This window comes from Phyllostomus discolor, chromosome 10, assembly GCF_004126475.2.
Source record: "Phyllostomus discolor isolate MPI-MPIP mPhyDis1 chromosome 10, mPhyDis1.pri.v3, whole genome shotgun sequence".
NCBI lineage: Eukaryota > Metazoa > Chordata > Mammalia > Chiroptera > Phyllostomidae > Phyllostomus > Phyllostomus discolor.
This window is the reverse complement of record NC_040912.2, coordinates 22772236-22916414: the sequence shown is the minus strand read 5'-3', so window position 1 is coordinate 22916414 and position 144179 is coordinate 22772236. Positions and strand designations below refer to the sequence as shown.

Here is a 144179-nt window from a genome sequence, read left to right as displayed (position 1 = left end):
GAGAGAATCGGTTTACCAGGCAATTTTTTGATGTTTGTGACCTCCAGGGCTTACCATTCTTGTTGATGTTGTTTTTGACTTGTACTTTTCTAATGTTTCCCACTAAATCGATTCTTGCCTTTAGAAGTAATTTCATGGCTTTTGGAGTACCATAGCTTTATCTTTCTAACCTTCGTGGTGCTGTGAAAGATTGGTCTCATTTCTTGTTAATTCTGATTCTTCTTTGAGGTTATTCTTTCACTCTCCAAGGGAATCATCAGGTATCATTTTATTAGTCTTACACATCATGACACCTCCAGGGAATTTGTACCGCCTAATTCATCTTTCCTGACAATTGCTAAATAAATGGCAGCCAGAGTACTTGTTTTATTTCTGCGAACTTATTTTATGGCTTGCCATTTTTCACAGCAGTGAGCAGTCATAAAGACCAAATAAACCAGAATTTCTTTTACCAATATTACATACAATGGCCAGTTTTAAATCATTTTCATTGTAAAACTTTTTAAAGAATAGTTTAACCCTACATTTTTTTATCTGATATATTCATTTCTTACTGTATGTGGCAGCAAAGGGTAATGAAAGAAACAACCCTCAGAATCTAGATTCTATGTTTCCAGTAAGAAGAATTATCTCCCAGTTGTCAAATCTTTAAACACCAATGAGGTCACTCAAGAGTACAGTTTACCTTCCATTCATTAAAATGTATTCAGGAAGTAATGTTCCCCTGGCTGGCGTAGCTCAGTGGATTGAGCGCGGGCTGCAAACCAAAGTGTCACAGGTTCGATTCCCAGCCAGGGTACATGCTTGGGTTGCAGGCCATGGCCCCCAGCAACCACACATTGATGTCTCTCTCTCTCTCTCTCTCTTTGTCTCCCTCCCTTCCCTCTCTAAAAGTGAATAAATAAAAAATATTTAAGAAAAAAAGAAAGTGGAAATTCCACTTTAAGAAAAAAAAATGTAATGTCCAAAAGTCTCAGTTTTTAAAAAAACATCTTATAATGAAATACTCTTTTATACATACACAATTAATAGTAAACCAACAGATGCCAGAATCATTGTCACAAAGTTTGAACATGACCTTAGAGTAAGTTAGTAGAGTAATAGATACTTTTGATTTTTCCTCCCAAATGGAGCCTTCAAAGCCTAAAATATTTACTCTCTACTCCTTATCAAAAAAAGTTTTTCACCCCCTGGAATTAAATTTAAAAATGGAGAAGAAAGGGCAGATTTTCCTTACAGAAAAATTCCAAAAATTAAATAGAGAAGAAATGCGAGAAATACAAAAGAAAACCGCCATTAGAACAGAACAGTAATAACTGCTGCAGACAAGACTCACAAATGACTGGTAACATTAGTGGGCAAAAGTTTAAGGAGAAACAGCATAGTTGTATAGCTTCAAAGTATTCCCCTCACATATGTATTAACTCTTATTCTAACATGTACACACAATTTGGGATACTTCTCCCTTCAGAAAATTAAGCTCAATTATCTTACTGTTTAGTGCGGGCTGGATTAAATGACTCACTTGTCAAGAATAGAATATGCAAAGGGAAAAATAGTGGCTTTACAATAGAGAAAACTGGCAGATTCAATCTCAAATGATCAGGATCACACTCACTGTGATAACTGCATGTTGGTATCACGTGCCTCTGGTAGGATGCCATGAGAAGCACATTCCATCTACATGGTATTCCTCCCAGAGATCCACGATCTCAATGCAATCCTGAGAAAGCACCAGTTATGTGCAAATTATGCAATGTCTAACCAGTAATCTTCAAAAGTCTCAAGGCCTTAAGAAACAAAAAAAAATTGTGTGAAAATGCCATAAACCAGAGGAAACTAAGAGACATGAGGCCTAAATACATTGTAATAGTCTGCGTTGGATCCACTAATGGGATGAGGGCACTAGCAGAAAAATATAAATATGACAAATGACTGTTTTGCAGAATGTATGGAGAACACTTAAAATTATATAATAACTCAAGCAATCCCATTAAAATAAAAAACCTTGAGTTGGCTGAGGCATGCTGATTTGCCCAGAGTGAAGGCAGAAACAGCGTAGTCTTCGGGACCAAAGCCGTTTTCACTGTCACTCTCCACTCTCAAAATCCTGTCCCATTACCAAAGCCAAATTACATACAATACATAGGAACAGCAGTTTTTAAAAGTTTAAATAAAAGTTTCTTACGTTTTAATGAAGTTTATCATTTAAGTAAATCATTCCAATGCTTATCTACTTTCCTCTCAGAAACCACAATCACCCTCAAAAGATGCTAGAAGAGGGACGTGGAACTTGTCATCAACAAAATAACAGATTAAAGAAAGGACCAGCAGAAGCAACCCGGGCAAAGAGTATGTAGGAAAATGTGGACAAAGGATGCCCCCAGCTGTATGTCCCCAACACTGCTTGTAGACCACATTCTTCCAATGTGTCTCATTCTGAGACACAAAACCAAAAACGATTTACTTTTAATAAGGGAGGACATTAAGAGGGCAGGTGGTAAGAGCATTCCTGTATCTCATTTGATAGAAGGATGAATGGGGGAAAACCTTACATAAGTCATTTTTGAACGTTGCCTTTTTTTTCTGGATGTTGGTTACTAAAGTATTCATTTGTGATAATTCACTGATCTGTATATTTATTTTTGGTGTGTTTTCCTGATGTTATATGTCAATAAAAATAATGAGTAAGAGAACCCAACTTCTATTTATTGGCTTCTATAACCTGAAGAGAGACAATGCACCTTCAGTTCTACTTACAGCTATGAATATATTATTCCAAACAACTATTCATTATCTTCATAGATTCTGTGGGTCAGGAACTCAGACAGAGCATGGCAGGAATGGATGTTCCCTGCTCCAGTGTCTTCAGAGAGAGGGCTCCAAATACAGGGCAGGAATAATCCCAGTATGTATTCTAAGTCATTGATTTGAGTCCCGGTTTCCTGCTCTTCACTGTTGGATCCCTGTATATTTTCCTCTATTTCACTTTGTATAGCCTTCACTTATTCCTTCACTTTGTGACCGAACTCAACCAGTTCTGTGAGTATTCTGATTACCAGTGTTTTGAACTCTGCATCTGTTAGGTTGCTTTATCTCCTTGTCACTTAGTTCTTTTTCTGGAGTTTTGATCTGTTCGTTCATTTGGGCCATATTTCTTTGTTTTGCTGCACCTGTTACCTTGTAACTGGCGGAGCCTTAGGTGTTGGCCAGGGTGGGCAAATGCTGCACGCTGTGGCGCTGTCTGTGGGGGAGGGTCAGAGAAGAAACAATGCCACTCACTACGCTCTTGCCTCACTTTCCTCCACTTCCCTTCCTTCCTGTAAGATGATTGTGCCCTTTTGGGTGCTAATTCCCAGGTGGGTGGGTTTGTGTGTCTTCTAAAATCCTGTAGGCTTCTCCAGTGGTCTCTCCTGTGAGACTGGGGGTTTCTCCCGCCTTCACAATCCCCACAGATTTTACAGCCATGAGTTTTGAGTTTTTAGTTTCCCTGTCCTCCAGCTGCCACCTTGCCACACATCCTCCCAGCTGCTTGTCTCTGCCCCTCCTACCAGTCTGGATGAATGTCCCTTTAATTCCTCGGTTGTCACAGATCCATGCAGTTTGGTTTTCTGGTAGTTCTGGTTATTTTTTTTTTTATTTTAAATTGGTTTTTAACCTTCTTTGGTTGTGCAAGAAATTGAAGTGTTTCTACCTATGCTTCCATCTTGGCCAGAACCCCTCCCTGTCTGGACTACCTTTCACAACACTTCCTAAGTGGACAACTTATTATGTAATAAGTCTTATTATCATTCCATAGTTTGTATGTAATTGGTTCCTTACTTCCTTCATTTTTAGAGAGCATCTTTCATGAATTTTACAATGAAGTTCAAATGCTTATAAAAGCTCAGTGCAGTAAAAAATTTTTTGTGGGGGGCAGAGTATTGACACTGTTGAGGAGGGAGCAGACAATCAATGAGCCACACAAATGGGAATAATTAGTAATAATGAGAGACAAAATAATAATGATGAGTGGAGCTAGTTGGTTAGTTTTCTCACCCTCAGGCTTTAGAAACATTTAACTGGATAGAAATATATATGGTTGAAATGACAGTAAAACATTTTTTCTTTTTTGATATTCATTCAACAAATATTTATTGTTCAGCAATATTTCTGGAAATGTGGTATGAACTAAAATTACTTTTTTAAACTTTCTGATAAACACGAATTTTAGGTCCCTTTCCTTTTGCAATTACACTTTCCAACTTCAACCTGTGAAAAACTTTAAAAAAGTGAATAAAACAATGTAACAAAAGAACATCCATATAACTTAAAAAATATGTGGAGAAAATCTGAATTCAAACATTTTAGTTTGGAAAACAGGCAGAAAAGTATTCTTATAAGTCTATGTTTGCAGGCTATATTTTTGCTTTGGAAGAACACATGATCTACCCATGTGCCACACCTGAGAGATGTCTAGGCTACTTATATATGTTATTAACAGTTTCACAGGTCTAGAAAAACCATGGTGATCAAAAAGTTTTCCTAAGGTAATTTGTCAAAATGAAATTAAATCTTACCATTTTATGTAAAAATATTAATTGGAGGAATAGTTGAAAGCGCTGTGTTGTAATTTCTCACCTAGGTTCTATGTGAGGTTCCAATATGGAAAACAGATTGGTGAAACTGTAGAATGATTGTGTCACGAGGGGAAAAGTCATCGTCACTGTACACATTGTATGATCAAGTATGCAGACAATTATTATAAACCATGTCATCTGTTGACATCTGGGTCTTAACATTTAACAAGAAATCCTTCAGTATTTTTTGTTATTTAATACTAACTTATGCCATCTATTTTCTCATATTGTGGACTATATATTGATGCTTAATAATCTGTATAACAATGTTCAAAATTATTTGCAGATAATCTACATAATATCAATATAGCAATAAACATTCCAGGGGCTATTTTGTAAAAGGTGTGGTGAGTATGTTTCTCCTCTTTTCAACCTGGATTCTTTCTTTCAGAATCAGTAGAATTCGATACCCCTCCACAAGTAAACCACTTAGGCAGCTATCCAGAGAACACAAACATCATAAAAGAAAAAAAGATAGGTGCAGCACATTTTCTTTAAAAAGAAAAATAAGCTGTATCTGGAACTATGAAACTGACAGTACACATTTTATAAAATATGAAAAAGATGTGTATCTTTAAAAAATACAACTAGTGAATACTTGAAACAAACTGTGAAGACTTAGAGTAAGAATTAGAAAAATTTATAAAACCAACAGGGGACATAAGCAGTGAGACACAACAGACTTCCCATATTTGGAAATCACAAGAAATGAACCTAGACTTGATTTTTAAAAAGTGATGCCCTTACATACTCAGGGTAAATTTTACAGCAATTTTTTAGTGAAAAAGCTATCTGTAAACCCAGTACCTGTTGTACATAATTATGTTCCCAGTTGATTGCACAGTACAATTTATGTAGCTCTCATTCTACTGTGAATTCAGCGATTCTAAACATAAACATAAGGTCTTCTCAGAGTCCTAATAAGACGATTCTCCCAGGCACATCTGCAACAATGACTGTTACGTAATTACTCTTACCCCATTCTACTCCCAGGGTAGGAAAAACAAAATATGTAGAACCTTCTCACAGATTATTGTTTTTAACAAAGCTTATTTTTGTTTGGGTGTTCTAGTTATTATCTATGCATGCCCGATCTCTTGTGAAACTAAAAGTTTATAGGAATATCAAGGCTTAGAAGTGAAGCTCTGTAATTTTCTACTTGTCACCAGGTACTCGATTTGGGCATCAGATTATCTTTCAGTGTGTTTACTTGGCTGGTGCCAAAACCTGTTCAAATGTTCCCTGTATTGTTTACTTTTGTATTTGTGACTCAGAGTACTGTTTCCAAGTATTTTATAAGCTTTCCAAAATATTTCAATGAAAACAGATTGGCAGATATCATTGGAATGATTATATTAAGAAAAAAGTTCAAGTAAATCTATAAGGAAGTGGGGATGGCAAGACTATCAATGTAGATCATTAACTCTCAATAATAAGGATAATAAAAGTAAGGTACTAATGATATAATGCATATTTACAATTAGCAGGGAAATAATGATTAAGTTGTAAAAACATATTCAGCTGAGGTTGAAAGGTAATGAGCACATCCCAAACTGAAAGTCAAGTTGGAATGAAACCACAATAGCAGGAACAAGACAGGAAATGCAGAACAAGGACTGTAGTGTCTTGGCAGAGTATTTGCATGTTAATTCCCTTTGAAGGCATCAGTATCCTGATGAATAACCATCCTAGCAAACACTCAAGCCCATATGCCCAGGTCAAGCACTGAGAGGCTAAAAGCTATGACAAATGTGACCCGATGAACAAAAGGGCACACTTGTGTGGAATGAATCTGCTAGCTCTGCAGGACACAGTTCTCCTTTTTTCCCTAGTACCTGACAGTGTTTCCTTACTCCTTCTCCAGAATAACGTGCAAATGACATGGTGCTACCATCATCTTATATCAGCTCTTTAAAGCCACTGTTGTCCTGGCCGGGTAGGTCAGTTGGTTAGAGCATTGTCCTGATATGCCATGGTTGTGGGTTCAATCAACATACAAGAAGCAACCAATAAATGCATAAAATTCTTGGAATGACATATCAATATTTCTCTCTCTCTCTCTAAAATCAATAAACCAAAGCAAAAATTTTTTTAAAGAAGAAAATAAAAATAAAGCCACTGTCAACTCCTGGTTTATAGGATTCGCTATCTATATATAGTCTATTTCAAAATTCCCGATATCACAAATGCCTGTTTTCTTCCTCTTCTTAGTCTCTGTCCAATAAGATCCTAAAATTAAATCAGAAAATTCAATCAGAACACTTGTAATAGTAAATATGAAAGAGAATTTAAGAAAATATGATAATTTTGTATTAATTTAAAGGTTTTATCCAAATTATTTATGATCAGATCAGGCCAGGTGTACAAGAGAAAATGCACCTATTCAAATAAGTCAATGTGTCAAGTCCTATTTATTATTTATACTCATTATTTTAATTACCTTTCATGAAAATAATTTCTTTCAAATTTGTATCAATTGTATACAATGCTAACATTTATTTCAAACCCAATATGTTCTCCTATTTCATTGAGCTGTACTGTGGAGATGGTGCAATTGTTACCAGAAATGGTGGGATTTGGCTGCCTGCCCCCAAACACAGGCATAAAACAAAGATTGTTGGGGAAGGAAAAGGATCTTTATTAAAAGGTTGCCCAGTATGGGGAGGCTGAGTACTACCTGGCTCAAGGTCAACCTCTTCCACAAAACACAGAAAGAACCCAGCCACCCCCAGAACCAGAGTCGGTGTCCAACACCCTGCTCCATTCTTATTTTCCGTCTGAGGCTCAAGGCTCTTTCACAAACATGCCTCTGGCTTCAGGCTCTCTCTCCCTGGAGTGCCCAATTGTGGGGCTGGTGTTGCCATTGCCTCACCGCGGCTTCTTTCCAAATCTCTTGGGGCCACAGTCTGCTGCCAGACCACTCCACCAGTCACTCAGGGCGTGGGGGGCTCCATTCATGGGGCCCTCCGGGCCTGAGGCTGCTCACACTGCAGTGCCAGCAAGCACTCGAGCCCCTGCATCTGTGCACTGATCTCAGAGACAAAGAAGGGGTGCGGTCTAGGACCTGTGCAATGTGGAACCGCAGTGTCCCACTGGCCACCACCAGCAGGGTGCAGCCCAGCGCAGAAATCACCCTTCACCCAAGCTGGCTCCTGACTGGGCAAGCAAGGGGCAGCAGAAGGGGTGGGTCTCCCATGCCATTAAAACTTCCAGGCCCAAAATCCCATGCACAGCAGAAGTATCCAAATTCTCAGCCAGTCCAGGCTAGCGTCTCTGCCCCTCTGCTTGCTGCCGTGATAACCTCCACCGTGCACGTGTGTTGTGACCTTTCAGCCCATGCACACTCTGCCCAAGCTTCCTCCTGTGTGCCACAGTAGTTTGTTTACCCTTACCCAAGGGTATGGCAATCTATCAAGTGCCAGCTGCAGATTCTATTCTGCTGCCTCTGCCACTTCCCGACCTACCTCAGGGGTTCCTGCCTTCTGCCCAGTGATCTGACCAGATCCTCCTGGAACACAATGAAAAATAAAGAACACAGGCACAGGAAGAGGCTTTAAAGTTCATACAGGTACTGAAAGTCAGAAGTGGCAATAGGTTCAAAGTTCAGGAAAACAGTTTGGGCAAGAGAGAATAAAATTAAGCAGAGAATGGACAACACAGGCCAGATAAAGGCAAACTTTTTATATAATAAGAATTTAGAGCCCAAAACTGAGTACTAATGGGAATTATAGGATATCATCATCAAATAAGGCCTTGAATTAATGAACTGAGTTTATGACGTATTGTTGCAGGGAAAAGTATGAAGTATTAAATGTCAGTAATTAAGAAAAGACAAACAGGAATCTCCAGGATGAAAAATGAAGTAATGTGACAAGAAAGAAAAGTGTATCTAATACTTTTTCTTAAGTCCGATTTTTTAGTTTTTCATTGAAGTATAATCTACATATAATAAAATGAAAATCCTAGGCAATCAGTTCAATGAGTATGGGTGGTTATATGAACTCTTTTTTACCTACTGCCAAAAACAAGATAATGAACATTTATATAACCCAGAGTTCCTTTATGCCCCTTTTCCTGTCCATTTCTACCTCCATCTAAGGCAACCACTTTCTGATTTCTATAACCATTATTATCACAATAATTTTGCCTTTTCTTAGAATTCATGTAAATGGAGTCACATAATTGTATACAATATTTTGCATCTAGATTATTTTATATAAAATGATATTGTGATTTATCCATGTTGCTTCTTTTATCAGTAATTTGTTACTGTTTATTGCTGACTAGTATTCCATATGAATTATATACATCATTTGGTTTACGCTGTTGATTCATTTTTTCAGTCTTGCTTGTTTTTCCGTGCCTCAGTAGAAATCTCTCCATCCTGTTCCCCTGTCCCCAGCCTTCAGAAAGCTGCTACACAGCACTTGATGAAGGCTTGGAATTCTCAAAGGGATTGCCCCCAGGAATCCTGCCTCTCACATACAACTTTTGAGCACTCAAGGCCTTTGGGACAGAGTTAGAGGATGAGTGCAGATTCATTCTACACTAGAGCTCCATGAGCTTGTAATCCATCATTCCAGCCCACACACAGCCCTTAAATATTCGGTGGTCTCCCATGACCCATTTGTGGTGCATTCATGTGGTAAAAGGCAACTTGATGTACCACAAACTGTTCTGTAGGAAATGAAAGAAACCATCATTCTCTTCTCTCTTAGGAAGCTCTCATTACCTTTTGGATTTAAGCTTATTAAAGTTTATTTGTGCTCTCAGGTCTCTGATAAGTATTTTAACTGATTTTTAAAAAATGCTTGTTGTTAAATAGAACAAGAATCTTGTAACTTTATAAATTCTGATTGGAACCCTCCTCCAGGGTTTCTGGACCTAATTCTCTTCTATTCAGTAGTAGTGATAATCACTAAGAGATCAAAAATACTCCTTTTCTCCCCTATCTGCTTAACTCTACTTAATGTTCTCCTTTGCATGAGAGTAGTAAAAACCTACTTGATCCCCTTGTGACTTCTCTATCTGGCCTTTTTCTTATTCCCCAAGTCTCTCACTCCAGTCATGTTTTCCTTTTGCTCCGCCTGTGCATAGTTGGGCCTACCGGTATTTTGAGAATAGTTTTGACCTTTGGTAGTGAATACATAGGTAGAACTTATCTTCAAGGTCCTTATTTTATTATTAAACTCCATTCTCGGATTACTACCTACCACAGATGTATTACTACAACATTTTGCCTAGATCTTTAATGTGTATTATGTTGGCTGGCTGTTCAGGGTTTTCCAAATTGTTTTAAGAATGGCCTCTTCCTGAAACCTTTTGTTTAATATTAACCAAATTGTTAACTCTGGAATATGAAAGTACTACTTCTGCCCTGCCTGGTGTAGCTCAGTGTATTGAGCACAGGCTACAAACCAAAGTGTTGCCGGTGCGATTCTCAGTCAGGGCACATGCCTGGATTGAGGGCTAGGTCCCCAGTTGGGGGCACATGAGACAACCACACATTGATATCTTTCTCCTTCCCTTCCCCTCTAAAAAAAATAATAAATGAAGGAATGAAAGTACTACTTCCCACCTGGGCTAACCTTTTAGGCTTGACTAATTGCCCAGCTGGCCGAATAAAACTTACCTATAATTCTCTAACCTCAGCTATACTTATGGCCCCTGAAGAAAAAAAAAATCTGTCATTTCCCCTTCCCTCCAATTACTACAACTCCAACTTAAATAGTTTCAATAGTCCCACTGTCTCCCAAGTTGCTTATTGGCTCACCTGAGATTTCTGTGATTATTTTAATATATAACCTTAAAATACAAATACAAGAGATATGAGTTAAGATACAAATACTAGGAGACATTATTTAAATCTTAAATATCTGTAATTTGCAAAACATATTGGGAGATATTTTTAATATAGTAGGCTTCATCTAGTCCATGACTACCAGTGGTTATTAGTATCTAATGATTGTTTTGGTCTACCAGCCATCTCATTGATACCACTCCACTAGTTTGTTAGAGAATAAAATATATACAACAAAATAATAAAATGTCAAATTAGGCAGCACTACTCCTTAATAGCCTGATGCTGTTCAGGCTTAAAAACTCGTTTGTCTAAACTTCATTATTTAACTACTTCCAGTCTCTCAGGAACTATTTGACAATAACCAAATCCCAACAATTCTGCCCTCACTGGTGCAACTCAGTGGATTGAGTGCTGGCCTGCAAATGGAAAGATCACTGATTTGATTCTTGGGTAGGGCACATGTCTGGATTATGGCCAGGTCCCTGGTTGGGGGCAAGAGGCAACCAATCAATGTTTCTCTCACACATCATGTTTCTCTCCCTTTCTCCCTCCCTCCTCCTCTCCCTAAAAAATAAAAAAATCTTTAAAAAATAATAAAATAAAAATGTACAAATAATGTTTTAAATGTTGCCAATTCTCTTTCCCATTTTTTCTCACCTACTCACCTTCTCTGTCCTGAAGAAACCATTACTTCTGTACTGGATTACTCTCATACCTCTTACTTGTTCTCTCAGCCTCCAAAATCCCTCCCACCCATTCCCCATTCATTTTCAGCCACAATTCTAGAGTGATGTTTCTAAAATGTTTATATTACCCTAATGATTAGCATTAAGTCATAATTCCTTAACTTAATGGACAGTGTCCTTCACAACTAATTTGCTTTCTCAGTTTTCAGCCTAATTTTTTTTCTATTTCATCCTCACTTATAGACTATGCTTCGGTCACACAGATGTTTATAGTTAAATACACCATACTCTTTACAGCACAAAACTTGCACACATATTCTTTTCTCATCTGCAACTCTATTTCCAGCTTTACTCAGCTAGCTCCTTCTCAAGTTATCTCCTACTCGAGAAAGTCTGTACTAATCACTAAGTTGAATCAAGTGTCATTTCTCCATACCTTCTGAGCAAATCCTTATCATAGTACTTATCACATTATATTGTAATTGTTGATTTACTTAACTCTCTTCCCCAGCAAGCTTTAAGTAATGCTGATGAATTTGATTCCATCAAAATTAAGAACTTCTGCTTTAAAAAGCACAGTTAAGAGAATGAAAGAATAGCCTCAGACTGGGAGAAAATTCTTGCACATCATGTCTGATCCAGAATCCACACCTGTATCTAGAATCCATGTGTGTATCTAGAATATATTATGAATTCTCACAACTCAGTCCTGGCTGGTGTAGCTCAGTGGCTGAGTGCTAGCACGCAAATCAAAGGGTTACCAGTTCAGTTCCTAGTCTAGGGAACATGCCTGGGTTGCAGGCCAGGTCCCTGGTAGTGGCCACACGAAGGGCAACCACACATTGATGTTTCTCTCCCTCTTTCTCTCTCCCTTCCCCCTCTAAAAAATAAATTAAATCTTAAAAAAATAAAATAAAATTCTCATATCTCAGTAAAAAGAAAACAAAATAATAATAAAAATGGGCAAAATTTTGAACAGACACTTCATTAAAGATGCTATTAGGATGACAAATAAGCCTTTAAAAAAGATGTTAGACATGCAAAATGAAACCATATTCATCTATAAAAAATGGTGAAAATTAAAAAGAAAAACCATATTGTTATGGGTTGTCAAAGGTGTGGATCAGCAGAAACCCTTAAACACTGCTACAGGGAATGTAAAATGATAGGCACTTTGGAAAGTAGTTTGGCAGTTTCTTAAAACTTTGAACATGCACCTATCACAGCAACATGTCTTGGAAATACTTGTACATGAATGTTAACAGCAGCTTTGCTTGTAATAGCTAGAAATTTGCAATTTTATTCAGTGATAAATATCCATCAACAGGTGAATACTCACATTGTGTTATCTGTAGAAGTGATTGCTTTTTGGCAATAGAAAGGAATGGACTGTTAATACTTGTTACAAGTTGGATGAATCCCAAAATGAGTAGAGTGAATGAAGAAATCCAGACAAAGAAAGTATATCATGTTTGATTCTAGTCATGTAAAATTCTAGAAGAGTTAAGCTAATCTGTACACTTGATCTTAGCCAAAAGGCCAAGAAGCAATGTTGAGCTAAACTATAATGACAGAAAATATATCCACGGAGGATCAGCAAGAGTAGGATTACAAAGGGGCACAAAGAGATATTTGTGAGTATAATTATGTCTATTATTTTTATTATGGCTTTGGTTTTGCAAGAATATTCATATGTTCAAACTTCTCAAATTGTATACTTCCAACATTTACAGTTAATAGTATGTCATTATTTTATTAGCCACACCATTATTGTTAACCACAATAAAACTTTTTAAAGAAATGAAAACCTCTTACAAATGTGTAAACATCTCACCTTTTCCAGGGAATCTTCTTCAATCTTTTAGCCCTAGTTAGATAACATTCTTCTATCATATTCCTTACCATATTTCATTGTTTTTTGTTGATTCATTTACCTTATGAGGTTCACTTACCTTATCTTTGTGATTGGTTTATTAGAGAAAAAAAACATGCCCTCTCAGGAAACACACATTGGTTCTGTTCAAAGTAGAACACTGACTTGAATGGACGTGGTCCTGTTTACACAATGTCCACTTCTCATACTAATATTTGTTGTATTAATGCCATCATTATTAGTTGCTTAGTATTAGTGTTTGAAATTTAAAATTAATCTGGGAGATTAGTAGAATTGAACATCTTCACAGTGATATTTAAGAACTTTGGCCCTGGCTGGTGTAGCTCAGTGGATTGAGTGTGGGCTGCAAACCAAAGCATTGCAGGTTTGATTCCCAATCAGGGCACATGCCTGGGTTGCAGGCCATGGCCCCCAGCAACCACACACTGATGTTTCCCTCTTTCTCTCCCTCTTTCTCTCTCTCTCTCCCTCCCTCTCTCTCTCTCTCTCCCTCCCTCTCTCTCTCCCTCCCTCCCTCCCTTCCCTCTCTAAAAATAAATAAAATCTTTAAAAAAAAAGAACTTTGAAAAGTTGGAGTCAGAATATAAATACATACATTTGGACACACTTCTTGTGAGAATGCCAGCTTCTACATGACTCCTTTGCCTTCAGTCCACAACTAACCTGGTCATGATATGCATTTATATGGCTCATGAAAATTCCTGCACTTCCGTAGTTCAAGAAACTTTGTAAAGGGAGGGTCCCATATTGGAAAATTTAAGAAATAATCATGCTAATAGGCCAGGCTGTACCCAACTATCATAATTTAGGGGTCATAATGCAACAAAACTTTAGAATGCAGTGTTTAGAAAAGAGGCATCAAGAAAATTCAAGTTTGGAGTTAGCACAAAAATCTCAATAGACAATAAGATTAGATGAGAACGGTAATCTTTCCTCCTCTAAACAAATGTTTTAGCTATACGTAATCAACTCCTAGGAACTCTATTGGCGTGTCACGTTAGGACATGGAACTGTGTTGTCTAAAAGAAGGCGTCCTACACACATGCGGCTACTGAGCACTTGAAATGTTATGCAAATTTATAACTTCATATAAAAACAGAATGTAAAATATCTTATTAAATTTGATCTCGATTACATGTTGAAATAAAGTCTTAGCATTTAAAGGTAGAGCCGAACATCTGTGTAGGAGAAATTTTCCATTTTCATCTGCAGCAGCTTGAAAAAAGGAAGTCTGGGTCCCAGGGCTTATATAAAAAAGCATCTAGAAAAAAGTTCACTGGAGAGTCAAAGTGGGTCCCTGGAGAACTGATGGCAGACTGGGCTCAGGGGGAAGGGGGATTCATAGAAGAAACTGAACTTTAAACTTTAGTAAAAATCAATGTCTGATATTCAGTTTTAAGTTACTTCCTTTTTCATGTGTGCTTAAAGCACTTTTTTAATTCTACAAATTTTTGGTAATAATCTGATACACATACAACTTTCAGTTCATAGTAACTTGTGGTATGATGGAAAAGAACCATGTTTAAACCTGTGGCAAAGAGATATAGAGAGAGTGAAGAAGCATCCCAAAGCAGTGATAAAATAGCACAAAGTGACTGAGAGTTGAGCCAGGAGAAGAGCAGATAAAATAATAAGTCAATTACCAAAAAGTTATATAGATTCCTTCCCAGAAATCTATAGAAAAACTGGGGAGTCCACTCCCTAGGAGAAGAGGTTTCAGCTTATTTTATTTGCCTATTCATGATGGGGGAACAAAATTTTGTCACCTCAAAATATGCCTTTTGCAATATTTGATTTATATTGGTTATTAAGAAATGAAAGACTCGGAAACAAACTTTGACCATCCCACTTAGCTGCCTAAAGGAATTCAAATGGAAAAACCTGCTTAAAAGAAGGGAGCATCACCTTAGCATCATAATATAAACTAAATATGGCCGAGCAGGGAGAAATCGAGCAAAGCTTATTGTTAGACTTCCCTCTGCATCCCCTAGTTTCTGGATGAGCCAGGAAGAATTTGTTTGTTCCGTATTCTCTATGTGTGAATTTCCTACTTTTCCTTGGAAATCCCAGACCCCTTTTACCTTCTCCTTTGTCCAAAATGCTGTATAAACTTCAACTGCCCAATACAATTTGAGTCTCATTGTGTGGACTCCTCTGAGTGTACATCTGTAATGTGTTTTGCACATTTTATCCTGTTAATCTGTCTCATGTTAATGTGATCATTAGTGCAGCTAGAAGAACTTAGAAGGTGGAAAGAAAGTTACTTTTTGCATCCCCAGAATGGAGATATTACCATCGGTTGTTAGCTAGATATTGAGAAGGGGAGCAAGAAACTAGACATTGAGCTTAATACACTGAGAAGCAGGAGCCTGTATGCCTCACCAGGAAGCGACAGCTTTTCACATTCCAGGGCATCATAGCACTGCTCCACCATGGTGATTAACAGTTCTCCCTTTCCTTTTCCGGTACCCGATTGTTGGGGTGCCCAGGGAGTGAGGCTGGGCCACAGAGACCTGTCAGTCTAACTGGCAGATGGACCCTATCCAAAGCCTGCAAAAACATGAGAATTTAATTGCTCACTTTGAGAAAGCACCTGGCCCACTCCAAACCCAAAGTTCTGGTTATAACCCCCCAGGGAACAAAGAAGTTCTCTCCCTCTCTTTTGTGTGTGCCCCACACTCACCATAGTGCACGCACCTGTTCTCTCCATGGCATCCAGGAGGGAGGGAATCTGAATACTGAAACACAACAGTGGACTACAGCTGGAAACACACTAAGCTAGATGGATGCTGGACTGGACTGGACTTTAATATGGAATATAAACTCTGGGCACTGACCTTCACCCTGGCCCTACTAAAGACAAGATTGTACTTTTTCCATGGGGAGATGGATGAAGATGGGACATTGGGAAGTCAGGAGGGGAATTCCCCTCCCCCCCCCCCCCCCCGAGTTGTACATCATCAATAAACCATTCTCTAAAGCCCCATCCTTCCATGTGAGTCTCAGGAAATTCTTTTCCTTAGGATACAGCAAGAACTCCACTTCCACCAATAACAGAAAGGGTGACTCTGAAAGACTAGAGAACTAGAGAGACACACTGGGTAATAATGCACATGGGATCTCTACTCAGACACATTCAGTTTCTCATATACTTAAAACTCCTATGTCAGATTTAATATGAAATGAGAAAGAATGAATTTATTTAATGACAGGCTCTAACCAGACTTTTAAAACACTATTTTGAGCTTAGGGGATATTATGTGTATATAGCTGCTCCTTGACTTGAACCTTAACATTTTAATTAACTTTATTTTTAGTAATTGACTCTAAATTCCTTACCTTGTATTTATAAGATTACTTATATGATTAGGGTATTAGCATTTTTAAAATGACAATCCATAAAACACTGAGTAGATCTCTTCCCACCTCTCTTCACTTTGGTGGACAATGAGGCAATTTTAAAGAACCTCTGTAGCTAGAATTAAGGCCTTCCAAAGTATGTCCCATCTCATAAATGAAAATTAAAACTCACTCCTTTAAATGTTAAACTGCAATTCAAATACTGTAATAATACTTTTTTAAGAGAAAATAAAAAAAACTGTAAAAAAAATAATGAGCTTGTTTAGTTTTCTGTAAGGAAATCACATACGGTCATCTGGTACTGATAAACCACAATTGAATCATGCCTCTATCTCTGGTTCATAATTATTGTTTTCCAAAGGCAATTTTCAAAGCAAAGAGAAACAATGGCTAACAAATCTAACAGCATTGTTGTAATGATTGAGGTCTACATATAGCCATGTTTATCTAACTGGGTTTTATAATCCATTTTCCTACCATATTTCCTAGCTCTTACAGCCAAGGCTTTTAATCTGGTCTTCGTGGACGGGCTTCAAGGAAATCTGTGAACCCTTTGAAAATGTACATTAACTCTGTTGTATGTCTCTCCCCCAACCCCTTGCAAACTCTTGGGAGACTAAGGTTCTGGTGACTCTTACTTGTTTAAGATAAGCTATGTATTTTGAAATTTTAAACAATGTTAATGGAGGATGTCCACCCGGTCTTCACCCTTGGAAGATATGGATTAAATGTCTCATTGTTGGACGTTTAGGTTAAATGAACACACTCTGTACAAAATATTTTCAAAGTTCTCCTTAGATTTTTGGATAAATTACACCGGATGGGACTGCAGGGTAAATGAAGTGAAATTAAATTTTTAATACTCTTGATACATATTGCCTGTCAGCCAGAAAATCTGAGTTTACGTCTTTTCCAAAACTGTGTGAGAAGGCTCATTATCTCACACTTACACATGTCTATATAATTTTAAACACTACATTTACATTGTTTTGACTTGCATTTCTTACTTTCACGTATCTTCATATTCCATTGGTCAAATACACTGATCCTGTCAGAACAGAGAAATAAAAGTCACTACCTTCTTAGACTACTATTATTACATCTGTTATGCCATAAATACAACAATTCATTAAATGTTAAGCTTTCTGTAAGCCATGAGTCTAGTCTGTGCTGGAGAGTTGTTCCCTTATTTCATTTAACCCTCAAAATAATTCAGTATTGTTATTCTCATTTTCTAAATGAGATAATCTGGCCTTTGAGATGTTGGGGAGAGTAGCCCAAGTCACAGAGATGAGTTGAAGCGTTGGGATTTGAGCCAGGATCTCAGAATCCTGTTAACTAACCAGAGTTCAGCGGAAGCGACAGGGGAAACACCATGTGCAAAAACAGGAATAAACACCTAACTTCACACAAACCAAAACCAAAACCACCAAGACCAGAATTCCTTCCCGCATACAGTTTCCTTCTACTGATCAAGTTCTAAATTAAAATAAATACAATTTAATATAATTAAAAGCCGTAAGTCTATCACCCAGTCCCTCCCCCTCTCACCGTCGCGAACGTCCCGGACAACTCGCAGAGCGAGCAGAAGAATGCTCAACTGAGAGCTGAGGCAGGAAGTGCACGTTTTTCCTCTTTGCAAAAGGAAATTGCCTAATTGGGAGGGATATATAGTTATCTCTAAACGTTCCAGGGCGAGGGTGGCTAATTTCCACTTTAAGTCTCGGGAGACCAAGAAAACCACACTCAGCACCTGCCCTTCCGGGTTTAGGGCCGCAGAGGAAGGACGCAGGCGTGAAACCACATTCTGGGCCACACCTCCTACAGAAATGCTCTGCGCAGGCGCGGGTGCAGGTGACCCGAGGGTCGAGCATCAGCTGACTTCATCTTCGCTGTGCCTCCCCGCCCCCCGACTCCGCGGCGACCCTGCTGCAGGGTCGTCCCTTCAGCGCCAGCTTCTGGAGTGCGTACTCCGTGACCCTCTTCACGGGACTGTTCGCGCCGGAGCAGCTGGCGACTGCACAGCAAAACGCGAGCAGGTGAGCGACCCCGGCCCTGCAGCCCCAGGCCCCCTTCCGGAGCCGGGCCGGTTTAGGCACCGTGGGAAGAGCCGAGGGGCAGGAGGAGAGGCCGCGGGGGACCTGGGCCCGCCAGGCCACGGGTTAGGAGCTCGGGGCTGTGTTGACGGGGTTGCTGTGCCGCCTCCTCCTACCCAGAGCCAGACTCCTGTCTGGGGGCTCCGGCTTCGGATTTGGCTCAAACCCGACGCCCCGGGTTGACTCCAGGCCGCCAAACCTTGTGCGGCCAGGTGGCCCCTCGATTTGCTATTCTCGAGTTTTCCTGCATCGTTGTCTGGATCTGATTTTTAACCTTTCCACAGTAGTTTGTATGCCGGGTTTTGTTTTGTTTGTCTAGCTGATGGAAGTGACTGGCTTCCTTCTTTATAACAGAAAATTACGACCCTTTTAAATTGGATGGAGTGCTGGACTTATTTTTTCCCACTTCATGCTGAGTCTGAGATCCATGTTGGTTTTCAGTAAATTAAAAGACTGCGGTAAAAGATTAAAAAAACAAACAAAAACACTGAGCACAGGAAAGAGAAGGGGGGGGGGGGCTAGAACTTGTCTATACGCCAACCAGCTTCGGGGAAGAAAAGTGGTTAGATTCATCAGTGCTCTGAGGAAAATCTGGTAGGAAGGGCAGGAATGCCCAGTACCTGGCGAGGTCTGGCACTTGTCCTTAGCCTTGATGAAATAAACATCTGTCATTGGCAGAATCAAGGCAACTGCTTGATGAGGTCAAGACAGTCACAGGTTTTGCCTTCCGTGTTTTTTCTCCCTAAGGCATTCCAGTGTGGGGACAGTGATGTTACTTCATCGCTGAACCACTTGTGCCTGGCAAGTACTGGTTTGGCTGAGATTCAGTGTCAGTGAAACAAATCAAGACAAGATAATGCATTTGTAGAAGTCATAAAGTATTTAAATTTTTGAATTTAACGTGGATAATATGTACATAGTTTTTAAATAGTGAAAATAAGCATCTTTATTAATCATTCTATAATTTTAAGTTTGTCTACCAGCTGAGTAGTTTTGTTTGTTGTTTTTTTGTTTTGTTTTGTTTTACCCTGCTGCTTATACATGGATGCCAGGTCAGTTTTAAAAAGCAAACTTTTGTACATTGAATTATTTTGAATGTCAGTTTTCCTTATTCAAATTAATGAGAGTTTTTAAAAGAAATATAATTTCTCTCTAAATGCCTATAATCTAGTTTTAGGAACCAATAAAAGTCATAATCAAATTTAGAAAAGAAATTTTTAAATTTTGTTTATCTCTGTATTAATTTTCCCTCAATATCAGCAGATTGATCATATTGATAGGGGAGTCCAGAGTTGGAAAATTTTAGTTTGAGATAAAGAATTAATAAGCCTAGAAGGTAATGCATATATTAAAGCTATTTCAGGAACTGTAGATAAGGCCCACCACTCCCAGGAGAGAGAGCCCACCTCTTAGGGCACAGCTAAAGATTACTGCCTGGGGCACAAGTGGAGGCATCTGGACCATTGTGTTCCAGGGAGAGACAGACCACCACCTACCCCTGAACAGCTAACTAACTGCCCAGGGTGAGAATACTGCAGGGTTTTTTGTTTCCTTTTTTTTTTATCTAATTTTCCCCCGAATTTCAAACCCCTCACTGCACATTGTTTTCTGTTATAAAAAGGCAAGCTTGGAAGGGAAATGTAAAGAGGACCCCTCTTCTCAGATCGCCAGCCATCTGAATTAAGTGCCCATAAAGATTCAATCCCCGTCTCTGCTTATTGGGCTTGGTATGTGACAGGCAGCACAAATGCCAGTCTTTTGTGGTTTCAGTATCACTTCAGTTTTTTTCATTCTTAAAATTGTATGACCATCCTGCAATGTTACTGCATTATCTACCTGCAGAGGCTATTTTTATATAGGTAGTAATCTAATTACATATAGATTTAGAAACAGGTTTTAAATTTATATTTAATATTCCCTGTTATTTTTGTTACTGTCTTCCTAAAAGTTTGAAGTTAATGTTCTTTATATTTCTGTTTTGTATGTGTAGGTTATATTCAATATTTTGGAATGTTAATTTCATTTTCTTTTAACTTTGCCAACTGCTGAATGAGAGAAAAAACTGTAGGATTTTGAGTGTTTTTTGTTCTAAGTGTTTAAATGTTTAAAGCAAGAAATACGAGGTTGAGAGAGATTGTAAATTTTATTTATCACAAAGGAGCCTGAATTTTAAATGATGAAAAAAAATACTACTTTGAATTTACTTGGCAATGCATATAATACCCAGCTGTTATCTGCCCAAACCAACTTTCGCTTTCAGTGCCAAGTGTTTTAAAGGTAGAATGTGGTTTTGTTTTATTCTAAGAAACATGAAGCCTGCGTGTTACTTTTTAGAGAACGTAAAGGAAGTATAGGCTTGTTAAATCGTAAGCCTATACAAGTTGTTGGAAAGCCCATTCTCTCCATAGATCTGGTGTGATAGCATTTCACAATATTTTGTTAGAAAAACACTTATGAGCCCTGGCTGGCATAGCTCAGTGGATTGAGTATGGGCTGCGAACCAAAGTGTCGCAGGTTCGATTCCAAGTCAGGGTACATGCCTGGGTTGCAGGCCATGACCCCCAGCAACTGCACATTGATGTTTCTCTCTATCTCCCTCCATTCCCTCTCTAAAAATAAATAAATAAAATCTTAAAAAAAAAAAAGAAAAACACTTGAACTCCAGGAAATGGCTCCCTTGTTTCAGACATTACTTTAATTGAATATAATTGTAATCCTCAAAGTAATTTTTTAAAAGATTTTTTAAAATTTATTTATCAGAGAGAGGGGGAAGGAGGGAGAAAGAGAGAAAAACATCAATGTGTGGTTGCTTTTCATGCATCTCCTACCAGAGACCTGGCCCGCAACCCAGATATGTGCCCTGAATGGGAATCCAACTGGCAACCCTTTGGTTCACAGGTTGGCACTCAATCCATAGAGCCACACCAGCCAGGGCCTAGTCCCCAAAGTAGTTTGAATGTTTGAATGAACATTCTTTGTGTTTTTTTCTAAATGAATTACCCATGTTTTGCCATGTATAATGTGCTCCTGTGTATAAGGCACATCCACAGTTTTGGCCAAAACTTTCAGGGGGAAAAATCTTTCATTTTAATTAATTAATTTATTTTTTTATTAGTTTATATTTAGGTAGTTGTTTTCTGTACAATAAAGGGTATTATTTTGCATACAGATATCATTGCTTGCTAGAGTTACACTTTTAATGCATAAGCATAAATAAAAATTAAAAACACATAGGTGTGGAATTAGTACTACCCATGTATAATACACATTCTTGTTTTTCCCTCAAAAATTTGGGCAAAAATGTACACATTATACACAGCAGAATACAGTAGATTGGCATGAATATCCCATAATGTTCTTGAGTATACATTTTTTCCTGAAGTTTACTTTAAGATTATCCCTTTTCCTTAGACATGGGAAAGTCTTTTTCTCATTTGCCTCTGCATTCAAATAAAGAAGATGCTTATGGTGGAGTCTCATCGACAGAAAACATGAGGAATGGATTGGTTAATAGTGAAGTCCATAATGAAGATGGAAGAAGTGGAGATGTCTCTCAGTTTCCTTATGTGGAATTTACAGGAAGAGATAGTGTCACTTGCCCCACTTGTCAAGGAACAGGAAGAATCCCTAGGGGTATGTGCATTGTTTTCCCTTTAAAGAATGATTCCAGGTATAGAGGAGCTACATGAAGAGGGATGCTATATAATAATGAGTCAAACAGTGGGGGGAAGAGAGCAGTTGATTGCATATCATAGAGGAAGTCAGAGGGAGTAATCACCTTATGCTGTTTGTAGGCTATTTTAGGAGCAGTGGCAACAGTAGCAATGGTAAAAGTACCTTTATGCTCTTCTCATTTCCTGCTTGGTCAAAGTTGATAATGTGACCTGGAGAGGCCCTGGTGGAAGGACAAAGTGGCAGTATAAGGTCTAGCACAGTCTCTGATAAATGCCTTGGGCTGGGGAACCCTGGGGCATTACATTTGAGGTCAGTTACCTGAGAAAGAAATAGCAAAGACCCTGAAAAGACCAGCTAGAGTAGGAGGAGGAAATCTGTATTTGTGGTATCCTGGAAGATGACTGTAGAACATATACCAAGGAGGAAGGAGTGATCAACTATTTTAGATGCTACTCATAGATGAATTAATAAGAGGACTGAAAACTGACCTTTGGATTTGGCAATGTAGGACTGCTGGAGACCTTTAAAGAGCAGTTTTGGTACCCTGCATAAGTATGTATATATCATGTACAGAGTGGGATCAAGAGAGCATAGGAGAAATGAAGTTACATAGTGGGAAGATAGTTTTTTGAGAGGAGGTTACTGTGTAGAAAAGAGAAGTGGTATAGCTAGAAGAGGCTTTGAAGTCAAGAGGGATTTTTTAAGATGAAGTGAATATATTTATATGCTAATGAGAATGATCCACAGAGAAAACACTGGTAATCAGGAGACTGGAGAATTATTAGATCTAGTGCACAAGTGCATAGGGCTACTGTGCGTGACAGAAGAGAAGGTAGAGTGTGTGGACACAGAAGTAGAAAGGTGGGTGGGTGGATATGGCGGTGGGAGTGTGTGGAAGGTCTGTTTGCCACATCATGAGCTCAGAGTCTGGGGAAGAAGGTATTGGAGGTTTCAAAAGAGAGTTGAAGTTATGAAACTGTGGTCTTGGAATGTCAGGTCGAGAGTGTGAACTAAGGAAATACAGTACGATGGTTGGAATATTAAGGGCCACTTGAGATTAGTGATCTAAAATGAGACCAGTGAGCATAGTTGTATGTTTTTGTCTATCTACATGTAACTGTATGGATATATGCATAGTAGTTAAAGGGTTGGTTTTAACCAGGATTGTAGTTTAGCCAAATGAATACTACCAAGGAAGATGCAATGTTTATATACACACAGAGAGACATATATGCATTATATATATATATATATATATATATATATATATATATATATTTGTATGTGGGTGTGTTGGGGGAATTGTAAATGAGGGGAGCATTGCAGAGGGGTCTGGGAAGACTGATAGAAGCATTATAGAAAGCTTTAAAAAAGCATTTGACCATGGTGCTTAAATAGTTAATACAAGTAGATTGGAAAGTTGGCATTTAAAGATTGTTTTATCTATTAAAGTATGTGGATTTAGCTCAACCCAAGAAATAAATGATGGATTTTGAAGTGACTTAATGTAGAGAGGGGTGTGGCCTAAAAGAGTCCTGTAAGCCTCATACAGGGGCTCTTAGAGCAGGAGAGTGAGTGTGTGTCGTTTCTGGTTTCCAAGGGGGTGGCAAAGGAACCTCTGTAGTTACAGGGGTGTCAAGTACAGAGAAAGTGATATGTTTCTTCTGCTCTCATCCAGATAACCAAGTCAGAGTCTTAAAGGAACACTGGGGTTGAAGGAAGGCCTGGTAAAAAGTTTTTTATTTCAGCAAAGAATTACTCCTCATTCTGTATACTATTCCAATCAGCTAGATCTCTAGGTATGAAAAACACAGTTATTGGCCCTGGAACGCAACTTCTGGATAATTTTTTAAGATGTTGAGAGCAGTTACATGGTATTTTGATCATTCCAAACCAGACTTTGTTGCAAAGCTACGATATTTTTAATTAATCATGTTAATAAATTTTTAAACTTCTTTCACTTTTAGGGCAAGAAAACCAGTTGGTGGCATTGATTCCATATAGTGATCAGAGATTAAGGCCAAGAAGAACGTAAGTGATTCTCAGAAAGTGGCAAATTTTTTTTTGTTTAGTATTTCTTGCTTTTCAAAGTATGTATAATTATTCTAGTTAACACTATTAAAAGAAAAAATGCCATTAGATTATTAAGTTATGCTCTCATATGCTTTGTGTCTTAAAAAAAAGAGAATCCTGATTGGGGTATGGTCATAAAAGCAGCATAGTATCTGAATCTTCTCAAATTCATTTAATTAAAACAACCAACCTAGAGTAGTAGTAGGAAACACACACACAAAAAACATGTTTATTTTAAAAATAGGTGTCAGGTGTTCCCACAAGCCATAAAAACAGCTCTTCAAACCATGATGATGTAAAGGACCTAACATTTGGAGCAGCTGTGTGGAAGTTGTGAAGAGAAGCAGACAGAGAGTTCCTAAGAGTCCTAAGACCCCTGATACCAAAGCAAATACCTTACCTCAAAAGAAGAGGATCCCAGAAGACTCCCAGCAGATATCTCTAAGAATAACCCGTTAGAATAGGAGGATTCCTCATGCTCGAGCTTGGACAGGGTGCAGAGAAGGCCGCAGAAATCCACTGAAGGACCACGAGAAGATCAGCAGGAACTGGACCATCCCAAGCCCTCAGACACCTGAGGGAAACTCAGTAAAAAACTTAAAAAAAGGATAGGCACATCCTAAGGAAGTACCTTAGCGGTAGAATACAGTTTGCAAGAATATAGGTAAAGGAAAGAAAAGGTTCAGAAGCTAGAGAAATCTCAGGAGTATAGAAGTTGGGTATACACAGTAGCCATCTTTTTAAATACCTTTTTATAACAATAGGATGGCTATGAACTTGGGGTGAAATTGATGAGGCATGTAGATATGTCATTTTTAAAAGCTTCAGAAGTGGTTCTGGTGATCAGTCACTTCATAGAATCATGATGGCAAAACCAACATGAAAATGCTACTGCAGTGAGTTCAGGAGGGAGTCTTGAAAGTCAATATATTTTAAAAATTCCCTATCTTGATTTTTAACGTGCAGCCCAGATTGGGAATCACAGCAGTAATGTTCTATCTATAATAAGCCTGAAATCCCAGTGTTCACTAAGGTAAATACATTTTTTAAGGAGAACATTTTAACACTTAATAGACTCAGACCCAACCCTACTCAATACTTTCATAATGTAAAAAGATAAAATACATCTTATAGTGCTAGCATAATAGGGGAGAAATTCAAATAGAAAATATTCTCTCTAAATGTTTTATTATATAATTTGTGATGCACATGTGTATACTTAAATTCTCCATTTTTTTTCCCCAGAAAACTGTATGTGATGGCTTCTGTGTTTGTCTGTCTGCTGATTTCTGGCTTGGCTGTGTTTTTCCTTTTCCCTCGCTCTATTGACGTGAAATACATTGGTGTAAAATCAGCATACGTCAGTTATGATACTGAAAAGCGTACAATATACTTAAATATTACGGTAAGTAAAAGTTTACATTAAAAATACTTAACTTCATTCCTTTATGATGATAAGCAGCACCTTTGTCCCTGTTGAGAGAATACGGAATGTGACACTGGTTGGTCATCTTACTGTGTATGTCTGCTATTGGATATTGGCCTTCTCTGTTATTTCTGGTTCTGCTGAAAGTGGTGAATAACGAATATTGACAGTTATGGATACAGAATCATTTAACATTTGAGGATGCCTTTAGGAGGGCAAATGAATTAAACAATTAATTGTTAGCAAAAAATACATTTACAGCCTATTTACTTTTCAACATTTGATTCCAAATTTGAGAAAGTTGTGAATTGGAATCACAGAAGGTGGGTCCAGCTGTTACCTGAGTATAGAAATGATGCACCTGCATTTCTTTCCAGTCAAACAGACTTGATTCCATTCCATTTCTTCTCCATAGTGACCTGGTAGAAACTTCTATTTGTGTATAAGTTAAAATACCAATTTCTTTTAAACAAAGAAAATTACTTAAGGTACTGTTTAGCATTTTATGTGGCCATCTTTGTATTTATTAGCATGAGTAATCACTTACTATATTAACATTGAGTAAAAGATGAAGCTAAAAAATTATTTTTATTTCATTTTTGCTAAGGTACAAATGCGTTTTCTAACATTCATTTTTCTGTATTCCTGTACCATTTGTGGGCCTTTTTTTTTCATTGTATGTTTATTGTAGCATATTCTATATATATAGTATTCACATGTAAAAACAAATAATTGGTTAATTTAATGTTCTGTAACATTTTGGTTAAAATTTTTATTTCTTCTAATAATGAAGCATTCCCCTAACTGAAGTCATTTTTTTAATTAGTTTGCATACATATTTTGCGTATTTTCAGAAAACTTGTACATTTTTGGCCTGCTTTCTTTTGCAGAACACATTGAATATAACAAACAATAACTATTACTCAGTGGAGGTTGAAAACATCACTGCACAAGTTCAGTTTTCAAAAACAGTTATTGGAAAGGCACGCTTAAACAACATAACAAATATTGGTCCCCTGGATATGAAACAGGTAAGCTTCAATCATGAAATATTGTGGAGAAGCTAAATGAGCCTCAACTTTGTTTATCATACTAACTTGAAGGAGGTGAGGGTGTCCTCAAAAGCTTGCCTTTGAAGTGTATCTCATGAATATATACATGAGAAAGTCTTAGCAGCAGACTCATAAAGGGGGAGATTTTCCAAACTCTTTGAAGTTATGAAATGTATCTGTAATAATTAGTTACACTTGCTTGATCCCTATTCTGTATTTGTTTTTATTTTTTGCCTTTCAGATTGATTACACAGTACCTACTATCATAGCAGAGGAAATGAGTTATATGTAGTAAGTTCTGAGTTTTAAGTTCTGTCATTAAAATATAAAGTCTGGAGAATTAAATATGTATATATGTTTAATATCCCATAATCTTAGCAATCACAAGACCACATTTTTTAATATTCCTTCTGGCTTCTGCTCATCTCTGTTCTCTCTTTTCAACATACCTAACATTTATGTTCAACATCTGTACACACAAAAAATTATTTTTAGTTTTCAGAATTTAGATCATATGTACCTTGTCACTTTTTGTTTACTATATCAAGAGAACCATATTTTCTTATATTCTGTTATTTATTGATGTTTTATTGTAGGAAGATTAATAATGTATAACACTCTATTGAAGTTCTAAAGCTTTTAAATTGGTTCTAAATGATTAACTCCTATTAAGTGAAACTGATAAATTTTCATCATCTTTTGATATTGGCCTGATAGAGAATTTCTGAGTAACAAACTGGTTAGTAAAATTTCAAAAGGTGAACAAAAAATAGAAGTAAATTGTGGTATGTTAAAATAACTATACAACTGCAATAGCAGAAAAGCATATCTGTCTTTGAGTAAGAATTCATGAAAATATTAATCTTTATTTGAGATACAATAAATGCTCAAAGTGCTTATTTACATCTTAATAGTATCTGTTAACTTTAGCATAGGAAGAATTGTAATTAAACTTTTAAATTTATGATGTTATAGATCTCATTTACTCACATTCTTTCCTCTTTAACAGTGATTTCTGTACACTGAATTACATCAAAGTGCATAATATAGTACTCATGATGCAGTGAGTATGAATTTTTGTCTAAGATTAAGATTTGTAACGTTCGCTTAGAGCAGTGATTTTCAACCAGTGTGCCACAAGAATTTTTAAATTTTTAAAACATGCACCACCTGACTGTTTAGTCAGGGGCACTGACCTCTTTTTTTGTCCTTCTATTTTATTGATTGATTGATTGATTTTTAGAGAAGGGGAGGGAGAAACACATTGATGTGCGAGAGAAACATCGGTTGCCTCTTGCCTGCCCCCAACTGGGGATCTGGCCTGCAACCCAGGCATGTGCCCTGACTGGGAATCGAACTGGCAACTTTTGCTCCGCAGTCTGGCACTCAGTCCACTCAGCCACACCAGCAAGGGCAGCACCTGAATTTTTAAAATCACTTTGGAGCATAAAGAGTAGGTAATTACTATAATTATTTTTTGTTAATCAATAATTATACCTATTTTTTGTCAGATTGGCCAATAATATATTTTGTGGTGTGCTGCAGAATTTTAGTAATTAGTTTATGTGTGCCACAGATGAAAAAGGTTGAAAATCACTGGCTTAGAGCATATACAACATTTTTAAAATGCCGTCTCAGTTGGGTTTAAGTATTATAAGAGTGCTGTGACATCCAATAAATATTACCCTACTTTACAAATGAGGAGATGGGAGCTCAAGAAGTAGTTCATGATCACGTGGCTGCTGAATAGTGAACTCAGACCTTGTAAGAACTCAGGAAAATGGCAGTGTTTGGGGTAGTGAGGAGGACTGAACTCAACATGCAGTTCCTTGCTGCCTGTGGTAAATGGTCATTAGCGTTAGTGAGGAGAAGTAATGTTACTGGTTTGTAAATTGGGTGTTATCCTAGGCTGTTAAAACATGGTAGGTTGTAGGTTTAATATTTGGGCCATGAGCTGACAAAGGGTTAATTTGATTAACCCTTTTCCTATGATGAGAGAACTATATGGTTTTTAATCAAGTGATAAGCTTACATGGGGTGGGCAAAAGTAGGTTTATAGTTCATATGGAAAGTAGTTAAATAATAAATAGTAATACAAGAATAAACTGTTTCATGTACTCACAACTGTAAACCCCCTTTTGCCTTACTTTTTGAAACAAAAAATTACCTTCGTTGTATGTAATTACTTGGATAGGGCTTGCTCCGCCTGCATTTCTGTTGTCGGTTGGGAATTACCTGAGAGACCCATGGCCAGAATGTGAAGCTATCATTAAATCAGATAGTCTCTGTCTGGAGAGAATTTTGATGTATGAGAGTATTCTCATTTTAGAAAACTTTTTATGCGTAACTATTCAGTATTTCTCCCCGCTTCTTTAATTTTTAGAGTCACTGTGACAACCACCTACTTTGGACACCCTGAACAGATATCCAAGGAGAGGTACCAGTATGTCGACTGTGGCAGGAACACTACCTACCAGCTGGGGCAGTCCGAGTATCTGAACGTGCTGCAGCCCCAGCAGTAAGAATCGAAAGAGATGCAGCTGGGGAAGAAGAAATCCCTGTTGATATTTTTTAAATGCTGAGGTACTTACTCCCTGATAGATCTTAAATTGAACAAACCTAAAATAGAGCTAAAAGTATGTGAACTTGCAGGTTCCTGCAGCTCTTCACTCTGTGTTCATTGTGTTTGTAACAGGATCTCTAATCTAAATTTACTGATTGGTTTTCTTCTCTCTCCACCCCCTACCCATACTCCTCTAAGGGGGAAACTGAGACTTTCCCTGAAGGACACTAAATATTTAAAATTCACAGCTCCAGTCACTACTGAAAACATAAGTTTGGTGATGCACACATAATTTGAGGAACTTTATTTCTGAAAGCTTTTGTAGACTATTACTGATAGCCTGTTCTTTATGAAACACTTTTAAGGAATAACGTTTTTTTTTTCCCTCTTACAAGTTCCCGTTGCTACAAGGCAGTATTTCAACTGTATAGTATTTTATCTTCTAGCTAAACATTTTTAGCTTTTCATTTGTTGAAATTCTACTCAGTTGCATTTTTTGCCCATCTTATTTCAAGCCAGTGCTTGAATAACACTTATAAACCCAAATAATTTTTGCAAAATTCTGTACCTAAAAATTTTAAAGTCTCTAAATAATGTTTCACATGTCTTTCCATTTTATAGTTTTGTGAAATTTTTGTGTAATCTTCAAACAATTAATGTACAATATTGTAAATAAACTGCATGGCTTTTATACAGCTTTAATAAATATCAAATAAAGTGACACAGATTCAAAATAAAGTAAGTAGCTCATAAATATAAAACAGGAAATGGAATTCAGAAACCTATGGAATGTGAATGTTTCCATTTACATATTAGATCAGGCATAAAGTAGATCTGAAATAAATTATTTTGATGCTCCACTTCTTTTTAATGTTGCTTTTCATACTAGAAATTGTGAAGACACTTCACAACTATTTGGTGCCCAACTCATCAATTTTATGAGTGCTTTAAGGGTGGAAATTATTTCTTTGGTTGAAATTATCCAAGAAATATTATTATTATATGATGGTGGATATATGAAAATAAAACCTATATTATGATTTTAAAAATTCAGTCACTTTGCACATCATATGGATATCATGCACCTAGCAGTTACATTTTTAAAGTTTTTACCTTAGTTTGGATTTTATCTAAAATTTTTTTCAAGTGTAAATTACTGACTTATTCACTGTGTTGTTTTATACTTTCAATACCATTTACCAATTGAGCTTTTTGCTTTTTCACTTACTAAGGTCTAAGTACCTTTTAAAGGCATACCGCTGAATGTAGAGGCTAATAAGTGTGATACCAAAAAAAGGGGGGTGGTTTCAGATTAGTTTCTTTCTGTTCCCCAGTAACAGAAATCAGGTTCCCCCTAACCTTCTCCCCAAAAGTGCCTAACTTAGGTCTGAAACATATCTATTTATCAGTCTGACGCTCAACTTTAAAACATATGCTGTATTTAATTATTTAGATTACTTATTAATAAATAATGATCATTTATTTAATAGCTGGTAGTTATCAGTAGTTGATAATTATTTAATAATTATTTATTATGAAGTCCTCCTTCTGCCTGTAGACACTCTCTGGTCTCCCTTTTGCTTTCATATCATTTTCTCCAAGTTTTCCTGAATGAACTTCTCAAATACATAGGTAGAATACTCCGCCTTTTATTTTTAAACTACTTTGTCTTCCCTTAATTCATTCCTAATTCATTCATTCTTGTTGTTAACTAAATATCACCCCTTTACATTTATTATGGACTTTATCATCAAACCCACTCTTTCTTTTAATTTTTTCCTTTTTTTGGACCACTGCCATTCTTCTTGAAACTGCACACTTCTCTAGTGTATTGACTCTATTTGTGTTTTGTCATTCACATTTCATTTTCCTTCACTATCTTTTGACGTCTTTTAATGAGTATTATGTAGATCCTTTTTTGCCTCAAAATTTCTACTGCAATGACTTCAACAATCATCTATATTAGGGCTTCCAAATCTGTTTCTACATACTTGACTAATCTCTCATCTAGGTTCTCATTTAGCTAGTGACCTGGAGACAACAGTACTTTAGTGAGTAAGTGTAAAACCAAAAAACGTTTTTGTCATTTTTTGTTTTGTCCTCATGTCCTGTTTCCTTGAAAAATCACATTTATTTCTTCAGAATGATCCTTCAGATATGTCTTTTACAAAAATCAGTCCTGATTTATTTTCTTGCTTTATATCTTTTCATCTTAGAAAATTATATAGGATAAATTAAATGGATTTTTCTGTTGATTTGTGGTTCTAATATTCTTTTAGAATAAAAGTATAGTACTCTTCATAGTATCTATCGAAGAGGCAGGAAAGTGAGGGAACATTTTCTTTCTGTGACTTAGTTTGAGTGGTTTTTATTCTTCATTTTCTAAATTAAAAACTTATGCCTATTTTCTGTGAGTTTTAAGTCAGAAAAAAAAACTAGTACTTAAAATAAGTAAAAAAAAAAACAGTAGTAGAGGACTAAGGCTATGACTACTTTCAGAGTAAGTACCAGAATTAGCTTAAACCAGAACAGGCTTTGAATTAATGAAACTATAGAAACACATTCCGGTAAATCTGAGTTACAGCCATTTTAAAAAAATCTGGAAAGAATGAATGAAGTTCATCTTTTCTTAGGTCATTTGTCCAGTGTAGTTTTTTACATGGTAATAGGATAGAATAAAAATAACTTCTTCTCAAATTACACTTTTAATAGACTGATCATTCTAACCAAGTGTCATACAGCAACAAGCCTCTGTGTGTTGATATTACATATATACAGCACTATGTCCGTTTCAGAGCACTTTTATATGTTTTTCTCATGTGATTTCTTACAGCCCTGTGAGTCAGGGAAGATGGGGGGTGGGATTCTCATCTTCTAGAGAAGGAAGGAGAGGCATGAAGTTGAGGGACTTGCTGAAGTTTAGTAAGTAGTTTGACGGGCCAGACCTAGTTTTTCTGTCTCCCATGTTTGTGCTCTATTCAAAATATCCGTTGGAAAGCCTGTTGATTCAGGTTAGTATGATTGCAAATTAGAAAAACTGTTCATATGCTTAATAGTGACAATCAAAATCATATTGGTGGACTATGGTTTGGATAACTTTAAGTTGGTACCTGAAATATTTCAAATGGGAAATGAACACAAGTAAAATATTTTGGAACACAATCTATAGCTTAATATTTCTGTAAAATTTAGTCCTTGGTCATTCCAATAAAAATATGACTGATACATCATCAGAAACTATTTACAAATAATAGAGATTTTTGAGATTTGAAATACGAACTGTATGAAAATTAGATACCAGATAAATTATGTGAAATTGCTAAAATGGTCACTTTATCATACATAATATGTAAATGACTGGTTTTGTGTATGATTTTTCTATGCCTTCTTTGTTTTTTTAGACCAATGAGGTGATTCTCTAAAAACTCATGACAAGAAAATAAAACTCACTTTAGATCATCTGGATTGTAGTTTGGAAATGATATAGTGCACTGTTGAAATATATAAAAAGTGATTGCCAAAACACAATAAAAGTAATGCAGGAGACTTCAAATGTTAGTCTAATGAAGACCTTATTGTTCTTAGCCTTATCATTACTGCAATAGAATTCTGGATATTTCATTGGAGGGCATGTTTCCAACTCTCCCATGCTATTTTGCTTTTTTTAAACTTCTTAAATAATTCTTTATATGATGATTACGTCTTACTTAAGAAAATAGTTTTTAGGTACTGGGCCCCAAAGTAAGTCACTGCTTGGTATAGCTGGTATTAATGGTTCCTTCCTGTGTCACATACCGTGTAAATCTTGTATGTGCTTTATGTTACTCCTTAGAAGAGCGCTCTAAGGTAGATCCTGTTGTTGCTTCCCATTTCATATCTGAGAAAACTGAGTTTTAGGGAAATTGAGAAATATGGGAACGAATGTAAGTGGCAGATTCTGATTCACATCTCTGTTTGACTCAAGCATTCCTGCTCTTACAGTTAGTGTATTTTCTTTCCAATCTTTGAAAATGTCTTATTTATAAAAATACATTGGTTGTTGCACTTAGTATATACAAGACCTTGAGGTGTTTGAGAGTATGGTTGATCCTTGAACAACAGGGAAAGTCAGGGGTGCCGTCCTCCCACCCAGCCAATTGCATATAAGTACAGTGGGTCATCTGCATATGGGGGCTTCCAGCCACAGAGTTGCAGAACGGTGTTGGTTTAAATTACACTGGGCAGTTCAGGTATAAATTGGCCCCTGCAGTTCAAACCCGTGTTATTCACATATCACCTATTTTCAAAAATACTGTTAGGATATTCCACTATTTTGTAGATCTTTGGTATAATAATGTTTATCATTGATTTTTAAAATATTCATATGTATCTGTTAGGGGTTTTTTTTTTAAAGATGAGCAATTTTAAATTTACAAATATATACCAATCTTTGATAAGCAGTATAAATTGAATTTCAAGTTATTAGGTTGTAAGCCAAAAGTTGCTTACCATAATGTTATGATATTTAACTCAATGTCTGGAGGCAGGAAATATTTGGCTTAAATATATCTAAGAATAATTAATTTGACTTATTTTGTAAAATCATTTTAAATTAGATGTTTATCTGAAACTATTTTAAGGAAAAATGTGTTTGCAAAGGTAGAGTAAGAAGACTGCTAACCATTATTTCTTTAAAAAGTTTATTTTTACATGAAAACAAAATATATTTAAATGTGCTATAATCAAATATTTCACTTCTATGTCCCAAATCAACTTATCTCAAAGTAAAATTTTCACTTCTCAGCTGAAATTTCTGATTAGAAGTACTAATATTTATGTATTTTTGTGCTTAGAATGTAAATTTCACAATGGATTTTTGAAATTTATTCTTAATTTGGATGAAAGCAAGTGATATATATATATTTATAAAGTTACTATTGGGGAAAAATGGTTATTTTCATTTTTTCAAAACTACTAATATGATTGGTTATGTTTGTAGTTCTTTTTACATGTGTTTAGCACAGGCTCTAAATTAAAAAATACATATTATGGTCTGTATTGACCCTAAAAAATATTTCACAAATTAATTTAACATACATATGTCAAGTTTTTCATAGCGAAATATAACTCTTCTAGAAGGAAGTTGTTGCCTTCTGTTTAATTATATTAAATGAAGTGGATTTAAGAGAAATGTTTTCAGCATATTTTGTATACTAAAAAACAAAAAGGATTAGTATTGGGCCAATGGCCAAGAGTTAATATTACTACCATGTAGACTGTTCGAATTCAAAGTGTTTCTCTTTCCCCAGAATTTTAGAAACTAGAAGTCTGGGAGATACTGTATCAGCTGTATTGGGTGATTCTAAGTACTGTTTAAGTACTCGTCATCTTTTAACTATTGTGGGACATGGAACATATGCCAACTTGCAAAACATGCATAATTGTATTATGTGATGGTTTGTTTTAGGCATAGAATATCAGCAAGACATGCCTTGTATGTTTTGCCTTATATTTCCATGTAAACTGAATTAAATAAGATTTTAGAAAATGAAATCCTTGCTGACTTGCTTGGTCAGATATTTGATTATGGCATTATTGGATAGATTCTAATCCATGATTCCAATTGTGGAATAAAGAATAATATAGAACATGAGACTATGTTTGGGCACTTACCTTGGTTTATATTATGTATTAACCTCCATCATAACACACTTACTGAATTTCTATGTCCAGCAGTTCTGTAATTATAACTATTGTTGCTATTCATGTGACAAAACACACTTATGATAGTAAAATGGATAGAAGTGCCCCAAAATGCTCTTTTTAATTCACTTGTAACTGTTACTCCTGTAATTCTGTATGACACAATAAAATTTGTAAAAATTTTAGCATGAAAAAATAAAATTTGTAACACTAAAGTGTCTTGGTTATGCTTTTCAAATTCTCTCTATACAAACAAGTCAGTGTAGATATTAAAAGTTCTTTAGCTTAAAGCTCTTCAATCCTTACAGCCTTTACCCAAATTCCATGTTAGCATCATCTTTGATTTCTTTTCATTTCGTTCACTTTGCTTCTGATCCATTGCTGAATGTTACCCGTTCACCCTCTGTAATATCTCTGGAATCTGTCTCACACCTAAAATGTTTTTTCCTAGAAAATTATTTGGCCATATTATTAATCCTCTGATCTTACCTCTTTCAATGCCCAGCTCAAGTGCCCCACCCTCTCTCCCTCCAAACTTCAAAAAACACTTGGTGACCTTTCCCCCGAATGTGTACTTGTAAAAGAATTTCCCAAAGGTGTTCTTTTTTTTTAACATTTTATTTATTTTTTTACTTTTAGAGTGCAAGGGCAGGAGACAGAGAGGGAGAGAGACATCCATCAGTTGCCTCTCCCGTGCCCCCAGCTGGGCAGCAACCCAGGCCTGTGCCCTGGCTGGGAATCGAATCCACGACCTTTCAGGTCGCACACAGGCAGGTGCTCAGTCCACTGAGAAACACTGGCCAGGGCTTTCTTTGGTTTTTCAACTCAAAACTTTTTGTTTTAAACGAAAACACTTTTTTCCATCTTGAGTTAGTGTTCTAATTACGGTTTTAAAAATCTTGTATCAAGTAGCATGATCTGAAGTTGTGACAAAAAAAGAAACAAATCCTGGTAGAATAATGGGAAACATAACATTACCTGGGTATGCTCTCCCTAGCCAATTAATCAAGGGAGGAAGAAGGATCAATAGCAAATTCATGAGAGGTTTTTGTTTTTTATTCTGGCAGATTTTGGTTCCTCTGATCAGTGGTTTTCAGATTTTTTTTTAAGTTATGAAGCCTATTTTTTAAACTTTCGTAGAACCCCAGTATGTGACAAGACATAGCTGCTTGGGTTTAATTGGAAGCAGAAGACCTGTAGTTCTGACTGCTCCCCTTCCCATGGCCCTCGCAGCCATCGGCCCGGAGTGCGGTGTGAACCACTGCTTTAGTGACACCTTAGAGCGATTCAGCAAAACCCTTTTGGTTTATAATTGAAACATAGATCCTGTGCAGGCAGAAACAAGCTTCAATGTATATTTAAATTTATATGTTATAAATAGCTTTGAAAATGACAAGGAAAAACGTGATTGGAATTTTCTGATTATTTGTGATTTTTACTTGTTTGAAATGGTGAGTCTTCAAAGTAATCATTTTCAAGTTTTGAGATTTTGATCAATGTGTGTCATCTTAAAATGAGTTTATAATGAAGGTTCCAACGGTTATTTTCATCATATTCTAGATTTATGAATAGAATGTACTGATAATACTTTAAAAAAAAATTACCCAAAAGAAACTGGAACTACAAAGAATACTGATTCCTAATATGTATCTTGGACACTACCCTCCATCCATCAGTGTTCATCTCAGTGCAATGGTGGGGAGAAGCTGGCTCCCCACATAGCTTTTGTGGAGCAGGGAGAAGGATACAGGGTCATTTCAAGCAGTAAGCACGCTTCTTGGTTTGTCCTAATTGCCTGAACAAATATTTTCTATGAATGCCATGGAGGGGAAAAGTTTGGAAACCCTGTACTTTAAGGAAATGAACAAAATAATTTCTCTTTGTTAATCTTAATAACACTGTCACATAAGGAAATATGTGACATATTTCCCAACTTGCATTAGAATAGACTGTAGTGACCTGGCTGGTGTGGCTCAGTGGATTGAGCACCAGCCTGCGAAACAAAGGGTCACCAATTCGATTCCCAGTCTAGGACACATGCCTGGGTTGTGGGCCAGGTCCCCAGTAGGGGGTGTGTGTGGGAGGAGCAATCATGCATTGATGTTTCCTTCTCTTCCTTCCCCTCTCTAAAAATAAATATCTTAAAAACAAAAAGAATAGACTGTAGTATTAATGTCTTCCCTTAAGTCAACTCTGGGTTTTAACTTAGATTTGCTTTTATCATTTTATTATTTATTGAAGACAAAGAAACATATATACAGAGTCCAGCACAAATTATGCCCCTTTTTTATTACAAAATCATAAGTGTGTAATTCTGTCACATAACAATGTCACACTCAAGCATGCCATATGACATCTTAGGTGAAATGTTCAGATTAAAACTATAAATTATTACACCCATATTATTTAGCACCCTACCAACCACACTCAAGCAAGTGTTACTTCTGCCAGACCCTGTATAGTGCACATAACAATGTTTCAGTCAGTGAGGGAACCACACGTGAGGGTGGTACACCACAAAGCCTAGGTGTGTAGTTGACTGTGTACAATCTAGATTAGTGTAAGTACACTTCATGATGTTCACACAGTGATGAAATCACCTACTGGTACATTTCTCAGAATGTATCCCTATTAAGCAGCATGTGACTGCATATGTATTCTTATTCTAAGGACAATTGTATTATATACCAATTCTGGGTCAAAATGGTACATGAAATGAGTCACAACATTCTTTTCAAAACTTGATTTTAAACACTAGTAGCTTTATTGAAATCCTCTTTTCACTTTCCAATTATAGAAATACAGTATTCAAGAACACTTGCTCTCAGTGGTAAGCATTTTTACTTAGTTTATCTAGAGCTGTAGACCAAATCCTAGCAGCAAATAGTCACTGTGAATTGCTTTACAGTCTATCTAAAGTTTTGGAGAGTCTACTCTAATAGGATTCCAGTTGAGCTGCAGACATTTAGCCTGACCACTTGGCTGTATCCAGAATTAATTGGAATTCTATTCTATTGGAGTGCAAATAACAGATGTATTCACCTGTATTATTTTTCAAGGATGTTATTTTGTGGCTGAAAAGTTGGGACATCACAGCAGCCTAGTCACCATGCTTATTTGACTCTTTCTATGGGCATTGTTGCCTATTTCGTGTCAGAGGTAATGTGATGACATTATTTGGGATTCATTTTAAGCCCACCAATAAATTTATTATGTCTCCTGATAAATTTGAAAAGGAAAGATGAGGCTAATGCAAGCCCATCCTTTGTAATTCAAATGCATTTATTTCAGAAATCAATTCTAATCAAAGTGACTAGGTTGAAATTTACACTTGAACTCTCAAATAAAGAAATGCAAATAAAATGTTATTTTTTCCCTTTCAGACTGGAAAAGTGTAAAAACATTTATATTAACCACTGGTGGCAAGAGTATCGAAATGATCTTTATTGCGCACTCTTGGCAGAAATCTGAATGTTATGTAACCTTATTGGAGAGCAATTTTCCATTATCTCTCAATTAAAATATACATTTGTCTGAATTCAACAATTCTGCTTTCAGAAATTTTTTTCTCTCTGGAATATTTATATGAGTATATATAAGAGTATGGATTTCAGCCTTGGCTGGCGTAGCGCAGTGGATTGAGCACGGGCTGCAAACAAAGCATGGCAGGTTTGATTCCCAGTCAGGGCACATGCATGGGTTGCAGGCCACGGCCCCCAGCAACCACACATTGATGTTTCTCTCTTTCTCCCTCCCCTCCCTTTCTAAAAATAAATAAATAAAATCTTTAAAAAAAGAGTATGGATTTCAAATTTTGAGTTGGCAGTTTGAACATAAATACTACAGTATATTCTTCCTCATCCAAATTATATTTTTAAGAAAAGGAATAGCTCTACTCAAGAACAGGAACCTAACAATTGACTCGTAACTAAAGAAAGCTCTGTGAGATGGAAACAAAAAGTTAAAGAAAAAGAGGGTTATATTAAAGGGAGAATATAGTCCATGCAATGACACTGTTGTAAAAGACAGTCCCACCAGGGGCAGAAAGGGGAGCAGGAAAGCCCAGGGGGAACTCGCGTGATCTCCTGACAAAGCAGTGGGAGTTGCACCAAACCAAACAACTCCAAAACACAGAAAGCTGGAAGTGACATTGGACACAGAGAAACTGGCAAGTAGACAATGTTAAAGGTGTAAGTAACATTTCTTTCCTTGAAACTGAAAGGACATTAAAGATTTAGGTAAGTAATGAAGATAAGTGCTCTAAATCAGAAAGTATATTCTTTTCAAACATATACAGTTTTGTCAGAACATTGCCGTGTGGGCAGATCATATGTAACTTTCTCTTACTCCGAACACATTACAACTAGGAATCAACAAAATTAAAAATAAAAATGCCTAAGGCTGGAAAGTTAAAAAGTGTAAAACACAAGACACAGAAAATAAAATGGAAGACACTTAGAACTGAGCTGAGAGCACTGCATTTTAAAATCTGTTGGATATATGCAAAACGACAGGAAAAAGTACATCCTAAAGTGCATGTATTAGAAAATAAAATAGACCAAAAATAAGTGTATTTCCAACTCGCAAAAAAAGTAACAAAATACCCCAAAGAAAATACAATGAGAAAAAAAAATCTATGATGATAGAGCAAAGACCATGATAATGAGGCAGAGATTGTTGAAAATAGTTTTCAAAAATCGGGCCTTCTCTTTCCAGCACTGGGATGAGTTATGTGTCCAGAGAGACCTTCCCTGTACAGAAACCCTAAAAACACTAGAAAAGTATTTTTAAATACACGGTTAGGGTGGTAAAAAAGAAGCCTCTGGAGGCCAAAAATCACTTAGAATCACAAGATAGCACTGTGTGACAAAAAGCATATAAAGGATTACAACAAATATGGAGTTACTCAAAGAAGAAGGGAGAACAGAACCAAATCAACTGCAGACAGCTCCTGAGCCTCACTTAGCTCCAGCATACAGTTGGAAACTGGGAATCTTCAGGGGTTAAGGAGCCTTTTCCATCATTAGCTTCTCATTTTTTGTGACCTATAAGCTAAAATGAACAAGACTGTTCTCCCCATACAAGTGACATATGGGATGGCTGTAATAGTACTGTCATTCAGCAAAAGGAAGAGACAGGAACTACCACTGGGACACTGTAGGGACACCAGTAGTGACCAAGGATTTCAACTCCATTCCTAAAACCGTGGGAGAGAGGGGAGGGGCTAGAGATTGAGTGGCTGATGATCTAATCGATCATGCCTATGTAATGAAGCCTCCCTAAAAACCCAGGAAGATATGGTTTGGAGAGCTTCCAGGTGGATGAGTGTATCCATGTGCTGCGAGGGTAGTAAACCTCAGTTCTATGGGCACAGAAGCTCCTGCACTCGGGATCTTCTGGATCTCACCCAGTGTACCAACTTAGCAGGCCGTTCATCTGTATCTTTTGTAATATCCTCTGTAATAAGCTGGTAAATCCAAGTAAATGAGCTCTGTGGGCCATTATTGAATCCAAGGAAGGACTCATGGTTTTTAGCCAGTGGCTCAGAAGCACAGGTGGAAACATGGACTCGCAATCGGTGCCTGAAGTGGGGACAGTCTTGTGGCACTACGGTCTCAACCTGTGGGATCTGATGCTATCTCCAGGTAGACAGTGTCAGAAATGGGTTAAATCTGTAGGATACCCAGTCAGTGTCGTTCGGACTAGAGCATTGTTCAGTGGTATTGGAAAGCAAACCACCCACTGACTACTTTCTGTCCCTCAGGTATTTTGCCTCTTCACATCTCTTGAAGGAAGCAAAATGGTCTTTCAACCTGCAGCTTGCTGAAAGCTGAGTGAACCCTGTTTCTGCTGTGCCGAAGTGGATGGCGGCTAGGAACTCACAAGAGACAGTCTTAGGAAAATGAGCTGATTTTATAAATGTGAAAAGTGATTCTCAGATGCAGAGTATTAAAAGTCCAACACTTTCTGCAAGAGCCATTCAGCACTCCAGGGAAACTTGATCTGTCTGAGTTACAATAAGCTATAATGATAACAGCCAAGTCCACCTCACAGGGGTATTAAGATTTGATGACTCAATATTAGTGGAACCTCTAAAATTATGTAAGCATAAATGAATAAGTAGGGACACCATTATACCATTGTTATTTCTGTATTAAATTTCTCTTGATAATTTCTTATTATGTCTTCTAAGGTGAGCACTGTATGAGACTGAAGTTATAGAAGGAATAAAGTATAAAATATAGTAGCGATTTCCCATAACTAATTATACTTTCCTATCAGTGAAAGAGAAGGGAGTCATTAGTCATACCCCTACAATGTCATTCCTAGACTGTAAAGTAAAAAAATAAAAATCTGGAATAGACACTTAAGATATAAATAAACGTCTATAAAGAGTTCGAAAAAACACTTGCTAAAATTTTTTTATGGCAGGTTTTCTTTTTTCACACTGAAGAAATGATAACAATATTTTCTCTGTTTATTATTTAATGGAAACTAGGTATACTATTTTTACGTATCTTTGATTCTGCCTTCTCATCCTCCCCTCCATTACTGACATTATATGGGCAATATGGCAGTACTTCTAATGGTCCCAGGTTAAAACAAAATCTTCTCATTTTCACTCCTATAATCTACTCTAACCTCTCTGTGGCCTAGATGCAAATGGAGAGAATCAAATTAACTACTTTTAGAATGAATAAGAGAGTTTAGTAATATAACCACATACAAAAATGTGCAAAATATAATTGTTTTCTTGATGTACCAGCAGTAAGTCTATGGAAAATAATAAAATAAAGATTCTCTTTTCTTCATAAAAAAGTTTTACAACCATTTATACCTTCATTTTATTTTTCCAAACTGCAAAACTGTGATTGTGATATTGTCCCTCATTTCAACTGAGGTGGCTAAAGACGGATCCATTGGCCCAAACGATCTCTTCAACAAACTTGGTTGTAATACCCGAGTCCCACCAGTGGAAGATACGTTCCTGCTAGTGAGTATTGTCCTTTAAAATGAAAAGTCTCCTGAGAGAATTCTGCTGGGGAAATGGCTCCTCTCGTCCTTTGCTTTTTCCCTTCCACCTAGCTGACATTACCTTCCTCAAGTCAAAGAGAGTTTCTCAGGGTGAGAAGAAAAGGGAAAATAATAATGTCCCCTCTTCTTCATGAGGAGAGAGATTCTAGGTGGGATAGCTCCATACCCAGCTTTGAGTGGGTTCCTCCTCCTGAGAGAGGGCAGTGGGCACATAGGGAGGTGTGAGGTGAGGACATGGGTACACAACCCATGTGCTTTATGTTTTATGAGGTCCAGAAGGGATCGCCAATACACATCAGAGTCAGAGGCCCCTGATCGTATTTTCCATCCACTGACTGCTTGCCAGCATTCTGCTTTTTATTTACAGCATTGTTTTGAACACAGTTAACCATATTTTATATGTTGAACATCACGAGTTTTGTCATTCCAGTGGCATGATGATCAATATAACTCTTGGACTTGGACAGCAGGAGCCACTACCTCAGCAGATGCTGGAGCTGCTCTTCACCATGTCGCTCCCCACAAGGGCCAAGGGCATGTGGCCACCTATAGACTGTGTTCCACCTTTTAGACCATGCCACGGGTAGCTGGGGCTCTGGATTGTCTGTTCCATAAGCCCAAGGCCACTTTTCAGCCTGTGGGGTTCTTTTCTAGAGTCTTTCTCCCCACAGGCCTGCTTGCAGTGGGTGTCAACACCCCTAGACCCATGGATATTGGCTATAAGGATGCCCTGTGGGCACTGGAGACCCTCAAGGCAAAGTGATGTTGGAGTAGGAAGGGGCAGGGAGGAGGTGTGGGAGGTGGTGTGAAGAGGGCAGGAGGTAGGGACAAAATCCTGCCACCCCCACGTACAGCTGTAGAACAAAGAAAATTCTGAGAAGTTCTGTTAGAACCTGGCCTTCTAGCCTCAAGTTTCTTTCAAGGTGGGGTCCAGGATTACGACGTGGACAGAGGATTCCTGGTATGGACCAGGTTGGGTAAAGAGAAACCTTGAAGCCTCAAGACACATTCCCCTTCCCTGACTAGGCTGCCTTGCCTCATGCTTTTGGCAAAAAAAAAAAAAAAAATTGAAACTGTGCCATCCATCTCTCTGTTCCTTTACCTACATTTTAAAAAAAATTGTTTTAAACCTGTATTTGTTTTTACAAAGTAGAAAATGTTTTATTTGGCACTTTCCTGTCCTATTTATTGTATGTTTTTAAATGGAATTTATTGGGGTGATGTTGGTTAATAAAACCATGCAGGTTTCAAGTATGTAACTCAATAAAACATCACCTGCACACTGCATTGTGTATGCCATTGCCCTCTGCCACTTGCCTTCACCCTGTATCTTTTGTAAATGAGAAAGGGGAGCTGTGATAAATCTAACCAAGAGTAGCTTCACAAGGTGATCCATCATAAATTCCTAACTGGACAGATCATGGTGGGTAGTAACACCCCAGGCATATAACATTTTTAGTAAAAGTTTTATCTTTGCCTTAGCTAGCCGTGCCCATTATTTCTGTGCATCTAGGTTGACACGTTTGAAATACCTCTTTTTCGGATCCCCCAAAAGATACCCTCATTAGAGCACATTATCTTGTTAACTGGCCTGTACCCCAGTCTTCACCTTACTTCCTCCCACCTTCTTGGAATATTCCTTACAATCTTATCTTAATTCCAAGTGCTTAAAAGAAACTGAAAAATGTCATCTTCAGAAGCTTTCTTCACAGCCTGTGAGATCTTGCCTCCAGCCGCATCCTCTGGCTCTAGCAAACTCATACACTTTTTCTACGGATTTGGATGTTCTTATGTCAACACTTGTCTTTGGACAGGCTTGACCTGATTATGTAACAGGGCAGTCATGGCTGTCCTGGGTACCATTTCTGGCAGAGCATTAAGAGGAAATTTCTGGATCAGAAGAGTATTTTTCCAGGAGAAGAAACCTCTAGAGAAGGTGGTCTGTCAGCAGACCAGAGACAACCAGAGGCGATGTCACATGGACAATATGAGAGAATGAATCTCCCCCCTGTCTCTAAACTCCTGGTTCTGTTCCACAGGCCAAAGCCTGGGGGCCAGGGAATCACTGAAGCCTCCTTGCTTCAGCCACGGGGGGGCACGGATGAGGTTGGGGGTGGAATAGGGAGAAGGTATTTGCTTGCAGAGGGTAGAGAGCATAGCAATGGAAACAAAACATAAATGAATATCTCAGAAAAGATATCACTCCCTCACAGGAGCAAATTAGTTAAATGTGTTAAAATAAAATATACAGTAGTGGTTTAAATGAGATTTCAACTTGGGCTTAATTTACTTTGTCATAGATCTCTGAATGGGTCCCACAACTTTAGAGATAAATCTGTGGAAAAGTTTAATCAGAAAAGTGAAAATTAGATAAAATCAATCTTCTAAATGGCTGCATTATATGCCAACACTTTAAAATGATAACCAGATTGGCATGATTGTTCCAGCCCTGTGGGGTTCAACGTGAGAGCTGTGAAGGGGAATGGAAAGATATGGCAAAAGAGAGTTCTCAATTGATTTTAATAATCTTTGAAATAAGAAGTAGATGTTCTCTGACAAAGAGGTTAATTTTCTCAATTTTCATTGAGGTTTTATTACACAGCAGCTTTTTAAATGCATTTTGATGTTAAAGTAAAGTGGATTTTTTTTTATATGCAGCTTTTATCTTTTTAATTGTATATTATCCACTACGCATTTTCTAATTAAAAAAATCATATTCCATGATGACAGAGGATGCTGAAAGATAATAAGGATAACAGTTGTTTCTTTAAATTTCAACTAAATTTAGAAACTGCTTTTTTTTCTCAGTTTTTAAAAAATCCTTTATACCAATGTAGCATCACAATGCCGAGGGGTTTTTTGTTTTGTTTTCCTTATCAATGTGATAACTGATTATGGATAGTTTATTGTCTATTAGAGGTTATCACTGGGGATAACAAAGCAGCAAGAAACTGCTAATGGAACCATCTAAATTGCAGAAATATTCTTTCCTGCCTCTTTTATTAGCAGCAACCTTATCTCATCATTATAATCAGATCCCATTATCCCTCCCAGTATAGTAACTTCCCCACCCCCCATTTGTCTTTTGGTAGCAGGAATCCAATGTGTCCAGGTGGCAACCACAGCTGTAGGTTTAGTAGCAGAGAGGTAGATGACCTTATATCCAGAAACCTGTATCACTGGAGAAGGCTAAGACTTAAGTCTGCATAACCACCTCACTCGTGTTTCTTGTGCTTTTCCTAGTAATTGACTCCCCCATTCCCCAACATCCACTTCTGGTTTTACTGAGGATGGTGTTTAAGGTGGTGGCCTTAACCATTTTGGTGAATTACTCAGTGTTCCTGGGTCTCTCCCATGTATTGTACCCAAGGGGTGTACACGTTATTAAACTTTCATTTTGTTTCTTCCTGCTAACCTCTCCTATGTAAATTTGATTATTAGATCAGGCAGAAGGTTTATTTTTACCTTAAGTAAGCCCTGCTCATTGTTTTTGTGTATAGGTCAACACTTTTCAACTGGTGTGCTGCAAGAAGTTTGAAAACATGTAATACCTGACTTATTTAGTCAGGGGCAATGACCTCTTTTCCCTTAGACTGTCAAATAAAAAACAACAATAGCCAGCACAATAAGAGCCATCTGGTGTGAATGCCCTGTCTGGTACCCTAAATATATAGGTCACATAATAGACTTCCATCTGCTGGGGACATCACATAAGATAAGATTGCATCTGATAGGTTAATTCTTGGTACCAGAAATCCTTACATACAAGTCTGGGCAGTAATTTTTTAATTTTTTAATTGTTATTCTATTACAGTTGCCCCAGTATTTCCGTCCTCTGCCCAGCCCATCCCTTTCTTCCATAGTCAATTCCCACACTGTTGTCCATGTCTGTGGCTCATTTATACATGTTCTTTGTCTAGTCTCTTCCCCTTCTTTCCACCATTATCCCCCTTCCCCTCCCCTCTGGTCACTGTTAGTGTGTTCCATGTCTCCATGCCCCTGGTTGTATTTTGCTCCTTAGTTTATTTTTGTTCATTAGGTTCCCTCTTATGGGTGAGATCATATGGTATTTCCTTATATACAAGTATAGGCACCTATTTTTTTCAAAAGTCACTTTGGAGCAAAAAGGGTAATTAATATTATTATATTTTTTATAAATGATTCAAAAGTATATCTTTTTTGTCCAGTCTGCAAAAGATACATTTTTGGTGTGCCGCAGAATTGTAGTACTTAGTTTATGTGTGCCATGAGATGAAAAAGGTTGAAAATTGCTGACGCAGGTTAACATATCTGTCTGTGAAATAGCCATCCTCAGGAGAGCACATACTCTCATTAACTATCCTGTAATGCAATGCCGCCTTACTTTCTTCCACCTCATGTAATCTTCCTTTGTTCCCTTCTTAATAGAAACTCAAAACTCTTATTCTTGGGCGCATTTCAAGTCTTGCTTCCTGGCAACTGTCTTCAGTTTTGGCTCAAAAAAAACTTGTAAAAATTCTCTACAGGTTTGGACATTTCTTACATTGACATGCTGTATCTTGAAAATCAGCATCTCAACCCCTAGCCACTTCAGATATCGTCCTCAGCTGGGCATTTGAGAAGCCATTCCAAAACCGTATCAGCCTAGCAGCTTTGGGGTGAAAGGTCTACAGTAGGACCAGTGGGGTTTATTGTCATATGTTCTCTGCTGTACCTCTTATACCATAAAGTGGGTCCTCCACATCAGTCACAGCTCAACCCTGTATCAGTCTTTGAGGAACTCAGCCTTCTACTCACCTGCTTTATTGGCTGCCCCTCAGTCTCGCTCCTAGAACTACCATGATATGTAAGTCCTACTTCTTAGCACCAGCATGTGCATCTAGGGTAGAAGAATTTGTCACCCCAAAATGTGTCTTTTTGTCATAGGATTATTTTTGGCTGGTTATTTTTAAGAAATGGCATATCTGGAGGAAGGAGGCTCAGGGAAAAGAAGGAAAGGAAAGGAAAGGAAAGGAAAGGAAAGGAAAGGAAAGGAAAGGAAAGGAAAGGAAAGGAAAGGAAAGGAAAGGAAAGGAAAGGAAAGGAAAGGAAAGGAAAGGAAAGGAAAGGAAAGGAAAGGAAAGGAAAGGAAAGGAAAGGAAAGGAAAGGAAAGGAAAGGAAAGGAAAGGAAAGGAAAGGAAAGGAAAGGAAAGGAAAGGAAAGGAAAGGAAAGGAAAGGAAAGGAAAGGAAAGGAAAGGAAAGGAAAGGAAGGAAAGGAAAGGAAAGGAAAGGAAAGGAAAGGAAAGGAAAGGAAAGGAAAGGAAAGGAAAGGAAAGGAAAGGAAAGGAAAGGAAATGCAGACCTGGGAGATGCTGTGAAAACCAAGTAGAAGTTACCTTTTGTAGAAGACATTTATGTTTATAAGGGACATCTCTGTTTGTAAGTGGTTTCACTCACTGTACCAGGAAGAGAAGGATGACTCAGTTTCTAAAAACTCTTGTCACTGAATAAGGCAAGGACTGAAATCTCTATAGCCACCTTCCTCTTTTTCACTGTGCTTTCCTGGAATCCCTTAACTGACTCCCAGACCCACCCACATCTTTTTGTCTTTAGCTGAGGATGGTGTTTAAAGTGTTGGCTCTGGCCATTCTGGCAAGTCACTCAGTGTTCATGGGTCTCTCCCATGTATACAGGAGGTATACAAGTTGTTAAGCTTTATTTTTCACCTGCTAGTCTGTCTCATGTCAATTTGACTATTAGACCAGCCAGAAGAACTTAGAAAGGTAGAGGAAAATTCAGCTCCTCACCCAAAACACACACACATACATTTCTTTGCCAGAGGAATTTTTCTGGATTTACCTCTTTGCCCACGTGGACTGGAATGCCAGGTAATGACTGCCTGCCTTTCAGTACCTCATAACACCCAAACAGTGACTAGTGGGAATTTGTACATAAATACCACTGCCTCCCTCCGATTTTCAGTGAGTAGTTTGTGGTGTGAGTTCTTCACTCTTGATGAGACCATTCTCCAGCTGACCACAGAATTAAATTTCTGTTCTTTTCAATTTCAATTTAAGTTTTTTACTTTAGAAAGTCTCTAAAGGAGAGAAAGGGAGGAAGAGAAACATCTATGTGAGAGAGAAACGTCGATTGGCTACCTTCTGTACATGCCCTAACTGAGGATCGAACCCACAACCCAGTCATGTAATGATATGTAATCATTCAAAGAATTGAATAGCTCTGCAGCTGTGGTGTTGGTTGGAAACAAAAGTGCACATAACATATCCTCAGGCACATCCTCCTGAAAAATACATCATACAAAAACAAGCATTGTTGCCATGTTGCCAACAAGACTCGTAACCGGGATTGTGCACTATGATGACTCATTAATCCTCTCTAACAATTGTGCCTTAATATCATCTGCTATTTCATCAGCTGATCTAGTTATGGTGCTGGCTGAAAGAGGAACACGTGCCAAATTTTGAACTGCACCCTCTCCTAAAATTTTATGACACATCCATGACTAAAAAAATGAAGGCGCATTTTTTTTCATATTCTTGCAAGCAAAAAAAAAAAAGGAAAGGGCCAGAGAAGACAGCAAAAAGAGGGGTGGCAATGAAAACATGGAGGGCTATCATACTTTTAGTAGTACAGGTGGTTCTAAAAATGTTCAGGGATAAACATGTCCACTTGAAATTTTCTTATTTATTGTGTGTAATGTAATTATTCAGCAAACTTTCTGCTCCTTGCAGATCTTGTATTGTTGGTTTAGTTGAAGAGGGAGAGATAAAGGACTGTAATGTATGGGTTACTGCTATACACATATAGAGGAATGACTACAAAACGCAAAACAACAGCAACAGCTCCACCCTTCACCCAGGAATTTGCAGATGGTATGTAACATTGTGCAGCCTCACAGCCCAATGGACAACTAACAACATAAAGGTCATACAGATTTACAATTACAGATTTGAACCTAAAATTTATATGTGTTCCCCAAGTCAGAGGATAGTTCTTTCTAATTCTCATAGAATATTAAAATTAAATATCCTCTGTAATATAATGAATTAAGTTTACTTGGATTTTTAAAAATAAAGATAAATAGATGTTGTGTGTATTGTGTCCCTTAGGTTTTTGTTAATAATGAATTTTGGTTGTGAGCCCAATTTAGTGTATAGTATTGAGGTATCTGGATAACGACTAGTTATAGTGTTAGATTTTACAACGGTTGTTATGTACTCCCCAAAACTGATGAACTTTTTTCTTACATGACTTTATGTTAAAGATCATTTGTGAGTTGTAGAGAAAAATCATACTGTAGTGAAAATTGTATTACAGAATAGTAGTATATATTTTAATAATTAATGTTATTATTAATTTCATTCCATAAATTTGATGTGTCAAAAATCTCATTCTTTGTCTATGCCCAGAAATGCTCCTGAATCTTACTAGTAAACACCCATATCAAGGCAAACTGTACATAATTTTGAATCTCCTGGACTACTTGGCATCCATCACCCAGACTGACTCCCAGACACCTGACGGATAACCACCCCGGACCAATCCCAGGGCTAAGAAAGTAAGACTGATAATTCTCAAGTGTGTACTTTTCACTATAAGAACTTTAACTTTTCTTTTTTTTCTTTGGAAAGCTTCTCAGTTTTTGCCTGTGTTCCCAGTTTCAAACTCCAAAGCCCTTAACTAAATCTTTACATTTATTTCTAGCCAAGGCCCCAACTCCCTTTGAGTTTGTTCGACACCAATATGAAAATAAGTCAGAGATACATCACGTGTGTTAGGTAGACTGTTCCTTTTGGTTTTATTCTGTTTTGAGTGCTTTAATAAATAGGTACATTAATTTCATTAATTTAACTATTATTTAATGACAAATTTTATTGAAATTGCTTTTAATCATAATGTTGACAGATTAGGTATTATTTTTTCCTCTTGCCCTTCATGCATAACTATAAACAAGTATTCATCATTTTCTGAGTTCACTATGATATGAATTCATATTTGTATATGGTTTTCTATATGTGCAATTAAATATCAAAGAAACTAAATATTAAAACTTTCATTCACAACAAACATCAGTGGAAACAAAAGTAAAAATAAAGCAATTAACACATGCAGAGCTGAATATTCAGGTTACATTTGTAAAGATGCTGCTTTGAAATGTAAACCTTAACTGACTGGTAAAATGCAAGAAAACATTCAAAGTTTAGTAACACAAAAAAGTCAACAAAAGTTTTGTTCAAATTAAAAAGCAAAATACTAATCCCCAAACATCCTAAATTTCTGAAAACTTTCCTAGGACTTTGAAACCTAGGTCATCAGATGGGGTGTAAAAATATGGATCTTTGTATGTGAAACAGAATGTTTCCTGTAAATGGAAGGGACATCTGGGTAGACTCAGATGAAAATGGAATGCCACAATCAGCTTCTAATACAAGACGATTCAAATGGAAAGAGACGATTCTCAAAAAAGAAAACCCATTTAGAGAATAAAGGGCCATGCTCGAAACCTACAATTTATTCTTCCTGATGCTTCGTTTTGCATTTCTTTCACAGCAGCCTTCCACCCAAGGGGCAAAGATTGCCAGACTATCCCTTAGCCCCTTAATTTTAGCTGTCCCTTTAACTATGACTCTGGGGCTGGAATGCACAGCAGGATGATAAATCAGAAGAGACAATGAGCCTTTAAAACTATAAGGCAGAGGGGGAAAAGAAAGTATGCTGAAAAATTCCCATTACATGCTTCCTTAATAATTGCTATTAAAAGTATCTAATTTGCTGAATCCAGTTATGTATTTTTCAAGACAGATACATGTGTCCATGGTTTTCTCTGTCTAACTATTAAGCAACACAGGGAGTTCTTTTTCACATTTTCTTGCTGATGTTATACTCTAGTCAACTTATTTAAAATTAGAATACATTGGGATTGGTTTTAGAAATATTCATACTTGCCATGTTCTCAGCACTTTGAAAACTCACAATGTATCCCTTTGTTGATTTGCAGTAAACCTTAATTTAAACATTTTTTTATAAAGAAATGCACTGTTGATTTAGTCAGTAAGTAATTCTCTGAATTGGGGATTTCTCTTAGATAAGTCTAAAACTTCTGAAAAAAAGGTGTAGGGATTAAGCAAAAAATATATATGTCATATACATATGATGCATAGACAGGGACAACAGTGTGGTGACTGCCAGAGGAAATGGGGAGGAGGGCAAGGGGGCAGGGGGATCAGTGGGGACTAGAAGAGACTTTGCTTTGGGTAGTGAGTGTGCCGTGCACTTTGTAGACGATGTTTTGTTGAGTTGTGCACCTGAAACTTGTGGGACTTTGTTAACCAATGTCACCCTGATACATTCAAGTAAAAAAATCTAAAACTTCTGAGACTAGCTTAATTTGCCAATTTCAGCACATAACTATCAGTATTTTTTAGCCTCGTGAATTGTAGACCAGATCTCATTAGATTTTTTCCTAGTTTAAATGTTTTATATTTTCATAGTTGAACTATGTTTTCTCTGAGCCTGAACACTGGAAATAACAACTAGAAGCAAGCATATCAAGGTAAAAGCTTGTCATATTTGCGTTTATTACTATTTCATTTCTGTCACTGTAGGATGGTTAAAAGCACTGTCAGGTCAGAAGGAAAGCCCAAGAAAGAGCGGCTTGTTAGAGGCGCTTTGGAGCGGAGGAATGGACCTCGTTATTCCTCGTCTCAAGGACCTTGGCGAAATTGTGACAGTTTAAGATTGGTGACATAAGCGTTGAGTAGGCCAGAGGAGTCGGTTACGCTTTCCTGTTACTGACTCAATGTAGGCGTATAGCAAGTGAAAAAAGGAACTCCGGAAATGGTGTACAATTGCTACAGTTCCACTGAACTTTCCAGGGAACCTGAAGTGGACCTGGACTGTGACTGTGCCCACTCTCATAAGGACTAAATGTAGGAGGTCAGGGAGTGTTTATAAAATATAGACAGGGGTAAAGAAGGTTTTTGTCAATGCGACAGTTTTCCTTTATGGTATGTAATTAGTTTTCTCAAATATTTTTTATTTTGTTCTTTTTGCTTATATTTAAATGTTAACTTACATTTTTTTTACCCTTATGTATGTCATTAACATTATAGCAATTGCCTATAAATAAGTAATACAACTATATAGAAAAGTAGCAAAGTATGTTTATGATTAATGCACACCTTTTATATCAGCAAGAAAAAACATTTTTACCTAATAAATTCACGTGGCGGTAGTCTTTATTTCTTTTTTCCTGAAAACTTTTGATCGATCACATTATGCCAAATCTCTAAACATTTTTTTTTTCCTTTTTTACAATGAGATTCCCATTTCCATTCAACAATGCTCATTCTGTTTCCAGATGTGCTACATTAAAGAGAATTGCTCTGGCCCTTTTATTTAGAGTGGGAAAAGATTTGCTTATTTATCTTTAGCATTCTTGAAGCAATTTCACATAAAACACTCAGTGATGATAGGCATGTCAATATTCAGGTGAAGCAAAATAATTTGTTTTTCCTGGTTTATTTGGAAATTGTTCATGGTTCCAAAAAATTCAATTCAGTCTTATTTGAGGAAAAATACTTCTGTGTTTTTGTGCCTTTCATAAATCAAAGAATAAAGCCCAGCTTCACAAAGAAGTAAAATGTGAACTCTTTAAAATGCAGGTGTTATACCAGAGACATTGAAATTAAGAACAATCTAACAATAGCCAGAGGAGGCAGGGAGGGGACAGTGGAGAGAAGGGTTTTCAGGAACTACTATAAAGGACATATGGACAAAACCAAGGGGGAGGGTGGAAGCAAAATGCAGACAACTGTAATTGAACAACAATAAAGTAATTTAAAAATAAGTAAATAAAGTAGAAAAATGCAAGTGTTATGATAATACAGGTAGAAAGAGGGTACTCAGTGCTCCGACATCTGCCCCCTCCTGATCTCAGATCTGTGGCTGCTGACACCATTGCCCTGGCCCCATCAGAAACTAGGGTAGGGAGCCTGGGCGAGCACTCTGTGGGGACCAATAAACAGAGCACAGAGTCAGGCAGGGAACAGCTAACTACCAGCACAAATGGGTAAATTAGCAGGTTAGACAAAACTTACACGTTAATTAGGAATTTAGAGTTAGGTCTGAAGAAGTTATCTAGTAGCCTGGAGAGACGAGGACCTGAAAAATAGGAAAGATTAGTTAATTGACATGAAGATTGGAATGGACAAGCATTTTATATTTCTAATGAATGCCCTAGAACAAAAATACAAAAAAAAATGGCAGGGGATATTAAAGAAGATATCATTAAAAGTAATCATTATTCAGTGATAATAGAAAGTGCGTACATAGTGTTTACCATGTGCCAGGTATTGTTTACAGCACTTGACCTTTTTAAGCCAGTTTAATCCCTATTAACAACCTTATGAGTAGGTAGAACATGAATCCATAGATACAAGAAACGTAATATTTATCAAGCAATATAAATAAAAAAACAAATTGATATTCAGCCATCTTGTACTTGAATCGTAAAACACTAAATTAAAAAAAAGAATAGAAAATACCTGGCTGTTATGACTCAGTGGATTGAGCACAGGCCTACAAACTGAAGGGTCACTGGTTCAATTCCCAGTTGGGGCACATTGCCTGGGTTGTAGGCCAGGTCACTGGTGGGGGGCATGTGAGAGGCAACTATACATTGTTGTTTCTCTCCTTCTTTTTCTCCCTCCCTTACCATCTGTCTAAAAATAAGTAAAAATCTTTAAAAAAAACTCACCTCTAAATCATAGATTTCTGAATTCAAGAAAAATATTGTGACTTGTATAATTATATTCCCTTGATAATATTTTTGGCCTGTGTGTGTATTGCCTTTTAAGGCACAGAAACAGATACAGTCAATAAAAAATTATTTTTAGCTTACAGTGAGGGTGAGGGAGAATTTAATCAAAACATTAAAAAATAAAATCATGTGTCATTGGTCACATTAATTGTATTAATTGTGTTTTTTAAAAGAAATTCAGCTATACATTAAATTTAAGAGGTACACATAAAACCTAAGAAGACAGAAAAAATGAAAGTATAGTAAAAAAAGACCAATCATGAAAAAACAAGTTTTTAGGAAAGTATTTTTTTAAAAGATGGGGTAGCTTTCAAAAGAACTGTTAAGTAACCTTTAAGCAAAAAAAAAAACATTATCAGGGATAATGTTTTGATAAAGAAGTCAAAATACTTATTGATTTACCATGAGCTGTGTATCAACTACTATTGTAGACTCATTTAGTGTTGACTTATTTACATCTCATTTCAATCCTGCTAGAGAGGTATTATTCCTAGTTCCATTTTTCAGTTGAGGAAATGAAGGGATGGAGGTTAAATGATTGGCTCAAGATTAGATAGCTCGTAAAGAATAAGGTTAGGATTCAAATCCAGAAGGCAGTCTGTCCCCAGAGCCATTGCACTTCACCCCCATGTTTTGCTGCCTGATAAAAGGCTTAGTGCATAGGACCTTGTGGGCATCTGATTTAATGGCCTCGTGTATATAAAGTAAAATTTGGTAAACTATAGGGAGAAATAGGCAAATACAAAAATGATAAAAAAGAGTTCAATACTTTTCCTAATTATTAGATTAAGCAGATGAAAAATTTGCAAGATGAAGAATTAAACACACCATTTGAAAGTTTAATTTAGCAGAAATTAATATGCTCTGTTGTCATCTAAACTTTATAAAAGGCAAAGATATTAGTTCTCTACTGCTGACTAAGAAACTACTCTAAAATATGGTGGCTCAAAATAGCACCCATTTATTATACCACATTTCCTGTGAGTCAGACATTCAGGTATGTTGTAACTGCCTGCCTCTGGGTCATGGTCTCTGAGGTTTCCATCAGGATGATGCCAGGGGCTATGATTTGTGCACGGCCCACTCCCAAATCACTCCTGTGGTTGTTGTCAAGATTCAGTTCCTCCTGGACTGAAGGGCTGAGGGCCTCAGTTCTTCCTGGTTGTTGGCCTCCCTCAGTTCTTTGCTGTATATAGACCTTTTGGGGGGTAATCTGACAGGATGGCATCTGGCTTTCTTCAGAGCAATCAGGAGGGAGTAAAAGGAGAGTGAAAACAGAGAGTGGGGCTGGGGGAGAGACAGAGGGAGAGAAGTTATAGTAATTTTATAACCTAGATTCAGAGGTGACAGTCATTACTTCTGTCATATTCTGTTTGTTAGAAGTGAATCACTAAATCCAGCCCACTCTCCAAGCAAGGGGGTTCCATAAGGGTATGAATAACAGAAAGAGGTAGTCACAGGGAACCATGTTAGAGGTTGCCTGGCATAGGCAATAAACACAAAATACAGGACAGGGGTTTGAGGTGGGGAGAAGCAGGGTTAGAAGAGGATCCTAGAAGTAGGCATGACCCTGTTGGCATTGGCGGATTTCTGAGTTAGATGACTGAATTATAGGTGTTAATGGTATGCTTTTTAACTTTAAACATATAATATTATTTTCTTTTATTTGTATAAAATATCATATTTTTCTAAAATAAAAGATAGTGGTCATCTTCTGAAACAAATTTTTACCTATTCAAGACTGACCCTCAATAACTTTAATTTCTAGTAAAAACCATTGCATTTCATCTGATTTATAAGTTTTGGGGGAGGTCATGTCACCCCTGCATACCTTGGATTGCATATATAAAATGAATGATGTGTTTTAATTCTCTCTATCTTAAAATAAAATGTTCATGGGTTCATGTTAAAGTGTTATTAACTCCATCCTTTAAAGTTTCCAAAATTTTCATATTAAAGGCACGATACAAGCTTAGAGGAAGAAAGATTATTTTGTGCAATATTTGCTTTAAAAAATTAAAGCAAGTGTGAGACTTGTGTTTCATTATTAAATAAACTCAACTCTTTGCTGTAAATGTGACCTCAAAATATTAGAATTAATTCAAACAAAAGAACTTGGTTCCATCATTTTGATATGTAGTATATTTCTCTCCCATCTATCCCCTTGCCTGGTATTATCAGAAATATAGTTTGATAACATGAATCAAGCTAATAACATTAGCCTATGATTGATTACCTGTCCAGTTTGGGCTCATATAAAAATTCTGTGCAATTAATTTTAAGCTGATGATAACACTCATGGGGCTGTAAACTATCCTCATTCATTTAAGCACAGTGGTTTCCAACTTAAACACATATGCAACATAATGAGTAAATAAAATCTTTTACTCTGAAAACTGTATAAGTTTCACAGCTAAAATTTTATACAAATAGCATTAATTTTTAATTAATTTTAGTACCCTTTTCAGTTAAGAAAAACTATCCAGTGGTTCTTTGATTTTCAACTCATTGTCTTGAATGAGTTTTTAATTGGTAGTTTAAGAAGCTGCATTGTTGGAGGCAAATTGGAGATTCTGCAAAAACATAAATTACAAAAATAATTTAAGATCACTATAAAATTTTAAGCAGTACAAATGTATATGAAGTAATAAATAAAATATATCTAAATCACCTCTCAATTCTACCCCTGAGCTAACCAATTTTAAAAATTTGATACTTGCATTTTTAGAAATGTTTGTTATATATGCAAGCACATATGCATTTTAAAATGAGAGCACTGTAATTATGGTCTAGAAATTCTACATGAATTGCTATTTTATTGACTGTATAGAAATTCCATAGCTGAATATATAATTAACTACTTTTCTGTTGATATCATTTAAATATTTTATGTATGTATTAATTTTTAGTGTTAAAAATGATGCCACAATAAACTCTTTTGACAGTGAAATTATTATTCTAATAATTAAAATGAATTATTAGAATAACATATCAGAGGATATTATTTAAAGTTTTACTGTCCTCTCTCAAATTGCTGTCTCTCAAAATTTCCACTGATAGCTTATTTCCTAGCACTGCTCCTAACAGTGGGTGCGATAAAGCTTTAAATTTGGGCCTTAGTAAAAGATTACAAATCTTGATTTTAATTTTCTTTTATTAATTCAATTGTTATTACATATTAGCTAAAGTATTCATAACATTATGCCAATTTTAGCTCAAATGAACAGCTTAAAAAATAAAGTTAGTTTTAAATATTGCATCTATTTGAGCATAAAACCGTAATATGGTAACAAAGAGTGTTTACTTTTTTCTGACAGTTTTGTACATGTAATAAAGAATTTGCTTTTTAAAAAAATAATGACTAGCAATCATCTTAATTAATTGCAATACGGCTTTTACAAAGAGCTTAGGGCCTAATTAGTTAAATCTCATATGTAATATTTTCGACATGAGTATTTCATCAAGAGTTACAAACTGATTATTCATTTTGGTGTCAACCATGCTTGTCATTTTAGTATTCCTTATTCTCTGAGGATTGGGGAACCTGACAATTCTCCCTTTCTGGCAAGCTGTCTCAGCAGTGTTTAGTAACATGCATGGTCTGGAAGAGCCTGTAATCTGTCTGCTTACAGGAGTCCATAAAGGACTTTGTGTTTTAGCAGAAATGCAATATTTACCCACTGGGAAGGCTATCGTGGTGTTTAAACAGTTAGAATAGGAATTTTCTCTTAATAGTTTCACAGTGATTGGAAGGTTAGGTCACCTAAGCAGAGCTGACAGGTAGTACTCTGTCTGGCGTCTTTACTTTCTCATTTTAGGAGTTAAAAAACATCAATTTATATTTTGGCAGCCTCCTCTTTTTTGATGTGTTCTAAGATTGGAGTCTTTTTCAAATGCATTGTGCGTCAGGACTTTATCATTAACTGTAAGCTTCCTTCTGTCCACTCTAGCTCCTTGCCCTTCTTGATTCAACAGCATGACTCTAGAAAAATCCCTCTGTAGAACCAGGAACACAGCCATATGCCAGCCCTCAACATGAACAATTCTGGTTTTATGTTCTGGTAATGCAACTTTTAATTTCTACAGCTATTTCTTCTTTTGCGGGGAGAAAAAGAAAACTGAAAATTTTTTTTCAAAATATTTGTCAAACTCATGTGAGATCTGATGCATTTTCTCTGAATGTGCCCTCCTTTTTCACCAAGCTCTGCTGCTGCCTTGTAATTTTTTTTAGATTGAACCATTATATTCTCTGTCTAGGCCACCGTGTAGGAGATGAGATAGCCAGACTACACATATCATCTCCAACGCTTTGTTTATTTCATTTGTAATGCTGTAGCAGCGTATGCTTATTACCTGGACACTCTGACTTTAGGCCAGAGATAGGTTTCAGGCCAACTCCAAAGGATTAACTATTGTTACAAGAAGGATTGAAAAATGTTGTCCATTTCCACAGTCCTCAGAAATTGTCAGTCATCAATTAGAAAACATCAGTAGAGAATGCAATGTGGCAAAAAGCAGTGAGAGCAGGAGGACGAGCCACCCAGCAGCTACCATCTGCTAGAGGAGGCATCATCAAAGCCTTCCTCAGAAATAAAGGACAGGGTTTGGGGCCTGAAAACACAGCTTGGGGCCATGGAGAAGGTAAACACTAAGGATTTCCTAATCAGAGCCTTTAGCCTGAGAGGAGCATCTCAGCTTAAGCAGCATTGACTCAAAGAAGTAAATGCAGATAAAGGTCCTGAGATCCTAGACTGAGAATGTGAACTACACCATATGAGTATCTCTTGGCTATACTAGGAAGGATGATCACCAATTCCTTGGTGAAAAGACTGAGGCTGGATAATAGAAGTCACTCTATGTAAGTTTGGTCTATATCTATATCTATATCATCTATCTATCTTTATCTATTTATCTAGCTATCTAAATTGAAATAAGCCAGTTGGTGAAAGACAAATACCATATGATCTCAATTATAAGAGGAATCTAATGAATAAAATAAGCTAATGAGCAGAATAGAACCAGAGGCATAGAATCACAGACTAGACCGACAGCTCTAAGAGGGGATTTGGGAGAGGTCACTGCCTAAAAGAAGGTGAAGGGATTAGTCAAGAGACATTTATGAAGGACCCAGGGACATAGACAGCAGGGTGGGAATTGACTATGGAAGTGGGGGGTGGCATGCGGTGTGGAGGGGAGAAAAAGGGGAATAATTGGAACAACTGTAAAATATTAAAAAAGAAGCATATCCACACACATTAATAAGGAAGATGAATAAATAAAAAATAAATTGGGATTACTCTCATTGTAACATTTGTGTCCAGGAATGTTACTACATTTTAAAGTTAATAGTATCTCCAGTCCCAGGCTCTCCAGGTGTTGTCCTGTACACGATGTCTAGTCAGGCAGATTCTATTATTTCAGAAAAAAGTATGGTGCCAAGAAGGACCATATTCAGGAAAGCGTTATCCTTGACAAATATTTCTTTTCTCTCATGGTGCACTACCTATTCACTTATGATTATTTGTCAATGACAAGAAAAAAAGGTGTAATTTTGAAATGTCTGACAGTATTGGCTGTTTTAATTGCTAGAATTTTCCGAGTTAAATGTACACATGAAAAACAAAATGTTTCTGCTTACCCTAATACCACTGATAACAATTTTAATCTCCTATGGGTTGAATAAGTTACCAGATCTTCAAGGCACATCCCTCACTAGCCCAATGGGGTTGTTAACTGCACTCTGCCAAGTCGCCATAATTATGGATTGGTCACTGGGTGTAACAAAGACTTCTAAACTCACAGAAAACACTCATGTTGTCTTAACCAATTATTTTGTTTTTTAAAAAATGTCATGTTTGCGTTAAACATTTAATATATTCTCTTACCACAGTGGTAACTTTGCATTTCTGGCCTGTTACCTGAGAGCTGAGGATCTAGCACCATCTGCAGGCAAAAATCTGCTCATTTTATTTGGCTGTAGAAACAATTTCACAAAAGCTTTACAACTGAGGTTAATATGGATTCCATATGATGGAGAAGCCTGTCCTTACAATTAAAAATAAAAATCAAAATGCTGTCTAGTTTGTCTTCCTTTTCTTTTGTTCTCTCGGAGAGTCCACAGCGGCTATTTCAGAGCACCGGGACACCACGTGGTATGTGGTCAGGCTTGCCCCCTTTCCCATCAGGCACTGAGGGCAAGCGCAGGATCTAGGGGTCACAATACTTTCAAAGGTTCGGGAAAATATTTTAATTTCTTTTAAATTCAGAGAAAAGGACTTTTAGGTCAAAGAAAATATTTTAATATACTACAAGGGTATACCAAGCCAGCTTGTAGAATGTCATTTTGAATGTTTTAAGTGAAGGGAGAGGCCTGGAAGACAGAGGAGCCTGGAGCCCGCAGAGGTCTTACTGGCAGGCTGAGTGCTCAGTGCTGAAGGCTTAGGAAGAGTCAGGAGACAGGATCAACTTAATCCTTGTGAACCACTTAGAACAGAGCTTGGTACACACACAGCTAGAAAACTTGCCATTATATGCCAGCTGCTTTTAGCCTTTTTAATCTGGTTCTTACTCACTGTATGCCAGAGTCTACTTAAAATTTATGTTCACTTATTTCATCTTGTTCAATCAATGCTTTTGAAAAATAATTTTTTTTTAAATTAGGGAACAAGAAACACCAATATACAGTAATCATTGAAAACTTAAAACCCAAATAAGGGAGTCTGTCATCATTTCCTAGGGCAGCTCCAATGACTGAATTTTAGCAAGAACACATACTAAAACTTGTATATTGGACACTTGTAAAATGACATTCATCATGAAAAATTATTTACAATAATCTCACTTGAAGTGCAAAACTGCCCAGTAATTCTATGAAATAAGTATTACTTATCCCTTTCTTACAACTGAAGGAATAAATACAGAGGTAGGTGAAACTCTGTGCAAGTCCACGCATAGTTCTTTCTGTCAACCCATAACATGGATTGAAAAGACAGGGGGCAAGAGATACTCAAGTAAGATCCCTTCTCAAGTGGTTGTGAACCATTGAAAGCCATTGAAAATTCTTGGCTTTCTTAAAAAAAATATGTGATATTATGGCATTGAAATAAATAATAGTCCCCTGTGTCAGACATATGTGCATTCAAATAAAGCCACTGCAATATGTAAGCATCAGGATATTAAATAATTAGACTCTTCTGGCCTCTGATATCTTCATTTACAAAGTGCAGATGAATCTCCTTATTTCTCAATAGTTTTGTGAGATTTAAATAATATTAGTTAAAATCCCTAGTATTGTGCTCAATACTCTTGAGTTTTTTTCTCTCCAATCAGCCTGATAATTCAACAGTCACGCAACTGATCTATTTCCAATGAGGAAAAACGTTCTGATTCTCGTAGTATGCTACCGAGGAACTTTACGAAAATAAAGTGGATGTTGACTGGCTACGGCACCATATCCAGTCCAGTCCTTTGACAGATACGCTTATTCACACAAGTTTTACTTCATCTGCCTTAAATTTTAACAACCCCCCCAAACTAAAAACCTCCCTTGATAATCATGGTCTGTCTAAAATGACCATAATTTTGCAAGAATTGGGGCCCATTATGGCCTGTTATTTGCCTCAGTTAATTTCAGCATCACAAAAATCAAGCTCTGGAACTATGGCATCCTGGGAACTCCCTGTGTTCAGAGCTGTCGTATGCCCAACTCAGAGCATGAACTTCTCCACAGTCCAACACACAGGCAGCTCACCCCCCCGCCATATGACTCTGCTGGCCCTGATTGCTCAGAGACGGGCACTGGCTCAAATTTAACCAATCCACTGACTGGTCATGACCTTCTGAGATTGTTTTCATTTAAGACTGTTGAGCTAAACAACATGTTTAGTACACAATGGATGGCTGCTATCAGAACTGAAAGATGACCACATAGATCTGGTGGCCACATCAAAACCTGAGGAACATCAATAAAGTATGGCAATGGACAAAGAGAACTAGAGATTTCCAGAGAAGCAAAGAAAAGAGAATCTATACAGCTCCAGAAAAAGTGTAAGTCCTTTTTCTTGATTGCTTTCTGGTTCTCATTAAGCCCAGCTTCATACCTTGCCTTGAGGTCTGTGAGCTTTCTCTATATCCTTTTAATAAACCAGCAACCTCATCGAGTTGAATCAAAGTTAAACCTCAACTTGATGATTCCCACCTGAGAGAAGAAAGGCAGTTTCCACAAAATAAGACTTACGATAGAAAATGAAAACGAAGAGCAGTTAATGCACTTTTCAACACTAAGGGCAGGTAGCATCGCAGCATACTCATCCATGGCACCCTCCAGGTCACTCCAGGCCACTGAGAACATAATGACTGGAGGATTACAGGGTCAAGGATCTTGTTCATTTTTTTTCAAACCTATAAAGAATTATAGGAGGAGGTCTTACTGAGGCAAATTGAAAACTGGGGAAAAAAAAAATCTGACAAGAACTGATCAACAAGAACAGTTTTTTATAGCCTGTTTTAGGCATTAAAGGCTGAATTTTATTTAAAACATGGAATGTATCTAGGAACAGCTGTGTTTTACTGCTCTTTACAAACACACCATTTCATTCACTTCATCTGATGAAGAAAATGCGTTTAAGATCTTTATGCAATTTTAAGACAGACATTAAAAAAACAGGAAGTGAGTAGATACTTTCAATATCATTTGCAAACAGTGATGGTGAAAATAGCAGCAGCAGCAGCAGCAGCAGCGCTTTCAACGTCTATTATATAAGAATTCATTAACACATTCCACTTAGATCACCTGTGCTGCTTTGTGTGAACAAATGGCTATTTCTCTTTTTTTTTTTTACAAAAAAAAGAATCTTAAAACTACCTATTATTTATTTTTTCTTTTTATTTATAGTTTGTAAAATTGTAGATATGCAATACAGTGTTTCTCCTTTTAGGTTTTCCATTTTATTGTGTTTTTTCACTTATTAACATGTTGTTTAATATTTAGACCATTTCATCTCATTTTAGAAGTAAATGACATGTATATCATAAGAAATAAATTATTAAGTGGCATAAAAGAAAGCAAAATATATCGCTTCTTGGCCTTTTGGCTAAGATCAAGTGTAGAAAGCAAAATATTACATTAATTTGATTAATAAATATATATGGTTTAAATGTTAGCCAATAAAAACTTTAAACACCATTGCACAGTTATAGTGGTGTTTACAAAATGGGTATAATGTATATAATATGCATATGCTTCCATTATGGGCTCCAAATATCCCCAAATAGTTCTAACCTACAATTTAAAATTTTATCATGCATGTTGCAATTTGGACAAGTTTTATGATTTGTAAATATAAACTAGAAAATGCATTTAGCCCTGGTCAGTGTGGTTCAGTTGGTTGAAGCATCATCCCATGTCCAAAAGTTGCAGGTTCACCTTCTGGTCGGAGCAGATGCCTGGGTTGTAGGATGATCCCCAATCTAGACAGGCGCAATCCCAGCTCCAGACATGGACAATCCAGGTCTGGGCACCCATCCCCTGTCTGGAAGCCTATGTGAGGCAGCTGGTCCATGATTCTCTCCCACATCGATGTTTCTCTCTCTCTCTCCCTCTCTCCCTCCCTCTCTCTCTAAAAGCAGCAAAGGAAATATCCTTGGGTGAAGATAAATGCTTTTATAATTCTATCAAAAAGATTCTGATACTTTAATATTTTGGAATAAGGGCTATTAGGAATATTTGAAAGTTTAGAGAAATGCTGTATTTTAAATAGAGGGTCAAAGAAAGGATAAGAATATTTGATAACACAAATATTTCATGTCAATGTTAATAGAAATAAACACAAAGTAGCCAAGCATACCAAACAATGTCTATGATCTAAATTTTTTTTGGAGAGTTATTTATAAGGTTAACATTGAATGTTAAATATTTTCAAGTATTTTTGCTAAATTCTCCAACATTCATTATCTTCAAAGCATTTTCCAAATAGTTTTGGAAAAAAACCCATTAAAGGTAATAGATGTACACTATCACCAGAAATAAGGAAACAATTAAATTTTCTCCATAAATTTATTAAATTACTTGCTTTTCTAAACTCATATTATATTTCTAAAACATTACTTTCATTTACATGAGTCATTAAATTTCATAAGGAGTACTTTTATATAAAATCTATAAACCATAGCAGTTCTTCATCATTAGCATACCCAAGTCCATTAAGTCTATTATAAATGGATAGCCTACTGATTAATATTTTAATTGTAGATTGGGGTTTGTGGTGTGGATCTAGGAAATGTTTATGAAAGACTTATGTACTGGTTTAGATGTTTCAGAATGAATCCCTGAGCAATTATGATTTTTAACCATAAAAAGTATATGTTGAAAATCAACTATATAAGGTTACTGATAAAATTGCTGTATTGTATACCAAGAAAAGGTGGCAAAGAGATAGATATAAAAATTATATCTAGTCCTGACCAGTGTAGCTGAGTTGGTTGGACAACATCCCAAAAAATGAAAGGTAACCGGTTTGATACCTGGTCAGGGAAAATACCTACGTTGTGGGTTCAGTCCCTGGTGGGGGCATGTATGAGAGGCAACCAATTGTTGTTTCTCTCACATCGATGTTTCTCTCCCTACCTTCTCTCTCTAAAAATAATAAATTTCAACAAATTATATCTATTTTCATAGTAGAAATTTCAGTTCCAATTATTAACTTAAAAAATTTTATCTATAGTACTTTTTCTTTCTAGTACTCATACTTTTACAAGAGCTTAAAATTTTAAGTACACACTAATTGTTAAACGTTTATTTTGCATTTATATTTCTATATTTTTGGTTACAAAAATAAAACATTGTGAAACATTATATTCTCTTAAATAATTCTTTAAAAGTACCTTCTCACAAATATCGAATAGTAAATTAATATCTTATTAATTCTTATTAGATTTAAAAGATCTTAAAAGATACTTATTAGAGTTAGCAATAATTTTATTCTAATAATGTTTTACTTTACCTTATAATTTCACATAGCTTTTAGGAATGTTTATTCTTTCTGCATAAACAAAGTAAATTTTGTAAACTCACATGATTTAAAATAAGTATGTTCAAATTAAAATAAAAGATTCTTTGGACAACAAATGAAAAATTTGAAGTCAAATGTGAGATAGTAATGAAAAATATTTATAACTCTAATCTATAATTATTTGTATCTCTGAGACAAATCTTTCAATTATGTGTTTCTTCCCTGTTAGTACCTGCTTCCCTAACAATTTATATAATTTAATTTTGCTTTTATTAAGCATACACTTCTTTTGATATTTCAGGATTTGATTTTGTGATATTTTTCTCTTGCTTCTACACCAAAAAAGATCAAGATTCTAAAAGAATTAAAAGAAACAGATATATTCATATTATTTTAACATAAACACAATTACAGAATCTTTTTCTTTTAATTGGATTTATTGGGGTGACATTTGAATTAAATTACATGGGTTTCAGGTATACAATTCAATAACGCATCATCTTTACACTGTATTGTGTTCACCACCCCAAGTCACGTCTCCTTCTGCCACCATTTATCCCCCTTTACTCTCTCTTACCTCTCCCACTCCCCTTGTCCTCTACTAATCACCAAACTGTTGTCTATGAGGTGTTTTTGTTTTTGTTTTGCTTAATCCCTTCACCTATTCTACCTCAACCCCACAAGTCTTTTAAAAACAAAAATTTCATTATTTCTTCCCCCTTGTCCAGAAATGGTGCAGTTAAGACCAGTAGAAAGATTGGAGGGAAAAAACAGACAAAACTAAATGCGGTGTTTTTATCAGTGAAAAGTGATGGCTCTTCTCGGGAATGTGGGCCAAAGCAATAGGATGCAGAACATTTAGTGTCTCTTTGTCAGCTCACTGCTGTGCCCTTGACACCACTGTTACTTCCTTCCAACTCTGGGAACTCAGTTTTCCAGAATCCCCTTCTCTGTGATGTTCTAGGTTCAGAGTTTGCCATTGAGAAAAGCTTTCAGGAGAGCTAGACAATGGAAATGCACAGGAAGCCATTTTTTCAGAGGTATGTGCTGCTACATACTTGGGTAGGTGGAAGATTCACAGTGGCTTTTCAGTGAATTGTGGATCATGACCCACATTGCCCGATATGGTCAGTGGCAATTTTTGAAAATTCTCAGGTGTTGCAGCAGCTTCAGGAAAGCTTCTGAGAAGCACCGACATCTTCAGTATCAACCTCTTTGACCTTTAGCAGCTGCTTTCCTGGCCTTTAACCCACCCCTGCACCTATGCCCTCCATCCTCACTCCCAGATTTTCCAAAAGTCCTGCAAATTCATAATTCTTCATTAAACACTTTTTACCTAAATACATTGAGTGGCTTCTGTTGTGCTGACTGATCCCTGATGATAAAGACACTGTCATGGTAAAGACTGGGACAATAATCAGTTTATTAAATATTGTGAATATCTGGACTACCAGCTACATTGTCTCAATATGTGAACATCAAATCACAATGCAAAGCCAATTTTAGATTACTGGGATTTCTTCTTTGTTTTTCTCTAACAATGACAACTATCTATATTTTATTAGTTTCTTCAGTGCTTAAAATAGTATTTTAAGTGATGTTCAAATAGATTTCAAGTAGCTATCTTCAACATTCTCTAAATAAAAATTTCTGTTCTTAAGATATAAGCTTGTAATTCATACACTTGATATTACTCAGTGGCCTTTTACCTGTAGGAGGAAGAGAGAAATCAGAGTTCACTGAATATTAGAAAACTGTTCAACCATTGCTCATATGCTGCCTCCCTCTTCTGACATGATCCAGAAAGCTCTGCAGGTTCTAAGTTTGCCGCTAGAGACCAAGCACCACTTCCATAAAATTCAGATGTAATCCAGATCGTATTTACAGATCAAAGCAGTAGTGACTCAGTGGGGTTTGAATACTACATGACTCCATTTGACAAAGGGTTATGTTCAAGAAACCTCCATGCTCGATAAGCCTGATTAATTTTAGTTCCTGATATACTTTAGGGAAAAACTGTTTATATTCACAATGCATTGCAACATGTCTCTCAACTCTCTCTTCTCATTCTTTTCTTTCTCCACTTCTCACTGTCCCTCCACTTATGAAATAACTAATGACAAACTTACATAGTGTTTTTTACTACCAGGCACTGTTCTAGGTAACTCGCATATATTGCATAAACATAGTTAACCCTTATAATGATCCCATGGTTAGGTTTTATTATTATTAGTCCCATATGACAGATGAGGCAACTGAGGCTCAGAGGGGTCTGATATCTGTTCACAGAGAGAAAAGTGGCAGGGACAATGAGAAGTGCACTGGGCAACTAGCCAGCAGATTATGAGCCTCAAAGCTGGTTGTCAACCCTCTCTCTTCAGGATCTCTTTCCTCTTGCCCACTTTCCCTTGCTCTGTGTCATTTTTTCTAGCCAGTAATTCTGTCATTTTCACTGAAAGATTCTAACAATCCAATCAGTATCCTCCATTTCTTTTTTTTTTTTTTTCACCCAGGACCCCAGGGTGCTGGAGGAGGGGCAGGAGGAGATTAGACACTTTAAACTCTTCTTTGAGGAAGTAGACAAGAGAGAAGCCGGGGAAGAGACAGGACGGTTTCTGTGGGTACCCATAGAACAGAGCTGGGTTGCTTTTTTTTTCTGCTAAAGAGAAATTAACTTTTCCCCCTATGTTTAGGAACCAAAGAAATATTAAAAACAAATCAAGTTGATGACAACAATGAGCCAATGGAGTAAAGCTAGAATGAAAATTGCAGTCAAGAATTTGGGACGGCAGGTTATATACAGCAAAGCAGGACATGGTTCTTGAGCTACTCTTGTGTTTTGTCTTCGTCTTCCTTCCCCATGACTTTTGTTCTCTTCTTAAAATGGTTTCAGCTGCCGTCTCAATAGCACCATTAGTGGGGATGAAGATCCTGTTCCTTATTTACCTAATGAGAAAAGATTAAATTGGTAAAGAAATACATAAAATTAAAATAAAGAGAAGTAACCTAGTTTAGTACATGAAAGTGGACTTGAAAAAATTTTGAAGTCACATGGTTTTCTGTGTGACTTTTCTGCCATAAAAATCTCTAATAAAATAACACATATGTGTTACTTGAAGGCCCCCTTTAAAAGGAGAACTCAAGGCTTTGTATTTATTTTTCTCAACAATAGCTGATCAAAGAAGTACTCAATAATTTTTGTTTTATGGTTTGCAAACCACTGTGATGTTGTGTTTTTCAAAATGGGGGCCACACACTTGCAGGCTGAACACCAGTGCTAGGGGAAAAACATTTACGCATCTACTTTGCTTCTAGGCCAGACTGGCTCAGTATCATGATTCTAAGAAAATTCCTCATCATTCTTCAACTTCCAGTACATCAGCATACTTCAAGACTCTTTAGCTTTTTGAAGCACTAAATAGTGTATAATTGCTTTTTAAATTAAAACTGATACATTTGACTTTTAAGCAATTTTCGAGAGTTCTGCTACAATTTTCCTCAGGATCATGACAGCCACCCTGGTATGTATAGAAACTGGGATTTAAAAATAATCTCAGCTGTTAATAGTTAGAATTTTAAGATTGGGGACCAAACAAATTCAGTTCAATTTTATGAGTACAGATATGACTACAGAAACTTTTAAAATAGATATTTTACCAGTTAGTATGGGCCAATTGTAGACATTCTAAGAAAGCATCTATTCTTCCTTTGCTTTCTTGATTTCTGAAATTCAAATAAATCCTAAGTCTAATAATGTAAAGAATTTCTGTACGGCTTTCCCTGAGGAGGAATGTAACAGTGAACAAATAAAGAGAAATAGCTACTGTTAAACAAATAAATGGGGACTGACAAGTGTTTAGTGGCACATGATCCACTAAAAGTGTTTAGGGCCACCCCCAAATCAATGAAGAAGTGATTCACTTATTTAAAAGTGGTAGCACTTTTTGAGAGGGATGAGGGTGGTCCCTTTTAAAAATTGTTATTGAATATATTGGGGTGACATTGGTTAATAAAATTATACACGTTTCAGATGTATAGTTCTATCATACATCATCTGTCTGTTGTATTGTGTGTTCACCACGTAAAGTCAAGTCTCCTTCCATCACCATTTATACCCTCTCCTACCTCCCCCAACCCCGCTTTCTGTCTAACAACCCCCATGCTGCTGTCTGTGTCGATGAGGGTTTTTTCTTAGTCCCTTCACTTTTTTTCCACCCAGACCCACAACCCCCCACCCCTGAGGGTGGTCTTTTTATCTAATATTTGACCAAAACATAAATTAATGGTGTCTTAACTATGTATGATAGAATATTGGCTCTCTTTTAGCTCCAGTATTGTAAAATACTCCACAACATTTGATGGTTATATCTACACATTGAAATTCCTTAAGAATTTCCAATTACACCAATATTTTTAATAATAAGACAACTCTATAATGACACAAAATAAGATTTTTAGATTTAATGGTAAATAGTAAATCCTTATATATTTTTTTATTTTGGAAATAAAAGAAAATAAAACATTAACAGGTGTCAGTTACTAAGTAGAATATCTGAGTAGATAGCATATGTCAATATTTAATATTTATTTTCTTTTTAAAAGTTTAAATACCTGCATTTTCCTTTCACATTTGACTCCTGAATATCCAGTGCGGCAAGAACACACATCAGGAAGTATACACCTGCCTCCGTGAAGACACTTTTGACTGCAAATTGCTGCAATACACACATTTTTTCAATTACCACCGTTTGACACAAGTGTTTATGACACATCCTGTTCCAGTGGTCCTAAGTTATTCAACCACTCGGCTACAGAAACAGTCATAAAAATCTATGAATGACCAACTGTTCGCCCATCTTCCTGTAACCAGAATGCAAACCATAAGCACATACACACTCACACACACCAAAAACAATACACCCAAAGCTCAACATAACAGTTTCACAATGACATTAAGACATCATTAAAGTAAACAAACTTTTCCTTGGCTACATGTTCAAGTATTTAAAATATATATATTTTTAATCTTTACAGAGGAGATTCAAATCAGTAACATAAGATGGCGTGCATAATTTGCTTTTTAACAATTTAGCAAAAATTTGAAAAAGACGATTTCAGTATGGACCACACAGTCAATTTTATACACCATCAGGCGTTTAAAGTGAAACAACTCTATTGGAGACTTTCTAAAGATTTCTACACTGTCTGTACCAAAAAGTTTTTCCTTAAAACCTCTCCTAATGAAATTTAAAATTGTCTCTATTTCAATATATCTCAGTATCATTTTTCTATCAATCTACTTACCTACCTGCCTACCTATCATCTATCTACATGCCCAACTATAGAGACAAAATTCTTATAATAGTGATAATTTCTAAACAACTAAAATGTTCCACGGAAGGGGAAAGGTCAAGTGGATTATAGTGTTAGTACTGTGGAACTTAATATATCATTTAAAGTTATGTTTTTAAGGATGTGGAAATGCATTTAAGCAATATTCAGTGAAAATAAGCATTACATCACATTATATGCAATACACTTTATTTTTCGTGGAAAAGGTATCTGCTTCAATAGCTCATGTTGGAAACTGGCAGTATAATTCGATATAATATTTCCTTTGGTATAAATGCAACATTTAAAGGTTATGTTTTCATCAGGACTGTTGTATGTGGTCAGGCAGGTTGTGTAATGCACAAAGCTGCACAGCTAAGCAGTGTTCATGTCACAACATCATGGATCTGAATAGTTATTAAATAATTTTCCAGAAAATGGTAACAGGACATCTTGTTCAAATAATGTCATCAATATTTAGACAGTCTCCAGATAGCTGGAAATAAAGCCTTTTGAGGAAGGGAACTTTAAAAAATCTTGTTCCCTAGCATATGTCATCAGTTTGGCTCAAATGAACGCATAAAAATTCCCTACAGGTGTGGACGTCTCTTATGTCAGTGCTTACGAAACGTAGTGCATCGGGATTTCAGAGAAGCTCAGCCAGGATCACAGCAACTTGCTGCTCAATATCAAGTGAGCTTGGTGAGTTTCTCTCAGAATTCTGGGTCTCCTTGCTCTTAAGTATCCGGCTATGGCTTTATTTAAACTGTGCTTAGAAAATTTTAGAGGTGGATAAAGGTTGAGATAACCCATGGAAAGAAAAAAAAAAACAACAAAAAACAAAAGACACCCTGGCTGGTGTGGCTCAGTTTTTTGAGCACTGCCCTTCAAAGCAAAGGGCCGCTGGTTCCATTCCCAGTCAGGGGGAATGCCTGGGTTGTGGGCCAGGTCCCCATTGAGTTTGTGTGTGGGGGGGTGGCACACAAGAAGCAACCACACATTGATGTTAAAAAGAAAAAAGAATTGCTGCTTTTAATTAATTTCAGCTTTTTAATTGGATAGATTTATAAAAGTCTGAACAAAAGCTGTGCTGTTTACATGACTGAACTCTCTTTAGTTCCAAAAAGGGAACACTTTCTTCCCCAGCCCGAGTAGCCAAAGATGTGGTGGTAGTTCAGACTTCACACCCGTCCGAATCCCGATTGGTAGAGATGGACGCCACAGCGTGTCCAGTGCGGTAATGTTACCAATCCCAGAGAAGCTGGCAGGAAGCGGGGGGAGAAGGGCAGGGTACCCTGCAGGGGTGTAGGGCTGGTTTTCCCTAAAAGTTTTTGCTCAAAACTATAACTCTCAAAGTTAATCTGGAAAATCATGTCTCAGAGGCCTACAAGGCCCACCACAGTCAGCCTCCCAGTAATATTAAGAGGGCCGAAATTAGGACCTTTGACACTTCTAAATTAATTTTTATGCACACAATTTGAAAAAACTGGCTCTAAAGTTTCGTCTCTTGAAGCTTCAAAAAGAGGGTTTAGATAAATAGATTAACCCATGTTGTTGGTTAGGTGTCAAACCACTTCTTTGAGTTATTAAAAACATCTGTCCTAATTTTAAAAGGGAGGTCATTTGGAACTTGTCAAAGACACACATAAATTGTAAATGCTTCCAGAGGAAATTTGGATCCAATTGTTCTTTTATAAACTAGTGAGTTTTTCTCATGGCTAAAAGGTTTCTGTTCATGCCTGCCTATGTAGTAAATGTGAGATAATTTTCTACCTTCGTATAGTGGTGTTAAAAATTAATTTAAAGGCAATGGCTTATAATAATTGGGTATGCTAAAATTCTTAGAAACATAGAAGCTAATTTAAATGCTTTTCAAGTTTGTGTGATCTAAGATTAATTCTTAGTAAATAAAAGCTAGCTGAAGTTTGTTGGTTTAAGCAAAACAGACATGTCTTTATTTTGCCTGAGTGTTGCAAAAACAATTTCATGTCAATGATTGACTTTTAGGTCTATAAATAATGTTTCTAGAAGTTATAAAATTTCCAAGCTAGAGGAGTCCTGTGCTTACTTAGTTTGAATTAGAAATTGAGGTGTTAAGGATTAAAATTTTGATATATGTAGGAATAAAATTTTGATATATGTAGAAGGCCCTCAGGATACTTCAAAAGATTTGAAATTGCATGGGAAGCATTGTTAAATAAGTGCTGAAAGCTTCTATGGTATATTGTATGGGTAAACATTGGTTGTAAATTAAACAAATATTAGGAGCTATGGGAAACCCAAGCCAGCTGCTTGGCTCTTCCCTGCTCCCTGACTAATAATTATAACAGATTGAGGTTTGGTACCTACAGTAGAAAACCAAAGCGGTAGGCTTACGTATTTGACACTGCGTTCCTTCCCAGGTGCTGGGGCAATGACATATACTCGGAGCAACACATTCACCACCATTTTTACATTTCTGAAAGCAGATAGCTGCAAACGGAAATATAAACAAGTTAAAAACATAATTTACTAGTCAAATCCTATCATGAACCACAACAATGTTCATTAGAGGAAAAAAGAGAAACAGTTAAAAGTTAATGATTAAAGAATCTTTTCCCTGAACATTTTATCCAGAATATTTCTGATGTCATTACTTATTCCTGAAAAAAACATGATTTTAATGGTTGTGTAATGTTCTGTTGATAAAGTGCATAGTGATTTAACTTTACTCCAATTTTTAGACATTTATGTTGTCCTCATTTTTCTCTTTGATCAATAAATTATAGTAGCTGCTAATTTTAACTAATAATTTATAAAAAGGAAAAAATAAAATATTTGAATGAGGAGAGCTGCCATCATTTAAAAAACTAAGTGGATTTGAGAGAAGCGGCACCCCACCTTGGGGGGTTCTGGATTGGATGGTACAAGATGGGACCACGGAAATAGGTCGTGATTTTTAAAACCTTCACCTAACTACCACTTAAGACTAGGAGACCAGGACTTAAACACTTGCTATTTATTCTGGTAACTGTTGTAGCCAGACTGGAAAATACATTATACCCTCTTCCTCTGCTAACTCGAAGGAAGGAGTTGAAAGGACTTTGCATTTTACTCAGATTTCTATTTCAAAAAGATATCACCTAAAATAGAAACAAATAAGCAAAAATAAAAACAAACAATAACAAAGAAAATGAGTTTGTCTTAAATTCTAGTTTATGTTGAGAGGATAGCATAAACCTTAGCATTTTGAGTATTCCTCTTACGTGTGTTGCATTGTTTCCCCATCCAGCCAGAAGGACAAGAACAAACGTTTGGTCCCACACATTTTCCTCCATTCATGCACACAGGATCACAGATGCCTTAAGGTAACAAAGATGAGCTATCAGCCTTTAAATAGCAATAGTTTTGCTATATAATGTGTTTGCTTTACCTGCAGTTGGCAAATATATGTAGAGGTGTCTTACTTTTTTGGCATCTCCTACCAGTGTATCCTTCACGACAGGTGCACACATTATTTCTCATGCAGTGGCCACCGTTCTTACAGGGAGGGTAACAAATAGCTAAAAGAATACAGAGCAGCAGTCTGTGAATCTTACACATTCAAACTTGTATGTTACATATTGTATCAGGTGCTTGTTATCTGTAGGGCCATAAGGCAGAGAGACATGCTATTAAAATAAAAAGATCACAATTGCAAGTTATTAAAATCATCCTTTCTAAATCATAAAATGAAACGCTGAGAGCTATAAGTTGCTAGTGGGTTGGCACAATTTGCAATGTACTGGTGAAGTGTTCAAAACAAATGGAGTCTTTGGTATTACAGTACATAAATTATGAACTTTATCTTATGTTTTACCATACTTTGGAGTAAAGAGTGAAATGATCTGGTCAAAATGAAGAAAATAAGTCAAAGTAAGAATGTCTCTCTTTCTGTGGTAGTTAGAAGAATCTGAAAAACCTGTCACATAATATTGAGAAAATGCTTTTAAGTTAACTTTTAAATACCTACTGAGGTAATGAATGCAGACCTTTATATGTGACATTTCACAGAGTGTTTGGTGAAAGTTTTTTAACAATACATCCTTGGCTTTGTTAGGGATATTTATTGATTAATTTTGAATGTGCTATAGCACCTTCTATATACAGTGTATGATTCTGTTCCATGAAGTTCAGGAGCTAATAGTCCTCATCATTTATGAGAGGATTATTATTGCTTCATGTTTCTTCTAGACATGACAACTGTATATAGTTGTTTTAAAAGTAATAATAATAAATACATAAGCAATTTAAAATTTAACTTTCCCTGAATAATAAATTAATGGACTTTAGATTGTCTTTTAAAAGTAAATGTCCAAGGAACTGGTTTTGAAAACAGGGATATTGCAGACTGACTCCCCATTTAAATTAGATCCCTCTTAAATAGGTGCTTTCTTTTGTTCCAAACACTGAAAGAAAAATTCAACTGATTTCAAATAGATGTGTAAATAAAAATAGTGTAGTCCTTCATGTAAAAAAAAACAACATAATTGAATTATTTTAGCAAATATATTCTTTTTTAAGTATTTTTAAATGTATTTTTAGTGATAGGGGAAGGGAAGGAGAGAGGGAGAGAAACATCAATGTGTGGTTGCCTCTCATGCGTCCCCTACTGGGGGCCTGGCCTGCAACCCAGGCACGTGCCCTGGCTAGGAATCAAACCAGCAACCCTTTGGTTCATGGGCCAGTGCTCAATCCACTAAGCCACACCAACCAGGGCATATTATTTTCTTTTGATTTTTATTGAATTTATTGGAGTGACATTAGTTAATAAAATTACATAGGTTTTATGTGTACAGTTCTATAACACATCACCTGTATATTGTATTGTGTGTTCACCACCCAAAGTCAAGTCTCCTTCCATTACCATTTATTGCCCCTTGACCTTCTTCTACCTCTCCCCACCCTTCTTTTCATCTGGTAATCATTGTACTGTTGTATGTGTGTATGAGTTTGTTTTTTGTTAATCACTTAGCAAATGGATAATCTTCATCTTTTTAGACTGAGCTTTTTTTCTGGTTAATGCTTGAGTCTACTTTCTCTGGTGTTTTTATTGCTACTTTTTATTATGGAGAAATGCTCTTTTATTTTCTGCTTCTTAATCTTTATGCAATTGAAGATTATTTCTATTTATTAAAAATATATTATTTTTATTACAAAAACACCATAGGAAATACCTATATTAGAAATTTAGAACTAAAAAATTAAATGAACAGAAGACCTATTTATGATGGGTAACTTTGTATAATCAATACTCATCCATTCCACAAAACTTGATTTATAGAGATAACATTACATTTATTCAAAAAAGTACATGTGATAAGAGTAAATATAGAGAAACGGATGGCACTACAGTTAGCCTGGTCATGTCTACCCGGAATCCCATTTCAGGAAAAGGAGATTTGGGAGAAAATTCACCTTCATATATATATTTACAAAATTCCTTCTAAGCTCAAGATAAATCTTTCATCTGAACTCCAAAGTGAGCCAAGTAGTCTGGCCTCAGCTTCTGTGTGGATCAGGCTAATGGCATTCAAGGGGTGGAGGAAATTGGAAGTTGTATTGAATCATCTCTCCAGCTACACATTTTAAGCCTTGGTTATTAATAGTGTAGTTTGACTCTTTCATGATGTTTCTAGCTCTTTTTCTATCTTTCTCTTTGAAAATCTGTAGAACCCACAGTATATACTCCTTATAGCTTACTCTTAACCATAGTCTGCCTGATTGTATTCAATGGCTTTTGGTGTGTGTACCATCTTTTCTTCCTACCAATTGGGCTCGTATCAGTCTCAAAAGGGCATGTGATTTGATAAGAATAAAGATAATATTTTTATTTTTTCTGCATCTCTATAACATGTCTTAATGACAATAATACTATTACTTAATAGTAGCTGTCAGTCCAGCTGGTACAGCTCAGTGGATTAAGTGAGGGCCTGCAAAGCACAGGGTCACCAGTTCTATTCCCCGTCAGGGCACACACCTGGGTTGTGGGCTAGGTCCCCAGTACGGGGTATGCAAGAGGCAACCACACATTGATGTTTCTCTCCCTCTCTTTCTCCTTCCTTTCCCCTCTCTCTAAAAATAAATAAATAAAGTCTTTAAAAAAAGTAGTAGCTGGCAATGTGTTGATCGTATGTACAGGTAGTTGACTGCATGTCTCACTTGTACCTGACAGCAACTGTGTGGTTCAAAATTGAAAGCTAAGATGGTTAAGCCCTGTAAACCTTAGGTAGAGTTTCAAAATCCACATCAGCTGGGAGGTTGTAGAGACTAGCTAATTCTGAAACCTGCTAACATGACATGTGTTCAATAGATCATTTTTAGTTCTCCTTGATAATTTAGAAATTTTCCTCCTTTCCCAATTATACAGTTGGCATTAAAATTTTAGAGAAATGTTTTTATATCTTACATTTAAGTATTTAAGTATTGATAGCATGAGAGATGTAAATTTTCATTTCCCATCTTACATTCTCTACTCAACACTATACCTATAACTCATAAACTTGGGTTTCAACTTTGTCTCCTGGTTTTTAAGATTTTCCTTAACTTTGTCTTTACTTCATCCATCTGGTTCCTTACAGGAAATCTGAATTAAAAGAACTCATTTCTTGTGGGCACATATCTAGTATTAGAGTGATGAGGTTTTGTTTTGTTTTGTTTTTTTGTTCTGTCTCAATTGAAAACCAAGACTCCTAGCCAAACTCCAAATAAAAGAATGGGATCAAATCAAAATGGAACATGGTAGGAAAAGTATAGATTTTAGGAATTAAATTATGATGTGTCCTGACATGCTTTCACTAAAAAATCTACCCTACACTTTGCATAAACTCAGAAATATGAAGATCAGAAAATACATCTCAAATTTCATTTATTGACCTTAATTCATGCCTACCCTGACAGCGTCAGGACATGCTCATTATTCTGAAAAGCCCTAGAACATCAGTGTTATGAGGGAAAGGATTAAAATAACAGACATCTTTCATGCGCCCACATCACCTTCCATGGTGCCATGCAAAGCTGACTCTGCATAAATGTTTAACGAACCTAAAGTCAAAAGACATCGTGAGGTAATAATGGACATCAGATGGAGCACAAGCCAAATGTTTTTGCTGTAAAGGCAACAAAAATGACACCATTTCATTATAATAAGCTGTAAAAAAACTTTGCTTATTTATTTTAAACTTTGGTCCTACAAAACTGCACAGACAACTGACACAGTTGTGAGCCAAATATATGTTGAATAAATATAACCATTTTTCATAATAACTCTGATATGTTTTTATGAAGTGAGCCTTCGGTGGCCAGAGTAGAACATAATATGAAATAGAGAAAAAAGTTGAAGAGCACCTTCCCTTTTTGAACTTGTCTCTTGGTATTCACTCAGAGCTTTGTTTATGTTTGTCTAACTTTGCCTTTGCATTTTTATTTATAAAGGAAAAATAATTACCATTCTGACACTGGGCACCAAAGAATCCAGTGGGACAGAGGCAAGTGTTTGGCTTATAACAGGAACCAGCATTGAGGCAAACAGGGTCACATGAAGCTAATGAACAGCAGGAGGGAGAGAGACCATAACAGTTTTATTATTAAAAAAAATAAAAGCTACATAGTACAAAATAGTGCATAAAGGAATATTTTATTTTTACTGCAAGTAAAACCCTTAATCTATAATTAATTAGACTTTTCCAAGCATAAGAAGAATAAAATAACTGGGTAATAGCTTTGCAAGTCTGTTCATTAAGCTTACAAATAAATACCAAGCTAAGAACGTGGAGGCTGTGGTTAGAACGCACAATGCCCTGGGTAAGCTGAAAGAATGACTTGCCATTATAAGACAACTCAAAAGCTCAAGCAGGATGGTCTGCAATCAGCTCAGGTACATACGGCCATGTGTACCTCTTCAACCCTTCTTCCCAATTCCAAAGGGAACACTACACTCAAGTCCTAGCACACTCGAAAACAATCTTTCTTTTTGCTTCTTTATCTTTGCTCCATTTTGAAAGGTGCCTTGATTTCATTATTGTTTTCTAAAATTACTTTATTGGAGTAACACTGGTTAATAACATTAAACAAATTTTAAGTGCATAATTTCATAATACAACATCTATATCCTCCTTTGTGTGCTCATCACCACATATTTGGCCCCTTTACCCTCCTCATTCTCCCCCCACTTCCTTCCCCTCTGGTAATCACCATTCTGTTGTCTGTGTCTATGAGTTTGATTTGTTTGTTCATTTATTGTTTTTTTTGTTTCACACCCCACATACGAGTAAAAACTTTGTTATCTTTGAAGCCAAATTTTATCCACTCTCTGAGGTCTACCTCAAATACATTTTTCTTCCAAACTGTACTTTCCAAAATTAATTTTCCTCTTCTCTACTTCCAAGGAACCGTGCATTAATTACATAACTTATTATAGCTCAACTTGTATCATAGTCTTTCTAAAATTGTATCCTGTGTCTTTTTCACTAATGATATGCTCCTTAAAATCAGGGCAAAATCAAATTGATCTTTGTTTCCCTTTGCATCATGCTTCACACATAGTTGGTAAGGAACAAATGCTAAATTAGATCTATGTGAGAAAAGCCATTAGATCCCAATGTATTAGATTAAACAGAGAATTGCAAACACTGCTGCAAAAGCAATAAGCCCAACAATGTGATAAATAAATGAAATCACGTGATGATGCCCACTTAACCAGAATTGCTTCAGTGTTTAATGAAATAGAAAATCTAGAAGATGCAGTACAAATATGTCTCTCTCCACCATAAGGCAAGTGGATGAAGAAAATATAAAACCCCCCAAAATATAATATTGGTTGGGTTGGACAACATTAACGCTGTTTATGGTCTAACACAAGAAAAGAAGGAAAGTGAAAGATAGGTTTTTAAAAATATGTCTGAAATAAAAACTTCATACCAGTCTTGTCAGATTAGTTTTATGTTTGAAGTGTGAGTCTTTAGGACATTGTTGCATTTAAAATGTGTTTTCACTGATCTATTTATTGAAAATATTTTTGACTTTACCTGTGCTGCAGGTGGGTCCATACCAGCCAGGCTTGCACTGGCAAACATCTGGTGTAAGGCATTCACCTCCATTTTCACAGTGCCTGTTACAAACCACTGAGATCACAGGATAAAAATAAAAGAGAGGTTAATTAGACTTGGAATTGGTTGTATTATTGGTTATTATCTAGCTAGCTCATAACTGCCAATTATATGTTCTAATTAATAAGATCAGAAAGATAAAAATAATTTATCATTTGGCTTTAAATGGTCTCTAATTCTCACATTCATTTATTTTTATTTTTATTTTTTACTTTTGCTAATAGAGAAGGGAGAAGTAGAAAACCATTGAGCTGAATGGTAAATAAGAAATGGCCATTTGGAAAAATTATTATTACTGATGAAAGTTTTCACAGACATGAATTAAATGACATAAACTTATATGCAATTCAACAGATTGAGTTCTTATCTAAAAAATTGGGGAAATGGTTATGGATAAGATCAAAAAGAAAATTGCTTCTAAGAAGAAACTTCTTTTATCTTAGTATTGGCACCTAGCACTTTCAGTAGTATGCAGAATGTTAACTGTTAGTAAATCATGAATGCATGGGTTTTACTTGGTGTTTCAGTTTATCAGTTAGCATCAAAGCCATCAACTATTCAAAGGAGCATTTTCATTATATGAGACCACTTCACTTACTTCTTTCACACCTGGGTCCCACAAAACCGTAAGGACAAGTACAGAGATTTCCAGCCAAGCAGGTGCCACCATGTTGACAAGGCGGGCTACAGATTTCTGCAGACACAGATTATGTTATTAAGACAGCTTTCAATTTTAAAAAAAGCCAGTTTATGTTTATGAAGCACAGCCACACTAAAAGCTTCTTGTCAGAGCAAATTATAATAAGCTCAATTGTCTTTTACTGTGAACTTTGGTTCTGTGGGATTCACTATGAGCTCACACTCTGAAAACACCCACAGATCATTAGCACATCTTGGTTTATAAAACTTACAGTTAACTGAATGGAAATATATAATCTTAGCTTTCTTCTGGAAAGTGAAACTTGGACTTAATGCATTTTCTGCCTACAAATAGAACATTTTTATATTTCCATAATTATTTTCATATGCTACTGATACTGTTTCTGTAGTTTGTTCTAGATTTACTTTAATTTGTTAATGTGTACCTTGTTTTGAAAGCATTTAATGTGGCTCTGTTTTATTAACAATTATATTACTATCTACCAACATATGTTTTTTAAAAATACTATTTATATAATAACAAATTTGTTATTTAATATTATCCACTTTAGGAATAACATTTTATAAACTCTCCACTTAAGATTTCAACCAAGCCCTGACTGGCGTAGCTCAGTGGCTTGAGCATGGGCTGCGAACCAGAATGTCGCAGGTTTGATTCCCAGTCAGGGCACGTGCCTGGGTTGCAGGCCATGACCCCTAGCAACCGCACATTGATGTTTCTCTCTCTCTCTCTCTATCTCCCTCCCTTCCCTCTCTAAAAAAAATAAATAAATAAAATCTTAAAAAAATTTTCAACCAAAACAATGAAATTATATGGCTACAGACATTCAGTACTCAGGTGTCCTTTGCTTGAAGGTAAGAATATTTGTAGGGATATGGCAACCTATAGCTAAACCTCAAAAAATTATTTCTGGAGATAATTTTTCCAATGATAAATAAGCTGTTGCTCTTTGAATGTCTGTTTTAGAAATTTACATTTTTTTAATGTTCAAATAAGTTATTTTAAACATTAAAAATTTTGACTCACCAACATTAATGAATATGTACTTGTGTATATACAGTAAAACTATCTTTAAAGAAAATGTTTTATTTTAACACTATTATTTGATTTCCAATTTGAATTATTACCTTCATCACAGGTTGCTCCACCATGTCCTGGAGGACATTCACAAATGTTAGGTTTAATACATTTTCCATGGTTTTTGCAGTCAGGATGACATACAGCTGTATAAAATAAAGCTCATAGTTAGAAATATCAGTTATCAATTAAATTAATTATGCAAACTAATGAATGTCATACCTACCAGTTTGGCAGTTAGAGCCAGTGTAACCAGGTTTACATTTGCATATGTTTGGGGCCACACACTCCCTCCCTTTTCCACATGGGTGTCTGCAAATGGCTGCAAAAATCAAAGACAAAAGGGTGAGCTATTGGCACAGTCTATACATGTTGCCCATAAACTTAATCATAATAAAAGTAAAATTCTCTTAAATTTGGAAAATTTGACACTGTTATTAAACAATAACCACTACATTTATCCATGAAATTATTTTTCTCCTTATATTTGTTTTACTACTAGAATGACTGAGAAAAATGATTAATAGGGTAAGAAAGAAGAACCATATGGGTAATTCCTCCCAGAGCAAAACCTGATGTTAGAGATGGCTGCTAACCATAAACGGGATTACAGGCTTTTCCAGAGGGCAGTGTTGTGTCAGATACTAATCAGGCAAATGTTGATGAATGGGAAAGATAATCAGAATTTCGAAGATGCCAGGAACACGCCATAAGCTTATAGGTTTGTATTCCTAAGCTTCTATAGCTACCTGATAAGTTCTGAATGCATGAGGTTGTTTTGTTTTATTTCTTAATAATAATGTCTTATATTGTAAACATATACGTTTTTAAGATTATTATTATCATTATTCCTACAGAAAAAACAAATAAACAAACAAACAAAAAAACAACAAGAGTTCCTCTAGGGAATATTAAGAACAAAGGAATACTCCAACACGCTATTGTTTAAGTAAATCTCAAATAGATCAAAACAAAATACCAGTAACAAAAAAAATAGCTTCTGTGTTGTCAAAGCCAAACATTTGATTTGCATCAGAGAAAACAATGCTGATAATTGTACAAAAAAAAAAGTAAACACTTTTTTCAAAATTAATGTGATGCCCAGCTTGTTTTATTCTCAAGAGTTGGGGGAATTCTGGAGAAACCTAGTTTATGCAAATAAACAAGTATGCCAGCATTAGTAATTTAAAGGGCTAAGGCCCACTGTGAGCTGAAAAGAATCCAGACCACAATGTTAGTCACATCTTTATTTCATCTCTTTAGCTGCTTAGTTTCAGGAAAGTTAGTTAGCCCTCTCAGGCCCTGCTTTCTTATATGTGTAATCAGAAAAAATAACACCCAATTTGTGGGGTCCTTGTGGATTATGTGACAAACCTGATAAAAAATGTTCCCATTGAACCCGGAACACAGTAGGTACTCAATAAATATATTTATATTACATAGTTATAATTCTATGAAATATTTAATTTAAAAAATAACTCAAGAATGCCTGTTAATTTTTGAAATGTGAAAAAGTATAGGCAAATAATAAATATATAAAATGAATAGAATTAGTGAACTAAATGGAGTAAATAGAAATTAATAAATAATAGAAAACAAATCTTTTTAAATACTTCAATGTGAACTAGAGAGTTTTCTCTGAATCTTCTGAAGAGTTTTCATACTACCTCTACAACTGATTCCATCTCCGTAAAATCCAAAGGGACAGCGTCCACACTGGAAGTGACCATCTGTGGTTGGCACACAGGAAACCCCAGGAAAGCAAGGAGATTTAGCACAAGTTGATATTTCGGTTGACTTGGGCTTTTTTGGTAAAAAAGTGATGGCAAACCCATTCTTATGCTGTGTGAAACCTTGGACAGACTTATTAATTTTAGAATTATGTCTTCCTGCCTCTGTTTGCATGGTGCCCTGGGCAACATTTTCTTCGTCACGGGAATGGTTTGTGTTAATGCCTATAGCACTACGGTTGTTCACAGAAACTTCTAACTCTCCCAAACTGAGATTTGTACTCAGATTATGATCCACATGTTTAAAACCTGGTATCTGATGAGAAACAGGCTTTGAATTATTCATTCGAGTTGTAACTGATTTTAATGAGAAGTACGAGGTGGTGTTGGTTTTGATAGTAGCTGGACTATGGGTAGAACTTGTACCAGTTAGTAAATGCTCTGCTGATGGTGACTGAAAATTTATACCTAAACAAAAAGAGAGAGAGAGAGAAATTTTAAATAACAATATTTATTAATCTCTGCTTTTCCCACATTATTGAATGTTGAGTAATTCATTCCTTAATTTAATACTTATTACATGTATAGCACTATACTAGGAGATGTGTAGTGATGAGGAGTTGTCCCGTGACTCCTGCCTTCAAGAAACTTATAATCTATTTGAATACACAGATAACACTAATGTTAAACAGCGTAACAGTTAAAATACAACAACTAATTATTTTATGAAGAGTTAGAAATAGTCAGCAAACATTCATGACCACTTAATACACATTAGGCTTCAAAATAAAAGAAAGCCCTGACCGGTGTGGCCCCATTGGTTGGGTGTCTCTCTGCAAAGCTGATGGTTGCCCAGTGCATCCAGGCCAGGGTACATGCCTGGGCTGTGGGTTTGGTACCTGGTTGGGGTGCTTATGAGAGGGGTTGATGTTCCTCTTTCACATCAATGTTTCACTTGCTCTTTCTCCCTCCCTTCCCCTTTTTCTAAAAAATAAGCACAGCTCCCTCCCTGAGAAACTCAGTGTTGTTAAGGCTACTAGAAAGGGGAGGACAGAAACTGAATGTTCATATGAAAGTTAATTGTATGAGTGCTTTTTTGTATGAGAGGAAAAGACTGTGACTCTAATCCTTTTACCAGCTCAACAAGATGCAATTTTTTTATCCCCATCTTTATTGATTGCTCAAGTACGAATTAAACATTTTTGTGTGTCTTCTTTTTGAGGTGGGGGGATCAGTTCTGCATTCAATGGTACTTTATTTTCCTTATCCAGTAACTCTTTTTAAAACAATTTCTTTGGTATGGAACAATCTAATTAATTTTACAGTATGGACAATTTTAAGTGGAGATTAGATATGTTTCCCCTTAATACTTTCTACCATCAACTTACAGTTGATTGTTGCATTTTTTTTCATGCCCAGCTTCTCATATCCAGTATGAAAACAGGGGAAAACAAATCAAAAGCAGGAAAAAAAACCAAAACAACAATAAAAAATAATTCTTAACATAGTTGACAAATAGAAACAAGGTCAATGAAAGATTTTTAGTAATTTTGAGGACTTTGTAAAACACAGAAAGCACAGGAATTCAGACTAACAGAGAAACAGGAGTGTGCCAAATATGAGTCAAAACAAAATAACACCAATACGGTGATTAATCACAACACAAAGCCCAAGAGGCATCTTCAGGGAACCTGGTTTCAGGTCCGAGACAAGATGTGTCTGTCCTCCTCCCCGTCCTTTGTACCTGAAGGACTGCTCCTTCCTGCTCCAACTGCTCTGTGTGAATCATCTTCCTAGGAGAGTTTTTGGTGTTAGGATTGAAGGAGGAAGTGGAGAAGAAATGGAATTAATTCCAGATTACAAAATAATATAGTAGAAGAAATGAAGGAGTATATGTATTATATTTGCAAATACACATTAGCAAAACACTTTGTTTTATTTTGAAATTTAATATCTTAGGGTTCAGGTTAAAGTATGCATCAGAAACACTGAAAAATTACAATATAGAAGAATCGTGAGGGGGTATTTATCTTAGCAATATTAAAGTGTATTATTAAGCCACACTAATAAAAATAAAGCATTATTGGCATAGAAAGAGACAATTAGGTGATAAAAACATAATAGAAATCTCAGAAATATATCTTAAATTACATGAATTTAATATATAAAAATATAGTATTTAAATTCAGTATGAAAATTTGGCATATATAATTTTCTATTTTAAATATGGCTTATTGTAATAAATGATTATACATAACTGCTTACTTATCTGGGAGAAAAATATTGGGCCTCTAACTCACAACATAAATTCCAGATGTACTAAGAACTAAATGTAAAATATAAAATGATTATAAAATAATAAATATAAGAAAATTTAAAAGATTATATGTATAACTTAGAAGGTACTTAAAATGTACACTATAAACAAAGCTGAAATAAAAGATGCCTCTATTTGACTACATAAAATGTCAATAGTTCTGTATAACAAGACAACATAGATCAAGGCAAGCCACTGAGAATGAAGAAGGTAATTTTAAGAAAATGTAACATTAAAGTACTCCTGCAAATCAACAAAAAGTCAAACAAGAGCTATGAAGAGACAGTTAACAGAAAAGCAAGTCTAAATGATTATATAAAAAAACAAATAGACAATCTCTCGGTGGGAAGGTACAATTAAACAACTTTGGAGATGAGAAAAGAGAGAAAGCTACATATATGAGGATAATTTTAAGTTAAACAAGAATACTTCATATGATTTTAAATCATATATGATATGATATTAAATCATATGAAGTATTCATAAGAATTTAAAATCTTGATGAGACACATGATTTTACAAAATATAAATGATTAAATTGACTGAAGAAGCAATAGAGTGAGTAGATGATATAATAATTACAATGAAAGAAATGAAAAATAATCTAAAATCACCTCCCAAAACAATCTCAGAACAGATGACCTGAATGGAAAAACTTTTACCAAATAATCAAGGAAAGAATATTTTATAAAACCATTGCAATGCACAGAAAGAGATGAAAAGTTTTATAAACATTCAATCAGAGTGGCATAATTCTATAATAAATATTTATAAATGCACATAAAATGTAAATGAAATACTAGCAAATCAAATGTACTACTGTGGTTATATATTACTGTATCAGGATTAAACAGACTTGTATCTCTATTAACATAATTATATTACCTAATTACATGAATATATCAATAAAGAAAATAATATAAAATGTCAAAATGTAATTTGATACATAAAACATTCTAAATAAGTTAGTCTAAGGAAATGTTAACAAATTATAGCAAGTTAATAAATGATACTGAAAAAGCATTTGATAAAATTTAAAATCCACTCCTGCTTTCAATCACTGACCAAGTATTATCAATTCACTTCTTTAGTGTCTCATTTCATTTGCTGGATCAGAATATCTTCATGTCCATATGTATTTATAATATTGTGTTAACTTCAGACTTAAACAGCTCTTTACCTACAAATGGTCCATCCCCCATACTGCTCTTAAATACTTTCTCAAATGTGAACCTTAATTCTGTTTCTCGTGGTGTCTTAGTGGCCTGGACACCAGCTACCTCGGTAACTTCCAATCCTGTATCAGTGGCCCTTCCCCCTATACCTCAGGTTTTTACCAAATTGCTCATTACGCAAGGTGTGCTGTGACATTTGTGTGTGTGAAGCCACTGTACCTTTGCCCCTGCTGTTTCCTCTGCTTAGAATGCCTGTCTCTTTCTGGATGAAATATAACAGATTTAGCTATAGTGACACTGTCTTTTGAAACTCTTCATTATCCTTCCAGGTAGACATGATTCCCTGGGTAGTATTCCTACTAATCTCTCTGGGCATTCTATCAAAGACACAGAACACCGCCATGACTGGTGCCACTCAGTGGGTCGGGCATCCTGCAAACTGAAAGGCCCTTCCCAGTCAGGGTCAGTGCCTGGACTGGGGGCCAGGTGCCTGGTTGGGGGCACGCAAGAGGCAACCCATCGATCAATTGATCAGTGTTTCTCTTTCTCTCTTCCTCCCTCCCTTCCTCTCTCTCTAAAAATAGATAAATAAAATCTTTAAAAATGTTTAAAAAAATTTAAAAAGACAGAGAGCACCATGTTCAATTATGTGACTCCATGTCATATTCCCTGCTATTAAACTCAGTAAGAGGAAATATATACAGGATGGGACAAAAATAGGTTTACAGTTATTCATATGAAAAATAATACAATAATAAATAATAACAAGAATAAACTGTCTTTTGTGTACTCACAACTGTAAACCTCTTTTTGCCCCATGCTTGTAATTTTGCATTCCCTGCATCTAACTTAAAGCATGACAGTTAATGCACATATATTCAATAAATGCATGACTAAAAGGGAGAATGAAACCCAGTGATTTAAATTAATTAAATTCAGCAAAAAACATTGTATGGCAGAAAATAGAGACTTTACCATGACACATTTTTCCGTCACCATGAAATCCTTCAGGACATGAACCACAGTGATAGGAAGCAAAGGTATTGAAGCATTCTGTTCCCGGAAAGCACGGTCTGGAGTCACACTCATTAACATCCTCCTGGCAGTTTTTGCCTAAGTGAAATACAGATTGAGAGTTCAAATTACTTAATTTGAAAGCCAATATAGGACTAATTCAGTGCTCATTATTTGAATTCTTTTACTTTTTATGTAGGTCCTCCTAAACCCCCCAAAGCTGTCACATATTAAGTATACTGTTTTAAAAATTTACTATATAATGAAACATAAAGTTATTAGATTCTATTTAACATTAAACCAAACCCTTCAATTATATAAGATCTTCCTATAAATAAGGAGACTTTAGAAGTCAATTAATATTTTAAGGCAAAAATTTACCATGTTATAGTAGCAATTTGAACTTTGTTTTAAAACTTGGTGATTAAAAAAACAATTATAAGAATGGTTGTCAGCTTAGCTTAAGGACAATTTATTCAGTCCAGTTATTGCACTGGCTGTGAAATCCATGAAAACGTTACTATGTGCTAGGATAGTCAGTCTTTCCTCAATGAAACTTTTTGAGGTGAAGTGTTTCTCTTTGAAATGTTAGCAACTTCTTTAAATGAATAAATTCACAGTCATTAATGGATGGTAACTTCTATTATTGTAGAAATTCATGAAGCAATTGAATCATCATTTGAATTTTTCCAAATGATGTAAGTTTATAAGTTTGTGGCATAATAGTCCAAAATGATAACATTGATATTTTAAAAAGCTAAAGAAAATTTTAAAAGCACCTAAATATCCTTCAAAAAGTATCAGCTCAACAACTTTGTATTAACTTATTTAATATTACATCTATTTAAATTAAAGAAAACATTAATATGAGTTTTTAGAAAACCTTGGGAAGTTAAAGGTTGTCAGTTATATACTTATTTGGGGTTTCTGGAATCAGATATTTTAGGGCAACTAATGAGTTAACAAGTATGTTATCATTTCATTTGATTTTAACTCTAACTTTATACTGTGATATTTCTAAGTTAATAAATGAATAAAACCTCTCTTAAATGATAATTTTTATATTTCCCATGGCAATTTTCTTTCTTATTCTATATTATATTTCAATAGTGGTACATTTTAATGTATTTCTACCTACCAGATAATGTTAGAAAGCTACAAAACACAATGTAAATATAGAATATTTCTATCAAAATTATAAAAATGGGCAAAATTTTAAGAATGCATGAATAAGCAATTTACAATAAAAGGAGATATGGATAACAAATGTATTTGTGATGACTTTTACTAGAATTTTAAAATGTGTATAAAAATCTTTAGGATCATACATTTGCTTGAGTAACCTATAGATGAAGGTTCCAAGGAGCTTTCCTTTTTTATTTGTTCATATACTAATTTGTTTATGAGGAACCCATACTTACCTTTAAGCTCAGGTGGACACTCACAGGAATAACTGTGGAAGCCACCAACACATCTGCCAAGTCCACAGGGGTTCGACTGGCACTGAGTGACATCCACTTCACAAAGATCGCCCTGGAAACCAGGTGAGCAGACACACAGGTATGCCCCACTTCCTAGAGGAGAGTTAATATCAGACACACATTTTCCACCATTCAAGCAATCACAAGACTTCACAGTCAACTGAAAAAGAAACAAGAAAAATAAATGTTTCATTTGTAGTAAAGTCATCTTCAGTTTATGTCCCAGAAGTCATGACAGGAAGGTATGTTTGTATACAAGTAGGACCAGATCATGCATTTTTGTAAATATGTGTATATTTAATATACAACAGTATTTAAAAATAGTTTAATAAGGCAATTATGCCCATTGTCAAGGGCATAGCCAAAATATAAATGCTAAAAATGTTTTTTAAATATTACATGATGATTGATTTCAGTAATGCAAACAGGAAAAAAAAAATAAGATGAAAAGCAGTTAGTCCTCAATCTAGAGAGCAAACAATCACTTGAGTACCATGGTCAACACGGCGTAGTACAAACTGCCCTTCACAACACTACTTCTATTTGAAAGTGTTTCTTGTGTTTCAAATGAATACAGAGCACAAAAAACAATATTGGGAGCTTATGACTAATATAGTCAAAAGAATCATCAAATGAGAAGTATAACTCACAGTAGTTATTTCAAATCTTATATTTACATTCTTGATTTATAATTCAACATCTAAAATTTCTTCACCTGAAGGAAGAAGGTATGATGATCCTGAGATGGAATTACCTTCCAAGAAGGGCTCCTTGTGGTTAATTGGGTTCAAATTCATGGCCAGAGCCTAGGCACCATTGTGGGTGGAGGTCTCTTGTGCACACTGTATTCCAGGGAAAAATTTATAGACTGACTTGCTAGCCTCTTGCTCTGTGTTCCTGTCATTTGAATTAACACTTATAAGGGAGTTCCTGGAATTGTCTTTCAATCAATGGGCTGAGACCTGCCCTGTCCAATCAAAACTGCACAGCTATATCCTCATTTGCATCTTTACTGACCAGTCAGAACAGTTTCATAGTGAACAATCAGAATACACCATTCTGACCAAGCAGGACAGTGTTATTTGGACCAGTCAGACCGGGCATATTTCGATTCCTTATTGGCATTGAAATGAATCAATCAGGGACCAGAGTGAGAACTTTTTTTATAAAAGTGAGCCTTCCCTTTGTTTTGACAAAGCACTTTAAGTTTCTTCTCAAGGTTGTCTTCCTGGTTTGCAAACTGTTTACTTGAATAGTTTCTCCTTTTACCACACTGCAGATTGGAACTCCTATTGGCATTAGACTGATGGCAGTGACCTTTTGTTGACAGGTATTATAGTTTAATCACAGATCTTTCCCAAAGATGGACATGAATGAGTTCTCTATCCTCATCACAGTTAAGTGGTGAAGAAAATGTTCTAGGAGTCAGTAACTTAGATCCGTGCTCTAGACTTGAAAGTCTCTGTACGGTTTTAAATGTTTACAAAAATAGTCATAATTTTGGCAGATTAATTTTCCATGAGATGTTTAATAGTTTAGTTACTCTTCATGAATTAAGAGTATAAATTATATTTTAAATTAATAATAAATTTTTAAAATTTGTTAATTAATTGAGTCTCATTTATGCAATTTTAAAGAATACCTCAATTGTGACTTTAGTTTCAGCATTGCAGTTGTCGCTAAGATGTAGAGTAAATGGCTGGGGAGTTTGTGACTCTGCTTTCCACCTAAGGAGTCCTGCAGAAGAGACACTTGCTCCTTCAGGACCAGCGTACATGGTGAAATGGATGTCAGAGCCTTCCGGATCGAAGGCCATGAGCTGGTACACAAAGTTTTCTCCATAAAATGTCTGTAATTTGTCTTGCTGTATTTGAATCACTGGAGGTTGGTTGTCTGTAACAGAGAAAATATTTATTTTTGTACCTGTGCAGAAAAGCAAGAGGAAAAACGTGATACAAAGAACCCATTGAGACAGACATTGTGATAAAGTTTGAACTCTTGAAATGTCTATTACCCGTCTTCACTTTTTTTAACATTCTGAATAAATTCAGTTCCAATCTTAGATGTAAAAGTAACTGCCAGGTACCATCTTCAAGCTTTGCTATTACAGTTTGAAAACATTTCGAATATAGCATAACATACATTTTCATCACCCAGACAGATGGGATGTACCTCCTTCTTTTTCTGAGATTGCTTAGTGTTGGCAATCCCACTGCTGGCTCTTTCCCACTGGCTCCCGTTTGCTCTCGGTCCTTTCCAGCTTCACTTTCCCTCTTTCCACCTCCTTTTCTCTATTTCTCACTTCCTGTGCATGAGTGGGTTATTCATTGGGCGCCCCTGAATTTCCCTGGCTGTTCATGCCTCCCCAGTTACAACATTTGGGAGCCATTTAGTCATCACCAATGCTCTGCTCCTCAGAAGTCCTTCAGTGGCTGAGCTCACATACTGGAATGGTAGCTATTTTAGGGGGCAAGGAATATGTTCTCTTTATGCTCATGGAAATGTTTAAAACATAGTTTTATTGTCTTACATTTTTAAATGTTTCTCTTTCTTGTTCACCTGCTTAGTAGATAGAACAACCTCATTTCATTACACTGGGCACAGACACTTTGCTTGCATTAACAAAACCCTGATGCCAAGACATTGTAGTTCTGGCTCCCATTCTGCCCTTGAATATATATCTTTACATAATTTACTGATTTTAATTTCCTCACCCACAATATAAAGGGTTCAAAATAGATGATATTCACAGACCTGTCATATCTTTGAAATCTGTGAATCTATAATGAACTAGTCATACCAAAGCCATTAAAAACAAAGACAGCAACTCAGAAGTTATATTATGTCCCCCCTTATTTCTTACACTAAATTCGTTACCAAATTTCCATTGTCTTCCCATAATACCCTATGAGCCTTGCAGCTGAACAATGAATCACATGACATATGGTCCGCTATAGTAATGAAATTTGCACATGCGATAACATATATACTGATATTACAAAGCACGTATAAATATAAGGTTGTAGGACCCCTATACATAAAATTACATGGGGCCAGGGAGTAATTATATCTTGTGTCTTATGATGGCCTTTTGACTAAGGAAGAAGAATGTGAAGAATGCCAGTGTAGAATCACACAGCTGTGTTTAGGGAAGTGAAGAAATTATATGGTACATGACTATAATTTAGGGTATTTTGGGGCAGAACAAAGAATCCAGAAATTATTTGCCCAATATTATGTTCAGAGAGTCACAGAATAGTGAGGCTGGGAGGCACTTTATAGATTATCAAGTCCAGATAATCTTATTTAACAGGTGATAAGTGCATGGCAATTGGAACTTAATTGTTTAACATTAAATATCATGTCATAAAACTGAAAAGAGTTAAGGCTAAACATAGAATGGAAACCTTTGGTGTCAAAGGTGATCACCTTATTCTAAACTCACTGAGTTTTACTGATGAACATTTTTGTGTACTTAATGCTTGAGAGGTCATTTTGCTAGTAGTTATTTGACTTGCACAAATTGTGTGCAGCTAGATTAACTCTTCCCATTTCTTCCATTAATATTTCACATTTGCTTTTCTTATCAAATATTAAAATAAAAGCCCACACCCTATTGTAATATAATCATCAAGATCACACAAAATAGAAACAATCTTATATATTCTTCTAGCAAAGTAATTTGTGCAGTTAGGAAAGAAGTTAAATACAATGTTCATCTTAAGCACATTTATGTAACTTGTGGTTTAAAAATCACTTAAAATATCTTGTACAAGAAATATTTTGATTAATAAAAAATAACTTACTTTCTAAAAATGACCAGGTAAATTTTGAAATTTTAGGTCTACAAATCAAACAAGGTCTGGTAGGATTTTTATACCCATCAGTGTAGCAGAGTCCATCAATAATGCAAACATTTTCCTAATGGGAAAAAATTTTTTAAATTTTAAAAAGCAGAACACTGATCAAAATACAGCAACAGTTAGTATTAAGGAGAGTAAGCCATGCAAAGAAGAATAGCAGCATATATATTGATGATTCCATTGATATATTTTAAATCTTGATCAGGAAATATTTTTTCATATTCCCTAGTCATCATAATGCATGCTAGAAGACAATTAATTTCCTTTATGTGTTAATGCTTACAGAATGCATTAATATGGAGGGAATAAGAGAACGCATATAGCTATATATCTGTGCAGAATTATAACATAGCTTATAAATAGCATAGAAGAAGATCTCTTTTCTCTGTTGTCTTTTTTACTGCTAAACTCATGCTGGAAATGCTTTATTTATTAAAAAAAAAACATGTTTTTCCTCAGAACATCTTATAAAATCACATTCATTTATAGTTATCCTCTCTTCTTCTAGGAGCCCACTGTGTTCTATGAACACAGCAAAACTAGAAAAGGCCTATAGCATAATTATCCACACATCACAGTGGATATTACACAAGATAGTGGAAAGAGATGTTGGCATGCACAGAAATAGTATTAAATGTAGCAATAATTTTTAACCTTGGAAGAAGATCACATTCTCTTCAGCATATATAAAGTTAGCTCTCTTTAGAAAATCTCCTTGGACATCCCTCAGAACATTACACAAAAATAAGGACAAAATAGCCCAAGAGGATAAAACAATAAAAAATAACAACATTTCGAAAGTACTTATTGTAGGACATGTGGAAATAAAATATTTGAGGGAAAATAGAAATTAAACAACTTCTCGAAACATAAACTTTTTATTGATATGATCAGATTGATAATCTCAAGGAAAAAATTAAATGTAAAATAGTAATACTTTTAATTTCCATATACAAAAATAGTATTTGATCTGCTCCTCAGTTTTGAGAGCCAAATGATATTAGATCCAAATATTAGATCCATGGCATCTGTTAAATCGCCAATGGACATGGGAGAGACCTGTTGATCAACCCGGCAAACCAGATATAGATAAGAAGATGTGGCTGTGAGGAGTTAGGTCAGGCTGTGCTGTTCTTTAACCCCTCAGGTGGTGGGGATTTTCATGGTTCAATGGACTTAGTTGCCATACAAAATTCCTTGTAAAAGTGCAATTCTTATATATTTTTACAGACTACACAAATGCATGTCACTTGCCACAAAGATCAGTAGGTAACCAGGAAGCACTATCTTACTGGAAAATCATTATTATTTTAAAAACAAGGTATGAAGGAGGGAAAACTCAATCTGAACCTCCTCTTTTGATTTTTTAGGAATAAACAATCTGTCACTTTAAAATGTTAAAGGTAGAAATTTTTCTCTTGCCATTTAAAACAAGAGTTTTGGGCAGAGTAACAATTTTAATTAATCTTGTATAAACCTGAGGAGGGATTTTCTGTATTAGTATTTCTGATAGGAAAGTTTAAAAACTACATTATGGGAAATGAAAATACTTACGATGAAAAGTATGAAAATTAGTGAAAAGATACATACCTTTGTAGTACATGAGTCCTTTCCATAGAGACCACAAACTTGACAAGTGCCATCATATGTTGTCATTATTTTGGGATTACTGAACCTGTAACCATCATTAGATACCTGTAAGATAGTTCTATAATAAGATAACTTATCTAAATATAGCTTCTTAAATCATAAAATCTTAATAAATATATTTACTTTAATTATAACTATGAGAATATATTTTCTTTTTTTACCTTTAACTGCCACTTTGCAATTGGTCTCTCACCCCTGGGATCCATGGTACCAGGTTGCTGACCGTCAGCAGGCAGTTGACAGTCAACAGTTCTGCTATTTCGAAAAACAGTTTGTGCAGAGATGGCTTCTCCAGGGACCCATTTACTGCTATTATACTGCAGGCAGAATGAGAAAGTAATGAACCTCCTTGGAAATATTTTGCTAATCAAAATATAAATTGAAAAATACATACCTGGTATAATAGAATATATAACTAATAACAAAAGTGACAGTGATAGTTTCAGAAAAATAAAAAATGTATACATTTCTTTTGATGTAAACTGCTTTTAATCCCTCACACATTCCTTCAGTCCAAATCAAAGGAGTTACTAATATTGGCCATATATAATGGACCACTATGCAATGACTACTATAGCAAGAGGAAGTACACTTGACTATGTAATGGACACAAAATGGACTGATTTTCTGACCACAAACTTCATCATGTCTCCTGAAAGTCCCTCACTTTCTACATCACTTGAAACTGTCCATTTGATCCTCCACTGACTCATTCCCATAGGACCCCTTTTCCTCTTACATGAGTCACCTCCCTAACTACACTTTATAGTTCCAGAGGTGAACTTAGGCTGAGCCAATGCTTAGATTACTTGGAATACTTTTAAATTGTACTGGAGAGTGCTGGGCCAGTCCACCTCTGGTGGCCTGAGCAGCAAGATACAAACCTATGGAGCTGACGGTGGCTGTGTTTCTCACTACATGGAGAAAGCCAGTACCTAGTAAAAGGGAAAAATGAAGCTCAGAAACAGAGAAAAGCAGAAAGAACTGAGAAGACAGATACCTCACACACGTACAAATGCACACATACTGAGTCTTGACAGTGTTCAAGTCCCAAGTTCAAGTTTTTCCCTGACAATTCAGCTATTCAGTACATCCTTGGTTCTGACAGAAACATATTGTTGTCAAAATAAACATCATTTTTGCTCAGATTAGCTCAAATGAATTTAGGTAACTTGAAATTAAATAAATTCTAGCTAATTCACCTTATTTAATAATTCAGTGGTACATCTTGCTTAACCTACACATTAAGTATTATTTTTTTAGTATTGGAAATGCATTGTGTCTAAAGAAGAAAAACCTGTACAATTTTCTGGGTACTGGTAACTACATAGAAAACTAAAATGATTTATTTTAATCCCAAACTTTAGATTTAGACTTTAAAAAAAATTTATGGCTGTAGAATGCATTTTAATCACTCAGAAATGGTCATTGAATTTGCTGATATTCCAATATTGTAGGTCAGTAAGGAAAGGCATGGAATGCAAGAACATACTAAACTGTGGCTAGTAGAAACTATCTTGCTAAAGATTTGATCATTGAGAGTGGGTCTCAGTGCAAATTTCCATAATTAAGGGGGATATAGAGTCTGGCCTATCAGATATATCAGTAGTTTCCCTCTAGCAGAGGGGGATTGACAACAATGTCTTGGGGGTTGTCTGGATATCGACACTTAGATGGGTATAGGCTCTTTAGCTTTTGTGTGTTGAAATAAGACTCCAGCCAATGACTGGGAATACAGGGATTATTTCCACCCCTCTGTTTAGAGGAGCCTACCCAAAATAAGAATAAATAGAGTTTTCTTTCTTTTCTATTTATTAATATTTTGTGGAAATTTGTGTGTGCTGGGGATAGGCTTATGAAAAGACATAATACAGGAAATGACAAATAAAACATTTTTATTATTGCTATAACCAAAATTTAAAAATAAAGGTATAATGACAGAGAAAGAAGACACTAAATCTAGCCAGCACAGTCAAAGAAGACTTTGAAAAGGAAATAGTACTTTTCTTCCTGAAAGTAAGAAACGGAGACTCCATGGACACTGAGAGCGGAAATGGAGAGTGTGACTCGGCGTGGCTGGAGGGACTAGCTAGCACTCGAAAGGACAGGGATGCATTGATCAACATGAGATGTTAGTGTGTGTGCAAGGAGGTCCATGCCTTCAAAAATAGTCAAGAGCCAGATCATGATGTGGCATTCATTTCTAGGAATAACAACTTGAATTTAACCCCTTAAATAATTTAAAATGAGATTCTGTAGAGGCCTGGCTGTTTTTCCAGGAGGGAATAAAGGAAATGATTGTGCAATTTAATCTTTAACCGCAAAATTATTTAAAATTACTACTGCAAAGGTAGAAAAAAGCATCTATAATATGCTACCCTTCATGTAAAAGAGAAGGGATGTATCTTATAGATGCTCTTTAGACTTAGTATTGATACAAAAGAAAACAGTAAGACTGTACCAGAAGATAATAAGAATGGATACCTTCCAGGGATGGATGGGAATGGGATGGAATGAAAGGATAATGGAAAGGGGGAGGTAGGGATGAGAAGACAGGGACATTCTCTGTGTCCACCTGTTGTATGACACCAACTCTTAGAACCATGATAATGTTTTTCATACCTTCTAAGTAAGCAAATAACTAAAATCAGCTAGAGTGTGGAGGAAATTCAAGATGGAACTGGAGAGCATTATGCTAAGTGAAATAAACCAGGTGGTGAAAAACAAATACCATATGATTTCACCTAGAAGTGGAACCTAATCAACAAAACAAACAAGCAAGCAAAATATAACCATAGACATTGAAATTAAGAACAAACTGACAGTAACAAGAGGGGAAGTGGGAGTGGATAATGTAGGAGAAAGGAGGAAGGGTTTTCAGGAACCATGTATAAAGCACACATGGACAAAACCAAAGGTGGGCAGGATCATGGATGGGAAGTGTGGATGGCTGGGCTGGGGGGAAATGGTGACAACTGTACTTGAAGAACAATAAAAAAAAAGGTAAAAAAAAAAAAAGGTGGAATACAAATGTTTAAAAGTAAGCCCAACTGTATTACAAATGAAATACATAAACACTTATGAACGGGGTACAAAAGAAAACAGCTGATTTGTTTCCTTTTGACTAGTGAACATATGTTTCTTTTTATAGCTCTGTATAGTGTGTTAGAGAATTTCAGAGCGTACTCTCTTTATCAGATGTTTGGAGGAGAGATGTTCTATGAGAATAAATATCACAGCAAATATGTCCAAGAGGAAGTACAGAGTGTACTTTCCAAAAGAATATAAACCTATAAAATTCTCTCTTGGCAAATCACTTAATAGTAGAGTGGTGCCATTTAATTTATTCTGCCAAGAAAAATAAAATATCTGCTCGCCTGAGTGATATTCACTGAAGTGAATTCATTTATATACACATTATATTACTATTGTGCCTTGTTATTTCATTGACATTAAAATATTTCATGACTCATTTAGAAAAACTATACTTATAAAGTTTTGAGATAACTATACTTCTTGAGTATAAATGCTTGTAAAAAAGCACGTACAAAACATTTTCTCCTGTAAATTTTCAGTCTCAGAATCACATTTGACTTCATCAGTTTGGAGAAAAAGTAAAAACAATGTTAAAATGTGATTCACTGTTTTAAGTTTTCAGCAAATCATATTTTAAAAATTCAAAGGACTTTTCTTAAAATAAAATTCCACTTGAATAAAGAAAAATAAAATTATATAAAAATTGTTAAAAATAAGATACAATTTGATATGCCAATATTCAAACTGAGTGGTCATGTCCACCTTTTGAAGCCTCAAAATTTATATTTTTCTAGTATGAAATTCACAGTAAGGGAAATATAAAGGTTGAGCAGTTTGCAAATGGAATTGTTCCTATCTCTATATCCTATAATTAATGCAGGAAGTCTTAAATTAAAACCATTCTTCATGTTTTTACATTTTAAGAAATAGAGAAGCTTATATATTAACCCTGATGTTCTTTCAATTTCTTAATATGACTGAAATAGTGAGCCGATACCTCAATAAAAATTATATAGAATAGTTAAATAGAGTTAACATATAAGGAAATTTAAAGGTTAAGCAACTTAATTATTTACCTGTTCATATGTGGATATGATACTTGGGGATTGTGTTGATTATTGACACACCAAATTAATCCAAAATAAAATTAATCTGAATAACTCATAAACTTGTTTTTCAACTCTGTAATTAACATACCTGCAGTTTAGTAACTTCACATTTAAATGAAGGTGATTCTTTGAAGCCTTGACCGAAAACTCTCACCGTCATACAGTTGTATTTTCGGACATTACAGAAGCCAGCATTCTCAAGTTCTATAATCTCAGGAGCCTTGTCTTTGGGAAATACAATAACAAAATAAGACATATTTTCTTTAATTTTAGATTAAAACTAATTACTTTCAAAGCCCAAATTTTTTTAAAAATGTAAAATAATATTTAAAAGTCTATGCCAAATATTATTCAGGACATTAATTAAACTATTTAATGTTAAGAGTTACCTGCTATTTAAAAAAGTGTTATCTACCATCAAACCAATAAAAATATTGTTACAGACTCCATGATTCCCTAAAATATACAAGTTTAATTAATGTTAATGTCAACAAAAGGCAAGTATTGAGAAATTACTATTACAATGGCCTATGTTTTGATTTTGCCATTTTGGTTTGTGCCATGGAGATGTGGTATAGGAAAAATACTTTTGTAATAAAATAGTGTAGTTAGCAATGTATATTAAAAATTTTAAATCCTTATTTTAAGCTTTAGAAAGAGTTATCAAAATTCATGTCTGCTGCCATTCTAGTATGGTTGATGTTTTTGTGTATTATTGCTACTCTACACGCTACCATAATCTTAGATGTACCTCTTAGCCATAAAAGAAAAAAATTTCTTCTAGTAGTCAGAGTTAATTGACCTTCACATGGTTATATCTCTGTTCTTGGTAAGGTCACATATTATCTATACAAGCAGGATCTGGTTGTCAAAATAGATAAATGCAGTTAGGTAAAAGTAATTGAGTCTTTTGTCTAAGTACTGGCAAAATCTAAGCTAATATAACTTTACTAGCAATAAGTTTCAAAATTATAAGTTATGTGTACTCAGAATCCTAACTGTATTCATAATTTTTAAAAAATGTTAGTTTATTCTTTCATATATTCAGCAAATGATTGCTGAGCAACTTCTATTTTTCTGGTATTATTCTAGGCATTGAGGATATAGCAATGAACAAAACATAGTTCTTGCCTTCATGTAACTTATAATATGAGAAGACAAGAAATAAACAAGTGAAAAAATACAGTACTACATTACATAAATCTATTAAAATTAAAGTATATTACATTCATATCTATGGAGAAAAGTATGTTAACTATATTAAAAGAGACAGACTATAAGGTTATGTTAGAAAATGTACTTCGTTCTGAAGGACAATGAAAGGATTCTCTTGTAATTTGATGTTTGAACAAAGAGAAGGAAATCAGTCATAGAGACATGTGGTGGAAGAATGGTTCAGTCAGAGGTATCCGTTAGTACATAGGTCCTGAGGTAGGAGCAGGCTTGGCCTCTGAGAACGAGCAAATGTCCATTGGACAGCAGTGAGCTACAAGGAGAACTGTAGATGATTTCCATGAGAGAGGAACCTCAGATTATTGTACGTTCTTCTAGGCTGTAGTTGAGACTATGGCTTTTGCTTGGAAGGAGATGGAGAGCCATTAGTGGGATTTATGCAGAGGGGTAATATGGTCTGATATACATTTCAAAGGAACCCCTTTAGCTGCTGAATAGCATCAATATTGAGAAAACCTGTAATAATCCAGGTGGGAGATAAGGATGGTTTAGACTAAATTTATAACAGGAAAAGAGATACAATATTTTTGAAGCTAGAGATGGATTTGCTAATGAATTTGTTAATGGATTAACTCATGGATTTGCAGATGGATTACACATCAGGTATGAGAGAAAATAGTCAAAATGACTACACATTTTTAATATGAATAATTAGGGAAATAAAGTTTGCATTTAGTGAGATAGACAGTTCTGCAGTTGGGAAAGAACAGAGTGGTGCGGGTAGGAGGAAAATCAGGAGTTATTGGTTTACTGGATAATGGAATCAAATTGATTCCAAAAATTTCTTTTGCTAATACTTTGAGAGAAAATAGTTCCACGTAGACGGGTTAGAGTAAAAAATTGAACAAATTAGTATAATTAGCAAAACATTATAAATGCAGTGTTTAAAAAATACTAAATTTGAGTTCTAGGAAAACTTACTCTCTGCTAGTAGAGGGCCCAGCTGTGTGCCAAGCCTGAGGTCAAGGGAACCCCACATTTTCAAGGAATAGCACAGAGACCCAAGTGGGGGAATGGAATGAGTGAGGACAATAAGAATAGGGAAGAGTTTTGACAGACATTGTGTGTGAGATTACATTGTGCCTTAGAGGCTATTTTGTAAGTGCTTCTGCTTTTACTCTGAATAAGATGTGACACTTTTGGAAAATTATTAATGTATTAGTTAATATAACTTGTTTCCCCCTATATTATCTGAACAACTCTGCTAAAAGAACAAAGATATTTTCATAATCAAATAATATTCCCAACATTGCAGCTGGAGAGTATCACTTACCGTGTGAGCCACTGCAGTCATAGGAACTAAAGCCTGGGGAACATAGGCATCCCCACTGCATACACTGCCCATTGCCACTGCATAAATTGGGGCACTTCAGTACCAAGACAATGTCTTCAATTGATTTGGCATATTCTTCTGTGTCATAGTTCCCCTCTTCCAAAATCCTCCTTTCACATTCATTTTCTAAAAGGGCCACACCTGCTTCTGCCCAGCTAAGGTCATCTTTTAGGAGGACATCCTTAACACACATATCTATAACGCTGTCTAGTCTCTTGCCAAGAAAGGCGAGACAGTGCCTTCCTAAGCTGGAGTTGGCTAGAGTCTGCTGACACAGGGCCAAGGTGCTGTATTCCGTCAAGCCGGAGGGTGTGGGCCACGTGGGGACAAACTCTTGCTGGACATCCTCAGTATGGTCCTCAGGGAAAAAATAAGTAAAGTCTTCTAGGTCCCTCTGGCTGAGACTTTGGAAAGCCAACAAAGGAAGAAACTCATATAAACTCTGCTGTTCCGATCTGTTTGGTTGGCGCCACCCTGTTTCTCGGCTGTGGCTAGCCCAGTCTTGCGTGTGCGTCCCATTGCCCAAAGCTTTTGGTGCGTCTTGTTTCTCATTCTCAGGATATAGTTGTAAATTGAAGCCCAGTTGGGTTAGGTTCTTGTGCTTTTTTTCTTGAGAGAAACTCCAATTATTTTCTTCTTGAGATGTATGCCTTATTCCTTGGACAATAGCTTCTGAATTGATATATTTAGAGGTGACATCTAGTACTGGTATCAAGGAAGAAAATTTAATGTGTGTGAAGTCTCTGCAATCTGAACCAATGTCGGACTGAGAAACAGCGACCAGATAAGTAGAAGATGGATACGATGAAGTGCCGTCCGCGGAGCAGCTGCAATAGGGTCGTTTTCCAGGGGATGGCAGAGGAATCGGCATTGTGTCAAACATGCTTTTTCCTGGCAAAATCCTTGAAGATGGAAAACAGAAAAGAACAGTAATTTGGACAAAAACATTTTTTTCCCAGTGAGGTGTTGCAAAAAAAGCAGAGTGCTGAGTCACCACTCATCTTACTTCAAATATTAATACAATAACCAGTGAGAATAATTTACTTTCTTACCTCCATTCATTAATAAAAGCAACACAATTATTAAAAGTTTGATCAATTTTGATTCCACTTTTGTCATGGAAGTCATTTTCTGGGTCTTCATCAAAGGTGCCACAAAGCCCCAAAGTGCTTCTGTAATCTGAACTAGGGGCTCTGACTGTTAAACTCATGCCCCATTCACTAAGATCGGCACGGATAAATGCTCCTGAAGAAAACCAGATCTGGAACACAGAAATAAGTCGTTTAAAATAATATTCAATATAGATTAAGAAAAAACTACTATTGAAGAATATGAAACAATTTTATTTATTCCCTTAATATAAAAGAAAAATGAGCCCCTGGCTGGTGTAGCTCAGTGGATTGAGCACGGGCTGCGAACCAAAGCATTGCAGGTTCAATTCCCAGTCAGGGCACATGCCTGGGTTGCAGGCCACGGCCCCAGCAACCGCATATTGATGTTTCTCTCTCTCTTTCTCTCTCCCTTCCCTCTCTAAAAATAAATAAGTAAAATCTTAAAAAAAGAAAAATGAAATGTTGATTTTTCCTTATACTATACATTTTTCCTTCTAACGCTATATGTCAAAATAATGGGTTTTTGCATTTTGCTGACTTGAAATTTCATCTCCATATTAATCCTTTTATTTAGACATTTTGTTTGCACTTCTTTCTTTAAATATGCAAACTAAAGTGAGGCATTTTATACAATTACAACAGCTATAAATGTTGAGAATAATATTTACCATGTAATGTCTCTGATAGTAATTATTTGATATTGACCTAGACTGCTGAGTAATTGATTTACACATATAAATGTAATTCCAGAAGGGTACGTATTCCTAATCAGCATTCTCTTGCTGCCAATATACAAGAGAATCACAAGCCAAATTATAACCAGGATGTTGCTCAGGGAGTTGGGATTGCGAGCAGGGGAGTTGTTGAATCATCCTAATGGGTTGTGTCATCTAACTGTGATCCTCCTCTCAGGAGTGTCGCACTCCCAGATCAGGGACTTGGATGCATGCGTTGAGAACCTCTCTCCCCAAAAAATCATGTGTGTCTGTTCTTCCAACTCTACTTCCTCTTTTAATTTTTTTAGATTTAAAAATTGCATTTTCTTCTTTTTAGAAAAAATGGTGTTCATTACAGAAAATCATTTTAAAAGCAGTCAAATTTCATATTACTACTCAATCTGAGGTAGCTAATGTTAGGATCTTGGTGCAAATTCTTTGAACACTTCTCCTGTATGTCATTGATTTCTTTTCCTGTCAATAAATATACAGCTCCTCCAAAAATTTCATGACTACAAAATGTTCTGTTATAGGACATCACTATATTTAGGGTTTTGGTTAAACTCTTTTATTCGTCCCTTATTAACTTTTCTTTCTTAAGAAAAGAGATGCAATGCACATCGCTGGGGTTCTGTACATCCTTAATTATTTTATTGTAAGTTTTCAGAAGTAACATTTCCTTAAAAATGACATGCATAGTTTCCATTTATATATAGGTGTATATACATATATACACCTACATGTATACATATATACATACATACACACACATATATATGAGACGAGGTCTGTCCAGAAAGTATCCAGCAATACAATATGAGAAATAGAGACATTTATTGAAGAAGATACAAGATACCAGAAACATTGTACATAGGACAATGTTGCCTCAGTCCTCTTCAGAGTAGGCACCGTGGGACCTCACACCGTTCTTCCAATTGCTCTGTTGTATTTTCCTGAATCTCAGCAATAGTCTGAAATCTCTTCCCTTTTAAAGGTGATTTTAGTTTTGGGAAAAGCCAGAAGTCACAGGGTGCCAAATCTGAGCTGTGCGGGGCTGAGTCACCTTGGTGACTTGATGTTTCACCAAAAACTCTGCATGAGATGTGATATATGAGCAGGCATGTTGCCTGTGATGAAGCTGCCAGTCACCAGTTGCCCATAACTGCAGCCTTCTGAATCATCAGAATAGTTTCCATGGAGGAATGTTCAAGCTTAATGCAAAATTTGATGCAGATCCATTGATCTACTCACTCAGTCATTTCTAATGAGACAGCCACACAGTATACATGTTCATTCAGTGACATCTGCTGCCCCCACTGACTAGTACAGTGAAGTCATTGTTCATAAATGTGCATTCCAGTCCACTCTCCTTGGCTACCAGGTTACATTGATGTCATGAAAACCACTCTTGTTATATTAACAATGGTTGGAATTTTTCCAGACACACCTCATATATATATATATATGACATACACATACATACACACACATACATTTTTTTCCTGGAAAGGCTATACTATTTACTCTTGCCAATATTATATGGTAAATGTATGATCTGCATTTCTTTGATTACTAATGAAGTTGAAATTTTTATATTTTTGGTTATTTATACTTTTGGACATACTTATGAATTTTATTTCTTTTATGAATTGCTTGTTTATATTACTTGCTCATTACAATTGGAGAGCTGATTATACATTAGTTATGCATAAGTGTTTTCTGTATTAACTGTGTTTTTTATATGTAGCAAATATTTTCCCAGTTTTTGATTTATAGTTTGGTTTTTGATGATGGAATTCAAATATATAAAGTTGTGCTAAAAATTCTTGCTCACCTCAATGTTATAAAAATATTCACCTTCATTTTCTACTGCTTTCAGTTCAATTTAAATTTTATTTACCTGGAATTTACTTTGTTGGAAGCTGAAGGGAAGATGACTTTAAAATATAAATAGTTAGCTCACAGATATGAAATATTATTTAAAAATATTAATGACTGGGTAATCTTCAATATTCTTGTTTTTCTAATCTCTTCCATGTGTCTACCAGGCTATTCCTCAGGCAGAACCATCTGTATTCACTTTGAAAACTGACTAGCTGTTTCTGAATATTTATTTTAATTATATATTTGATCTTTAGTATATCATTTATCAGGCAGTCTCAAAAATAATCTTTATGACTAATCCACACAATTACATTGAAATCTTAAATAGGAAAGTTTAGATTTGACAAAGTTTTAACTATGGTGTCTATTTGTGTGTGGTCAGTGGTAAAGTATTTTACTCCTTCTAAGTTAAGTGTTAATCTAAATGTTACTTCCTTGGGAAAAAATCCTAATATTGAAAATGATAATTTTTAATATAATAGAGATGAAAAGGAGTTCAGGATAAATCTAAAATATGTAGAGACAAAGAAAATTTTATTTTAATAATAATCATACAGCCCTGGCTAGTATGGCTCAACGCATTGAGCACCAGCTTGTAACTCAAAGGGTCGCTAGTTCAATTCTTGGTCAGGTCACATGCCTGGGTTGTGGGTTAGGTTCCCAGTCAAGGGCATGAGAGGCAACCACACATTGTTATTTCTCTTCCTTTCTTTCTCCTTCCCTTCCCCCCTCTCTAAAAATAAATAAATAAATAAAATCTTTTAAAAAATAATAATAACAGTCATACATACTGTGACTTTTCTTCCTAGGTAAGATTCACTTATTTTGACATTGCTGGTTTCATCTTGGCTCTTTACAAATAAATATGGCTGTGATTCACGTAGCTGACCTCCACACATATCGAGAGTAACTACATCACCTTCTTCTTTGGCAACAAACCCACAGTTACACGACACAGGATAATGAAGGCTTCCACAGTTCCACTGACGTACATGGACTTCAAAATCACGTGACATACTCTTATAAAGCACAAACGTTCCAGTCTTGAAATTATCATATACCCTATCATTAACAAAAGTCAATTTCATTAAGAATTGGTATAAAATGTCACAACAGTATGTTACAAACCAAAATTGTGTTAAATTTATTTATATGCATTCAATACACTTCGCTGCAAGAACTAAAAATCTGTATTTCTGATAAGTTTATATATCATGAGCATTTTTTTTGTAGAGCACTGAAGGAAGTATGTAGTGATATCCACCTAAATCTCTCCACTATTCTGCTACCCTTTCAACAGTTCTCTCAACTCCTGCTTCCAGCTTTCTCTTTCCACCTCGCTCTCATTTCCTTCATAATACCTATCTTTCTCAGATATACTGTACATTTATTTATTAACTGTGCATATCTACTTCACCTTTACAAAGGTAAGTTCCATGAGGGTAGAGTATGTTTGTCTCATCACTGCCATACCTCCCAGCATTTAGAACATAGCTTGTCACTTAGTGGTTGAACAATTAATCTTGATGGATTATAATATATTAAATTAGTCACCATTATGCTTCCATGAGGTTTTTCCTCTAAAATATCTAAGTTTTAAATTATAACCACAAAGGGTTCTTGCATGTGGAATCTGTTCCTATAAACTTTTCGCACTTGTTCAAACTTTGGGAGTCTCGTTTGTTATCGGAGGGCATGTGCGTCTGTGTGCTAATATTGAATAATTTTACTGACAATGGTCACATTATAATTTTGTAAAAGAATAAATTACCTTGCATCATGAAGGAAATTTTGACTCAAGAATGATGTGTTCATATCATTTTCTTTAGGGACATTTTAAAGTCATAAATTCCCCCAGAATAGTATAACTGAATTAAATCCTTCTATGCAGATATTATTAGTAAGGTCGCTTGTATTTCTTTTCAGTTATTTGTCCATTTTACTTTAAGTTCCAGAGGCAAATATCCATAATCCAGGTATCCATAATTTACAATAGGTTTTCCCCTGAGTATCCTTGCCATGAATTAGAAGTGATTAGATCTTTAAATAATTATAATGTGTTAGTTTAACCATCTTGCCTCAAACCTTAAAGAGTATTTCAGTATCACATAGAAATGCAATATATTATATATATCTAGAGAAAGTAATTTAATCATTATTAAAAATAAATGGTAAAAGTAAAATGAGTGTCTGTATTTGTAAGAATCTTCATTTTTATAAATTTAGCCTCACTGCTAATCCATATATTCACTAAAAAATAGATTTTAAAGAAAAAATATTCCACACACTTAAATTAGTATTTTGAAACAATGCAGTGATGTTCATAAATGCCTTCCTTTTAATCTTTCAGTGAATAGGACTAAGAGATAATAACATACAATGATTTTTTAAAAAGAAAACAACAAAATGTAAAGAAACACAAACTATTAAAAGAAAAAATTTTTGAGGAAATTACCTGCCATCAAATGTAATTATATGTGGGTCAGTGAATGAATAGCAGTAGGCAGTTGGGACATCCTTTACTCTGATCTTAAAAGTAAAAATATTTTCAGTAAATATTATCATTAATTGCTATTTAGTAATATCCATTAAATTGCTTAGTGATCTCAATATGTTCTTAATTAATTTTTTATCAGAGTTACTGAAAATAAAATTTTAAGATTGAAATATTTTAAAAATTTGAAATGTAAAGTTTTCAAGATATGATTATAAAATATACATATTTTTTAAAGCTTAAGTTATAAAGGTATTTTTTTTATTTGTTGACCTGAATGCTGCCTGGAATGTAGCTGTTCCACAGGAAGTCCTCGCTAACTACAGGTTCCACCATAACGTCTGTGACTCTGTCTCCATCTCGAAGAAAATCCATTACAGCGGTGTAGTGCACAAGAGCATGGCTGCAGGTCCCGTTAGCACAGGGTGATGTCTGATGAAGGTCCACGTGACAGGAAGACAGTGCCAGATTCAAGCCTAGTTGTTCTTTACCTATGTTATAACAAAAAATACATGGAGGATTTTCCTGACAAAACATACCAACCAAAGCATGTGATCAGTTGATTAAGATGAAACATTAAATTGAGAGATTTTTCTTAAGTTTTCTTAAAATAATGCAGTTGTGATTTTTGTCTAAATAAAAGCAGAGCTATTGAACTCTACCTGATCTTTACGAATAGTCAATTTTAATATAAACATATATTTGTACATGCATATTTCTATTTTCAGTAAAGTTTTAAATCCATATGCATTGGATAAAATTCAAAAAGCAATATATAAAATTCAAAAGCAATGTATAAAATTTGTCTTTGCATCTGTAAAAAAGTTATAATTTTAACACTAAGTAGCGTAGATTGATTTTTTTCTGCCTGAGAATTGGGCCTTGGGTCCAGGCTGTCTTAACATGTCTTAGGGCATGCACTCATGTTCCATCTATTGAATGGCAGCTATAATTATTGGTATAGGGTTCACCATCTTAAAAAACAGAGAAATCAAAACAAATTAAGGTAATTCCACACTAGTAATAAACTCTCTACCTCTTTTTACCTCTCAAACGTCCCAATCTAGTCAGAACCCAAAGATGCTTCCTTGCCTATGGAGCCAAGAATAAGAAAAAACAATTTGGAAAGGAAATGGTAACTGATGAAAAGGAACTCTTGGAATTTTCCTAATGAAACAAAAAGGATAGAATCCTCTAACAAGTGTCTACAAAGAAAGTTTGCTCACACACACAATTAATATTTGCAAAATCCTTCTGAGAATCAAGGAGGAAGAAAGTTGTTAAAAACCTCTGTTTTTTCCACACATCATTTTCAGGTGTGAAATTATATTTCTCTGACATAGGTAGACTGCACTAAGTTCAAAATTCCTGGGGGAAAAAAGCTTCTCTTCATGCATTTTTTTCTAGGAATACATGTGTTTATCAAGCACTTACAAATAACAGAAACATCCAAACTGTTAAACTATTCCCTAAAGTAAATATAGACTATGCCCAGCTTTGATATAGTTCCTGCCATAATTTTTCTTGGTTCATGGTATGAGGGCCAACTATGGTTCTTAAGTCTGTGATAAAGCAGTAGAGTCTTTGCAGAAATAGACTCGGAGACACCAAGTTTCTGGTAATGAAAGTAGACATGTACTGAAAATACACAAAAGAAGTTCCTATGCGATGATTCATATCTAGAATAAAATCCAGAAATTTTCCTCCAGGAAAAACAAAGAAAATCATATTTAATTGACAAAGAATAAAAACATGCAAAATTCTAAAATAATAGGAATACATTCAGGCTGTTTTATGTCACTATAAGCAATGCTTGATTTGTTGAAAGAATTGAGAGCATGCAAATATAGTTTAAAATCTATTTGTAATGGAAAAGCCTTTGCCTAATATAATTTTGAAAATATCAATAACCACTCTTCTCTTTCAGCCTCATAAACTGTAGTAAAATTTGCATAATGCTTTTCAGAGACAGACTGAAGTAGGACTGTGTAAAACTGCCTGAGACAGAGGGTTTGATTTCATGTCTGTGGGCTGTATTTCAAAATATAGAGTTGCTCAAGGTAGCAGGAGCTACCATGTAACTGGGTAACTGGGTATTGTCTACTAAACCTGTTTACTGTCAAGTATCTTGGAATAGCCTTTCGATTCCTCTTTTGACCTCCATACGATCTCTTTTCCTGGGTGCACCATTCCCATGAGATTCTTTCTCCCATAGCATTTTTATCCTTTCATTTCCCTGATTTAATTAGGAATAACATAGACATGAAGACCTAGATACATTTTATTTGGTGTATTTACTAAATGAAATTTTATCTCTTATGCTGAAATGTGTGGTAACAGAATTATAATCTCTCTTAAATGTTATATTTTAAATTACGTATATCTTAACATGCTTTAGTCTCTGCTTCAGAGACATAGGAAGGCAAAAGAACCCAGTCAGTCCTATAACTGGCACACATGGTTTGTGCCCTTATTCTCTTCTTCTGTGGAAGAATTTCAGGTATGTATGCCTGTGACGGTGACATGCATGTGGCCATGTGAAGTGCAATCTATAGAATTAGTAAATTAAATAGAAAAATGTGTGTGTGTGTGTGTGTGTTTAAAACCTCACCATTCAAAATCTTTATTCTTTATTCTTTATTTTAAGTTTTATTTTAATCATTGTTCAAGTACAGTTTTCTCCCTTTTACTCCCATTCCAGCCCACCCACCCAACCCTCCCCACTTCCCTCCCATTACCACCCTCCCCCTAGCTTTTGTCCATGTGTCCTTTAAATTTGTTCCTGTAAACCCTTCCCATTCTCCCCTGAAATTCCCTCTTCTCTCCCCTCTGGTCACTGTCAGTCTGTCCCCTATTTCAGTGACTTTGGTTATATTTTGCTTGTTTCTTTGTTTTGTTGTTTAGGTTCCTGTTAAAGGTGAGATCATATGGTATTTGTCTTTCACTGCCTGGCTTATTTCGCTTAGCATAATGCTTTCCAGCTCCATCCATGCTATTGCAAAGGGTAGGAGCTCCTTCTTTCTTTCTGCTGCATAGAATTCCATTGTGTAAATGTACCATAGATTTTTGATCCATTCATTTACTGATGGGCATCTAGGTTGCTTCCAGCACCTAGCTATTGTAAATTGTGCTGCTATGAACATTGGGGTGCAAAGGTTCTTTTGTATTGGTGTTTTAGTGTTCTTAGGATATAGACCCAGCAGTGGAATTGCAGGGTCAAAAGGCAGATCCATTTTTAGTTTTCTGAGGAAGTTCCATACTGCTTTCCATAGTGGTTGTACCAGTCTGCGGTCCCACCAACAGCGCACTAGGGTCCCCTTTTCTCCACAACCTCTCCAATACTTGTTGTTTGTTGCTTTGTTTATGATGGTCATTCTGACTGGTGTGAAGTGGTATCTCATTGTGGTTTTAATTTGCATCTCTCTGATAGCTAGCGATATTGAACATTGTTTCACGTGTCTTTGGATCTTCTGTATGTCCTCCTTGGAGAAGTGTCTGTTCAAGTCCTTTGCCCATTTTTTAATTGGATTCCTTGTCTTCTTAGAGTGGAGTCGTGTAAGTTCTTTATATATTTTGAAGATTAAACCCTTGTCTGAGGTATCATTGGCAAATATGTCTTCCCATACAGTTGGTTCTCTTTTTACTTTGATACTGTTTTCTTTAGCTGTGCAAAAGCTTTTTATTTTGGTGACGTCCCATTTGTTTATTCTTTCCTTTATGTCCCTTGCTCCAGGAGACATGTCAGTAAAAAACCTTCTACATGAAATATCTGAGATTGTCCTACTATGTTCTCTTCTAGGACTGTAATAAATAGAAAAACTTTGTAAAGATCTTATACATAAGCTTATGCTAGGGAGAGAATTACAGAGAATGCATTATGAGATCCACGGTGCAGAGGCTTGAACTTTTAGCATAACTTATCACCCCTCACTCATTTGATATGATGTGGAAAATCTTAAAGAGCACTTTGTTCTTCAGTCCCTGAAAATGAAGCCGAGAGAAGAATAAATAAGAAGATGAGCAGAAGGAGAAGAAAAAAAAAGGTAGAGGAGAAAAAGGAGGAGTAGGAGGAGGATATTGTTCATTATTTTCTTTTAAATTTATACTTTGAGCCCAGGAGGGATAAATGTGGACTCAATATGGATTGCTCTGGCAATCATAAATGTGGTTCAGGGTCATTAATGTGATTGAGCTGTCATGCAATGTAAACCTGTAACACAATGACTTATATGAGAACACTTCAGTGAGTTTAAAAAAGCATTAGTTGTCATTTGAAATCTAAGAATAAAATTGAATGGATTTAGTATATTACCTTGATCAACGGTTTTCAGTTTTAGTGAGATTTTGCATTCCTGATCAAGCTCACTGAACTCAGAACAAACGATAGGAACTGTGCTCTCAATCCTCAGCTGGTATTCTTTTCCATCTTCTGATATAGTGCTCAATTCAGGTTGTAACTGGTACAGGAAAATACACAAAGCAGTCATGTAAAAACAGAATTTATGATGTAATTTTGAAAGGATGTTTTTCTCAATGGGTCATGTTTTGTTAAATGAGCTGCTAGTAATGGCTTAAACACTGGAATTTTTTAATTACACAAGATCAATTAAAACCAAACTCTTAAAAACAGCAGCAACACACAGAAGAATGCGTGGAGTTGCTGCACTGCTCTCAGTTTGGGTGTTTGGTTCTCTGACACGTGGCGGCCAGTCTGGTTGGAGTCTGTTCCTAGTGATTCCGGTTCTGTGGCGGGCACTGCAGAGTAAAGGAGACAGGAGGGTTCCTGTACTCGTCCCTTTGTGTGCCGATGTTTACTGGCACATTATGGAAGAGTCTATTCATCCTTAGGGATTAATATCATCCCTGATATAAGTTATACATCCAATTGCATTTAACACCAAAGTCAAAATATTATCGTCACCTGAAATGTCTCAGTCTTCAGCTTATTTCACAGCTTCTGCTTTCCACAGCTGGAGTTAGTGAGGGCTGAAATCTAGGTCTAATCCCTATTCTAGTTCATAGATGAATTACTTGTTGAGGCAGAAAGTTTTTATGCAGTGTTGGTTCTTGGCTAGCTTTCAAAACAGATGGTTCTTAGTACAGAATACTCTCACTGTTACTCTAATCAGAAAGTCCCTGGTGGCTGACTGCTAATCCTCATAGTCTATTGAGTTCTCACCAAAGTAGACCCAAAGGTTCTGTGTTTCCAAGGTCTAAGCTCTACTTCCCCTCCCACTGTGGCTATGCTCTTCTGACAACGTAGTTCACTCTTCTCACTCTTTCCCCTGGTCCATGTTGTGTCTGAATGGTCTTTATTCAGGAATAAGCTTTGTACTGGTTTTGAGTTCCATGAGGTCCTGGCATTTTCATTGATTGTAAATCTTTATTTTTACAGTCCTGAAGTCAGACACTAACGAAACCTAACAACTATGAAAAAAACAAATGAAAACGATTAAAAAAAAAAGAAACGCAGTTTCAGAGGAGTCATCTTTCTGATCCATCTCCACTGATACGTACCTTAATGCCTGCAAAGAATTCTTGGCTTTCAATGGCTAAACTTTTTACATGTGGGTTCTCCAAGAAAAAGATGGAAGCTGTACAGAATATCTGTAAATATCATTAACAAATAATTATTTAGCAATAACATTATGGAGAAAAGATGTGTGAATTATGACACTTAAGTACCTAATTTTAATTCTTGGTAGGTGGCATTTAAAAGATAAACTAAAACATTTAAAAACTCATTTAAAAATTGAGAAAAATTCCATCTTTATAAAGTAGTCATTATTCAAAATCAATGAAAATTGTTGTAGACTTTGTATTTAAGATGTATTTAAAAGTGGATACTAAGTGGTATCATTGTAAAAAATGGAACATTATTTATAGAATAAAAGTATATCATTTATGGCCAGAAAGAGTTATAAAGTTACAAGGTTTCATCAGTAATAATCAGAGAATTGCTGGAAGCAAATACTCCCAAGCCACTAAGATCACTGACTCATCCAGCTATCAGTGGAGTTGGCACAATTACCAAGGAAAAAAGGAAAAGAAAAACGTTAGTGTTTTAGATTATGGGGACAAAAACTAGTTTAGGATATGATTTAGAAACCCATTTTGCAAGTTAATACATTCATAAAAAGAAAAGAAAACCCAACTGGTTTTGAACATACCCTGTCTCCCAGTCTAAGATTGACGCCATCCAGTTCTAACAGAGAGAATGCCTGGACTGTGGTCTCCTGCTTCAGCTCCTCTTTCATTTCCTGAGAAGAAAGCCTAGACCAAGCTATGAGGAATCCCACTGAGTTGTTTGCAGGGGAAACATCAAAAGCACACCTGCAGAAAACCCTGGACTCAATCAGCTCCGCCACAACCTCAGGCCTTCCTGGAGGTGGTGGTGGCAATGAGGCAGACAGCTGGCCTGGTGGGAGAAAAATGCATAATTTGTAGTTGGGCATCTCAAAGAAAGGAGACTGGCTTATGGGAAAAGCTCACAAAGACTAACTCATGGATTTATAATAAGAGAAAATAACTGTACTTGAACAATGATTAAAATAAAATTAGAAAAAATAAAAATATATATAAATAATAAGAGAAAAAACACATTTACAGGAAAAATAATCTCTAGCAATCAGCAAAGTAGCACATTCTTATTTTCATCCATAATCATATAAATATTGATAACAGAAATTCATCAGCCAAGTGAGCTTTTATGATTGTACGCTGAATACGTCTTCACTTGAAAAAGTCTAGCTCTTGAACAAAAAACTAATTTACCTTTTTTAAGCTATTAGCTTTTCTAAAAGATAAAACAAACAAAAATAATTTAGGTTTTCTACATTATAATTTCTGTTATCAAGAAAAATAGTCACTATAATGTAAAATCAAATGACTTACTATTTTACCCTTATAATTTACTCTTACAACACAACTCTTCATTACTCTGAGTTAAAAGAGCTGTTCCTGGTGGAAGTGATTATACAGTCTCAGTGAAATAGACCACTGTTAAAAAATAGTCTTATTTCTTTCATTTTTCTGAGCTTAAAATGTATGAAGATTCCTTCAGGAACTTAGAGAAATTTTATAATTTTTATCTTTGGGCATTTGCAAGATTAAATTTGGGAATCTAAAATGTTTCTAAAAATATTTTGTTGTTTAAGAAAAGACAAAATTACTTGATAAATTTTAAAAGATTTTAAAATGTCCTAAAATGCATAGATTTTTTTATGATATACATGATAATCAAAATATAAATTTTTCAGTTCTGTAATGTAGATTTTGAAAAATTATGACAGTTTAACCTAAATGTGTGTGGAAGGGGCACCTTATGTATTTTTAAATATCTTAGTGTTATTTTGTTAGATATCAGATTAGAAAACCCTCATATCTCAAATTAAACTAAATGATAAATATTTTATTATTTATCATCAGGCCAAATCATCATATTCAGACTTGAAGGAAATAATAGACTACTAATGAGTATGAATTGATTTTTAAAAAATGTATCTGAGTAAAAATATTAAACTAAGAAAAATAAGTTGAATTTATTTTTAAATGGAGAAAAACTACAGAAATAATTATTGGGAATAAGAAATGAAAAATGACTAAAATTAAGTAACTCATGAAAATTAAATTTTTGGAATCAATATTTTAAGTGGTATCAGCTATCTGGGTGAGCTGATCATTGCTTGGAACAGTACAGCAAAGAAAATTTGTTAAAAGGAACTTATAGTTTTCAAAAATGACATGTAAATTATTTCTGCTTGAAAAGTACAATTTTTATTGCATCGTTAACTCTGCTGTTAGTAAATGCTAAATATGTTAATATAGTCTTTTTTATCATGAAACTTAACTTTTTACTCATTTTTATGCAAGTGTTACTTGTGCAAATTGTGTATGATTTTGTATAGCATTTTTTCCAGTTAATTGCATAAGGATTCTAAATTTCATAATAAGGACCTTAAATTTATTGCTTATTCAAGGAAGGAAAGTAATTGCACTATAATATATGTGTATGATAAAGATAATCCAAACCTGTTATGCAGAATAGCCAAACAATTATACTTTATGGTTAAAGTTACTATTATTAGGAATATTTCCTTATTCTCTTAACTTAAATTACAGGGTTTAATTTCACTGAGACTCTCCCATAAAACATTAGATTGTCTAAAGAATGCTAGAAAAGGGGACTGGAAAATTCACTTACAACTGAAATAAAACATAGAAAAGTTACTTAGAGTATTAATTTCAAGATTATAATAAAAATTATTTGAAAACAAATTATATTAATTTTAGGCAAGTATCTAAATGTTAGATAATCTATCCTAATTTGTTTTACATCATTATGGCTTATTTCACCATAATTTTTTTTGTTAAATATATTAATTATATGTCAGCAATCCCATATTCACTTAGAATATTACATCTGGCCAACAGTTGCCAGAAAAAGGCTAATGTTTCCATAAGTAATTTTGATTTCTGCCCATCCTTTAGGACCATGTCATAAGTTTAATCAGACAATCTACTTCATGTGATTTGTCTTCAGGAATATTATAGCAGGGGATTTCTTAATATTTGAAATGACAAAAATTTTAACTAAGTTAGAAAATGAAATTTGTAGATTGAAAAGGAAAGAAAAATTATGACCACATTAACACTTTTGGTGTATCTTTCTAGACTTATTGGTACAAATGCAATCATTCCTAGAAGACAAAAATGAAATTGTGGTGAATAATCTGATTTCTCAGTTTCAGTATATCATGAGTATCTACTAATGTCAAAGAATGTATTTCTGCATTTTAATATTATTTACAGAATATTTTATCATTATGGATACATCAAAAATATTGAGTCAGCTAGTACTTACTGGGTAGTTACAATTGTTCCATATTATCAGGAAAATGCTATTATAAACACTGTGCCTGCACACTTCTTTAAATATTTCTCTAAACTAGATTTTTGGAAGTCAAATTGCTGGGACCAAATACATGTGGACTTTTAAGGTTGTTGAGATAAATTGCTAAATTTTCTTATGAAAAGACTCTACCAATAAACACACACATCTATAGGGTATGAACACGTGCAAGTCTGCACCTTTGCTGATTCCAGTACTATTTTTTAAAGGTATAATAAAGTGATTTTTATTTTTGATATCCACTAAGCTGGATGTTATCATAATTCAACATCTAAAGTAAGTCACAGAACATAAAAGCCTATTGAAATTATTAGTTTATAAATACATTATTAAAAATACAATCTGATACTTACGAACACAGTCACCTCCTATTTCAATTTCATCAGGGCCGCATGGGTGTAACTTTGCATCAGAAACAGCTGCAAAAGGTTGATTTTTTTTATTTACCCAATCGAACATAAAGATATAAATATATTTATATATGATGTGTATGAGATTACACTTCTTCAGAGAGGTACATTTTAATGCAGACTAAAACATTCCTTTTTTGGAGGTTTTATTTATTTATTTTTAGAGAGGGGGGAAGGGAGGGGGAGAGAGAAGGGGAGATGCATCAATGTGTGGTTGCCCCTTGCATGCCCCAGTGCCCCACACAGGGGGCACCTGGCCCACAACCCAGGCATGTGCCCTGACTGGGAATCAAACCAGCAACCTTTTGGTTCACAGGCTGGCACTCAGTCCATTGAGCCACACCAGCCACAGAAGTCAGGGCAAAACATTCCTTTTTTACAACAAATTTTTTCTCTTTCAGGATTATATCAAATAGATAATTTGGGTTTGTATTTTGAAATTATTGTAGCTTCTGTATCTTGTTTTCTAAATTTTAGTCTGCATTAAGTAATGAAACACTACAATCTCCAGAAATTTATACACAGTTTTCAGTTCCTTGGAAACTGCCTTCCCCATAGTCATGCACAGGATTACAGAAATATGTCAACAACTATCATGATGATGCTTGTAAATCCAATGCCAATGCTGGTTTATTTTGGGACTCTCTTTTCTTTCCCATTGATCTATTTGTCTATCTTGATGCTAATATAACACTCTGTAGATTACCGTAACTTTAGAATGAGTCTGAAAGTCAGGTAATGTAAATTGTCCAATTTTATTCCTTGTTAAAGTAGTTTAGGGATTATAGGTACTTTCTGTGTCCAAATAAATTTTAGAATGAACTTGTTAATTTCCACAAACACAAAAAAAGCTTGCTGGAATATTGATCAGGACTTTTTTGGAGCTATATATTTTGAGGAAAACTGGCATCTTAACACTGAGTCTTTTGATTTTATGGGCATGGTTTATTATTCCATTATTTTAGGCCTTCAGTAATTTCTGTTAGCAAAATTTTACAATTTTAACTTTATAGTTCATGTACATTTTTTCCATATTTATTGCTGAGTATTTTATATATCTGGTACTATTATTGGTCTTTTAGGCAAAATTTCTAACTTTTCATTGCTAGTATAAAGAAATATAACTGATTTTGCCTGTTGACCTTTTTCTTTCAGCATTGCTAACCTCACTTAATAGCTCCAGTAGCTGTTTTGTGGATTCCATTGAATTTTCCAACTAGATGATGAAGTCACTGCATTTATATTCTTGAGGGATATTGTCCCATACCTCTCTTTTCTTCTACTGTCTCTATCTGGTTTTAGTTACAGAATAATGCTAGCCTGAAGGAGTGTAGAAGTAGTCACTCGTCTTTATTTTTCTGGAAGAACTATGTAAAATTGGTAATATTTCCTATCTAAGTGAAGATAAAAAGGCTAAAATGGACCTTGACCCACCCTGTTACCCTGAAAGGAAAGCCAGAGATTCATGGAGACCTGTGCTGACTTTTATTTTATTTTATTTTATTTTATTTTATTTTATTTTATTTTATTTTATTTTGGTTCAGTTGTTGATAGTTGTGAGTTTACTGTCATTTTACTGGTCACAGTTATGATCTGCCTTTTCTTAGCTAAGTCCCTTTAATATTTCATATAATAAGAGCTTGGTGATGATGAACTCCTTTAGCTTACCTTATCTGGGAAGCACTTTATTTGCCCTTCCATCCTAAATCACAGCTTTGCTGGATAGAGTCATCTTGGATGTAGGTCCTTGCTTTTCATGATTTTGAATACTTCTTTCCAGCCCCTTCTTGCCTGCAAGATTTCTTTTGAGAAATCAGCTAGTAGTTTTCATGGGAACTCCTTTGTACATAAATAACTGTCTCCTTTTCTCTTATTGCTTTTAAAATTCTCTCATCTTTGATCTTGGATAATGTAATTATGATGTGCCTTGGCGTGTTCCTCTTTGGATCCAAGTTGTTTGGGACTCTCTGAGCTTCCTGGACTTGTATGTCTATTTCCTTCACCAGATTGGGGTAGTTTTCTTTCATTATTTTTTCAAATAAGTTTTCAATTTCTTGCTCTTCTTCTTCTCCTTCTGGCATCCCTATGATTCAGATGTTGGAACATTTAAACTTGTTCTGGAGCTTGCTAGGTCTCTCCTCACTTTTCTGAATTCTTATTTCTTCATTCTGTTCTCTCCCAATATTTATTTCTTCATTTTGTTCCAAATAGTTGATTTGAGTCCTGTTTCCTTCCCTTCACTGTTGCTTCCCTCTATATGGTACGCTGACATTTTAAAATGGCAACGTCACCATCAGCAGGGAACGCCTGCTCCACATTCACAGTAAGAGGCTGTCACTTCCATTTGCCATCCATGCAGTCTAGTTCAAGTTCTAAATGGTATTTTAAGGTAAGCCTTTATTTGCACATCAGAGAGGATAATTCATGTGTATGTCTCATTAATGCCAGCAATTAAGAGTGGAAACAAAAATCAGTTCCCAGAAATCCCCTCTCCCTAAAACCAGAAGGAGGAGTTGAATGTGGTAAAAGAGAGAAATAATGTTGAATATTCAAACCTGAGAAATTTAGTGGGTGGTAGTAATTTTAGAAAACAGGAATTTTTCTTGAGTTTTAAAAGCATGTCATAAAAATGCAAATTTTAAATATTGAATTTTTTAATTCAGAGCATACAACAGTAATGTTTCTTTTAAACTTGTTATTTGTATTTTACATATTTTCTGATGTGAAAGTATGTTTTCATTTTTAATAGTTGTCAGTGTTTCTTAAATTAATATAGATATTTTTTCTATTGAAATACCTACAGAACTTTACACAAATATTTGATAATGATATTTGAAATTTTTAAAAAATTAATTGTTTTTTTTCTTTTTTTATGTCAAGAGTATTGAGAGAAATCCAAGAGACATTTTCCTGAATCTCTCATGTTGGCCAGCCAGTGAAGCTGATCCATCTCTCTGGATTTTCTCCTTCTCAGTGACATGCCATTAACTGAGCAGATGGCAAATTCCCATATTGAACATAGTGCTTTCAGCCAGGTTTAGGTGGCCAGCAGCTGTGTAAGCAATGTGATGATTTACTGGCTCACTCTTTCAGGATAATTGTCCAAAGATTTCTCAACACACAGAAAATAAAATGCAGAACTCCCTAAATGTTAGCCACCCCTCCCCTCCCGTTGCCCTTCCAAATCTATGTCTTGTTATGCTTTCCTTCACTCCCTGTCCTGCTTTCACTCTCATAAGAACAGCACATTCTTATCTCCTTAAGGTCTCTCAGGTATTGTTGTTCCCTGGGGCATTCTTCCCTTCAGATATCTGCCCAAGGACTGTTTATCCCCAAACTCTCAGTGTCAGTGCCCTGTTCTCAGAAGAGCCTTTCTCTGGTGACACATCATCCTAAATGTCATCTTCCTCTCACCTCCTATATTCTCTCCTACAGCAGATCTCATCCATACCATTAATCGTGATTTGTAATTGTATGTATATACTTTGCCATATTTTTGCTGTACTTGTCTTATTTGGAATTTTCTAGTTTGGAAAGTCTAACAACCTCAGGATATCCATAGGTATTGCTCATATAATTTTTATTATTGGCAAATGTTGCTTATATAACAGTATCTTCCAGTATTTTCTGTCTTCTACATATAAATTTGCTCATAATTAGACTGGGGTTATGGCTTTTGAGGAAGAATACTATAATGGAAACGTGCTCTTGTTATTGCATGTTATCAGAAGGTAAATGGCATCATCATTTATAAACATATTATCACCCATGAGGTTAACCTTTGGTGCTTTCACATCAACAATTATTTTTTTGAGGGTATTAAGATCTTGACAAAGAATCCTAAACAAATCTGGCCAATTTAAACCAGAAAATTAGCATCACTCAAGCAATAATAGTGACCAAATCTCGTGAGCTTTGCATTCACACCATACAACCTTTTCAGAGAATGGCACAAACACATCAACATACACAGTTCCAGGATTAGCAGTTGATTTGTGTTATCCATGTTTTCTTACCTTCGGCACAATATCCCATACATCCCTGAGTGGGTTGTAGGAAGTACACAAAAAATTGTCCACAATTTCTTACAGACACTGGGATTTGAAAAAGACAACAATCTTTTGTGGTGCTGAGCAAAAACTGCCATGTGGCACAAGCTGTCAGTTGCTTGATCTCCCCAGGAGAAGGCAGTGTTTCTGACTCTCGCAGAGACAGCCAGATAGGAGCCTGTGTTCCGCAGTGGTTCATCTTTTGCATCAGAGAAAACAAAAGGTAAAAATCCAATTCATTTTCACACATGGTAGATAAAGTAATTTTAGATGAAAATTTAATGTTTAGATGAAAATTTTGCATTTTCATCTAAACAACCTTTATTCAATTCTCAATCATACTTGTAAAAACTCTAATTGTACATGTACTTAAAAGAAAAAGTAGGTAACTATGGAATAGTGCACTTAAACATAGATTCTTTGTAATTGATATCATCTTATTTGATTTAAATATCTTTATTCCATTTGTTGCATTTGTATTATGAACAAGAGAAATTCAGTATTAGATAATGTAGTAAAATAGCTGATTCATTCTAAGACAAAATAAGTCAGTCTGAAGTCATCTTAACATGTAGCACAAAGATTAACTGATCTTAGAGAGTTTTTTAAGAGATTGCTGAAGTAGTATATGTAAGAAGATAATGTACAGTTCAGGAGGCATAAAAAAATCAGGGGAGAAGGAAAGGATTTTTCAAAATCTGGTGGAAATAACTGGAGGACAATTTGAAAAAAATGAAGTTAAAGCCTCATTTGAGGCCAATTATCAAAATCAGATTCAGATGAAAAATAATTAAATAGGAAATTAACCCAGAGGGAAAACGAGACTATTTGTGACTTGGAAAGAACTGAGGCACTTACAAAATGAATGACCTTAGGCACTTAACATCCTTCACTTTTGTATTAGGTGAATTATAGTACCCACCTCACAGTGCTGTGAAGTATAAATAAAATAATGCTTATAACACAACTGCTACAGAGCAAGAGCTCAATAATCATTAGCCAGATTATGATTTTAGTATTATTGTTATTTTCATGCTTAAAAACAAAGGAAAATCATAAAAGAAAAGATTGATGGTTAGATTAAATAATAATTAAAATATAAGACAAGAGTTAATAAAGATAAAATTACCTGTCAGTAAAATATTTAGTGTGTATTATATTATTTATGGTTACATTATTTTTTATTTTATTTGAACCATGCAATATCCATTTTAAAATTCTAAGATCACAAAAGGACAAAGTACACAAACATAAAGAATAAATACAGATGTTTAATGAATACATGAGAATATCTAGCACTAGAAAAGGTATTTTTATCTATTGCTACTGGAATTAAAAATCGGCATTATATTTTTGAAAACCAATTTAACTGTATGCATTTAAAGCTTCAAAAAGACTAAAATAGAAAAATTATTTATATGCACATTTGCTAATGGCAGAATTACTTATAGCAAAAGATTGAAAGTACACACATATGCTAGTGGTTTATATGAGGTATATATGACAGAATATTATATTCATACTGATATAAAAAATTTTTAATAACAGTGAAATGTGAATGTGTAGCTACAACTGAAAAATAAATATGTTTATGTAACTGAACATATAGCATGAACCTTACAAAACAATATAAATAAGAGGGAACAGTTGAAAAATGTTAATGGTAGAATGAGTGTGTGGGTAGATTAAAAGTGAATGTTATTCTATCACTTGTCCTTTATTTTCTAAATATTCTATAGTGCACACAAATTACTTAAACATTATAAATAAAAACTTATTTACACAGATCTGTATTATCCTGTAGACAAAAAGAAAATTCTATCAATTCTGTAGCCAGATGGTGGGAAGACTTGGTTCAAGAGGGTGTGGAGAATGGGAATGGGAATGCTTTCCCCTGGGGCACAGCGGACCTCCAGGAAAACAGCCAGGGGTGAAAAATTCACTTCACCTTCACATTTGTGTGAGGTTCTAGATCAGTTATAGTTAATTTATGCAAAGAACTAACATACAGAACCAAAACAACTCAAACATTAAAGAATGTAGTGAGTTTCCTCAAATTTTAATTTCCAATTCTGATTTTTTTTAGTTTATTACAAGCAAAACATCACAAAAGTGAGAAGCAAATAAACCAAAAGGAGAAAATAAGGCAGCTATAATGTCACAACTTAAAATTTGGATATCTTTCCTGAGTTTTTTTCAGAAGGTAAATGACATGCTTAAAAGGGAAGATAATTCCTGGTTTTGCATAATTCACAAAAGGTTGGTAACAATAAGGAAAATTAGCCTTCTATTTAAGACTGACAAGAATGGAAGCAGGTTTGCAGGTTACTCGTGGTTAAGCACACGAGCCCTGGAGAATGACGGCCTGTGATCCAAACTCGACTGGTTGACCTGCTGGCTTGGTGACTCTAGGACTGTTCTGTCAAAGAATGTATGTCCCTCACTGTATAATGGAAACAGAAATGACAGACTGCATTTTAGAGATGCTGTAAATATTACATGGGATGCTGCAGGTAAAACACTGGGGGACTGCATGAGCATAGCATAAACTATTACTATCTTTATTACATAATATAATAGGGAACAGGAATACTCCAGATTCATTCAATCCTGATACAAAATTAAAATAATAATTCAGCATGGGAAATAAATTGGTTATAATAAAATTCAATCCTTCTATTAAAAAAATACATAAGAAAAAGCACATGTAGTTCTTGGTGAGAGCTGAAATACCTCGACACATTTGGTTGGCATCTCAGCAGGTCTGCCAAAGATGAGAAATCGATACCATCCAGCAGCAAGGGAATGGTCACATATCAGATCTTCAGTGGCTGATGGCTGGAGGTGCAGTGAGTCAAAATGGACACTTCTGTGAGGGCTCTGAAGTAACTGGTGTCCCCTGGGAGAGCACTCCTGAGCTAGGAGGGAAAGACAGGTGTCTTTATGCAAGGTTGTTCTTCATTAAAATAGTTTAGTTCTCAATTAAAATTGATTCCCAAAACAAAATAAACCAAATCAAATCAACCTATAATTGCACATAAAGACCATTTATCTGTAATGTCAGCGTCTGTTAATGGTCAAAGATGACTTAACTCGAATTTCTCATATATACAATAAACCAGTCAACAAACTCTCTAGAATGCTTTTTTTTACATATTTGAGTTTCAAGGACTTTATTTTCATTTAATTTGGACAAGCAATATTTTAAAAAAAAGTTTTCCAGTCGCAGTTGACATGTTGTATATTAGTTTCAGGTGTATCACTTAGCAATTAGACATTTGTATACTTTATGAATTGATCACCTTTAGAATGTTACTTCTACCATACCTTGTTAGAAGAAATTTATGATCTAAGTAAATACATGGAAACACATCCCTGTTCATGGGTCAGAAGACTTCCTCTTGTTAAGATGGCAATACTCCCTGGATTGACATTCGAACTCATCACAGTCTTTATCAGAATACCAGGTGACTCCTTTGTGGAAAATGACAAACTGATTCTAAAATTCATGTGGAATTTCAAGGGACCCAGAATAGCTAAACCAATTTTGAAAAAGAACAAAACAGGAGTACTCAAAGTCTCCCATTTCAACATTTACGACTTTACTATTCATCACTAATTTAGCAGCTGTAACCAAGGCAGCGTGGTGCTGGCTCAAGGTCAGACATGGAGCGATAAATAAGATTGAGAGTCCAGAAATAGACCGGTGTAGCTGTGGTTTTCAATGGATTTTTTATATAGGTGCCAAGACCACTCAACAGGAAATTCAGGCTCTTCAACAAATGATGTTGGGAAAACTGGCTGTCAGCATGCAAAAGGGTGAAGGAAGACCCTTACATTATAAGATTGATAAATTTAACTCAAAATGGATTAAAGAGCTAAAACTATAAAACACTTAGAAAAAAATTGGGGGGTAAATCTTCATGGTTTTAGATTGGCCTTCGATTTCATGGTATGACAACAAAGCACAAACAAGAAAAATTAGAAAAATTGGACTTTATCAAAATTAAAAACTTCTACTTCAAAGGACATTACCAAGAAAGTGAAAAAAAAAACCCCACAGAGTGGGGAAAAGTAATTGCAAATCACATCTGGAAAGAGAATTGTATCTAAAATATACAAATAAATCATATGAGTCAATAACAAAAAGGCCAATGACCCAATTTAAAAATTATTGAAGGATCCAAGTAGGTATTTCTGCAAAGAAGATATGCAAATATCCAATAAATACATGAAAAAATGATTGACATCATTAGCCACCAGGGAAATGCAATCAAACCACAATGAGATGTCACTTCACACCCACTAGGATGACTGGAATCAAAATCTCAAATAATAACAAGTGTTGGCAAGAATTTGCATAAACTGAACCTGGCATACACTGGTGAAGTACAAAACAGTGCAGTCACTTTAGAATATATTTTGGCTGTTTCTCAAACATTTAAACATAGAGTTACCCTATGATCCAATAATTTTTACTCCTAAGTATATGCCTAAGAGAAATGAAAACAACTCCACACAAAAACTGTACCCAGCTGTTGATACCAGCATTGTTTACAAAAGCCAAAAGGTTGGAAAAACCCTCGTCTCTATCAACTGATGAATGTATATACAAAATGTGGTGTATGATTAACAATGGGAACTTATTTCATCGCAAAAAAGATGTAGTGCTGATACATGCTACATACACTATGAACCTTGAAAACACTGGACTAAGTGAAAGAAGTCAGTCACAAAAGACAGTCTAGTACATGATTTTATTTATATAAAATACTCAGAGTAGGCAAATCTATACAGCAGAAAGTACATTAGTGATTGGATATTATTAATTTTATCAACATATGAGTCTAGAACCTGAGGACTGTAAGATTATTTGTTATATAGAGGCAAGAAGGGGTTATATAATTCATAGTAAACATTGAAGCAAATCCCTTTATAAATTATCAGTCATTTTTCTTGATATATTTTATCTAACTGTAATAAATGTATATTTAATGTTATTACATGTACTTTGAAAGGTTATCCTTGAGCATCCAGTCCATTTGTAAGCAAACCAAAAATGGCACAGACTAAAGATACCTTGTTAAGGTGTATTATGAGATAACTTAATAAGTTGGGTTTTAATATCCTTTTTAAAATTTTACATGGGTGGGGTGTTTACCTCCCTCTGTTTGCAGAGCAAATTTGCCTTAGTAAGACAGATTGAGATCAACAAGATGATAAAAAGACAAAATTAGCTTTGAAAAAGAAAAAAAAAAAGACAAAATTATACCAAGCAGTTAGAAGTGTAGCACATATTTTTTTTCAAACTGTAAATATTTGTACACAGATCAGACTTATTTCTGAAAAAATATAAGGAAACACAACATAAGAACAAGTCACCTTTCATTTCAAGTTCTTATCTGTATAACATAAAACAATCAAGAAAAGCTAATGTTATTTTTTTCCTGAGGTAAAAACAATTAGTGAAAAATAAAAGCAACGTTTACCTTATATAACATATTGATCCCCTTGTAGACAACAAATAGCAAACTCAGTATTTCCAGGAAAAAATAAAGCCCAATAATTGAACTTGTGAGAAAGCAATTATAGACATCTACGGCTAAACGCAGGCTTGAGAAAGACAAGGAGAGTCTTAGAAAAGCTTTCCCTGCTCAACTTCTAGGCACATTCTTAAATTCCAACTTGGTGACTGAAGTTAACATTTAACAGAAATTCTATGATAATTACACGAGAAAACATTAAGCAAAGGCTCAAAAATGTATTCAATTCATATAAAGCCTTAAGTATTTGTCACCTGTTAGTATCACCTTTATAGATTAATAAAAGGTGGTTTTCCTGTGAATGCTAATCATTTACATACCATTGCCTGTGGTAGCTGCATGAAAACACACGGCCTCGATGAAGCATCCTTGTGTTTCACAAAACAAAACATGTAAAAATGTGGTGCTCTCACCACCCTTGTGGGGTGGCTGTTTGCAGGAGGATGCTGTCCTTTTCTGTTGGAGCAGCTGTGGGGATGAGGACACAGTGCTGTGTGTGACAGCTGACTGCAGGTCATAATGGACAGCAAAAGCTTACAGGGGTGGCCGGCAAGGGGCTGCAGTTCAGACCATGGTGGAGGCTCCAGAGAGGACATGCTGTAGTCTTAATGAAAGAGAGACATGGGTGGCAGGGAAGCGCCCGGAACAGACACTTGCTGCCCATGTTCTGGGGCTGCATGGGAAAACTGCAGCGGCAGCTGCGCAAGGGCGAGTTTGCCATGTTCAAGTGCATTCCCATATTTGAGAGCGACTTCATCCAGATAAGCAAAAGAGGGGAACCGATCAATGTGCACAACCATGTGCAGATGGTCACTGTGGGCATCGCATATACCAGCTACGACATTGTAATACCTGACATCATGCTGCTGGCAGAACCGGCTGACAACTGTGCAGTCAGTGCCAAACATGACAGACACACCCCGGGAAAGGGACTCAAGTCAGAGAATAGCTTGGAGCTGACCAGGCTACTTCCTTTGAAGTTTGTAATTTTATCCATCCATAGTCATGAGAAAAAACAGCTCTGTCTGAAGTTTGCCACTGGCCGCTCTTTTTACCTACAATTATGCCCCCCTTCAAATGCAAGAGTAGACCTGTTTGCACACTGGGAAGACCTAGTGTTCTTCCTGAGACCGCCAGTAGAGGCTTACAGCAGTACCCATGCCGTACCAGCTTGTGAAACCGTGGACATACCTGAGTCGGAGACAGAAGACGAGCAGAGCCCAGAAGTAAGTTTTTGCAGAAACTCTCAGAGAGGGTCCCCAATGCTTCAAGAGAGCAACAGAAGGCTCTCTGGCTGCTCCCTTAGGCTGACTGGGAAACACTGCATGTGGAAGGGCTCAGGCCAGATGAGCCACTATGTGAGTGCCTTGCCACACGGGGGAGGTCCCAAGTGCTTCTGAATACCAGAGGTTCCTTATATGTCAGTTCCTCCAACCCCATACCCAATGGTGTAATCCTGTCAACAGCATTCTGACCATCCACTCTGTCTGGACCACTCACATACCACCGTGGACTCAGGCAGTCTGATCTGCTGTGGGACATTTTTAACTATGAGAAAGTCCTCTCTATATTTGAGCCATGAACTGATTTTAGTATAAATCTGTGGCACTGTAGCATGCTTTGCACACAGGCACACAATTTGTTAGTAGCTATCAGAATGTAAAATGGACTAGCTTTTCATGAGCAGTCTCCCTTTATGAAGTGGTTTTGTGGAAGTGCTGAGACAGGTGTACAAAAGAAAAGTATGAGGATGCTCCCCAGTGAATGGCACTAGTGCTCTCCCTGGCCCTGGAACTATGTAAACAAAGCTGCAGTGACCCTTGTGAGGGAGACGTCGGGGCATTTCTGCATCCACTGGGAAACTGGACTCAGTAACTTCAAAGGTTCTTTCAATGATAAGCTCTTGAAGACTGGTGATAGCCCTTTCTAGTCTCATTTATTTTTTTTTCTCTGCTTCCCTCTTCCTCCTCTTGGCACAGGCTGAGGAGCTCCGTGGAGAAGGTGACAGTGACCCGGTCAGCGTCAGAATCCTTACCATAGTTGATGAGGTGTCTGAAACCACCTCTCTTGCTTATGCTGGTGGGGAGGAAATCCAGCTATATGCTTCAGACAAATGCTGTGTGCTTAGGGACACACCGGCTTTTCCAGCCTCAGCATTAGCAGGGCCTGGCCAGGGGCCAGAACCAGGGGCAGCAGCAGTAACACCCAAGGGTGGTGTGAGCGTGGATGCAGGAGGGGAGATGGCCAGCAGCCCTGTTACAGAGACCTTGGAAAGTCCAGGAGGTGGACGCTTCATGTCAGCCTGCCTGAGTAAAAACAATATGAGTGAACAGAATGGGGGCCAGAGAGTCTCCCAAGGCCAGGCTGAAGCTCTTAGAACGACAAAGAAAAAGAAGAAAACTCCCACCAAAAGGCCTTCCCATTCTGGTAGGAAGCGGGAGGACCAGCCCTTCCTCAGGTCCCATGGAAGCACTCAGGGAGAGCAAAAGGAGAAGGACCAGAACAGCCCAGGGGCCCAGGACAGGGCTTCTCACCCGCAGGAAGGGAACAGCCTCCGCATCACCCAAAAAGGGATCTAAATCATCACAAAAATCAGGGAGGAGATGATCTGGAGCTAGTTCCGCCGGGTCAGGGGAGCATAATCCAGAGGTCTGTTCCCTGTCCCTCCCCCATTCTGCAGCTCTTGGAGTGGAGGAGGGAATACTGTAGCCGTGCGTGGAACTCGTGGACATCAACTAGAATGGCTCTCCAATGTTACCATCCACCCACCGATTCAAGATGGGGAGACTTAATTTTTCTTAAGTGGGTCAATTCTTTCATTTCTTGAAACAAATAAATGCCTTCTATGTCCCTTAAAAATAAAAAAAAATGTATAAATTGGTCTGATATAGCCTCAAAGAAATTCCAGTCTGGATCCTCTCTCCCTAAGTTGAAGTGGACATGTGATTCCTAGGACATGCTTGGGTTATTTGGACAAGAAAATCAAGATGCCCAGAGAGTTGGGTGTGTTTGGAGCTATCACTGTGTATCAAATTCCCAGTATGTTGACTTGCCAGTGTGTGTGAAGTAACTATATCTAAAGTCTAAAGTATTATATACTGTGTGTTGGTAATAATTTGTGCTCAGAGATTTCAGTGGGTTTGGAATGGCCCATTTTGTCTACAGTACTCACTTTTTTCAAAATGTGGTTTGTCTGGCACAACTGTGTGTTTGAAGGGGTAACTCCGTCTTAGTTATCACTGTGTATAGAGTGGTGCATTTGTGTGGGTGTGTTTTGGTGTTGGCCATATAATGAATTTACCACCATTTCCCACATCCTAAAAAGTTTCCATCGTGGTCTGTTCTTCTAGCTGCTGATGTGACCCGCAGCAAACAGGGTGGTGGGTGTTGCTGGGATGCAACTTCTCAGGCTCAGCGGGATCCCTGGCACAGATGTTCAGGCCACCAGAGCATCCCAGCCACATGAGATAGGAGTCCACCACTACCTGTCATAACTGTACCCCACTTGCCACAATTCTGAATCACACAGTCAGTATTCCCATAGGGGGAAGGAGCTGTTAGTTCTGCCCTTGAGACCTTCATGTTCTAGACAATCAGCCTCTCATTGCACCTCCGCCCAAGACTGAAGGCTTCTACACAACTGTAATTCGATAGTGCCCTTCTGCCTTGGCACCTGCAGATAGTGAGAGCTTGTATGACGCTGAAAAGCAGGCTTGTCCAGAGGGAGCATAGGTACCAGCATTAGACAATCTGGGCTTCTCCGCAGGCTTTCCTAATCAAAAGCTGCCTGACCTTGAAAGTGACATTTAACCCCTCTGAACTTTAGGGATAATAACAGTAATACTGAATCAGGGTGTTGTAAAAATTCACTCAGTCTCAGGTTGAATTCAATGAGTCACAATCACAGCCCGGGAGTTCCTTAGGTGCCTCCAGGAAGACAACCCCAGCCCAGGGATTGTTCAGGCTCCTCAGAGTTGGTGTCCGAAAGGTGTCAGGAGATGTAGTCCTGGCTTCAGAGCCCCACCTTGGGCCCCATGGAATGTCAACCAAAAGTTGTTTGCCCCAATTTAAAGGTAAACAGGAATCCCCAGTTTGGGATGCAGTGAAGAAGAAAAGTTCTTTTAGTGCAAACAGCTGGAGGGTAATACAGCATGACTGTGAAAACTGCACTGCTGTAGAACAGCCAGATAGTGCTACACCCTGGCTGCTGTGAAACGGGGCCAGGTGTCCCTGGGGCCAGGCGCTTCTTCAGCCAGGCAGCCTGGGCATCTCTGCCCCAGTTCTGCTCTGTCCCCCTCCCGCTCAGCTCTGCTCTGCCCGAATCCGCGGGCGGCCACTCCCCTCTGCTCCACCACAGGCATTGCTCTGTGCTGCTCTGCCAGAGGTCTTGGGTGTTTCGGCTTCAGCCAAGGAAACGTGCAGTCTTCAGTCTTCGGCCTTGGGTGGGTATTTTGTTTTAACCTCATTGTATTTTGAACTTCTCTTTGTCGTGGATAAAGAAGTGGGAGGGGCGCTATTCTCTCCCTAGAGATCTCTATTGCGGTAAGTAGCAAAATGGATTCTAACAGCTATACAAAAATATCATCACAAAACTTAACTTACTGATTTATTGTAGGAATAAAATTCTCATACATCATTTCCGGCTCTGGGGTAGGAGCGGAGTAGAAATCGTGCAGTTTGGAACTAAACTCTTTTCGGATAATTTACATCCAATTGCAGCTAGAATAACTGAAATATCCAAAACAAAGTTTCTTACCTTAAAGGGACCTTAAGGAGGAGAATATCAGCAGGAAACCAAAAAGCAAAAAACAATAAAACAAAAACAAAACAAAAAAACCCAGGACTGAGGGTCTCAAAGCAGGGGAAGAGGAGGCAACGGCCGCCAGTGCACGTAGGAAAACTAAAAGTGATCATTCAGAGACAATTGGTCACAGCGGAAGTCAAAGAGGGACAAATATGAGATGCAGCCGTACATAAGCACAGGGATGCTCCGCACATCGCCCGGAAGCTGCCTTCTCCCAAAAGTCCAAGTGGCGCACCTGCGCTCCCATCCACCAGCACCCTACCTTGCTGACCATTCCCCGGGGACAGGAGCCTCAGAGCCAGCGCCAGCATCCAAACTCCGCCAGGCACCGCTGCTGCCATGGGTAGGGACGAACGCATCACAGAGCCCCAGCCGTGGGTGCAGGGAGAATGGGGTCGCAGCAGCCCTTCCCTCACAGGACTTGCTCAGTCTGGTCCTGCTCGGCCTTCAGGGTCTCTCCTCGTTCTCTCTGGGGCTCTGCCAAGCTTTTCCAGGGTCAGCGGCACTAGCCTGGTGACCCCTCCCTCCCAGCCCCTCCCAAGTCCCCTGCCTGCCACGAAGCCACGCCCCATTTGCCCAGGGAGACTGAGGTGCACCCGGGCGTGCCCGGACTGTGGGACGGGGAATGTCAGCAGAAGTCACTCATCCAGGAGGCAAGCTGCCCGGAACATAGCTTGGCACCTCGTCTGGCTCTCCAAAAATGCTTTAGGAAAACGCGATAATCCCAGAAACCGTTCAGATGGACTTCCAATAAAAGAAGTCTTAGAAGGTCCTGTTGAAAAGGGCAGTGCCCTATCATACCTGCAGAGGGTTTTTAATCTGGTCATTGGGGTTGCTGGCTGGCTCCACCAAGGTGCACATGCTTCTCGGAAGTTGCTCCTGGCCTCAGCCCTGAGATGAGGACGGGAGCAGCCAGTAGAGATTACTGTTGCAACGGAAGTCGTTCTTTTCCTCTCCCTCTATGACAAGTTTTCAAAAATGGAGGGGAGGACATTTAGATACTTTCCAAACATGTGGGGTCTGCCATCCTGTATTTGCTGAGCAATCATCCCAGGAGCTCTCTCAGTTGTCCAGTGGTGACTCCGGAGCCTTCAGCACACAGTCACAAGGCCCCCAAGGCTGCCTTGGGGATGGTCTCCAAACCAAAGTTGGCTTCAGATGTGTGGTGGCCTCTGTAGAGGGAGCTCCCCATGTTTCAGAAAACTGATTCTGCATTTCTATGTTATTAAATAAAACCTCACTCTCCGAGCTTTTATTTGACAGTCTCAGTTCTAGAGTCCCTTTATTTACCACTTGGGACTTTGCCCGCAGCAGAGCCTGCATCTGAGGGGAAAGGAGACTCCGGTCAACACAGGTGGTCCTGGGCTCCTGGTGGGTGCCGAGGCTGAGGACACGATTCCACCTGTAGATTTGGGGGATTGAGGCTTGGACCCCACATGGTGCTAAAGACACAAGGTACCCAAATATATAAATAAGTTATTTTTAAAACCACTTAGAATTTTTTATTTGAAACATAAGTTGCCATTTAAAAGTTTCAAACCTGTTTCCAAAAGAAGAAGCATTAACCCATCCTGGGGTGCACAAAACTTCTGTGGAGCCTCCTTTACATGCAGGAGAGGCACCCAATCTTGTAGAACAAAAGTGAAATGTGACTGTGGTAGGGGTAGGCAGATGCTTTTCATCCTGAAATCTGATTGTGGAAGAACGCTTTAATGGGAGCAGGATGAAATTACAGAGATTTTTAGTGCATGTCTTTTTGTTTCAGCTTATAAAGCCCTAATAAAACGGGGACAGAAAAACAAAAGTTTTCTCATCTATTTGTGAAATCACCAAGAATAAGGAAATGACTACAACCAGGATTAAATTATAACAGGCTTCTTGTAAATTTATTGTTCAGCAATATCTATAAAAATGCAGTCAACTTTTATACATTCTTGGAGCACAATATCACTTACCTAACTTCCAACACACTCTGAGTGTATGATTTACATTATAACAGGTCTCACTTTTCCCTTCCATTTTTGACTGATGAGTAGCAGTTTTTGAATTTACAGTAGATAGAAAACCAGTTTTCCTCCACATAAGTGAGTTAAGATGGAAAATAAATTGTTTTTTAAATCTCCATGGAAATTTCATGTAAACTGGTCTTGGGTCTGCAAAAGGATACTGAATAAAAATTAGTTACAGGACTGAATGTGAAACAAAAGGGTATAAAATGCTGTTTTAATGTATATCAGGGAAGGTGCACCAAAAATTGATATTTTTTACTTTATTTTTGAAAAGGAGAGAAAAACAATAGATGCATGGTATCCTAATTATTAATACTGATGGTACTTGTAAAATGCAGTAAATATTGCCAAGAGAAAAATAATAAAGAATGTTGAGGGAAGATGAAAAGAGCTAATAAGTACATTGTGACTCTAATGGAAAAAAAAAAACTTGTTGGAAGAAAATTTCAAATGATGATTTCCTTGGAAAAAAATGACTCCCCTCTTACCAGGATCATTTCCAAATGATCATGAACTTATATGGGCAAACCACCCAGATTCAAGGTGCAGGAAGACACAGTGATTACTATAAACCCTGGGGTCAGGACACCTGGGTTCTAATCCGAGATCCGCTACTGCTTTACTGGCTGTGTAGCCTCTGTGCAGTAGGCAAGGTAGTGATTATGCCTACCCCATAGTTTAAGAAACAAAGGGGTATGTGTGTGGGGGAGGGGTGGGAGGAGGAGTCTGGAAAGAGCACTTAGATAAATGTGTGGCACAGAATCACTAACATGAATGTACATAATAGTTTGCTGTTAATAAAACAAAGGTGTAATACCATATAACTATACTTTTTAATATAATGCTTTTATATAAAGCTACATTTTTTTTCCAGCATTATCCTGTTACAGTATGCAGTCTAATTTGGAGTGCCTTTACTGAAAAAAACCTCACCTTTATATAACATGAATTCCTCAGTCTTTGTATGTTTTACTAAATGTGAGATCCTTGCTCTCGCCTGATACATCTTTCTGGGGGATTCATGGAAATAGTATGGGGAGGAGGAGGATGTCAAGCCCAATACTTGAGCTCCACAGATTAGTGCCTTGGCTCTGGTTCTGAGTTTCTGTTCGGGCAGCCATTGCTCCCAGACAGGCACTAAGTGAAACAGACACGTAGCTCTCAACAACAGCATGTCCTTTTTTCTTTTTTTGAAGAGCAGTGAACCTATGTTGAAGAAACTTTGTTAAGAGCATCCATTAACTGTGAGTTTTATCATGTTTATCGCAACATACCTTTAGATAATAACATGGCTAACCTGGGAAAGGGGAGCTGCGTGCCTGGCGTGAATCTTTCTATACGCACATCCGTAGTGTCAGTATTCACCATCATGAAAACGTTAGAGAAACCCAACAAGATGTGATATATACATACAATAGAATATTCAGATTTAAAAGGGAAGGGAATTCTGATACAAGCTACAAACATAAATAAACCTTGAAGACATTATACAAACTGAAATAAGCCAACCACAAAAGCACAAATACTGTATGATTTTATTTAAATGAAGTACCTAGAGCAGTCGAGTTCAGACACAGAAAATAGAATGGTAGTTGCCAAGGGCTGGAGGGAGGGGGCGATGGTGAGTTACTGTTCAATAGATACAGGTTTCAGTTCAGAGAGATGACAAAGTTCTGGGGACGGATGGTGGTGACACAACCATGTGAATGTACTTATTGCTACTGAACTACACATTTCAAAATGCTTTAAAATGGTAAATTTGTGTATGTATATTTTGCCACAATAGAAAAAATAATTAATGAATCTTCCACCCATCAGCCAAAAAATGATCCTTCTATATGAACAGATTTCAATGTCATTGACTCCAGAGAGACTTTTTGGAAAAGTTCAGTAGAGTAAAAATGGCTTAATCCCTGATTAAGTTCATTTTTGGACATAACTTCATACTGATAGAGGTTGACAAACTTATTTCATATCAATCAGCCATGTTATAATGCCACATAGATTGCAGCATGGCAACATGGCTTTACCGGCTAAGCAGTTTTCCTGTCTTACAGACCAGAATTTTTACCCAAGACTGAGAAACTACTTTTCAAAGATTTCATTTCTACTATCTTTATATAATAAAAGGAAGTTTTAAAAATACATTAATAAATTGCTTGAACTTAATATTTTCCACAGAGTGATTTAAAATGAGAATAGAGTACCAAAAGTTCCCTTGAATAGAGTTGGTGAAAGTGTATATTTTCCTTTTTTAACTGCCATCCATAGACATAAGCAATACTGTTTGCATCTTGAATATATATTATAAAATACCTTTATAATTGAAATGTCTGGCTAGTAAGAGTCATGCTTGCACCTGGCTGATATTTAGATTCCTCTAGAAGCCTTGGATAAAATGCTGTAGCAGGTGGTGAGGCTGGTTTTGTTTATATGATTTATGTTACCATCCTTTTCTAAATCATAAAGCATTTTGAGCCTCACAATGATAAGTTGTAATATATAATTAGTTAAATTCTATAACCATAGCAGGCATGTGTGATACTATTGGAGCAGTAATTTTATTACTTATGACAGTAGTTAGATTTATGAAACAACCTCATAGATGTCAGTACATTTAGTTTTTGTCCAACCATCCCAAACACCCACCCTGGTTCAACTTGAAATAAGTCAAAATTTTTACAAGCTGCAAGCTCATTTTCTAAAATAGTTTTACTGAGATGTAATTTGCATAACATAAAATTTACCTATCTTTAGTGTATAATTCACTGAATGTTAGCATATTTAGAGTTGTACAAACATTAACACAATCTAATTGTAGAACATTTTCAATACTGTAAAGAGAAAACTGATTCTAACTTACAGTCTCTTTCCACTCCAACCTCCGATCTTAAGCAATAACTAATTTCCTTTATGTCTCTATATATTTGCCTTGTGGGGACAGTCCATCCAAATGGAAACATATGTGTTCTTCTGCAACTGGCTTCTCTCACTTTTCGAAATTATTCATGTTGTAGCTTTATCAGTACATTATTCTTTTTCATCAGCAAATAATTCATTGTATGGATACATAATATTTTGCTTACCCATTCATCAGTTGATGGACACTTTGGGTCTTTTCTGCTTTTTGGTCACTGTGAATAATGCTGCCACAAACATCTGAGTTTACGCCTTGGCGTGTACATTTACAAGGTATGTCCAGAAGGTATCCAGCCATATGTTATGAAAAATAGAGACATTTATTAAAGAAGATACAAGATACAAGAAACACTGTGCATAGAACAATGACACCTCAGTTCCCTTCAAAGTAGGCACCTTGGGACCTCACACAGTTCTCCCAGTCGCCATCAGCTACCCTGATGTATTTTTCTGAATGTCATTAATAGTCTGAAATCTCTTACCTTTCAAAGGTGATTTTAGTTTTGGGACAAGCCAGATGTTGCAGGGCACCAAATCTGGTCTGTAGGGGTCCAAGTCACCTGGGTGATTTGTTGTTTTGCCAAAAAACTCTGCACAAGACATGATATATGAGCGGGTGTGTTGTGATGAAGCTGCCAATCACCAATTGCCCAAAGCTGCAGTCTTGTGAATCATTGGAATAGGTTCCACAGAGGAATGTTCAAGCTTAATGCAAAATCTGATGCAGATTTGTTGCTCTATTTGCTCAGTCAGTTTGAATCTGATGGCCACACAGAATGCATGCTCACTCAATGGAGTCTGCCACTCCTGTTGACTAGTACCTTGAAGTCGTCATTGTTCGCATGTGCAAATTCCAGTCCACTCTGTTTGTCTGCCAGTTTACATTGATGATGTGCAAACCATTCTTGTTATATTAACAATGGTTGGACTTTTCCTGGACAGACTTCATATGTTCATTATTTTGGGTAGAGGTCTAGAAATGAAGTTTATGGGTTATATCATAAGTCTTTGTTTCATTTTGAAAAAATGTCAATATTTTCTTCTTAAACTTGCTTTAAGAAGAAAAATAAATTTGTATATCATATGTGTGTTCTTGGCTTTTATTTATTGTTTTCCAAAATGAAAATCCCTGAGAAAATGTTTGATAAGAAAATTATATCTTGGTGTGCTCTCCCTCTAGTGATCATGCCCACACCATTTCCCTCCCTCCACTCCACTTCCCCCACAGGCATGCACCTTGTAAACTCTTAGGATCTGCACAAGGCTTGCAGACCAGGGAACAATGGGCAGCAGCAGTTTATCCAGGGTTCACCCCTGAACCTGCCTCAGTGAGCTTCCCAGTGAGCTCAGGCAGCCCAGCCTGAGCTCTCCTCCTGCTGCTTCTGTGTTAGGCCCTTCCTTGTTTCACTGTTCCCAGCTTTAAGAGATGTACCCTCAAAGTGAAAAAAAAAAATAGGTCTCTTATTTCCATGACTTAATTTTGAAACTTTATTGAAAAAATTTTATACCTTAAGCCATACTTTTTAAAAAACTACCTCAAAAATCACAAGCCATGCTATTTAATATAAGATGGAGTAAAGTAAAACCTCTTAAAGATTTGTTTGTATGAAACTGAGACAACAAGTTTTGAAGTCAACCTCTAAAATGTTCTCATGATCTTATAAGCATTGCACCTGGAAACATTGCCATCATTTCTGAAATTATCAGCTGCTTTTCTTCACTGATGATTTGTCTGTTAGCAACTCTTTCAGACTTCAAATGCTGCTTGGAACATGAAAACAAGAGCCAAGGCTTTCGTGTACTTTGTAGAATAAAAGCGTGCATAGACACTATGTGCATGGCTGGGCATGGCTGTAAAGCTGTAAAGCTGTCCCCGAAACAGTCAGTAGTCAGATCTCTCCTGTGGGCCGTAGTTTATAGACCCCTTCACAAATAGTTGAAAGATTACATGTGTTATCTACTTGCCCTGCATGTGATGAATTTCTTTATTTTTTAATGTTTAAATACATTATCTTACTTTTTGTTTTATTGAAACATTAAAATTTCTGTGTTTTCTTACCTGCATAGTAATAAAAATAGTAAAAGACATTCTAGTTATATCTGACTAACCTAATTAAAGGTTAGTCATCTCCTGCTGGAGAAGTCATCTAGATCAAAGGTTTATAAGCTTATTTATGACAATGTATTCCAAGAAAATAGAATGTATCAAAGGCTTTGACTAAAGGGGAAGTGGGAGTCCTGGAGCCCTACCCAACAGTGAAATGTACTTTTCACTGACATAATGTTCCTGAAATGGGAAGAGAGCTGGGCTGATGGGTCATGAAGCAGTTAGAAATGCAGATTCTGTGGCTTGGTAGTTCTGTTCCAGAAGTCCTTGCCCTGGACCCTGTTATGTCTCCGTGTTCTCCTTTGCAACACAAAGGGAGAAATGCATCCTCATAGGGTGGTGGTGAGGATTAAACAGGGTAGTGAACGGAGAGCACTTAAACCATTCCTGGCATATAGTAATCACTTGATAAATGCAGCAGTTATTAAATTTTAGATTGTAAAGAAAAATTTCATATGTGGTATTAAACACATACAGGAGTGATGAGCTTCATTTGGTAAGCATGATGATGCACATGTATGCATTTTTGTCTTTCTGGATCTATAGAATAAACATTTTTAAAAATTATTAACCAAATCAGAATTGTTTAGTTACATTAGCCTTCAATCAGGAGAAAACAACGGAGTGTGTGTGTAGTTTGCTAAGAGGGGCGGGGTGAGACTGGAGCTCTCCACACTCGTACCGACAATCTACGTGCAGCCAGGTCACACACGGGAGCCTACCTGCTATACATTGTGTACCTCAGTTTTACCCTTTCTGTCATGGCACTTCGTCTGGGTGAGAAAGAAACTGTATCTCAAAAGAAGCAAACAGATGAATATAATTCACCACAAAAGAAGGCTGAAAAATTAACATCTTGAGGAAACGGGGCTTCTTGTAAATTGTCATGTTCAACAATGGTTTTAATGAGAGACTTCCAATAATCTGAAGCCTTTGAAAAGGCCTCTTTCTTCCCCTTTAACTGCCAATGAAAATCCCCAGTCTTGCTTCAGGGAATTGAATTTCCTGTCTGTTATTTCTTAGAGCCACAGTTGTTTCTATGAGTGGCAGTTTCAACTTCAGGCAGTAATGAAATAGGCAGGTACCACTAAAGCACTGTAATAAAGAGACCTTGTAGATGATAGAGGACAATATCTAAATTAAATGAAAAAAGGTTCAAAGAACTAATCCCTATATTCAGGTTTCTTTTTTTAAAATCAAGTGTATAGCTCACTGATAGAACCAGGATATAAAACATGAAGAGCTCTGGAAGTCCTTGGCAGAAAGATCTTTTTTATGATCTTCTATAAACCTGATTATTTAAACAGTGGTCAACAAAAAATAATTAATCAATTAATAATGATATAAATAAGTAGCTCAATTTAAAAATAAATGAAAATAGACAAAATAAAAAAGTAAAATAAACCACAGTCTGCTTATTTTATGAACCCGCATAAATTATTTCTAATGATAATCTTCAAAACAATAGAGTAAGTATCCAACTGGGAGCACAGTTGTGTTTTATAATTTTCTGATTAAATGAAACATTCCTAAGAAATTGAAATATCTAATAGTAATATTTATGCATTTTTTTCATTTAAATAAGTATTTACAGAGGCCACAATGTTTTGAGTACTGTGGCTGAAACATGTAAATAATGGGTGACTTAGAAATAGTAAGAAAGCTCTGTCAGTCAAGTTACAGGGCAGAAAACATGACGCTAAGACACGTAGATCGAAATGGTGGGATTGGATGCTCATGAAATCATTGCACGGGCTGAGAAGAAGACCAGGTCAATGAGTACATTAACTCACCTCCTGGTCTTCATTCGTGCCTCCATGCCTCTCCAAACTCTTCAGTGGCTCCCCATGACCTCTGTCCACAGATAAGCTGCAGGGCTCTTCGGAGCAGCTGCTCTCCAGCCTTCCTTCTCTTTAGTGTCCTACCACAACACAGCTCTCCAGGCACGAGGAGTAACTTAGACTGATGGAGCATTTCCTGTTCCTGAGACACCTTTAAGACATTTGGGCACAATCACTTGCAATTGAAAGAATTTTGATGCCTTTTGGAGTGACTATATTTGTCCCTGAACATAAGTCATCATCATTCCATTAAATAAAAACTTAGAGGACTCAGCCTTCTGTTCTCTTTCAGGAAAGTCTACTGTATCTCACTGACTTTACCATAACCTTCAACGTGGGCAGAACATCTTTTGGCTAGCTCTTTTCCCCCTCAAAGTGTATCAGCTTTTCACTGTAAAAAAATCAATTTTGTTCTCTTCTGGTTCTGTTTCTTTGGAGAGTTCTAACTAATATACTTGCAAGGAGCACTCTAGCTTCAGGAGTACTTTATAAAATATGTTCCTCTTAATTCTCATATCCAGCAAATGAGGACAGGTCCAGAGGTATTGTTAAGTTTGTATTTGTGTTACTCATTTTACAGATACAGATAGATAATGAAACTCTGGGAGGTTAAGTGACATACCCAAGGAGGGACAATTAAATGACAGAATGAACGCTAGAAGACAGAATTTTTGGCTCCTAACTCAATATTTTCCACAACACCACACTCTGCTACTATTTAAAGTAAAACACAAAACAAAACGAATTTCTTGTTGGCCTGTGCTGATAATATCTATTTTTATAAACATTTCTATTAAGTATGCCTAAAGTATACCGATTTTGAATATACACCTTGATGAATTTTTTTCAAATAAACATACAACCACCCAGTTGAAATTGAAAACATTGTCACCCTCCCAGAAATCTCCCTCATGCCTTCCTCACTCATTACCCTGCCAAAGTTAAATGACTCTTCTGATTTTTTCTCACTATACATTACTTATTTTGTGATTTTGAACTTTATTCAAATGGAGTGACTCATTGTGTACACAATTCAGCCTTGCTTCTCTCAAAATTATATTGGTAAACTTTATCCATAGTAATGCATTAGAAGGATAAAATTTGCCCAATTCTATTGGGCAAATTGACCATAATTTAATTATCCATTCTTTATTGATGAGTATGTAAGTTGTTGTCTGACAATCTTTTTCTTATTCTGCACTTATACCACTTAAATGTAATGAAACTGCAGATACATTTTTGTTTAACTCTATCAAATTACTATTTGTTTGCTATTTTTCATCTTTTATTTTTTCCTGATTTTTACACTTTTTATTGCTTGCTTTTGAGTTAATCTTTTTTTTGTTTGTTTTAGTTTGTTGGGGTTTTTGTTTGTTTGTTTGTTTGTTTTGCTTGTTCTTTTCCAAAATTTCCCTTCTCTATGAGTTTGAATTAATACATACTTTTTCTGCTCCTTTAATGTTTACCTTAGAGATTGTAGCATTCCTTAACAGGCTTTAAACTAGTATTTTATCACTTTTTGGTCCTTGTGATATCTTTACTCTTTTTTTCTCATTCCTACATTTTTTGCTATTGTTGTCAGGTGCCTGCCATATGTACTCAAAATGTGTCTAACAATTAGAAATATGTTGACTGTTTTTAATTAACTCCTCCTATTTTGACTTGTAGCTAATTCTTCTGTACTGCTTCTTCTTTGGAAGAGCCAGATATAATACCTTTTTTTCCCATACAAAGGTTTTCATAATGGTATGAATTGGGATTTCAATGAAAATTGACTGTTACCTTTATTATTTTATTTTGATATTAAAATAAAATATCAGTTATAATGTTATGATAACATTAGTAACTGTTGGAGTACAAAAAGTCTTTGACTCCATTATTACTTGCATGCACTATAAAACTAAGATGTTCTAATACCACATCTCAAAGATAAATCTTCCACATTTCTGGTGCCAATGACTTGTAAATAACTCTATCATAATTCAATTGAAACTATCTTCCAGTTTGAGGATTAAATATTTTATGCTCCTGTGATGCATCCTAAATATAAAAGATGTTCAATGAACATTAATTTCCTCTCACTTCTGCTTGTATCTCTACTCGATTAAACATGAAAATATTATCTACTTTACTTAGAACCAAGTAAGTGACAGTATTTGTCTTAGAGAGATGCCAATGCCATTTCTGTGAAGGCTGGAAAGCAGATATGTGGTTGATAGCAAACACTGAAGACAGATTTAGTTTTTGTAAAACATTTAGGTACTTGGAAAATAAGAACAAACTCCCCTTCCTTTAATTTTCTCTGTCTGTATGAATGCCGAACAGCAGGGAGGAACAACTAATGAATACTATTGTTGTTTGTTTTTGTTTGCTTGTTTCTGTTTTAACTGCACTGTATATTAGCTATGTTTTCTTTGCCTAGATTAAAGGAGTTGAGGGCAGGGGGGTCTTTCTTCAATAGATATCTAATATATAGTATCAAAAGGGATTGTAACAGAATTAGTTGCTGATTATCTTTTTTAATATTTTTTATTTTTATTAGGTACTTTTGAATTTTATTATTGTTCAAGTACAGTTTTCTGCCTTCTCACCCCCCCCCACCACCCTAGCCATCCCTACCTCCCGCCCCCTGTTTCCACCCCTCCTTGTTTTTGTCCATGTGTCCTTTATAGTTATTCCTGTAAACCCTTTACCCATTTTTTCCCCTTTATCCTCTCTCCTCTCCCCTCTGGTTACTGTCGGTTTGTTCTTAATTTCAATGTCTTTGGTTCTATTTTGCTTGCTTGTTTGTTTTGTTGATTAGGTTCCAGTTAAAGGTGAGATCATGTGGTATTTGCCTTCCACCACATGGCTTATTTCACTTAGCATAATGCTCTCCAGTTCCATCCATGCTGTCACAAAGGGTAGAAGCTCCTTCTTTCTTTCTGCTGCGTAGAATTCCATTGTGTAAATGCACCACAGTTTTTTGATCCACTCATTTACTGGTGGGCACTTAGATGATCCTTTTTGCTAATTAGAATTTCCTTTCTGTTAGGCTGCCTGGCAGGATCTAGCAGAAGTTTCTTAGAGACTATTAAAGGGACTCCAAGGAGCATCATGTCAGCAAAAAAACATGATTTCGGGGAGGAGGCAACAACCACCAGCATGAAAACAACTAAAACCACTGGAAGCAAAGTGACGTTGTAAAGGGAGGGGGAGCCAGGTGGGGTGGCCTTGGATCAGGACCAATCATCACATCCAGATATAAAGAGGCACAGCGACACTCCTCCAGTCATGAGTCAGAGCTTTCCACCTCCACACTAGGGGGCATCCCTGTCCCCCATTCTTCAGCTTCCTCCGTCTCCAACCTTGCACTCAGCCACAGGCATCTGCAGCGCCAGCGCCTGGCTCCTGCAGTCACACTACAGCGGCGGGCAGGAGTCCAGGCATCTCAGAGTTCCGACAGCAGGGACAGGGAGAATCAGGCCATCCCGCACTTCTCTGTCTACCCTTTCAGCTGTCTTCGTGACCTCCCTCTGGCTCAGCCAGCCCTTTTCGTGGACAGCGATATTGGCCAATGCGGGACTCTGTTGTGACTCATCCAGAAGCTGGGGTCCGCAGGTCTGGGAGTCCTGCCAGTGCCCCCTTTCCGCTGGCCCTGTTCCCAGTACTGCTGTGAGGTTGCCTGTGCACCGAGGATTCCTGTAGCTCCGTGTAGTTAGCATTCTCACAGCTCCCGTCTCTACCCACTACTGTATGAAGTTCCCATTCCCCATCTGTCTACCCCCCAGACTGAGAGGTCCTTGAAAGGAAAGACTGTCTGGACCAACATGTTATCCCCCCGAGTGTGACTGGGACACTGATGACATTCAGAAACTACTTGCCAGATTAAATTGAATATAGTAAAAGTATTAATTACGCTGATAAGCAAAGGTAGGTCAAGGGTCTGAGTGGGCAGTTATTCAGTAGGTTCCTGGGAGAGTTAGGAATGCGGCCCATTATTGGTCTCAAGACAGAGTTGCTTCTGCAGCCCATGCAGAGAACTGGCTTCGGTACATGAAGGCACCAAATAACCTGCTTCAAAACAACTACTTTGTCTTCTAATTTTTCTCCCTCGCTATTTAAAAAACAAAATACAAAACTGAAGTTGACGTGCAGTCATTACCAATTGGCTCCAATTGCCTATCGGATCAACAAAACACTCAGTTAATTACGCGTATTCTCAGGAATCTGTCTAGCATTGTTTTTCAAGTCCCAGTACAGTCTATTCATTCCGATTACACTTGCTTAGCATGGCACAGCTCAGTGGCATTGTAAAGCATCTTGTATTTGGATTAGGAAATTGAGATTGATTCACACGCCTTTCTGTAACTACATGGCATTGTACTGTGACATCAAGATGTACCACATATGCTCACACTACCATATCCTTGTTCACACTGTTTCCTTTGCCTGCACTGCCTTTCCCACTATTTCTTACTGGAATGCTCC

The 144179-nt window shown here is 36.2% G+C and overlaps 3 protein-coding genes and 1 pseudogene across 3 annotated transcripts; 3 read left to right on the top strand and 1 right to left on the bottom strand.

Annotated features, from left to right (window-relative positions):
- Positions 1–18192: 18192 nt before the first annotated feature.
- On the top strand, positions 18193–34745 carry TMEM106B (transmembrane protein 106B). The gene is made up of 8 exons (XM_028525627.2): positions 18193–18401; positions 21870–22091; positions 24101–24164; positions 25452–25611; positions 26523–26663; positions 26926–26975; positions 27694–27747; positions 29068–34745. The coding sequence occupies exons 2-8, from the start codon at positions 21872–21874 to the stop codon at positions 29204–29206; spliced, it is 828 nt and encodes a 275-aa protein (XP_028381428.1). The 5' UTR covers positions 18193–18401; positions 21870–21871; the 3' UTR covers positions 29207–34745.
- A 28093-nt stretch (positions 34746–62838) lies between these two features.
- LOC114508295 lies at positions 62839–62987 on the top strand (annotated as a pseudogene).
- A 4447-nt stretch (positions 62988–67434) lies between these two features.
- On the bottom strand, positions 67435–131329 carry VWDE (von Willebrand factor D and EGF domains). Its single transcript, XM_036010496.1, has 30 exons — positions 131096–131329; positions 123220–123404; positions 120454–120685; positions 116381–116446; positions 113287–113534; positions 112634–112723; positions 111429–111573; positions 107390–107607; positions 107078–107151; positions 105414–105684; positions 101963–102171; positions 100851–101812; positions 98433–98569; positions 94361–94516; positions 94140–94244; positions 92493–92607; positions 90329–90579; positions 88627–88846; positions 87167–87304; positions 82637–83167; positions 81196–81291; positions 81020–81115; positions 79830–79925; positions 79151–79246; positions 77572–77667; positions 73553–73648; positions 73352–73447; positions 72483–72578; positions 69387–69490; positions 67435–67721 (listed from the first exon to the last, which is right to left on the bottom strand). The coding sequence occupies exons 1-30, from the start codon at positions 131190–131192 to the stop codon at positions 67689–67691; spliced, it is 5355 nt and encodes a 1784-aa protein (XP_035866389.1). The 5' UTR covers positions 131193–131329; the 3' UTR covers positions 67435–67688.
- LOC114507251 (protein FAM71C-like) lies at positions 126109–127484 on the top strand. Its single transcript, XM_036010568.1, has one exon. The coding sequence runs from the start codon at positions 126638–126640 to the stop codon at positions 127427–127429; it is 792 nt and encodes a 263-aa protein (XP_035866461.1). The 5' UTR covers positions 126109–126637; the 3' UTR covers positions 127430–127484.
- Positions 131330–144179: the final 12850 nt, after the last annotated feature.

Excerpts from the sequence above, each read along its gene's own strand:
- TMEM106B (XM_028525627.2), top strand. The coding sequence starts at position 21,872 with ATGGGAAAGTCTTTTTCTCATTTGCCTCTGCATTCAAATAAAGAAGAT. Across the intron at positions 24,165-25,451 it reads AGATTAAGGCCAAGAAGAAC|AAAACTGTATGTGATGGCTT; the intron begins GTAAGTGATTCT and ends TTTTTTCCCCAG. Across the intron at positions 25,612-26,522 it reads CAATATACTTAAATATTACG|AACACATTGAATATAACAAA; the intron begins GTAAGTAAAAGT and ends TTTCTTTTGCAG.
- LOC114507251 (XM_036010568.1), top strand. The coding sequence starts at position 126,638 with ATGAAAGAGAGACATGGGTGGCAGGGAAGCGCCCGGAACAGACACTTG.
- VWDE (XM_036010496.1), bottom strand. The coding sequence starts at position 131,192 with ATGCGTTCGTCCCTACCCATGGCAGCAGCGGTGCCTGGCGGAGTTTGG. Across the intron at positions 92,608-94,139 it reads AGGACTCATGTACTACAAAG|GAAAATGTTTGCATTATTGA; the intron begins GTATGTATCTTT and ends TTTTCCCATTAG. Across the intron at positions 83,168-87,166 it reads TGACGGAAAAATGTGTCATG|GTATAAATTTTCAGTCACCA; the intron begins GTAAAGTCTCTA and ends CTTTTTGTTTAG.